This window comes from Heptranchias perlo, chromosome 20 (genome assembly GCF_035084215.1).
Source record: "Heptranchias perlo isolate sHepPer1 chromosome 20, sHepPer1.hap1, whole genome shotgun sequence".
Taxonomy (NCBI): domain Eukaryota; kingdom Metazoa; phylum Chordata; class Chondrichthyes; order Hexanchiformes; family Hexanchidae; genus Heptranchias; species Heptranchias perlo.
In genome coordinates this window covers 27,800,172-27,944,350 of record NC_090344.1, presented here as the reverse complement: position 1 = coordinate 27,944,350, position 144,179 = coordinate 27,800,172, and the positions used below count along the sequence as shown (strand labels likewise).

The following is a 144,179-nucleotide window of genomic DNA, read 5'->3' as shown; positions in this document are numbered from 1 at the left end:
ACACCCTTTTTTGAACAAGGATGTAACATTTGCAATTCTCCAGTCCTCTGGCACCTCCCCCGTATTTATAGATGTTTGGAAGATTGTAGCCAGCAGCTCTGCTATTTCCACCCTTACTTCCCTCAGCAGCCGACGATGCATCCCATCCGGCCGGTTGACATATCTACTTTAAGTACAGCTGGCCTTCCAAGTACCTCTTCTTTATCAATGTTTAGCCCATCCAGTATCTCAACCATATTTTCCTTTACTGAGACTCTGGCAGCATCTTCTTCCTTGGTAAAGACGTATGAAAAGTATTCATTTAGTATCTCGGCCATCTCCTCTGCCTCCATGAATCGTTCTCTTTTATGGACCTAAATCAGAGTAGGGCTCCGACTGCCCGTTTAATGTTTACATGCCTGTAGAAGACTTTTGGATTCCCTTTTATATTGGCCGCCAGTCTATTCTCATACTCTCTCTTTGCCCCTCTTATTTCCTTTTTCACTTCCCCTCTGAACTTTCCATATTCAGCCTGGTGAATGAATGAATGAAAAACATGTTGGATTTCCGTCAGTCGGAAACAGAAAGTTATTGGTTGATGAATGGCGATTTGAACAACTTTTCGTCTTTATACTTAGTTGAATGATTTTTGCGAAATTAATACAGCAAACTATTTTGTAAAAGTTAATTTCCTGAAGGAGAACCGGCCCGTCTCCCAGCACTGAGAACATTTGTAGACGGCAACTATCTTCCGAGCATTTCCTATAACTCTTTGCACAGCAGAGTTTCCGTAGTGTAGTGGTTATCACGTTCGCCTCACACGCGAAAGGTCCCCGGTTCGAAACCGGGCGGAAACATTTTCAAAACGTTATCCACAAAAAACCAATAAATATGAAAAAACGCAAGAATTCACTCTGTGGTGAAATATGAATAAAATACAAAACCGGTATATTTTCCTTTCTCTGTTCAGTTCGACACAGATACCGAAAATGTCTCTCCTTCACTCCAGTTTCCTGCCCTGACTGTGCAGAATTTCCCTCTCAAAGCTCCTCATTGCGACTGGTTTTAGTTGATTTGTGAGAGACCATTAAAGGACCCTGAAGAGCGGCCTCGGTTAATAACTACAGTTCGAAACAGCATGGCAGCCGCGGCAACAAACACATCAGTTTTTCGAAGTTCGATGTTCCCCAGCTCCCGGATTGAGTGCACGACAGCAACGACATTCAGGCCATCTGTCCGGCCCCGCTCCCTCCAATCACAGGTTGCTGTCGGAAAGCTGCAAATGCCGCCTCAGACAGCGCAATACTGCCCATCCCTGGGGGACAATATACCACCGAAGCTTTCACCACACATCGCAGGCATCATCTGTCCCGCAGTGTTCTTGCTTCGCTGCAAACACAGAACTTGCCAGCTGTTTCAATGTTTATTGTCTGAACAAGGATTTGAACTCTGCACACTCAAATCACTGGCCGCTTATGGAAGTCTGATAGTCCACCGACTGAGCTACCCAGACTCAATATTAGAAAAAGATCCATTATACAGATTTATGGTAGGACTCTGAATTATCCCTCGTTGACGTCGAACTGAGGTGAAGAGCCCTTTTATAAAATTTTCAGTAACGTGTTGAGGAGAATCCTTGTTTCTGTTGAACATGATGTCAGAAACAGACAGCGAATTCGTGAGTTTACAATTCTTCCTGTTTGTGCCAAATGTCTTGTCATTCGTTTGCACCAATTAAAATAACACTTTACCCAGTGGCTCAAAAGCTAATCTTGTCCCACACTGGAGTTAGAAAAGGCCTCTCGATCTATCAGCGTATTATCATCTGTAAGCTGAATAATTTCACCCGTTACACAGTGACACCAGGCAGAATATTTCCCTTCCAAATTTTCCCCACACGAAACTTCCAACCGATGAATATCGGCTTCACGAAAAGAAGAATTGTGTGTTTGGTTCTTCAGATTTAAAGATTTCGTACCGGCCCCTTTGCGGCATCAGCTGACGCTAATCGCCCCCTCTCCCCCTGTAAACAAGTAAACTCGCACCTACTGTTGTAAGACGGTAGGCCAGAGGAACCCAAGTCCCCACATGGGAACACTAAGAAGCAGATGCGTGACGGAACATACCAGTTGTACCTTGAACTCCGGTCAAAATGTTCGGAGTAAAATGTTCGTCAGTTCTCGGTGAGGCTGAAACTCACAACTTGGGCATTTCTGAAGCTGATAAAAGTGCCGCACGCTGACCGCTTGCGCTACAAGAGCTTCGAGATCTTTCTCCGATTTCTCCAAGAAGCCTCCAATCAAGATGCACTTCGATAAATATCCGCAGTGACCTTTAAAAGCCATGGAATCTGAAACAAAACCCCAGAAGATAAGAACTTTTAATTATATTATTATTAACTTAGGGACAATTTTTGATGGTACTTTAAGGAGGATTTGGGGAAAGTGTGAGATGAAACTGAGAAACTCTCCCTGGGATGTGGTTGATTGAAGAGATGGGCGTTATTTCATTTGAAAACCGAGGCTCGGAACTTTCTGATGGAGCAGTGTGACAGAAGATTGTGGTTCGTGACAGTTGCCGGTGAGATCGAGAGGAGAGGGAGAAAAGTCAAAGTCACAGCTGTGACATCTCTAGTGCTCTGCTTAGCTGTAATATTTAAAAAGTAATGTACAGTACAGAGCAAACCGATTTGGTATCGGTTATCAAAAATACTAAAAGACACGTGGTCAAACGCGGATTTGTGAAGAGGGAACGGATTTAACCGCCGGACCGAAATCATTCCACATGAATCTGAAGCGTCTTGCGGAAAACGGCAGCGCGAACTGTGACGTTCGTGTCATGACTTGAAAGACCTTCGAATTACCGACAGTATCTTTGAACGAGTTGTGTCAGCAAAACCGTGATTGAAGCCGCTTTGCATTTGTCAAACGTGTTGGTGACGATATTGGGATTGATAAAGGTCGATATCAAATATTTGAAATATCACCATACGTCATGACCCGAAAATCGACTGTAAAATCGAGTTTTTCCTGTAAGTCGTGAATTGAAGGGAAAGGCGCACCAATCAGATCAGAGATAATGTATAAAACTTGATATCAACCACCAGGTTTCCCCTTTTTTCGGCGTTTAAAACAATCTGTTTCACAGTTTGTCAAACCCGAAACAGCCTCTGGGATTTGTTGATTGGAATTTCAATGCAAATTGGGACCGTCTCTCAGTATCGGAACAACTATACCCGCTGAGGTATCGGGGTTGTTACTGGTTTATTGATATCAGTGAGTCACCGATTTTAAACTAGCTGAGGGTCTAAACCTGAGGTAAGAGCCTGGGATGGACAAGAGATTCTTCAATGTATCAAGTTAAATTACACTGATACTTCCAACACTGTACATCACATCCCTTAAACATTGTTACCTGTTACTATATAAAACTGGTGAGGGTGGAAACGGGAAATAACGGAAAAAACCTTCATTGTATCCAACTTATTAATATTATTATTATAATACAAACAATGTACAGCCTATCCCATAAAAAAACTCAATGCTAAACCAGTCGTCAGTCCCAGAGCCGCTGTGCCCGTGATGTGATTTACATCCGATTCTGACTGACTTAGAATCAGACGCGCTCCCGTCAACAGTAAACGGTTGTGGCCGGATTCATAAGAGAAAAATGAGGATCGACCTCCGCAGAAGCTGTCTTCATAATTTAACCATTTTAGCCCCGGTATCATTCTGGTGAATCTGCGCTGCACCCCCTCCAAGGCCAACATTTCCTTCCTGAGATGTGGTGCCCAGAACTGAATGCAATACTTTAAATTGTTTCTCAGCAGGGATTTATATCTGTCACATACTTCCCCCCTTTGAATATCGGCTTCCCTGAAATAAAGGCCAACATCCCATGAGACATTTAAATTAAAATTTCTCCCATTCCACTGGCTTTGAGCGATTTCTGTACTTGGACCCCTGAATGTCTCTGCTCCTCCACAGTTCCTAGCTTCTCACCATTTAGATAATGCTCTGATCTATCTTGCTTCGGTCCAAAGTAAATGAGCTCACACTGGCCCATTTTGAAAGTTTGAACAGACTGGGGCTCTTCTGTATAGAAAAGAGAAGACTCGGGGGTGACCTGATCTAGGACTTTAAGATTATGCAAGGGTTTGATAGGTTAGACGTAGATAAGGTGTTTGCACTTGCGGAGGTGGGGACTCCAAATCATTGGAGCCATGAACATCAGGTATTCACTATTTAATTCAATATGGCATTCAAGAGGAACACATTCACCCAGAGAGTCGTTAGAATGTGCAATTCGCTCCCACAAGGAGTAGTTTAGGCGAATAGCATGGATTCGTTTACGGCGAAGCTAAATAAACACATGGAGGAGAAAGGAATATAAGGGTTTGCTCATACGGTTAGATGAAGAGGGGATGGCGGAGGCGTGTCTTCAGCATAAACACCGACATAATCTATTTGGGCCGAATTGCCTTTTTCCGTGATGTACATTCTTTGTAATTCTATGTAACTCCATCTGCCACAATTTTGCCAACTCACTTAATCTTTCAATTTCCCTTTGCAACTTTATGCTTCCATTTTCAGGACTCACTGTGACACCTGACTTGGTGTCAGCGACAAACGTGGATATACGGCAGTCTATTCCGTCGTCTACGTCATTTATACACAGGGTCTCTGTCTCCCACCTTCTAACCAACTCCCTACCCGTTTCAATAGGTTGCTTTAAATTCTACGCACTCCCATTTATGTTAACAGTCTCTTCTGTAGTTCCTTATCGAATCCCTCTGGAATTCAATATTATATAACACCCATAGACACTCCATTATCTACCACATTACATATATCTTCAAAAAGTTCAACTAGCTTTGTTGGACTTGACTTACCCTTTACAAATCCATGCTGGTTCTGTCTGATTACTTCATATTTGTCCAAGTGCTCAGCATTCTTTCCCTAATAATGGATACTGGTAACTTCCCCACAACAGACGTCAGACTAATGGGTCTATAATTTCCAACTTCATCTCTGCTACCCATCCTAAATAATGGAGTGACATTGACAATGTTTCAATCAAAGGAACAATTCCTGAATCAAGAGAGTTTGAACGATCATGACTAAAACATGTGCCATTTCCTCGCCTATTCCTCTTAATCCCCTCGGGTGGTAACGATCAGGTCCTGGAGATTTGTCTATCTTTATTCTAATTATTTTCTCCATTGCCATGATTTTACTTATACTGAATCCCCATGATTTATTTACAGTTGTCCTCGTGTCTCTGGTATGTTAGCTTCATTTTGTTCTGTGAAGTAAATATTTCGCAATTCTGCCATTTCCTGATATTCAATGACAATATCACCTCCATCTGTCTTTAAGGGGCTCACATTACTCTTAGTCACCCTTCTTTCTCTTAAAGTACTGGTAAAAACCTTGATTGTTGTCCTCATTTTCCCTCAAAGGTTTTTCTCTTTTCCCTGATTGTTCCTCTTCCGGTTTTTAGTTTCAGCACCGCAATAAATAATACTTCGCTCTAAAGTTCGGCTCAATAGTTCTTTACTGTCAGAGAGAGAATTGTCTGATCCCCGAATTTAGTTGATATAACAAACACAAGCACACATAATCATCGGTGTATCAACGCACTGATGGATACACAAAGATAAACACAGCGAGAAATGTAGGAAGTATCGGGATGCACAGGTGAACGGACAAGCGAAACAGACAAAATAAAACGGTCTGAACCCCGAACAGACAATAACGTGTCGCTGATAGATGTTAGTGAGAGGAGGTGTGGGCAGTCTGCAATAAATTGGCGCTGTGGCTTAGTTGGTTAAAGCATCTGTCTTGTAAACAGGCGATCCTCGGTTCAACTCCCAGCAGTGCCTTATACAACATATTATTTTTACCTAATTTGTGAATTAAGCGACAAAATAACACTGTGGTGTTTGGACTTGTTCAGGTTTCAGGCGGAAACAGATATCAAGATGACTGCTCAAAAACGCCCTTTCATTATTCAGACAGAACTCTCATAGAATGTGACTGTAACATGTTCATTCAAGGACACGTTCTTCTTTCCAGTCTCGTTGGGGTCGGGGGATAATTCACGATTTGAAGTTTAAACCCGGAAGTAGTCCTAATTTGGACCGAGATTTGTGATCTTGACCTGCCGTACAAACGTTTGCAAACTGGAAAATGAAAGCCCGAAATCACTCCACCTGAATCCCCGGGCCCGAATGAAATATATCCCAGGATGTTAATAGAAGCAAGGAAGGAAATAGCGGAGGCTCTGACCATCGTTTTCCAATCCTCCCTGGTAACAGGTGTGATGCCGGAGGATTGGAGGACCGCTAAAGATGTACCGTTGTTTAAAAGGGAGAAAGGGGTAGATCGAGTAATTTGTGGCCAGTCAGCCTAACCTCGGTCAGACTGAAGGTATTCCATTAAATCTACACTGTACTTCCTCCACAGCCAATACTGGGAGGAGGGGACTGTTGGCTGACAAGCCTCAGCTACACCAGGAGAGGGAGACTGACCCACGCTCTCTCTTATTTCTGGGATGTGCTACTTTTGAAAAAAAAGGTGAGTATCTCTGTACCTTTAAACTCGCTGTCTCACTGCACGTGCAGTTAAAGTGTATCGTAGGACGGTGTGTGAGTGTCTCTGTACCTATAACCCTCTGGCTTCTACACAGGTATTGACAGTGGATTGTAGGACGGTGTGAGTGTCTTTATACCTTTAAATTCTCTGTTTCACTGCACAGCATTGACAGTGTATTGTAGGATGGTGTGAATGGGATGAGGGTCTGTGGGGCGTAGTGTAGCCGATTGGGAGCAGCGCCCGTTTGCGGGCTGAGTATTGCACACTTGATTTTCGCGCTCCCTTATTTCTTTCTCTCTTTCTTTCTTTCATCGCCTTATATCCTATCCTTTCTTTCACTCTCTTTTCATTTCTATTATTTCATTCTTTTTCTTTCTGCCTCCAGCACCTTTGTCTGTGTCCTGTCTTTGTTCTCTCATGCTTCTCTGCTGAAAGATCCATAATTCAGAACCGCCGCTTCTTCCAGATTTTTTTCCTTCCACAATCATGGTCTATTTCATTGACACTTTTCTGCGGCCTTGCCTACTCTAACACTCACTTTCACAGTCTTACACCTTTAAGTTTGCACTGCATCGACCGCTGTTTCTCGGGGGCACATGTCCCGTTCGCATCAATGTCCATTTGTGCCTTGAAACCAGTCGATACATTTCCATCTGCTCCAGAGACAAGCTCAAAGAAAGCAGGGCTGGCATTCGGAAGGACAGCGCATACTTTTCCGTGAAATATCCATGGGGTATCTTGTGATACGCGGGATGTTAACTGAAGAACTGGGTTTTGTTTTCATGGTCGTTGGCGCTTTTCCCCGAGCAGCTGATGTGCGGGAGAGACGGGCGGCGCTCCACAGCTGCGAATGACGGCTGAAAGGTGCACTTTTGGCAATCTGGGCGGTGCAGGAAGGTCGGAAATGTTCCGCTTGATCTTAATAGGTCTGTGGAAATGTCCGATTGAAAAGGAATGAGGAGAAATGAAAAGAGCGGCAATGGTGAAAAGGTGTCGATTACAGGAGGTTGGCCGTGAGCGAAAGGTCCTTTGAATGTCCGGCGCGGAGGGGATTTTGTTCGGAAACGGCAGACTTTAAAGCGCGTGAGGAAAGTGAAGTGCGAGCTGCGTCCTTGGGTCAAATTGGGTGTTTTCAGGAAAACAGCCATTGTGAAAGCACAAAAATGAAAACAGAAAATGCTGAAAACGCTGAGCAGGTCAGGCTGCACCTGTGGAGAAAGAACCAGAGGGAACGTTTCAGCTCTATGACCTGAATCATCAGAACTGAAGGATTTGCCATGTGCGTGAGTAACTTCGCTGTCTAAGATGCTGGCTTCCATCTCTGAATTATGTGAGCTTGAATCTTACTGCTGCCATAATTTGTAGAGTTTTTCATTTTGGCCGCCTCACCAAAAACACTTCTTTAATAAGAAGTGCTTTTCCGCATTGCTGATTTACACCTGTTTGCACAATTCAGCTAAGTCTGGATTGCCACCCAACTGTTTCTTGGACGGAGGTGTTGGGACTGTAAGATGTGATCTCGGCGAAGTATCAATCAATGTGCACAATGGCGCCCTGGTGAACCGAGTACCTCTTATAGTCAGTATAATATAAAAGATATGCACCATAATTATGAATTTCTTCTTTGCATCACACAAGGATTTATTATCAGGGAATGTACATGAGCAGGTCGATTTACGTCACGCTCCGGTCGCTTCGCATCGCCTCCCACAAATAGAATAGAATCATAGAAAGGTCACAGCACGAAAAGAGGCCATTCGGCACATCGAGTCCGTGCCGGCTCTCTGCAAGTGCAATCCAGACAGACCCACTCCCCCACCCTTTCCCTGTAGACCTGTATTCTCTTTCGTTTCAAATACTTATCCAGTTCTTTATTGAACACCATGATTGAATCTGCCTCCATCACCCCCTCGGGCGGTACATTCCAGATCCTAAACACTCGCTGTGTCGAAAAGTTTTTCCTCATGTCACCTTTGGTTCTTTTGCCAAACACCTTAAATCTATGTTCTCTGGTCCTTGAACCTTCCGCCAATTGGAACAGTTTCTCTCCATCTCCTCTGTCCAGATCCTTCATGATTTTGAATACCTCTATCAAGTCTCCTCGTAACCGTCTCTGTTCCAAGCAGAACAACCCCAGCTTCTCCAATCTATTCATGAAACTTATACCCCTCATCCCTGGAATCATTACAGTAAATCTCTTCTGTGGGGATTCGTTAGTAACATCGCCGAATCCCCCACCATCAACATGCTAGTGGTCATCATTAACCAGAAATTTAACTGGACCAGCGACATAAATATTGTGGCGACAAGAGCAGGTCAGAGGCTGGATATTCTGCGCCAAGTGACTCACCTTCTAACTCCCTAAAGCCGTTCAACCATTTACAAGGCGCAAGTTGAGTGAGTTGGAATACTCATGTGATGGTCTTGGACCTGAAACGTTAACTCTGTTTCTATGTCGAAAGATTCTGCCTGACCTGCTGAGGATATACACATTTCCAGTTTTTATTTCAGATTGGCAACATAGCCAGAATTTTAATTTTGAATAAAGGGGGTTTCGGATATTTTTGCATGCGACGAGGTGGCCGAGAGGTTAAGGCGATGGACTGCTAATCCATTGTGCTCTGCACGCGTGGGTTCGAATCCCATCCTCGTCGTTATTGCGTTTAAGTTTTGTTTCTCCCATTCACTCCACCCAGAAGGTCTGGTGAAAGTCCCATCCTTCTCGAAACGGCAGACGGAGGATTTTGCATTGTTTGCTGAAATCAGCAACAGTTCCTTCCAGGAAGGTGTTGAGATTGTGAGATTGTGAGATCGCGAAATATCAGAGTGTACATTGGTGTCATTGTAAAATGAGTAAATCTTATGGTCAACGTAAGAGAAACTTACGTCCCATAATTATGATTTATGTCCGGATCATTTCGTGTCTGTGTCTGTTTCAAAGGGATGTGCTGTCAGTCCCGGATCATTCTGTGTGCGTTTTACGCGATTTTTTTGATACCTTTTTCCTTCTGAACTGAAATGACGATCCTCTCTCGAGAAAAAGGTTCACCGCCTGCTTCGGGCAACTGGTCGGAAAAATAACAAAAACTGATGAGACCAAGTTCATTCTGCTGGGCTTCCATTCCAAGCTCCGCACTCTATCCCCCATTCAGACCCACCCCCGCCTGGACAGTATAATCTGCGATATTCATAAGGGAATGGAGAAGCAGAATGTCACGGTTATAATTTTCTTCGTTGCTCAACACTGAATAGCTTCAATTGTAATGATTCAGAAGGTGATCATAGGATCATAGAATCTTACATCACAGAAGGAGGCCATTCGGCCGTCGTGCCAGTGCCAGCTTTTTCGAAGACTTTTCCAAATTAGGCCCACACCCCAGATTTTTCCCAATAATCATGCAAATTAGTCCTCTTCAATTATGTCCAATTGCCTTTTGAATGATCCCATGGAATCGGCTTCCACCACCCTTTCAGGAAGTGCGTTCCTGATCTTAACAACCCTCTGTGTGAAAAAAAATTCTCCTCAATTCCCCTCTAGTTCTTTTCCCAATTATTTTAAATCTATGATCTCTGGTTACCAACCCACATGCCAGAGGAAACAGTTTCTCCCTACTTGCTCTTTCAAAACCCCTCATTATTTTGAATACCTCTATTAGGTCTCCCGTTAACCATCTCTGCTGTAAGGAGAACAATCCCAGCTTCTCCAATCTCTCCAAATAACTGAAGTCCCTCATCCCTGGTATCATCCAGGTCAACCTGCTCTGAATCCTCTTCAATCCCTTTTCATCCTAAAGTGTAGTGCCCAGATCTGTACAATATACTCCAGATGAGACCAAAACACTGATTTGTAAGGATTAGTAAGATTTCCATTTTTTGTATTCAATGCCCCTATTTACAAAGCGAAGTATCCCATATGCTTTCTTAACCGCCTTATCAACTTGCCCTGTTTTCTGAATATGAACCACCAGGTTCCTCTGCTCTTAGAACCCCCCATAATTTGTTCCATTTCGATTATACTGCCTCTCCATGTTCTTCTTCCAAAAGTGCATCACTTCACACTGATCGGCGTTAAATCTGTCACGTGACCGCCCATTTCACCAGTCTGTCCATGTCCTCCTGAAGTCTGCTATTATCATGCTCACTATTTACTACGTTGCCAAGTTCTGTATCATCCGCAAACTTCGAAATTGTATTCCCTATTCCCACATCCAAGATATTTATATATAACAAGAAAAGCAATAGTCCTCATACCGACCCCTGGGGGATTCCACTGCATATTTCTCCCCAGTCAGAAAAACATCCGTTCACCATTCCTCTCTGCCTCCTATCCCCCAGCCTATTACTTGCCCACGTTACCACCGGCCCTTTAATCCCACGTGCTTCTAGTTTTCGAATAAGTCTGAATTTCTAAAATGTGTCCTGAAAATAACTGTAACCCCGTAATTTTATTGTTAAACAATGAGAATACAGATATTAGGACCGGATGATAGATCGGGTTCATTCCCATTACCCGGAGGTGACGGGACCCGAGAGGGGGGGAAATCCCATCTCGGTTTAATTTTTCGAAAACGGAGACGGAAAATAGCAAAACTCATCCCGTCGAAATCCAACAATTGGACGAAGAACCGACAGCCTTTTCCCATCCCGGGTTTGCAGACCTGTCTGTTGAAGGAAGCCTGATAAGTCCATTAGGGATCAACAGCGAAAGTGAAGAAACGCAGACAGAGATAGATAGATACATGCAAAGAAAAATAGTATAAATCTCCAATTCTGTGATTGAGCAGAATTTAGGTGGCAGCTTAAAGGAAATTCGTCGCATGCCGTGAAATCTTAGACGTGTACATAGGGCTGGATTCTTACATTATTTCTGAAAAAAGTAAACACTGCCTGGTAACTACAGCTCTTATTTATTTGACACTTTTACAGTGGCGGTGTGAAGTGATTTCGAATCTCAGTGAATTTCAAGACCATGCTTGACCCACTCGTTTGGTCACCCACAGGTAGCACGCGGTTGTAGACTGCGCAGGCTCATCACAGGAACTCTGCCAGACTGCATGTTCCAGACTTGTATCCAACGCTACACGTGCAGCCTGCAGCCGTGTGTGGATTGGTGGCTCAGTGTAGAACCCTCGCCTGCCGACGGGAAACCAGGGGTTTGGTTCCAGGCCAATGCAGCTTCCTTTACCTTTTGTATCTGTACCCATGAGATCGCCTGAATTGGGATAAATTCATGTGCCGGCTTCAATCTGTACAACTTCTTGAAAGATTATCTTCATTTCGTCCACGTGTCTTTCGTGGACAAACCCTCTGCATTCTGTCCTCTGGTGTTCAAACATGCTCGGCTGGAGATAAGTCAAACCTGCCTTCTGCACTTGCTTCAAAGATGTGAGAAGCCAATTGGTGGTTTTTGACGAAAAATGGGGACGCAAGGGAGCTCATCCGGGATTTGAACCAGTGAAACTCCCTGAGCGAGAATCAGATCCAAAGTCCAACTGGTAACAGAGCCGTGCAGCCACTGTAAAATTTCGCTGCCACGCAGCCGATCCGCCATCCTTTCAGAACACCATGGCCATCCAATCTCGCTTTCTTGTACGATATACGATATAGAGCAATATCAGGTTCTAAACTAATTGTTACATATCAACAATATTACTCTCTCTTTATCAAATTTGTTTTGAATGTACGACTTGTATTATCAAGTAACACTTTACAGAATGAATTACTCTGAAACGACATTGTCGTCTGTCTCGGCATCGTCATAGTTTACAATCTACCAGAAGCACACTTTACTCAAATTGCTGCTTTCATTCACCACGAGAACGAAGAGCCACGGATGTGGACACATTAGCTACGAATTTATCAGCTGGGTTGTGCTTTTCCTTTTCCTACTTCCTCAGTCTTTTTATTCTTTACCCTTCTCTGCTATTGTTGCCGGTTAGATCAGCCATCGCCGTTCAAGGAAGCCTGAGAAGTCCATTGTGAACAATACAGAGAGACAAGAGACAGAGACAGGGAGAGATGGAGAGATGCATGCAAAGAAAATAAAGAGTATAAATGTCAAGTTTTGCAAACTACCAGAATTTAACTTACAGATTGGGAGAGATTCCTTCTTGGGTCTTGAAATCTTGCAAGAGAAGATTGGACACAAGTTAAAAGCACCGGCCTCGCTGGAGAATCTCTCATTCTGGGAGAGAGATAAATGCGGTCAATTAACTCCAATTAATCTATTTCAGCACTGAAGTGATCTTGAAACAGCCGCTCTGCGAGCAGAATTCAAACCTGGGCAGGAAAACCTCAATTGAATTTTGAGTCCAACGCTTTGAACACTCGGCCACCGCAGCTGTAAACGGCATGTTCATTCAGATCGGATTCCAAATGGACACATGCTGCTGCTCCAAACGCGCGCATTGATGGTGCTTGGGGTCGAATTCTTACTTGTTACGCTGGAGACCTTGGTTCGATTCCCGATACAATGCAGGATCATTCTGTAACAATGAGGAGCTGAGGAGCAAAAGTATACTATTTCGCCCCTCGAGCCTTATGCGCAATTCAGTGAGATCCTGGTTGATATGTAACTTAACTGCATATTATCGCCTTAGCCCCATGTCCCTTTATGCCTTTGGTTAACAAAAATCTATCAATTTCAGTTTTAAAATTAACAATTGAGCTCGCATTAACTGCCGTTTGTGGAAGAGAGTTCCAAACTTCTACCTCCCTTTGCTTGCAGAGGTGTTTCCCAACTTCACTCCTGAAAGTCCTGACCCTAATATTTAGGCTGCTTCCCCGAGTCCGAGACAGGCTAACGGGCGGAAATCTTTTTTTTTTCTATTTACCCCATCAGTTCCCCTTAATATTTTGAAATGTTCGATCAAATCAGCACTTAATCGACTGAATTCGAGGCAAACCCGAGTTTATGTAATCTCTCCGCGTAATTTAAACTGTGGAGTCCAGGCAACATTCTAGTAAATAGACGCTGCACTCCCATCATAGCCAATATATCCTTCCTAAGGTGCGTTGCCCAGAACTGAAGGCAATACACCAGGTCTGGTCTAACCAGAGCTTTGTATAACTGTATCATAATGCCTATCCCCTTGAATATAGTCCTCTGGATATAAAGACCAACATTCCATTAACCTTTTTGATTATTTTTTGTACCTGTCCATGACATTTTAATGATGTGTGTTCATGGACCCCAAAGTCTTTCTGGACCTCCACTGTTTCGAGCTTTTCACCATTTAGAAAGTACGCTGATTTATCCTTTTAGGTCCAAAGTGGATGACCTCACACTTGACGAAATTCATATCGATTTGCCACAATTTTGCACATTCATTTATTATATTAATGCCTCTCTGTAATTTTATGCTTTCATCTGCACTGCTTACAATGCTGCCCATCTTGGTGCCATCGGCAAACTTGGATATGTGGCTTTCTATCCCGTCATCTCATATCCGCCTGAATTGGGAAAAATCCAAATTCAGTTTCAATCTCCTCATCATCTTGAGACATTTTATTTGCTTCATGTGTATTGCGTCGACGAAACTTCGGCATTCAGTCCACTGGAGCTCAAACATCCTCCGGATATAATTCAGTTCTCCCAACAGCAAAATTGAAAAGATGTGAGAAGACAATTGGTGACTTTTCACTAAAAGGCGAAACACATATGCGGGCTCGTCCGGGACTTGAACCCGGGACCTCTCGCATATCACTCAACGAAACTCCCTAAGCGAGAATCATACCCCTAGACCAACGAGCCGCTGTTGCTTTAGTTGTGCAGCCAGTGTAAAAGTTGGTTGCGTCTCACAGCCGATCGCCCATCCTTTCAGACCACTTCTGTCCATCCAATCTCGTTTTCTGTTCGGGTGGACAGCAATATCAAGTTGTGCACCAACTATTTCCATTCACCAATATTAGTCTCCCTTTACCAAATTGCTTTCAAGTGCACGACTTGAGTTATCAAGTAAGACGTTTCAGAATTAGTTGCTCTTAAAATACATTGCTTGTGAGGATACTCAGAGTCGTATCGATTTCTGGCACGCTCTGTTCCCTTTGCATTGCAACCGACACATAGAATTGAATCATAGAAAGCTTACAGCGCGGAAAGAGGCCATTCGCGCCATCGAGTCCGTGCGAGATCTCTGCAAGAGCAATCCAGCTAGAACCACTCCCCTGCCTTTCCCCGAAGCCCTGCATTTTGTTTCCTTTCAAGTACTTATCCAGCTCCCCTTTGAAGGCCATGATTGAATCTGCCTCCATCACACCCTCGGGCAGTGCATTCGAAATTCGAACCTGACGCTGTGTAAAAAAGTTTTTCCTCATGTCACCTTTGGTTATTTTGCCAATCACTTTAAATCTATGTCCTCTGGTTCTTGACCCTTCCGCCAATGGGAACAGTTTCTCTCTATCTTCCATGCCGAGATCCTTCATGATTTTGAAGACCTCTATCAAATCTCGACAAAACCGTCTCTGTTCCAAGGAGAACAACCTCAGATTCTCCGGTCTATCCACGTAAGTAAAGTCCCTTATCCCTGGAATTATGATAATATTTTTTTTCTGCTCCCCCTCGAAGGCCTTCACATCTTTCCTGAAGTGCGGTGTCCAGAACCCCACACAAAATTTCAGTTGTGTTCGAACCAGTGTGTTATAAAGTTTCATCCTGACTTCTATACTTTTATACATTTGTACTCTATACATCTATTTCTAAAGCACAAGATGCCGTATGCTTTTTAACCGCTTTCTCAACCTGCCCTGCCACATTCAACGATTTTTACACATAAACCCCTCTTTGTTCCTCTACCGCTTTTACATTTGTGCCCTGGAGTTTATTTTGCCTCTCCTCGTTTTTCTGACCGAAATGTATCACTTCGCATTTTTTTGCGTTAAATTTCAACTGCCCCGTCTCCGCCCATGCCACCAGCCTGTCGATATCCTTTGAAGTCTATCACTATCCTTATCACTGTTTACTACCCTTCCAAGTTTTGTTTCATCTGCAAATTTTGAAATTGTGCTCTGTGCACTCAAGTCCAAGTCATTAATATATATCAAGAAAAGCAGTGGTCCCAGCACTGATCCCTGGGGAACACCACTGTACACCTCTCGCCAGTTCGAAAAACAACAGTTCACCAGTAATCTGTTTCCTGCTGTTCGTCAATTCTGCATTTATGTTGTTTCTGCCCCGTTTATTCCATGGGCCGCAATCTTGATGAGAAGCCCACCATGCGGCACTTTAGCAAACACCTTTTGAAAGTCCTTATACACCACATCAACTCAATTGCCCTCATCTAACCTCTCTGTTACCTCATCAAAAAACTCTAACAGGTCAGTTAACCACGATTTGCCTTTAACAAATCCGGGCTGCCTTTCCCTAATCAATCCACCCTCGTCCAAGTGGCTGTTAATTCTGTCCCTGGTTATCGTTTCGAAACGTTTCCCCACCACTGAGGTTAAACTGACTGGCCTATAATTGCTGGGTTTATCCGTACACCCTTTTTTGGACAAGGGTGTAACCTTTGCAATTTTCCAGTCCTCTGGCACCACCCACATATCTAAGGATGTTGGTAGATTATGGCCAGGACCTCAGCAATTTCCACCCTTACTTCCCTCAGCAACCGAGCATGCATCCCATTCGGACCGGGTGGCTTATCTACTTTAAGTACAGCCAGCCGTTCAAGTGCCTCTTCCTTATCAATTTTTAGACCATCCAGTATCTCAACGATAACTTCCTTTGCTGAGACTCTGGCAGCATCTTCTTGGTACAGATAGATGCAAAGTACTCATTTGGTACCTAGGCCATCCCCTCTGCCTCCATGAGTAGATCTCCTTTATCGTGCCGAATCGGCCTCACCCCTCCTCTGACTACCCGTTTACTGTTTACATGCCTGTCGAAGTCTTTTGGATTCCCTTTTATGTTGGCCGTCAGTCTATAGTCATATTTCTCTTTGCCTCTCATTTCCTTTTTCACTTCCCCTCTGAACTCCCTAAATTCGGCCTGGTGAATTAACGCATAAAAAAGTTCGCATTTCTTTCAGCCGGAAACAGAAAGTTACTGGTTGATCAATGGCGATTTGAACAAATATTCGTCTTTTTTACAGAGTTGAATGAGTTTTGCGAAATTAATACAGTGAACTAATACAGTAAAGTTGAATTCCTGATCGGGAACCGCCTCAGACAGCGCATTACTGCCCATCCCTGGGAAACAAGATATTATCGAAACTTTGACAACACATCGCAGGTCCCCCTACAAAGTCACAGCTTGCCAGCTGTTCCGAAATTTGGAGCCTGGACAGGGAGTTAAACGCTGGACCTTCAGCTCACTGCCCACTTTAAAAGTCTGATACTCTACCCACTGAGCTACCCAGGCTCGATACTACATAAGCTCCCATCGTACATATTCATGGGAGATCTCTGAATTATCATTGCAGCCGTCGAACGAGGGTGAGGTCCGTTTGATAAAATTCTCAGCAACGTGTTGAGGAGAATCCTTGTTCCTGTTGAACAAGAGGTAAGAAACATGAACAGTGAACTCGTGAGTTTACAATTCTTCTTGTTTGTGCCAAATGTCGTGTCATTCGTCAGCAGCAATTAAAATAATACTTTACCCAGCGGCTCAAAAGCTGAACTTGTCCCACGCGGGAGTTGGAAAAGGCCTCTCGACCTTTCAGCGTACTAATATCTGTGAGCTGAATAATTTCACCCGTGACACAGTGACACCAGGCAGCATATTTGTCTTCCAAATTTTCCCAACACGAAACTTCCAACCGATGAAAATCGGCTTAAAGAAAAGAATTGTTTGTTTGGTTCTTCAGATTTAAAGATCTTGTACCGGCCCCTTTGCCATATGAGCTGCCGCAAAAAGCCCCCTCTCCCCCTATGAACAAGTAAACTGACACTTGCTATTGAAAGACGGTAGGCCAGAGGAACTCAAATTCCCACATGGGAAAACTAAGAAGTCGATTGTTGACCTCCATACGTTTGTCCCACAAGAGCGTATTGTAAAAACGACTGATTGTTAACAAGTTGCGTTATGGAAGATACCATTTCTACCTTGAACTCCGATCAAAATGTTCGGAGTAAAAGATTTGATTGTTTTCGAAGACGCTCGAACTCACAACCTGGTCATTTCTGGAGCCCATACTGCTATAAATAAGTAACGCACGCTTAACAATTGTGCAACACGAGAGCAGCGAACAACCGACAGCATCAGCGCTCCTGCCAAACAGCTTCATTTTCGGTCTCTCAATTATTATGATGTGGAGATGCCGGTGATGGACTGGGGTTGACAATTGTAAACAATTTTACAACACCAAGTTATAGTCCAACAAATTTATTTAAAATTCCAAATTTAAAATAAATTTGTTGGACTATAACTTGGTGTTGTAAAATTGTTCTCAATTATCACTTCGAGATCTTTCTCAAACACAAGTCTCCAATCAAGATGCGCTTCGTTAAATAACAATTCCTAAATCAAGAGAGTTTTGATCGATCATGACTAAAGCATGTACAATTTCCTCACCTGTTCCATTTCATCCCCTGGGGTGGAAACCATCAGGTCCTGGAGATTTGTCTATCTTTCGCCTCCTCATTTTCTCCATTGCCATCATTTTACTTGTACTGAATCCCCTTGATTTATTAACAGTTTTCCTCGTGTCTCTGGTATGTTAGCGTCATCCATTTCTGTGACGACCAATGCAAAGTAAAAATTTAGCAACTCTGCCATTTCCTGATTTTCAATTACAATATCACCTCCATCTGTCTTTAAGCGCCCCCCATTACTCTCAGCCTCCCTTCTTTATCTTAATATACTCGTAAAAACCTTGAGAGTTGTCCTCATTTTAAATCATAAGTTTTTCTCCTTTTCCCTTTTTTGCTCCTCTTACGATTTTTTTAGTTTCAGCACCACAATAAACAACACTCCGCTGTAAAGTTCGGCTCAATAGTTCTCCAATGTCAGAGCGAGAATTGTCTGAAGCCCTGATTTATTTCATGTCACAAATACAATCACACATAATCATCCATGTATCAACGCACTGAAGGATACACAAAGATAAACTCAGCAAGAAATGCAGTCAGTGTCGGGATGCACAGGTGAACGGACAAGCGAAATGGACAAACACAAAACGGCCTGAACCCCCAACATTGAAGTGTCGCTGATAGATATTAGTGAGGAGGTGGGGGCCCCATGTCATCAATTGGCGCTGTGGCTTAGTTGGTTAAAGCATCTGTCCAGTAAACAGGAGATCCTGGGTTCAACTCCCAGCAGTGCCTTGTGCAGCTCGTTATTTTACCGAATTTATGGAATAAAGCGACAAAATAACAATGTGGTGTTCGGATTTGTTCAGGTTTCAGGAGGAAACGGATAACAGAATGACTGTTCAAAAACGCCCTTTCATTGTTCAGACAGACCTCTCAGAGAATGTGTCTGCAACACGTTAATTTGAGGACACGTTCTTGTTTCCAGGCTCGTTGGGATCGGGGTATAATTCACGATTTGAGGTTCAAAGCCGGAAGACATCCTAATTTGGACCAAGACTTGTGATCTTGACCTGCGAGACAAACGTTTGCAAAGAGGAAAAAGAAGTCCTCAAATCGCTCGACCTGAATCTCCACGCCCAGATGAAATATATCCCAGGATGTTAACAGAAGCAAGGAAGGAAATAGCGGAGGCTCTGACCATCATTTTCCAATCCACCCTGGCAAAAGGTGTCGTGCAGGAGGATTTGAGGATTGCTAACGTTGTACCATTGTTGAAAAAGGGAGACAGTGATAGATCGAGTAAATACAGGCCAGTCGGCCTGAACTCGAGCTGAAGTATGAATCGTCATTTAGAAAGGCACGGATTAATCAAGGACAGTCAGCGTGGATTTGTTAAGGGAAGGTCGTTTGAATTGAATTATTTGAGGAGGTATCAAGGAGGATCGATGAGGGTATCGCGATTGATGGAGTCAACATGGATTTTAACGAGGCTTTTGACAAAGTCCTACAGGGCAGATTTGTCAAAAATGTAAATGCCCATTGGATCCAAAGGACATTGGCAAGTTGAATCCAAAATTGGCTGAGTAGCAGGAAGCAAGCGGTTGTGGTCGACGGGTGCTTTTGTGACTGGAAGGCTGTTTCGAGTGGGCTTCCATGCGGCTTCGCACTAGGTCCCTGCTTTTCATGGTACAGATCATTGATTTGGATTTAAATGTAGGGGGCATGATGAAGAAATTTGCAGATGATACAAAAATTGTTCCTGTGGTTGAGAGTGAGGAGGAAAGCTGTCGACTGCAGGAAGATATCCATAGAGCAGACAGGTGGATAGAAAAGTGGCAAATGCAATTCAATCTGAAGAAGTGTGAGGTAATGCATTTAGTCGGGGGGGGGGGGCAAAAAGGCAAGGGAGTATATAATAAATATTGCAATTAATTTGCCATTTACACGCCCATTCTGCAAATTTACGAATGTCTTCCTTTATTATTCGCATTTTTCTTTGTTTAAACTACAGCAATTAGGTGTCGTCCCTAAATTTTGAAATTGTACTTCCGATTCCCGTGTCCAAATCATGAATGTAAATTTTGAACAAAAGTGGTCCCAGCACCGATAGATTGTGAACAACAGTGGTCCTATCACTGATATATTGTGAACAACAGTTGTGCCAGCATTGATAAATTGTGAACAACCGTGGTCCCAGCACCGATAAATTGTGAACAGCAGTGGTCCCAGCACCGATAAATTGTGAACAATTGTCGTCCCAGGAATTTTGATCTTGAACTGCAGTTGAAACTTTTGCACAAAAGAAAATAACGTCCCCAAATCGTCCCACGTGAATCTCAAATGCTTTGGGAAGAAGTTCAATAGAAACAATCAGGACTTTAAAGGCACCTCAACGACCTGAACTTTCGTTGAATGAACTGTGTTAGCCATTGCATTCGACCGTGAAATCGCTCTTGACTTTCATCTCATTGAAGCAGAGTGTGGCCGCTTTGCATCTGTGAGCATGTCGGTGGCGTGTTTACATTTGATATTGATCGCTTCCAATTTGTAAAATTTCATCAATCGTCAGGAAAAAGAAACCGAGAATCGAGTTGTCCCTCTAAGTGATGAGCTGAAGGGATTGGTGATCCAAGCAGATCTGGAAAATGCGTGGTGCAATCGGTCATGGATGTTAGGGAACTTGGGGAAATAAATAGTGATGTCTTGAGGAGTGTACATATTACAGAGAGGGAGGTGCTGGAAGTCTTAACGCGCATCAAGGTAGATAAATCTCCGGGACCTGATGAAATGTATCCCAGGACGTTATGGGAGGTTCGGGAGGAAATTGCGGGTCCCCCAGCAGAGATATTTGAATCATCCACCGCTACAGGTGAGGTGCCTGAAGATTGGAGGGTAGCAAATGTTGTGCCTTTGTTTAAGAAGGGCGGCAGGGAAAAGCCTGGGAACTACAGACCAGTGAGCCTGACATCTGTAGTGGGTAAGTTGTTAGAGGGTATTCTGAGGGACAGAATCTACAGGCATTTGGAGAGGCAGGGACTAATTAGGAACAGTCAGCATGGTTTTGTGAGAGGAAAATCATGTCTCACGAATTTGATTGAGTTTTTTGAAGGGGTAACCAAGAAGATAGATGAGGGCTGTGCAGTAGACGTGGTCTACATGGACTTCAGCAAAGCATTTGACAAGGTACCGCATGGTAGGTTGTTACATAAGGTTAAATCTCATGGGATCCAAGGTGAGGTAGCCAATTGGATACAAAATTGGCTTGACGACAGAAGACAGAGGGTGGTTGTCGAGGGTTGTTTTTCAAACTGGATGCCTGTGTCCAGCGGTGTGCCTCAGGGATCGGTGCTGGGTCCGCTGTTATTTGTTATTTATATTAATGATTTGGATGAGAATTTAGGAGGCATGGTTAGTAAGTTTGCAGATGACACCAAGATTGGTGGCATTGTGGACAGTGAAGAAGGTTATCTAGGATTGCAACGGGATCTTGATAAATTGGGCCAGTGGGCCGATGAATGGCAGATGGAGTTTAATTTAGATAAATGTGAGGTGATGCATTTTGGTAGATCGAATCGGGCCAGGACCTACTCCGTTAATGGTAGGGCGTTGGGGAGAGTTATAGAACAAAGAGATCTAGGAGTACAGATTCATAGCTCCTTGAAAGTGGAGTCACAGGTGGATAGGGTGGTGAAGAAGGCATTCAGCATGCTTGGTTTCATTGGTCAGAACATTGAATGCAGGAGTTGGGATGTCTTGTTGAAGTTGTACAGGGCATTGGTGAGGCCACACTTGGAGTACTGTGTACAGTTCTGGTCACCCTATTATAGAAAGGATATTATTAAACTAGAAAGAGTGCAGAAAAGATTTACTAGGATGCTACCGGGACTTGATGGTTTGACTTACAGGGAGAGGTTAGACAGACTGGGACTTTATTCCCTGGAGAGTAGGAGGTTAAGGGGTGATCTTATAGAAGTCTATAAAATAATGAGGGGCATAGATAAGGTCGATAGTCAAAATCTTTTCCCAAAGGTAGGGGAGTCTATAACGAGGGGGCACAGATTTAAGGTGAGAGGGGAGAGATACAAAAGGATCCAGAGGGGCAATTTTTTCACTCAAAGGGTGGTGAGTGTCTGGAACGAGCTGCCAGAGGCAGTAGTAGAGGCGGGTACAATTTTGTCTTTTAAAAAGCATTTGGACAGTTACATGGGGAAGATGGGTATCGAGGGATATGGGCCAAGTGCAGACAATTGGGACTAGCTTAGTGGTATAAACTGGGCGACATGGACATGTTGGGCCGAAGGGCCTGTTTCCATGTTGTAACTTCTATGATTCTATGATTCTATTCTATGAGTTCCAAATCCACCCTCCAGCCACTCGGCAATTATATTGAATGAACTTTACTCTGGCCCAGTGTCGCCGCACTGAAATCGAGTATTTCTCCTGGATGTTTTACTTCATAGTTGCTGGTTTAAGAGTGAAGACTGGCTGGTTGGATTTTCACTCCTACAAGCTTTAATGATTCATTTTTCACTGACTGTAGACAGTTGTTATATTGGTCGCTGCAATCCCACTGAATTATTGGTTTAGCAGGTGATCTCTTCACCTGTTCTCGGCGGTGTTATCCGTTAGCGTGAAAGTTTGATGGTTCGAGCCCTTATTTTATTTTTCCTCAGGATTCATCGCCTCAAAGTTCCAGGGTTTCAACGCATGTTTTGGAATCAAGAAAATGTACCGGAATCATTGCCAGCTGAGCAGGGCTGATATTCCACCATTTACCCTGCGGTCGGGAATCAGGCACATGAATCATATAAAGGAATGGAACATTGGCTTCACGGTAATCACAATTCTCCTTGACAGACAAGCCCCCGAAAGGCCCGAAGGGAGGCCGCATTTGCAGCAGGAGAGCTGGTTCGCTGTGACATGGAGATTTCTGTAGTGAGCGAGACCAGACTGTTCCTATGTTCAGAGAATAAATTTCACACCCTTTATTTTGGAAAAGCAAAACGGTGGGGATTTTTGTCATAGCCCGATGCCTTTCGTGTTGTATCAGAAGTTCCTCGTTGCGTTACTTTCATCTTGATCGGGGAACCAGTTCGGGCGCTCCTGTGATAAACAGCGACAATTGCCAGTTCATGTTAAATTTAACAACGACTCCAGTGCGTTTTTAATCGCACTCTTAAGATGCAGTCTATAAAATGAAAAAAAAATCATCACATTCAAAGCATAAAAATCTTATTAAAGTTTTGACTGTCTCTCGGTAACCACGTCAACATCGCCTTCAGTCTGAAATAGAAAGTTATCGATTGATTCATAGTGATTAAAACAGGGATTCAACTACGAACAGGATTTAATTAGCTTCATGTAATTAATTTAATAAGTTCATAACTCTTTTTAAAGTTAATTCCCTGACTGGGAATCTAACCTCGCGGCGGTGAGAGTACCGAATTCTCACCACCAGGCCATTGGGGAGCTCCCAAGATTGCGCACGAGAGAAAGTGGAAATTATGACATTATTTTTTCTTTCGCTCTTTCATGATTCATTCAGCTCTGTGTTTATTCTCAGACCTCTTCTCTCTCCCTTCTTTTCAGCTTCTGACCGCGGATATTCCTGTGGCTAAATATCAATAATATAGAATATCTCACAGCCCCGGTATATTTGCTGTTTCTCTGTGCAGTTCTGTGCAAAATCAAACTGCACGCAAATACCGACAGTGCCTCTCTCTCATTCCCCACAGAAGCAGTAGGAGATGCCACTTTAAACTGCCAGTTGCTTCAAACGGTTCATGATGAACCTGCGTGGCCTTGCAGTTTTCCCAGGAGCTGCATTCAGTGCGTGAATTTTGGAAATGGAAACATGTCCATCAGCAGCTTGTCGTGGTATTTTACCTCACTTTCCATTTCATGTACATGCCTACTTGCACTTGGTGATGTCATTGCCTCTGTCGCGATATTATTTCGAACAGAAAATGCCATTTTGTGCGAGCAGTTTGTCTGGCAGGAAAATGACCTGAATTACAAAGGGCCAAGTAGGAAAGGCTGCGTTGCTCTGCTTGTTCGCAGCAAAGAATTTTCAGCGTTTCCTTGGGGTTTAGTGTTTAGGATTCGGCGCTTTCATCATCACGGCAAAGGCTCTATTGTCGGTCTCAACATCCGCATATAATACACTCTACCATAAGTGTACTGTACTCAAATTGCTGATTTTTTCATTGTGAGGGAAAGAAACATAAATGTGTGGATTTTAATTACGAACTCATCAGCTGGGTTGCACCTTTTCTTTTCCTACCGTCTCAGTCTTTCCATCTTTACCCTTCTCTGCTGGTGTTGCAGGTTCCATCATTCTTCGCTGTTCACGATGCCTGAGAAGTCCATCAGGAGAAAACAGGCAAAGTCAAGAGACAGAGACAGGGAGAGATTAAAACACAGAAATAAATTGTATAAATGTCAAGTTCTGCGAACGAGCAGAACTTAGAATGGAGCTTGGGAGAGATTCCTTCACGTGTCTTGCAATTTTGCAAGAGATCATTGGGCTCCGAGTTAATAGCGTCGTTGGCGATGGAGCACCTCTCTGAGGGAGCGAACAAGGTCCGTTCGTTCAAGTTCATATTAAATTGAACACTGAACAAACTTTAAAAAGTAGCGCTGCGAACAGGATTCGAACCTGTGCAGGGAAACCCCATTAGATTTCAAGTCCAACGCCTTAACCACTCGGCCATCGCAGCTAGAAACCTCAATGATGCACAGCTATAAATCAGAATGCGTAGGGTTATCACACGAGATCTGTGACACTTTGTTCTCTCAGACAGGTTTCCAACTGGAAACTTGCAGCTTGTTAATGTGCTGACTTTGCTGTCTCGGTGATAGAATTCTCATTTATCACGTGAGAAACCGGGGTTCGATTTCCGGTTCGTTTCGGATTATTTTCATTCTCCATTCATACGATCGCGTGAATTGTGCGACATTCGCCCTCAGCTTCAATCTGCTCACCATTTGATACATTTTCCATTCTCCACGTGTGTTGCGTCGAAGCTGGGTTGGAAAATCACATTGCAAGTCCTACTTCTTAATCATTGGGTCATCGCAGCTGCAAGCGACAAATCCGACACGGCTGCAGAAGAGAATGAAGAAGGTTATGACAGGAGAACTCTGAGACTGTATGTTCTTTTAGACAGGTTTCGAACTGAGCGCAGACCGCCGGCTGCTGTGCGGACTTTGTTATTTCAGTGATCAAATTCTTGATTTCTGCGCGGGAAGCCCGGGTTCGATCACCGCTCAATGGAGGAGCATTTTTCATTCTCCATTCATGAGGTCACGTGAATTCGGATACGTTCACATGAAGCTTCAATTTGAACACCATCTTGTGACATTTTCCTTTCTCCATGTGTGTTGTTGTCGACAGAACCTCTGCATTCTGTCCTCCATGCACTGGAATTAAGACAATCCTGCCGACAACACAGGTGACAAGACGTGAGAAGCCAATTCGTGATTTTGAACTAAAAATGGTAACACCGCAGGGCTCGTCCGGGATCTCTCACATAACAATCAGCAAATCCCCAAAGCGAGATATCATACCCGAAGACCAACGAGCCACTGATAACAGAGGGGTGCAACCAATGCAGAATTCTGTGCCACCCACAGCCGATCGGCCACCATTCTGTCCATCCGATCACTTTTTCTATTCCGATGTGCGGCAATGTGAAGACGTACATTAAATATTTCATATCAACAATATTAGCCTCTCTTTACCACATTTGTTTCGAATGTGCGAGTTGTAATATCAAGTGAGACTTTGCAGAATTAATTGCTCTAAAGCTACATTGTTGTCTGTCTCGGCATCCGCAGATTATCCACTCTCCCACAAGTATAACAGTGACTACACTTCAAAAATACTTCATTGTCTGTAAAGCGCTTTGGGAGGTCTTGAGGTCGTGAAAAGCGCTTTATAAATACAAGACTTTGTTTTTATACTTGGCTAAAAGGACTGATGTTTTCACTATGAGGACGAAGAGACATCAATATGTGGACATTGGCTACGAATTCATCATCTGGGTTGGTCCTTTACTTTTCCGACCGTCTCAGTCTTTCGATCTTTACCGTTCTCTGCTGGTGTCGCAGGTTCGATGAGCTTTGGCCGTTCAACGAAGCCTGAGAAGTCCATCAGGGGAAAACAGAGAGGGACAGAGACAGGGAGAGATAGAGAGATCTAAGTATAGAAAAAAAGCTTGATTATCAAGTTAGCAGAATTTGAAATGAAGCTTGAGAGAGATGGAATCATACATTCATAGAATCGTTACTGCACAGAAGGAGGCCATTCGGCCCATTGAGCCTGCCCCGGCTCTCTTTAAGAGCAATCCAGTTCGTCACATTCCCCCGTTCTTTCCCTGGAGACCCGCTCATATTTTTCCTTCAAATACTTATCCAATTCCTTTTAGAGAGTCACGATTAAATCTGCTTCCACCACCATTTCAGGCGATGCATTCCAGATTATAACTACTCGCTGATTTAAAACATTTTTCCTTATATCGCCTTTGGTTCTTTTGTCAACCACCGTAAATCTGTGCCCTCTCGTTCTCGACCATTCCGCCAACGGGAGCAGTTTCTCTTTATTTACTTAATCTAAACCCGTCATGATTTTGAACACTTCTATCAAATCTCCTCTCAACCTTCCTGCCCTAAGGAGAATAAGCCCAGCTTCTCCAGTCTATACACGTAACTGAAGTCCTTCATCCCTGAAACCATTCCAGTAAATCTTTTCTGCGCCACCCCACAGGCCTTCACATCCTTCCGAAAGTGCGGTGCCCAGAATTGGACACAATTCTCCAGTTGTGGATTATTGTGAAGTTTCCTTCAAGCACCTTGAAGTTTTGCAAGAGACCACTGGGCTCCCAATTAAAAGGCTCTGCCGCGGTGGAGGATCTGTCTGAGAGAAGGAAATGCGGTCCGTTATCTCCAGTTCATATTTATTTGAGCATTGAACAAAACTGTAAACAATAGCGCCGCGAGCAGCATTCCAATGTTTCACCGAAAGACCCTGTCGAGTTTTAGATGTAACGGCTTAACCATTCGGCCATCACAAGCAGCGAGTGCTGGTAATGCAGGGCTGTAAATCAGAATGTGCAAGGTACTCAGAGGAGATTTGTGAAATTATATGTTGTTTCAAACAGGTTTCCAACTGGAAACGGAGAGCCCGATTCCATGCAAACGTTGCTGTTTCACTGGTAGAATTTACACTTACCACGCGAGGGAACAGGGTTCGTTTTCCCGACCAATTAAGGCGCATTTTTATTCTGCACCTCTGAGATCGCCTGAATTGGGATAAATTCACCTTCAGTTTCAATCTGCACACCGCCGTGAGACATTTTACACTCTCCGTGTGTGTTGCGTCGATAAACCGGCTGCATTCCGACCCCTTGTCCTCAAATATGCTCGAGGATTGAATCAATCCTGCTTTCTGCAACGCTGAAAAGATGTGAGAAAGAAATGAGTGAATCCTCACTGGAAATAGTGAAACAGGAGGGTTCTGGGATTTGAACTGGGGACCTCTCACATATCAAACAGTGAAACGGCCAAAATGAAAACCATAATCCGAGAACAAGGAGCCGTCAGTAACACAACCGGACAACCAGTCGAAAATTTCCCTGCTCCCCACAACCGATCGCCCATTCATTCAGACCGCTTCTGTCCATCGAATCATAGAATGGTTACAGCACAGAAGGAGGCTATTCGGCTCATCGAGCCCGTGGCGGCTTTTTATAAGAGCAATCCAATTAGTCCCATTCCCCGGCCCTTTCCCGGTGCTCTGTATTTTTCCCCTTCAAATTCCTTTTTAAAGTCACGATTGAATCTGCTTCCACCATCCTTTCAAGCAGCGCATTCCAGATCAGAACTACTCGCTGCGTCATTAAGTTTTTCCTCATATCGCCTTTGGTTCTTTTGCAATCACCTCAAATCTGTGTCCTCTGGTTCCCGACCATTCCGCCAATTAAAACAGCTTCTCTTTGTTTACTTTATCTAAACTCTTCATGACTTTGAACACTTCAATCAAATCTCCTCTGAACCTTCTCTACTCTAAGGCGAACAACCCCAGCACGAGGCAAATGCGGTCAAATGGCTTCAATTAATTTATTCGATCATTAAACAGACCTTTAAAGACAGGCCTTGTTTTGTGGAACTGTGAGCTCGTGGTTTAAATCGCTGGTTTCAATGTTTGGTGCGTTTCTCGATTCTAATTTTACCACTGACAGAATTTCTGCAAATATCCATTTTGACCTGTTCACAGAAATCCCGATTGCAGTGCAATGGAGCAGAGGATGTGAAAGAAGCTGAAAGTGAAAGTGCAGATATTAGTTTCATCACGGGGACAGGACACGTTTCCACAGGTAAGGAAATCTCACCTTCAGATTCTTTCCAGCAGAGTGTGACAGGTGATCAGAGTGACCGGGCTCTCGCGGCGCAATCAGTCCTTATTTGAGTTACAGGCTCAGGAAATGCCGGGGTTTTTAATTCGAATCTCAGTAAGATCAAACAAACCTTTTGTTTGTGAACATTTCGACCGGAGTTGAAGGTACAATTGATGTGTTCCAAAATTCATTTAATTATCTGAATTGCCATGTGGTTCCTCTGGACTATGCGGTTGCAAGAGCAGATGCGATGTTTAGTATTAGTTGTTTACAGGAGGGAGGCTGCGGTTTTAGAGACACAAACTATGACTTTGATCCATCTTCAAATCGTGGGATTTAACTGGAGCTTTAAACCAGCGCCAGAGGCCGCTCAGCCAGGATACTTTCCATCCTGCACTTCAGGAGCTAGTTTTACAGGAATAGAATGACTGCAAGCAAGAATTCTACCCCTGAAGCACCAATGTTCGCACGGCAGCAGCATGCATGTGTCCAGTTGGAAACCGATCTGAAGGAACATGCAGTCTGACAGAGCCGGAAGTCCAGCAGATTGACTTTCGGTCTGAGCAGATGTTGAGTCTCCTTCTTGAGAGAGTTTCGCCAATCCAGCTCAGAATGGTTTAAGAATCATGAATTCGGGTGTGACTGGAGCCACTTGTGTAAGATGAAGTGTCGGGGGCAGTTTCACATCCTTGACGGACATTAATGATCCTGTTGCGGTTTTGCTGCAAAATTTCACTTCCCAGCTCCCGAACTAAAATCCAACGCCGTTGCAACTCGAATCCACAACCTTTGAATGGCTTATCAAACAAAACAAGTAGAAGTCCAACACACTCGCCATTGCACCACAGGGTCAGTTGCTAAAAAAACCCGAATAAAAAGAAAGACGCGTTTCTCCGGTCCAGGGGCAAAGTGAGAATGGATGTTATTCAAAAAACTGTCCCCTCGAATCTGTCTTTATATATTTTTTTGTAAGCTTCGATTTTAAAAGTTATAAAAAGCCAAAATAAATAAAGTAAATTATAAGAATCGAATCCGTGATTAAGGCGTTATAACACACTTGAAGCAACTGAGTTAACCGGCCGTACTGACGGTCCATTATACATTTTAATTAATTTCTGTACCTGTACGCTAGTTGGTAGCGCTTTCTGCACTTGGACTCCTAAATCTCTCTGCTCCTCCACAGTTCCTAGTTTCTCACCATTTAGAAAACATTCTGATTTATCTTTCTTAGATTTAAATTGGATGACCTCGCTCTCCCCCACATTGAACTATATTTGCCGCAGTTTTACCCACTCACTGAATCTATCAATTCCCACTTTTCAACTTCCTGCTTCAATCTTCATGACTTATTGCGTCACCAGAAGGCTGCGTGTTCAAATCACCGGGTAACCGTTACTTTTCGAGCTGATCAGATTCTGGATCGTTCCGGGATGAATATTGTATCTGCTTTTTCTCAATAAACAGAACATTGCTCTGAAGTCTGCTTCCCTGGTTCTCAAATTTCAGGAAGGCGTCTCATTCCGCCCTCGACTTTGATTTTGACCTGCGGTTGAAACTTTTGCAAAGATGGAAAATAAGTCCCCAAATCACTCCACGTGAATCTTGAACGCTTTGGGAAGACGTTCAGTGCAAACAATCAGGAATTTAAAGGCACCTCAATGACCTGCACTTTCTTGGAATGTGTTTTGTTCGCCATTGCATTCGACCGTGAAATCGCTCCCGGCTTTCATCTCACTGAAGTGAAGAGTGTGACCGCGTTACATCTGTCAGAGTGGAAGTGACGAGTTTGGGGTCGGTATGGGTCGTTTACAACTTTTGAAATCTCACCAAGCAGCAGGGAAAAAGAAACTTGGAATCAAATTGTCCCTGTCAGTGATGAATTGAAGTGAATATCGCTCCAAGCAGATCTGGACAACTCGCAGCGCAGCCGCACAGGAGTTCCAAATCCACCTTCTCGCCACTCGGCAATCGCATGAACTGAACTTTACTCTGACCCAGTATCACCGCGCTGCAATCGAGTATGTCTCGGCCACACTTTTTCTGAACATCACGGTTACTGGTTTAAGAGTGAAAACTGCCGTCCGCTTCACTGTAAGTGCAAGAGACATCTTTGCAAACACCGAGTCGTGTCACAGACCTGCTCGTCGGACCTGCTCATTTCATCTCATCTCATTTTCAGCAAACCTGAATATTACTGGAATAGAGAATGGCGAATCACAGCTCGAGAAATCAATCCTCTCGACCACGAGGGTCGGAGTCTTCCAACACACAGGTGTTTAATGACAAGGTGAGTTTAATGTTCAGGAATAATAGAGCACAGATTTTCCCTCGTGCAAACTTCACACACTTTATTTTGGAAAAGTAAACTGATAGTAGAGAGAATATATTTTGATCGCTGCAACCTGAATTTTTAGTTCGTTGAATCAAGAGTTCAACAGCAAACGTGTGCTGTCTCTGTGGCGCAATCGGTTAGCGCGTTCGGCTGTTAACCGAAAGGTTGGTGGTTCGATCCCACCCAGGGACGGTCGGGAAACTTTGATCTTCATGGTCTCGCATTTCCTGATTCTGATGTTTGTTTTGGCTGCAAAACAAATGCCCGGTTTCGATGGCCAGCTGAGTACGGCCGATCTTCCATCATTTCACCTGTGATTGGCTTCGCGGAAATCTGAATTCTTCTTGACAGACAAGGTCCGAAGGTTGCAGGAGAGCCGCTTCACTCTGACATGGATATTTCTGCAGTGAGTGACGCCAGACTGTTTCCACAATGAATGTCACTCCCTTTTATTTTGGAAACGCAAAATTGTATTCACATTCCGATGGGTTTCAGTTGATTTGTGAGAGATCATGAAAGGATCCTGCAGCGCTGCCTTGGATAATAACAACAGTTCTAAGCCGCATTTCAGTCGCGGCAACAAATCCTTACATCCGAGTATCTGCACCCTTAAATCCGAGTATTTGCACCCTTCCACCGGAATATCTGCACCATTACACCGGAGTATCTGCACCATTAAATCCGAGTATTTGCGCCCTCACACCGGAGTATTTGCGCCCTCACACCGGAGTTTCTGCGCCCTCACACCGGAGTTTCTGCGCCCTCACACCGGAGTTTCTGCGCCCTCACACCGGAGTTTCTGCGCCCTCACACCGGAGTTTCTGCGCCCTCACACCGGAGTTTCTGCGCCCTCACACCGGAGTTTCTGCGCCCTCACACCGGAGTTTCTGCGCCCTCACACCCATAACTCATCAACTGTCCCCAATCATCATTATCAGCGTAAGGAGACCGAAACAAAACACAACAGTGAAGAAATTGGCTTTATGATTCTTCACTAATGTACGGACACATTTTTGTTTACGGTACTTTAAGGGAGATTTGGGGAAAGTGGCCGCTGATACTCAGAAACCACTACTTGTTGCTTTTTTTTTCAGCGGGCTCGTTGGTCTAGGGGTATGATTCTCGCTTCGGGTTTTTTGTTTAAAATATGTGAGAGATCCCGGGTTCAAATCCCGGACGAGCCCTCATTTCCCCCCCAGACTTTTGATCTTGAGCTGCTGTTCAAACTGGCAGGGTGTTTGGAGGTGTCTCAATGATCTCACGTCCTCTGAATGCATTCTGCTTGCAATTGCAATTGACCTTGAAACCGCTCTCGGATTTCATCTCACTCAAGCAGAATGTGGCCGCTTTTTATCTGTCAGCGTGGAGGTGACGAGGTTGTGGTTGATAACCGCGGGCACACCTGTCCGGACATTGGTATTCAGAATGTACAAAATGCTGTCTCAAATACTCTGTTGTCATCCAGGGAGCTCTAGATTTCCATGCCCAACCTTTCCCCGAGTGAGAATGTATCCAGTCTGTACCCGAACTATCTCCTCACTCAAAACCTCCCATTGCTCATTTACTGTTTTTCCTGCCAATTGTTGATTCCAATCCACCTGGACCCGATCCCTTTTCAACTCGCTGCAATTCGCTCTTCCCAGTTGAGTATTTTCATACCTGATTTTTCCTTGCATTTTCCATAACTACACTAAACCTGCTGCAAATGCTCCCCCAGAGAATCATGATCCACTTGCCCCACTTCTTTCCCCTAAATAAATCCAACACTGCTTCCTTCCTCGTTGGGCTGAAAACATACGGATTAAGAAATTTCTCTTGTACACATTTCAGGAATTGCTCGCCCTCTTTGACTTTTACACTGCTATTTCGCAGTCTATATTCTGATAAATGAAGTTCCCTTTTATCACTACTCTAAAATTATTGCATCTTTCTCCAATTTACCTGCCAATTTGCTCCTCTATCTCCTTCCCACTATTTGGTCCCCCTATAGAATGCATCCAGCAGCGTAATAGCTCCTCAATTGTTCCTTAATTCTAAACAAATAGATTTTGCCTTTGAACCCTAAAGCATGTCAACCCTTTCTACCGCTGTCACAGTATTTTTGATCAATAGTGCCTGCTCCCCTCCAGCCCCGCCCCCCCTCCTTTTTTCCCCTGCCTTTCCTGAATACGTTGTCGCCTGGAATATCTAAGTGGCCACTCCTCCGCTTGTTTGAGCCAGGTCTCCATTATTGACACTAAAACATAATCCCATGTTACCACTTGTGTCTGCAGCTCACCAACCTTATTTACCAAGGATGTTAAACACAACATCAGGGCATAAAGGTCGGACAAGTTCCAATGCCCAATTAAATGTTCTATACACTAATGAACGTAGCATAAGAAATAAAACAAGTGAATTAGAAGCGTAAATTAAGCTTATAGTGCATGACGTAGTGCTCATCACAGAGACCTGACGACAAACTGAGCATGACTGAGATAAATATTTCAAGTTATCAGCCGTTTGGAAAGGATAGGGACATTGGAAAAGGCGGTGGAGTAGCGATATTGATGAGGGATACTATTACTGCATTGGAAAGAAGAGATATCAGTAAAGGTGAGCACGCAGTAGAAAGGCTTTGCGTAGAAATGAGTAACAGAATAGAATACAAGACTTTGGTGGGAGTTGTTTATAGACTTCCGGATAGCGGTGAAAAAGTAACAGGATACACAAAAGCGGACAGGTTGTTAGGGGTCTGGAACTCATTGTCTGAGAGGGTGGTCGAGGCAGAAAACCTCAACTCATTTAAAAAGTACTTGGATGTGCATTTGAAGTGCCGTAATCTGCAGGGCTATGGACCAAGTGTTGGAAAGTAGGATTAAGTTGGATAGCTCTTTTTCGGCCGGCACAGACACGATAGGCCGAATGGCTTCCTTCTGTTCTGTAATTTTCTATGATTCCATGATTCCGTGTGTGGGAAGGGATTCACTCAGTCATCACACGTGCTGAGACACCAGGGAGTTCAAAAGTGACTGCAGGAGTTGGATTCTGCTGTTAATCCCATCCAGAACTGAACCATTTTCATTCTGACATTTCGGGTTTGTTTCTTCTGATGTTAATAACCCCTATAACTGGGCTGGAGTTTAATTTTCTGGATATCTGTTGAATAAATCAGCTTTGTTTTAAACATCTTGTTGTAGATTTTGGTCTTTCCCACCTGATTGTTTAGCATCACCTGACTGGAGCTCAGAAAGGACAATCTGGGGGGAGGATCGTCCGGTGGGAACAGAACTTCAGCCTGGACACAGTCCTTCAGGGCCACACTGAGAGGGGCAAACGGAACTTTGGTCTTTCTTGGCTCTGTTCACTGATAGCAAAGTGGCCGTGCGGCATCCAGTCTAAAAATGACTGTGGTAATTATTCTCTGAAGATTTAACCTCTTTGTCTGACAGTCCTGAGTCGACCATTTAAGGCAGGCGTTAACTCATTTAAAATAAACCCGCTTAAAATAAATGGGTTATGAATTGTGATTTCCGTGAAGCCAAAGTTCCATTCCTTTATATGATTGAAGTGCCTGCTCTCCGACCGCAGGGTAAATGGTGGAATATCAGCCCTGCTCAGCCGGCAATCATCACGGTACATTTTCTTGCAGACAAAACACACATTGAAACCCTGGAACTTTGAGGTGATGAATCCTTAGGGAAAATAAAATTAGGGCTCAAACCATCAAACCTTCGCGTCAAACGATAGCACCACGAGACAGGTGAAGAATTTACCGACTGAACCAATAATTCACTCAGCCAATCTTTGAGGTTGCAGTGACCAATATAACATTTGTCCACTGTCAGTCCAAAATGAATGATTGAAGCTTGCAGGAGTGAAAATCCAACGAGCCGGTCTTCACTCTTAAATCAGCAACTATGAAGTTAAGAGAAACGTGCCGGATAAATACTCGATTTCAGCGCGGTGACACTGGGCCAGGGTAAAGCTCAGTTAATATGATCGCCCAGTGGCGAGAGGGTGGATTTGGAACTCCTGAGCGACTGCACTGCGCATTTTCCAGATCTGTTTGGAGCACCAATCCCTTCAATTCATCACTTACAGGGACAATTCGATTCTCGGTTTCTTTTCCCCGATGCTTGGTGAAATTTTAAAATTTGAAAGCGACCAATATCAAAGCGAACCTCGTCACCGACATGCTCACAGATACAAAGCGGACACACTCTGCTTCAGTGAGATGAAAGCCCAGAGCGGTTTCAAGGTCGAATGCAATTGTAAGCAAAGCTCGTTCAATGAAAGTGCAGGTCATTGAGGTGCCTTAAAAGTCCTGATTGTTTGAACTGAACTTCTTCCGAAGGTGCTTGAGATTCAGGTAGAGTGATTTGGGGACTTCTTTCCCCTCTTTGCAAAAGTTTGAACCGCAGGTCAAGATCAAAAGTCTCGGGTTAAATTCAGGCTTCTCCGGGCTATGACTCTCGAATTGAGAATTATCCCCCGACCTCAACCAGCCCAGAGACAAGAACGTGTCCTTCCATTGACGTGTGCGGTCACATTCCATGAGAGGTCGATCGGAAAAATGAAGGGGCATTTTTGAAGCGACATTCTGATCAGCTCTCTGAACAAGGACAAACACCGCACTGCATGTTTTCGCTTGTCAGATTCACTGAACATTATAAACGACATAAAGGCGTCGCTGGGAATTGAACCCAGGATCTCCTGTTTACTCGACAGACGCTTAATTTTCTGGATAGCTGTTGAATAAATCAGCTTTGTTTTAAACATCTTGTTGTAGATTTTGGTCTTTCCCACCTGAGTGTTTAGCATCACCTGACTGGAGCTCAGAAAGGATAATCTGGGGTCAGGATCGACCGGTGGGAACAGAACTTCAGCCTGGACACGGAGTGGCCACGGAGCCAATTTCTGGTATTGGTTTTCACCTCCTATCATTAATATCTATCAACCACACGTCACGTTCTGTTGGGGGTTCAGACTGTTCCATCTTTGTCTGTTTCGCTTGCCCGTTTCCCTGTGAATCCCGAAACTGACTGCGTTTCAGGCTGTGTTTATCTTTGTGTGTCCATCAGTGCGTTGATACACGGATGGATATGTTTGCTTGTGTTTGTTTGTTACATTAAATAAATTAGAGGATCAGACAATTCTCACTCTGACACTGAAGAACTAATTAAGCAAATTTCACAGCGAAGTGTTGTTTATCGTGGTGCTGAAATTTAAAAAAATCTTAAGTGGTGCAAAAAGGGAAAACGAGAAAAACTTGTGAAGGAAAATACGGACAACTCTCACGGTATTTACAGTATACAAAGAGAAAGAATGGTGACTTAGAGTAATGTGGGCCCCTGAAAGACGGATGGGGGCGATATTGTAATTGAAAATCAGGAAATGGCAGACTTGCTAAACACTCAAAGAAAAGGATGAGGGTAATATCCCAGAAACACGAGGAAAACTGAAAATAAATCAAGGGGATTCTGTGTAAGTAAAATAATGGTAATGGAGAAAGTAATTGGACTAAAGATAAACAAATCTCCAGGACCTGATGGTTACCATCCCAGGGGATTAAAAGGAATCGGTGAGGAAATTGTACATGCTTTCGTCATGATCGTTCAAAACTCTCTTGAATCAGGAATTGTTCCATGGATTGAAAAATTGGCAATGTCACTCCATTATTTAGGAAGGGGAGGAGAGATAAAGTAGAAAATTACAGACCTATTATTCTGGCGTCTGTTGTGGGGAAGTTACCAGTCTCTGTTATTAGGGAAAGAATGACTGAGCACTTGGATACACATGAATTGATCAGAGAGAGCCAGCATGGATTTGTAAAGACGAAGTCAAGTCCAACGAAACTAGTTGAACTTTTTGAAGATATAATAACGTGGTAGATAATGGAGTGTCTCTGGGTGTTATATGTATATTGACTTCCAGAGGCATTCGATAAGGTGCCACATAAGAGACTGTTAACACAAATGGGAGCACATGGAAATTAAAGCAACCCATTGACATGGGTAGGGAGTTGGTTGGGAGGTAGGAGACAGAGAGTAGGGATAATGGGTCTGTGCTCAAATTGACAGGATGTGATTAGTGGTGTCCCCCAGGGATCTGTACCGGGGCATCAGCTTTTTACTATATGCATAAATGACGTAGATGAATGAATGAGAGCCGCATATCCAAGTTTGTCGACGACACCAAGTTAGGAGGCACAGTGAGTAGTGCAGGTCGGAGCATAAACTTATACGAGAAATTGATAGGTTGAGTGAGTTGGTAAAACTGTGGCAGATGGAGCTTACATAGAATTACATAGAATGTACATCTCAGAAACGGACAATTCGGCCCAATTAGACTATGCTGGTGTTTATGCTGCAGACGAGCCTCCTCCAACCCCTCTTCATCTAACCTTATGAGCAAACCCTTTTATTCCTTTATTCCTTTCTCCTCCATGTGTTTATCTAGCTTCCCCGTAAACGCATCCATGCTATTCGTCTTAACTACTTCTTGATGTAGCGAGTTGCACATTCTAACGAGTCTCTGGGTATATATGGTTCTCTTGAATGCCATATTGGATTATTTAGTGACTATCTTTTATTTATGGCCCCAAGTTTTTGAATCATCACCACCAAAAGTTCAAACATCTGTTCTGCATCCGACCTATCAAACCCTTGCATAATCTTGCAGTCCCATATCAGGTCACCCCTCAGCCTTCTTTTTCCGATGGAAAAGAGCCCCAGTCTGTTCAATCTTTCAATATGGGGAAGTATGAACTTTGGACTGAAGCAAGATAGGTTAGAATATTTTCCAACTGGTTCGAAGCTAGGAACTGTGTAGGAGGAAAGATGTTTAAGGGTCCAAGTGCAGAAATCACTAAAAGTCAGTGGACATTTACAAAAAATAACCCAAAAGGCGAATGGAATGTTGGCCTTTATCTTAAGGGAGTTGGAATTCAAAGGGGTGTAAGTTATGTTCCAGTTATATAAACTCTGCTGAGACCACATTTCGAGTACTGCATTCAGTTCTGAGCACCACACCTCAGGGAGGATATATTGGCCTTGGAGGGGGTGCAACGCAGATTCACCAGAACGATACCGGGGCTAAAATAGTTAAGTTATGCGGGACAGGTTGCCCAGAGAAGGTTTGTATTTCCTTGTGTGTGGAAGATTAAGTGATGATGTAATCGAGTTGTTGAAGGTGATTAAATGAGCCAATGGTGTGTGTGCGAGCTGTGAAACAGCTTGAAATACCAATCCTCTCCACCACTGGGGACTGCGTCTTCCAACATACAGGGATTTTCACTCGTGCAAGTTTCATCCACATTTTCTGCTCTTCATTTCTCCGACCTGCTTGTTGCGCCTTTCCCTTCAATTCAGGACTTACAGGAAAAACTCGATTCTGCGGTCAATCTTCGGGTCACGTGGTGAGATTTCAAATAATTGAGATCGACCCTTATCACCCCCAATATCGTCACCTACACGTTTGACGAATGCAAAGCGGCTTCAATCACGGTTTGGCTGCACAACTCGTTCAAAGACACTGTCGGTAATTGGAGGGTCTTTCAAGTCATGACACGAACATAACAGTTCGCGCTGCCGTTTTCCCCAAGACGCTTCAGATTCATGGGGAATGATTTCGGTCTGGCGTTTAAATCCGTTCCCTCTTCACAAATCCGCCTTTGAACCCGGGACTTTTAGTAATAACCACACCGAACTGGTTTGTCCTGTATTTTACATTACTTTCTAAATATTACCGATAAGCAGAGCACTTGAGCTGTCACAGCTGTGACTTTGACATTTCTCCCTCTCCTCCAGATCTCCCCGTCAACTGCCACTAACCACAATCTTCTGTCACATTTCTCCATCAGAAAGTTCCGAGTCTCGGTTTTTAAATGAAATAACTCCCATCTCTTCAATCAACGACAGCCCAGAGAGAGTTTCTTAGTTTCAGCTCCCAATTTCCCCAAATCCACAAAGTAGCATCAAAATAATTGTCCTTAAGTTAATAATAATAATATAATTAAAAGTTCTTATCGTCTGGGGTTTTGTTTCAGATGCCACGGCTTTGAAAGGTCACTGCGGATGTTTAACGAATCGCCTCTTGGTTGGAGGTTTCTGTGTGGGAAAGATCAGGAAGTGATAATTGAGAGACCGAGGATGAAGCTGTTTGATGGGAGCAGTGGTGACACAGACCGTGCGCGGCTCCAGTGGCGCAATCCGTCAACGCGCGTCATTTCTACAATAATTATACGCTCGAGAAATGGTGGGGTTGTGAACTCCAGCGCCGTCTAAAGTAGTTGAACCTTCTCAACATTTTGACTGGAGTTCAAGGTAAAACCGGTTCCATAACACATCGACTTCTTCATGTCCCCATGTGGGCACTGAGGCTCCTCTGGCCTCCCGTCTTGCAACAGCAGGTGAGAGTTTATTTGTTTCTTGGAGGGAGAGAGGGCGATTGGTGATAGTTGAAATGGTAAAGCGGCTGGCACGAGATCTTTAAATCCAAAGAACCAAAAACACAATTCTTCTTTCCGTGAAGCAGGTATTCATCGGTTTGAAGTGTCATGTAGGGAATATTCGGGAGGCAAATCTGCTGCCTGGTGTCACGGTGTGACGGTTGAAATTATTCAGCTTTCAATTGTTGATCGGCTGAAAGGTCGAGAGACCTTTTCCAGCTCCCGTGTGGAACAAGTTTAGCTTTTGAGCCATTTTGTGAAGTGTTTTTTTTAATTGGTGCTAACGAATGACAAGACATTTTGTACAAACAAGAAGAATTGCAAAATCACGAGTTCACTGTCTATGTTTCTTACATCATGTTCAACAGAAACAAGGATTCTCCTAAAAACGTTGCTGAAAATTCTCTCGAAGGGATATTCCCCCGAATTCGGCTTCGCCAGGGATAATTCAGAGTCCCACCATGAATCTCTATGATGGAAGCTAGTTCAGCAGGGCGCCTGCATAGCTCAGTCGGTAGAGCATCACACTTTTAAAACAGGTAGTGATCTGAGAGTCCAGGGTTCAAGTCCCTGTTCAGGCTAAAAATTTTAAAACAGCTGGCAAGTTCTGCTTTTCCAGCGGACCAACATCAGCGAAAGGAGCAAGAGTTGGCCATCCAGTCCCTCGAGCCTGCTCCGCCATTTGATAACGTCATCGCTGATCTTCGACCTCAACTCTCCTTCCCCGGCCTATCCCCATCTCCCTTGAGTTCCTTCGTGTCCAAAAATCTATCTGTCACTGTTTTGAATCTATCCAATGGCTCAGCATCCACAGCCCTCTGGGGCAGAGAGTTCCAATGGTTCACAACCCTCTCAGTGAAGAAATTGTTCCTCATCTCTGTCCGAAATGGCTGGCCCCTTATCTTGAGATTATAACCATTAGTTCTAGACTCTCCAGCTAGGGGAAACAACTTCCAAGGATTTAACCTGTCAAGCCCTCTAAGAATTTAACATGTTTCAATTGGATCATCTCATTATTGCAAACTGCAGAGAATATCGGCCCATTCTACTCAATCTCTCCTCACAGGACGACCTTGTCATCCCAGGAATCAATCTAGTGAACCTTTGTTACACCCACGCTCAGGCTAGTGTATCGTTCCGCAGGTAAGGAGATCAAAACTGTACACAGTACTCCAGATGCGGTCCCACCAAACCCTATATAATTACAGCAAGGCTTCCTTATCTTTGTAATCCAACCACCTCACAATAAAGGGCAACATACCATTTGCTTTCCTAATTGCTTGCTGCATCTGCATGTTAACTTTCTGTGATCCATGTCCAAGCACACAAAAATCCCTCTGAATCAACATTTCCTAATCTCTCACCTTTTAAAATGTATTCTGCTTTTCTATTCTTCCTACCAAAGTCAATAACCTCACATTTCCCCACTTTATACTTCATTTGCCAACTTCTCGCCCACTCACTTAACCTGTCTGTATCACTTTGCATCCTCTTTGCGTCCTCCTCACAGCTTACTTTCCCACTTAGTTTTGTATCGTCAGCAAACTTGGATACATTACACTCGGTCCCCTCATCTAAGTCATTCATATAGATTGTAAATAGCTGAGGCCCAAGCACTGATATTCACGGCACCCCACTAGTTACAACCTGCCAATCCGAAAATGACCTCTTTATTCCGACTTTCTGTTTTCTGTACGTCAACAAATCCCCAAACCCTTTCATAAACCCATGCTGACTCTGTCCAATCCCGTTAATGCCTTCCAAGTTTTCTGTTATCACATCCTTTATAATGGACTCCAGCATTTTCCCCACTACTGATGTTCGGCTAACTGGTCGGTAGTTCCCTGTTTTTTTCTCTCCCTCCTTTTTTAAATAGTGGGGTTACATTTACCACCCTCCAATCTGGAGGAACTGTTCCAGAGTCTATCGAATTTTGGAAGATGACCACCAAAGCATCCATTATTTCCAAGGCCACTTCCTTTAGTACTCTGGGATGTAGATTATCAGGCCCTGGGGATTTGTCAGCTTTCAGCCCCATTAATTTCCCAAGCACTATTTTTTTTTACTAATACTGATTTCCTTCATTTTCTCCCTCTCACTAGACCTTTGGTACCCTAACATTTCCAGGAGGTTATTTGTGTCCTCCTTTCTGAAGACAGAACTAAAGTACCTGCTATCTACACCCTCAAAACCTCTAATAGAGTTGCCATACACAATTTCCCTTTCATAAAACCGTGTTGCATGTGCCTAACCATATTATGATTTTCTAAGTGCCCTCTTACCAAGTCCCTAGTAATAAATTCTCGCAATTTCCCTACTACTATTTTCAGGCCAAATGGCCTGTATTTCCCTGTTTTCTCTCTCCCTCCTTTCTTGACGAGCGGGGTTACATTTGGTATCTTCCAACCATGGGGACCTTTCTAGAATCATGGGAACTCTGGAAGATAAAACCAACTTTCTCTGCAGCCAACTCTTTTAAAACCCTAGGATGTCGGCCATCAGGGCCAATGAATTTGTCAGCTTTTAGTCCCATTAATTTATCCGGTACTTTTTCATTACTAATATTAATTGCTTTAGGTTCCGCACTCTCATTAGAACCTTGGTTCCCCAATAGTTCCGGTATGATTTTTGTTTCATCTACTATGACGACAGATACCAAATACTTGTTTACATCTCTGCCATTCCTTATTCTCCAATATAAATTCTCCTGTCTCTGCCTCCAAGGGACCCGTGTTTACTTTCGCTAATCTCTTCCTTTATACATACTTGTAGAAGCTCTAACAATCCATTTTTATAATTCTTGCTGGTTTACCCTCATTCTATTTTCTCCCATTTTAGCAATTTCTTGGTCATCCTTTGCTGATTTCCCAAACCCTCCTAATCCTCAGGCTTACTACTCATTTTGGCACCATTGTAAGCCTCTTTTAACCTAATGCTATTATTAATTTCTCCAGTTAACCAAGGTTGCACCACTTTTCCGGTGGAGTTTTTAATCCTCAAACGAATGTAATTTTGTTGAGGAATAATGAATTATTTCTTTAAATGTTCGCCATTGCTTATCTACCATCATATTTTTAATCGAATGTCCCAAACTCCTAAGCCAACTCACCTCTCATAACAACGTTATTGGTTTTGTTTAAATTTTAAGACCCTAGTATCGGACTTAACGACATCACTCTCAAACTCAATCTGAAATTCTATCATATTATGATCATTCTTCGCCAGAGGATCATTTACTATAAGATTACGAATTAATCCTGTCTCATTACACAATACCAGTTCTAAAATAGCCTGTTCCCTTGTTGGTTCCTCAACATATTGATCTAGAAAACTGGCTCGAATGCATTCCATCAACATAAGTCAGCTTATCTTGAGTTGCTAACATGATGTCAACACGATGGGATGACGTTTGACTAGAAGACACGGCCAGATCTGCCAGGTGAATTAGATGTTTGCTGCAAACACGGAGAATTAATGAAACCAAGACTTCCCTGCAGAGCAAGGAGTTGGAAAGAAAGATGCTGGGTATTGAGAGGCGAAGGATTTTGTCTGTTGCAGGATGAATGGACAAAAGGATCTCAACTCCCTGCTTCTTTTCCACATTGATAAATCGAGACAAAAATATCATCTCCGTGCTTCTTTCAGATAATGAATGTCTGAATGCTGAAGGGATCACTGATCCAAGCCAATTATCTCCACTCGCACTCTGCTTCCAATCTTGCACACGTTGCTCAGCTTTGAAATTGTTCATTTTTTCACACTGGGATTCAACTTGAAGAAAGCGATGCTGTGATCAGCTGGTGTTGTTCAGGAAATGGAGTAAAAGAAGATACATCAAAGGCTAATGATAACAGTGACTGTTCGAACACTGTGAGATACAGTTAAAGGTCGCCAACATTTAAAGTGTCAGGCAGCAGATCTTTTCCAAATCATGACAGAAATGGCAAGAAAACTTCATGCACACTTTGATCAGCGGCACGACTTTCGAACAGGAGGCATTTTACAGAAGGCAAGAAAGTGCATTGTGTATCGCTCTTATGGGTTGTAAAATTGAAGAATGATGGGCTGCTGGCTGTTCAGGCAGGAGCGGTGAAATTGCTCATGTTGATCAGGAGCGAGCTTTGTGCTCAGTCGGGGGAATTTGGTTGGTGCTATTTTGAACAACACCAGGAAAGTCAAGTTCCCTGATCGGGAATCAAACATGGTGCCGCGGCGGCGAGAGCGCCGAATCCTCAGCACTGGACCACCAGCGAATCCGCTGCAATTTTCATTCAAGCAAGCAGACCAACGCTGCCTTTCCGACTTGTACCTTTGAAGCTCACGTCACTTTCTTCCCAGACAAGTTGCTCGCACAAAATGGAATTTGCTGTTAGAACATGAAAGAGTTGTTCAGACAACAACAGCACCAAGTGCGGGTAGGCAGGTACATGAAATGGACAGTGAGGGGAAATATTACCACAAGCTGCTGGTGGAACTGTTTCCATTTCCAAAACGCACGCACCGAATCAGTGCAGCTCCTTGGAAAGGTGCAAGGCAACGCAGGGCTGTCATGTCTCACTTGAAGCAATTGACACACCCAAGATTCTGCCATCACGAGCCATCTCCTTCTGTTTCTGTCATTACTTTATCTCCACCTTCCTCTGCTCCTCCAGATGCCGGTGAATTAGATGTTCAAAGCAAATACTGCGACTTAACGAGAAAAAAACCTTAACTGGAAAGCAGGAAAGGGGGAGAATGATGCTGGGTGTTGAGAGACGATGGATTTTGCAGACACCAGGATAAATAGACACAACGGCCTCATCTCCCTGCATCTTCGGATACTGAATATCTTAATGCAAAGAGATGTTCTCACTGCCCCAGGCCCATTATCTCCAGTCGCATCTCCCACCAATCTTGCCTATGTTGCTTCGCTGTGAAATTGTGCAATTTTTCACACTGGGATTCCATTTGATGAAAACATTGCTGTGATCAGCTAGTGTTGTTAAGGAGATGGAGCACAAGGAGATACATAAAAACCTAATGATATCACTGCCTCTTCGGACACTGTGAGCTACTTTTAAAGCTGTGCAATATTTAAAGTGTCAGGCAGCAGGTCTTTTCCAAATCTTGACACAAATGGCAAGAAAACTTCACGCAGACTTTGATCAGCGTCATGACTTTAAAAAAGCCGGCATTTTGTACAGGCATTCCACAATCTGGACCTTGACCCTTCCCCTGGGATTCTCACTCTGAACCGGTGGGATTTGTTTTGAGAAAGGATGTCCCAACTCTCCACCTTAAAAGGGACACGGACAGGACCAGATGGGCTGAATGGCACTGGTTTAAGACATCACTGCAGTGCCTAGAAACCCTGCTCAGTAAGGTCTGTGAGTGTTGGATGGGACAGTGTAGAGGGTGTGGAGAGAGCTTTACTCTGTATCTAACCCGCGCTGTCCCTGCCTTGGGAGAGTTTGATGCGACAGTGTAGAGGGAGCATTACTCTGTGTCTAACCTGTGCTGTCGTTATCCTGGGTGTGTTTGATAGGGCAGTGCTGAGGGAGCTTTACTCTGTATCTTACCCGTGCTGTACCTGCCCCAGGAGTGTTTGATGGGACAAAGTAGAGGGAGCTTTATTTTGTATCTAACCCGTGCTGTACTTGCCCTATGAGGGTTTTGTGGTACATTATATGTAACCCCTGCTGTACTTGCCCTCGGAGTGTTTAATGGCAAAGTAGGCAAAGTAGAGAGGATCTCAACTTTGTATCTAACTAGTGCTGTACCTGTCCTGGGAGGGTTTGATGGTACGGTGTAGAGGGAGCTTTACTCTGTATGTAACCCGTGCTGTACCTGTCCTGGGAGTGTTTGATGGTACAGTGTAGAGGATCTTTAGTCTGTATCTAACCCATGCTGTACCTGAGTGGAGAGTGTTGACACTGGGTGCTCACCTCGATGAGAACAACATTTAACCAGAAGATGATAAGATAAACCCATCTGCTCCTCGCCTGTACACAGACATTAGGAGACATTGAGTGTCCCTAACACATTTAGACAATGCCCATAATCAAATTTTGAACACTACCCTGAGATCTCCCCTTACCGTTCTTTGATCTATGAAAAGAGTCCCAGTTTCTCCAGTCTCTCCTCATAACTAAAGTCTCTCGTCACTGATATTTCACATTTCAGTGAATCTCTTCTGCGCTCTCTCCATGGCCTTGACATTTTCCCTCGTGTAAGATCCCCAAAACTTGACACAATATTCTAACCGCAGCCTAACCAATAACTTGTACAGGTTTACATGGCCTCTGTCCTTTTGTGCTCTATACCCCTATTTGTAAAACCGAGGATCACATGAATTTTTTCAACCACTTGATCAACTTGACCTCCCACTTTTAAAGGTTTGTGCATCTGAACACTTTGCAGGCTTTAGAAATATTAACATAACATGGCTAAAATACATTGACATTAAATGTCTGATATAATGTGTATTATGGGAAAGAGAAGTTTAATCTGAGTTAGAAACTCAAACAGGCGCTTGACTGCAGGCAGGTCGCCATGGCAACACTAATCAGACATTCCATTCCACACAATCGGCTAGTTGGAATCTCTAATCTGATAAGGGGAAGGAACAGGACTTTTTCTGTTATTAACCATAATGTAAACCTAAACCAGAGTGAGCAACATAGTAGATCAGATTGTAATGTGTGATGCTTATTTAATGAATATAAAATTTTATCTCCTGATGTCAAGCAGCATACAGGGTAAGGTAAGGCAGAAAAGGAAAGCTCATGTCAGACACCGAGAGCTCAATAATACAGAAAGCCGAGAGGAGTATAAAAAGTGCAGGGGTGAAATTAAAAAGGAAATTAGGAAACCAAAGAGAGGGAATCAAAAAATATTGGCAAATTAAATCAAGGAAAATCCAAAGATGTTTAATAAATACATTAAAAATAAGAGGATAATGAAGGGAAGAGTAGGGACTTTTAGAGACCAAGAAAGGAACCTATGTGTGGAGGCGGATGATGTAGGTATGGTTCTTAATGAATACTTTGCTTCCGTCTTCACAAAAGAGAGGGATGGTGCAGACGTTGTAGTTAAGGAGAAGGAGTGTGAAATATTGGATGCGATAAACTTAGTGAGAGAAGCAGCATTGTGGGGTTCAGCATCTTTGAAAGTAGATAAATCATCAGAGAGGGATGAAATGTATCGCAGAGTGTTAAAAGAAGCAAGGGAGGAAATAACGGAGGCTCTAACCATCATTTTCCAATTCTGAGTGGATACAGGCGTGGTGCTGGAGGATTGGATGACTGCTAATGTTGTACTATTGTTTAAAAAGAGACCGAGGGACAGATCGAGTAATTACAGGCCAGTCAGTCTAACTTCGGTGGTGGGCAAGTTTGGGAATCAATTCTGAGGGACATGATAAACCATCACTTAGAAAGGCACGGAGTAATCAAGGACAGTCCGCGTGGATTTGTTGTGGGAAGGTCGTGTCTGACTAACTTGATTGAATTTTTTGAGGAGGTAACAAGGAGAGTCGATGAGGGTAATGCATTTGATGTAGTCTACATGGATTTTAGCAAGAGTTTTGACAAGATTGCACATGGCAGACTGGTCAAAAAGGTACAATCCCATGGGATCCAAGGGAGAGTTGCAAGTTGGATCCAAAATTGGCTCAGTGGCAGGAAAAAAAAGGGTAATGATCGACGGGTGTTTTTTTGACTGGAAGGCTGTTTCCAGTGGGGTTCCGCAGAGCTCAGTACTCAGTCCCTTGCTTTTTGTGATGTATATTAATGATTTGGACTTAAATGTCGGGGGCTTGATCAAGAAGTTTGCAGATGATACAAAATTGGCCGCATGGTTGATAGTGAGGAGGAAGCTGTAGAGTGCAGGAAGATTTCAATGGACTGGTCAGGTGGGCATAAAAGTGGTAAATGGAATTCAATCCGGAGAAGTGTGAGGTAATGAATTTGGGGCCAGCAAATAAGGCAAGGGAATACACAATAAATGGGAGGATACTGAACGGTGTAGAAGAAGTGAGGGACCTTGGAATGCATGTCCACAGATCCCTGAAGGTAGCAGGATAGGTAGATAAGGTGGTTAACAAGGCATATGGAATTCTTTCCTTTACTAGGCACGACATAGACCAGGGAGGTTTTGCTGGAACTGTATATAACACTGGTTAGGCCACAACTTGAGAACTGTGTACAGTTCTGGTCACCACAATACAGGAAGGGTGTAATTTCACTTGATTGGGTACAGGGGAGATTTACGAGGATGTTGCCAGGACTGGATAATTTTATCCACGAGGAAAGATTGGATAGGCTGGGATTGTTCTCTTTGAAACAGAGGAGGCTGAGGAGTAATTTCATTGAGGTGTACAAAATTATGTGTGGCCGTGATAGGCTGGGTAGCAAGGACCGATTTCCCTTAGCAGAGAAGTCAATAAACAAAGGGCAGGGCATAGATTTAAAGTGATTGGTAGTAGGATTATTGAGGAGCTGAGGAAAACATTTTTCACCCAGAGGCTGGTAGGTGTCTGGAACTCACTGCCTGAAAGGGTGGTCGAGGCAGAAACCCTCAACTCATTTAAAAGGTACCCGGATATGCACCTGAAGTGCTGTGACCGACAAGGTTATGGACCAAGTGCTGGAAAGTGGGATTAGGCTGGATGGGACGAATGGCCTCCTTCTGTGCCGTAAATTTTCTATGATTCTATGATTCTAATTAACAGTAAGCAGGGTAGTTCAGGGATCAGGAGAACACTACTGAAGAAAAGTAACTGCTGGGAACCAAGCAATGTGTCCTTGTAAACCACAGATTAGGGAAGTTGCAGCTCCTGTGACAGAGATGGATCACAACAGGGTATAAAAATGAGGGGATACTGATGTAAGGGGCAGTTGGGACTGGAGACACCCGAGATCAAGCTCAGGGCGTACGTTGTTCCATCCAGAGGACTGATCTCGTCTACACGGGGGATTTGCATGTTTACTCTGGAACGGTAGAGGCAAGAGAATTTGCTCATATATTTCTTAATGAGGTATTAAAGTTGCTGACTCACAGACTTGTTAATAAATAAGACAATGCATTAGTTAGAAACTTACACACCTAAGTCTCTTTGCTGCTCGACTTTAAAACTTTGACCATTTAGTTTACATTTCATCTCATTTTTCTTCCTCTCAAAATGTATCCCGTCACATTTCTCTGCATTAAATTTCACCTGCCCCATTTACTAACCCGTGGACGTCACAATTGCCCAAGGTGCCAATTTTGGCGTCATCTAGAAATCTTCACCTTGTGTCCCACATACCCAAGCTCAGATCATTCTCTATATTGAGAAGAGCCATGGTAACACTGACCCTGGGGCACACCACTGTTAATATCCCTCCAGTCTGAAGAACATCCATTAACCACGACTCTCTGTTTTCTGCCCTTTACACAACTTCCTATCCACACTGCCTCATTCCCGATAATACGGGCAGTATTAATTTTATCAACAAGCCTCCTGTCCGACATCTTACCAAACACCCTTTCACAATCAATGTACACAATATCCACGACATTCCCTTTATCAGTAGACTTGAGTTCTCTCAAATGATCCATGTTGGCTGTTCTTAATTAATGTGTTTTTCTAATAAATGTTGAAATGCTTGCTCCACCTCATCTGCTTTGATCTGTTTCAAAACGCAACAGAAAGATCAAGTCGTCTTCTGGAGTTTAAGATAAATTAGATTTTAAAAATTATGTTTCAGACAATGACGGGCATCTGGGCTCAGACCCGCCCATTCTGTGCCGCAACTCTCGCCCCTCACACACTCCGATTGATTGGAGGACCAACTCACCCGCTCACCCCTCCAGTCAATTTCCGCTCCTCCCATTGATACGGAACTCTCCTTCATCACCATGGCGGGATTAGTGTTGACACTGACATCCTGAGGTGCAGTTCGAAAATAAACCTTAATTGAACCCGTCAGTTGCAACATTTAATAAAACGAAATTAATAAAAGTTACCGTAAAAAATATTTTCTGGAGTTTACCAAAGTGGTGGAGCGTCTGCGCTGTGTGTTTGTGCCAGTTTAAATGGCACGAAGAGCTGGGGTTTCAGTTAATTTTATTTTCCTTGGTCCAAACGCGCTTTCGCTTCTTCCAATGTATTTGCTTCTCAGCAAGATGTTAATACCAGCAATGGCGGCTGCAACACCCAGCATGCAGCACGGTACAGATTGTGCCCTATCTGAATCAGTGGAGCACAGCGCGCAGGCGCAGTCTGACTCATTATCGGGCAGCGTGTCCTGAGCATGCGCGGTCAGTCGAGGCTGCGGGAGGAGCGCGTTCGGTGCAGGTGAGAGGATCGGAGCAAGAGGATCAATAAACCCCGGGGCCCGGGTCCGGGCTCAGGCCCAGGCTCAGGCTTCACAAACCCCGAGTGCGGCCCCAGACCCGAATATAAAACAGTGAACATTATCCCCCCTCACTACCCGCCGGTTTCCGGTTTCTCCCGTTTCGCTCCGGACCAACTCTCAACAAAAGGCCGCGGGCCCGCGCATGCGCGGTGTAAACTGGGACTTCTCAGGGAGCGTCTGTAAATGAAGGAGAAATGGTAATCGGTCAGGGAGCGTCTGTAAATGAAGGAGAAATCGTGATCGGTCAGGGAGTGTCTATAAATGAAGGAGAAATGGTATTCGGTCAGGGAGCATCTGTAAATGAAGGAGAAATCGTGATCGATAAGGGAACATATGCAAATGAAGGAGAAATGGTGATCAGTCAGGGGGAGTCTGTAAATGAAGGAGAAATGGTGATCAGTCAGGGAGTGTCTGTAAATGAAGGAGAAATGGTGATCTCTTTTTCTTCAGTCATCCAGGGAGCTCTAGCTTTGGATGCTATTCCTTTCCTCCTCGTGGGAATCAGTCTACTCTCGACCAAACCCACTCCTCCTCGAAGGCCTCCCATTGTTCAATTACTGTTCTGCCTGCCAATTTTTGATACCAATTCACCTGGACAAGATCCTATTTTAACTCATGAAATTAGCCCTCCTCCAGTTAAGAATTTTCACATTTGACTGTCCCTTGTCCTTTTCCATAACTGTTCTAAACCTAATGAGATTATGATCACTGCTGCCCCAGTGAAATATGCTCCACCTGCCCCACTTCATTCTCCACACCGAGCCCACTGCTGTCATCACATTCACTCTCTCACATTCACTCTCTCACACTCACTCTCTCACATTCACTCTCTCACACTCACTCTCTCACACTCACTCTCTCACACTCACTCTCTCACATTCACCCTTTCACTCATGGTTTAGGGCCACTCAAAGATGATGCGATGTGTTTGGATTTCAGCACAGGGAGGAGGAAGAGTGTGTGGGACAGGGATTTACATCTTTGAGGAATAAGAGAGGAAAGAATGTTCCATAGAACGACGAGTTATCTGATCTGAATTTCTATCCTGTATTTACAGTGATAACTTTTATAAACTCCTTTTACAGGGTATTAGAAGGGGAGGATTTGCAGACAGGAAACTCAAACCAAAGATCACGTCAAGATCTGACAGAGTCATTTGATTCATTAGGACTTGAAGATCATCGGCCTTTGAATGTGGAAGGAGAAATGTTTGTCTGTTCTGTCTCTGGGAGAAGATTTCAAACATCAGTGTGAGTGGAAAATCACCGAGACACACACACCCGAGTGAGAGTGTTACAGTGCACTGACTGTGGAAAGAGCTTTAACCAGTTACATAGCCTGAAAAAACATCACACCATTCACAGCGGGGAGAAACCGTACACGTGTTCTGTGTGTGGACGAGGCTTCAACTGATCGTCCAACCTGGAGAGACACAAGGACACCCGGACCACGGAGAAACCGTGGAAATGTGGGGACTGTGGGAAGGGATTCAATTACCCGTCACTGCTGGAAACTCATCGACGCAGTCACACTGGGGAGAGGCCGTTCACCTGCTCCGTGTGTGGGAAGGGATTCACTCAGTCATACAGACTCCTGATGCACCAGCGATTTCACTCTGATAAGCGACCTTTTAAGTGTTCGAATTGTGAAAAGAGGTTTAAAAGCAAAAGTAACCTGCTGACACACCAACGCATTCACACCGGGGAGAGGCCGTTCACCTGCACCGTGTGTGGGAAGGGATTCACTCGGTCATCTCAGCTTCTGTCACACCAGCGAGTTCACACTGAGGAGAGGCCGTTCTCCTGCTCCGTGTGTGGGAAGGGATTCACTGGTTCATCCACCCTGCTGACACACCAGCGAGTTCACACTAGGGAGAGCCCGTTCACCTGCTCCGTGTGTAAGAAGAGATTCACTCAGTCATCCCACCTTCTGTCACACCAGCGAGTTCACTCTGATGAGAGACCTTTTAAATGTTCTGACTGTGAGAAGAGGTTTAAAAGCAAAAGGAATCTGCTGACACACCAACGCGCTCACACTGGGGAGAGGCCGTTCACCTGCTCCGTGTGTGGGAAGGGATTCACTCGGTCATCCATCCTGCTGACACACCAGCGAGTTCACACTGGGGAGAGGCCATTCAACTGCTCGGTGTGTAAGAAGAGATTCACTCAGTCATCCCACCTTCTGCAACACCAGCAAGTTCACTCTGATGAGAGACCTTTTAAATGTTCTGACTGTGGGAAGAGATTTAAAATCAGAATTGAACTATTGAGACACCAACGCACTCACACTGGGGAGAGGCCGTTCACCTGTTCCTTGTGTGAGAAGAGATTTACTCGGTCATCCAACCTTCTGTCACACCAGTGAGTTCACACTGATGAGAGACCTTTTAAATGTTCTGACTGTGAGAAGAGATTCAACAGCAAAATTGATCTGCTGTCACACCAACGCAGTCACACTGGGGAGTGGCCGTTCACCTGCACTGCATGTGGGAAGGGATTCACTCGGTCATCCACTCTGCTGACACACCAGCGAGCTCACACTGGGGAGAGGCCATTCACCTGCTCTGTGTGTAAGAAGAGATTCACTCAATCATCACACCTTCTGTCACACCAGCAAGTTCACACTGATGAGAGACCTTTTAAGTGTCCTGACTGTGGGAAGAGATTTAAAATCAGAAACGAAATGGTGAGACACCAACGCAGTCACACTGGGGAGAGACCGTTCACCTGCTCTGTGTGTGGGAAGAGATTCACTCGGTCATCCATCCTTCTGTCACACCAGCGAGTTCACTCCAATGAGAGACCTTTTAAATGTTCTGACTGTGAGAAGAGATTTAAAATCAAAATTGATCTGCTGACACACCAGCGCACTCACACTGGGGAGAGGCCGTTCACCTGTTCCTTCTGTGGGAAGAGATTTACTCGGTCATCCACCCTGCTGAGACACCAGCGAGTTCACACTGGTGAGAGACCTTTAAATGTTCTGACTTTGGGAAGAGATTTAAAATCAGAAACGAACTGCTGAGACATCGACGCACTCACACTGGGGAGAGACTGTTCACCTGCTCCGTGTGTGGGAAGGGATTCACTAATTCATCCCACCTTCTGAAACATTAACTTGTTCACACTATTGAGTGACCTGTTAATTCACTGACTGTGAGAAGAGCTTTAAAAGCAGAAATGAACTGCTGACACATCAACTCACGCCCATTGGGGAGAGGCTGTTCACCTGCTCCGTGTGTGGGAAGGGATTCACTCAGTCATCACACGTGCTGAGACACCAGCGAGTTCACATATGACTGCAGGGGTTGGATTCTGCTGTTAATCCCATCCAGGACTGACCCATGTTCATTCTGACAGTTGGGGTTTGTTTCTGCTGATGTTAATAACCCCTATAACTGGGCTGGAGTTTAATAATCTGGATATCTGTAAAATAAATCAGATTTGTTTTAAACACCTTGTTGTAGATTTTGGTCTTTCCCACCTGAGTGTTTAGCATCACCTGACTGGAGCTCAGAAAGGACAATCTGGGGGGAGGATCGTCCGGGGGGAACAGAACTTCAGCCTGGACACAGTCCTTCAGGGCCACACTGAGAGGGGCAAACGGCACTTTGGTCTTTCTCGTCTCCCTTCTCTGACAGCAAAGTCTCCGTGAGGCATCCAGTCTAAAAATGACAGTGGTAATTATTCTATGGAGATTTCACCTGTTTGAGTGACAGTCCTGAGTCTACCATTTAAGGCAGGCGTTAACTCATTTAAAATAAACCCGTTAAAAATAAATGAGTTAAAGTCTGCGTTAAAACAGCAGACGGAGGAGTTCACAGGAGCCTGTTAACTGCTGGTACAATTATACAACAGTCATTCGATCTCCTGATAAAGAAGGACCTGCAGTGTGTTTCCAGAATTCATGGTTTTATTGATGTGTGCGTGTTAGACACCAGGATCACTAAAAATACACGACCCGGACCATCCACAGGGTGGGGGCGATCCCGACAGTTACTCTGGGATCACTCCTACTGCGGAACTCCACCACTGACCCTGCTGAAGGTTGCAGGCTCAGGGAGTGGGGCCTCCAGGAGTGGACTGTAAGAAAGCTGGGTTTCAGTATCCTGACAAATATATGCCGAGGAACCAGAGGAATCCTTACTAAGGAACCGTCTGGGATTTTACCTCTCAGTGTGGGTCTAGCGGTGAATGATTCCCGACTCCCTGAACTGTCTTACATTTAACCCAGATCGGATCAGGATGAATTCAGTTTACAGGAGAATTGGGACAAATATCACCCACAATCGAGGGAGACAAAAGCAGCCATTGGAGAAGCTCAGAGATCTTTGGAAAAGAAGATGGTGCACAATTGTGGGAATAATAGCAAATGTCTTTCCAGCTACGTCAGGAGTCAGAAGACCATTAAAGATGGTTTAGGGCCACTCAAAGACAGTTCAGGACAGATTCCCGGGCTATAGCAGAGCTGTTAAATGACTATTTCTCATCAGCCTCCACTCCTGTGGATGATGCTCAGATTCCAGCTGTGGGATGTGCTGTCAACAATAACATCATAAATATTAAAATAGAATGGGATGTCACTTTGGATAAATTATGAACTCTCAAAATGCATTGTGCTCCAGGTCCAGATGATATCCACCCCTGGGTGTTTAAAGAGATGGGACGGGTGCTCTGTGAGCCCCTTGCCTGTATCTTCAACAGCTCAATAGAGTCAGGGATTGTCCCCTGAGATTGGAAGGTAGCTCACGTAGTTCCCATTTTCATTAAAGGGGACAAATCAGAGCCGGGGTATGACAGGCCCATCAGTGTGACCTCGATCAGAGGGAAGATGCTTGATGGGATCCTAAGAGATGCTGTTTATCATCACGGGGAAAGAGAAGGGACCGTTCGAGATACTCAACATGGCTTCTGGGAAAGAAGGTCGTGTCTCACAAACTTGCTTGAGTTTTTTGAAGAAGTGGATGAGGGTAATCCTGTTCACATTGTCCATCTCAGGGGTGTCAAACTCATTTCCTATGGTGAACCTGACCTGATATCCTGGCACTTGGCCTGGACCACATTCAGCACAAGTTATTAAACTGGAAATAGATGAAAATGAACTCTATTGTTACTTCCATACATTAAGATGTTGTTTACTGCTACTGCTGCTCCCAATACCTGGCGCCTCTTAGCTTGAACTATTGCACCAACATTTGGAGTAAATGACTGGGCTGAGGCCTGTTTTGGATAAAAACATGAGGACCACTTGTCATTACAGAACTGTGTGACCCAAACACTAACCGTGGAAGTGAATTCCACAGACTGCCTACTCCCTATCTAAAGAAGTTTCTCTTGACTACTGCTCTAAAACAGAGAGTGGGGTTAATTGTAGCGACTCACACTGTATAAGGTGGAAAGTGATGTTCCACAAGGATTGGTTCTGGGACCACTGTTCACAATTCACATAAACGATTTGGACTCGGGAATCGGAAGTACAATTTCAAAATTTACAGATGACACCAGATTGGCGGATGGGGTGGAGTTTAGATAATATTGATGAAGATTGCGACCAAATACATAATACATTAATAAACTTGCAAAATGGGTGTTTAATGCAGATGACAGTGGAGTGGAGCATTTTGGTGGCAAGAATTTGGAAATTGTGCCCTGTTTTCCCAAGTCCAAGTCATTAATGTATATCAAGAAAAGCAGTGGTCCCAGCACCGACCCCTGGGGAACAACACTGTACACCTCCCTCCATTCCGAAAATCAGTCATTCACCACTACTCTCTGCTTCATGTTATTCAGCCAATTCTGTATCCATGCTGCAACTGCCCCCTTTTATTCCATGGGCTTCAATCTTGATGACAAGCCCATTATGCGGCACTTTATCTAACGCCTTTTGGAAGTCCATACACACCACATCAACCGAATTGTCCTCATCGACCCTCTCTGTTACCTTATCAAAAAACTGTATCAAGTTAGTTAAACACGATTTGCCTTTAACAAATCCGTGCTGGCTTTCCCTAATCCTTGTCCAAGTGACTGCTAATTGTGCCCGGGTTATCGTTGCTAGAACTTTCCCCACTACCGAGGTTAAATTGACTGGTCTGTCGATGCTGGGTTTTATCTTTCACCCTTTCTTGAACAATGGTGTAACATTTGCAATTCCCCAGTCCTCTGGCATCACCCCCATATCTAAGGATGTTTGGAAGATTATGGCCAGTACCTCTGCAATTTCCACCGTTACTTCCCTCAGCAACCTGGAATGCATCCCATCCGGACCAGGTGACGTTTCTACTTTAAGTCCAGCCAGCCTTTCAAGTACCTCCTCTTTATGAATTTCTAGCCAATCCAGTATCTTAACTACATCTTCCTTTACTGACACTCTGGCAGCATTTTCTTCCTTGGCAAAGACAGATGCAAAGTATTTATTTAGTACCTCAGCCATGCCCACTGTCTCCCACTGCCACTTCCTCACTATAACTGGGGTTAGTGGTGCAATGGATAACGCATCTGACTATGGCTCAGCAGACGATATGTTCGATTCCTACCTGGCTTGGGAGTTTTTTTTAATGCAAACTGCATTATTTTATGGCTTTCAATACCTTGCAAGCTGTTCCACTTGGTGGTGCTGCCTGGCTCCATACCTGGTAAGTGCCTTCTCAGTGCAGCAAGCAGTGGTTCAGTGCCATAATCTGAAGGTCCTGAATTCAATCTTCAGAGAAAGCATCAAGGATTACGATGCTTTTTTTTCCATCTCTCACCTCATCTTTCCATCTTTGCTGCAGAGCAAAATCAAGAAATTTTGCTTACTGCAGCACATCAAAAGATTTGCTGCCCCTTGACCTCTCTGTACACAAACACACAGTGAAGTTTAGGAAGTTCATGGGCTATGGACTCAAGGACAACACTCTTGTTTCTGTATAATTGCACCAAGACAAACGGTGAGTGGAGAATATAATCAACGATCCCGCTACTTCTCACATGCCAAGTGAGCGCTCTACCAGTTGAGCTAATTCCTCGTTTGCTGTTTGTAAATCACCCTTCACAGTTCCCGCCTCGCACTCGCCTCCAAGCTGCTCCACGACCAGAAGAGAAATCTTGCCTTGGGTTGCCGCTCCCTGAATATATTAAATACTTTGCTCCAATCGGCGGTATCGAGCATCAGCAAGTGAGGAACAGCAGAACGGGAAGCCACAGTAATCATGAATGATGCTGAGAAGAGCCCGAGCCTGCGGAAGGAAGACGAGGTCACTGGAAAGCAACAGCCGCCCGAGATTGAGGGAGCAGCGTGAGCCCTGACTGACTGACTGATCGAAGACCTTTTTGCCTGAAATTGAGGGCGATTTGAAGTGTTGCTGCTCAAAGGCACTCCCTGCTGGTGAGCAGAGGGAAATGCTCGAGTGAAACAGCCATGCTCGGGCAGAAACAGAAAGCTTTCAGGTTTGAGAAAGGAACAGTGGTGTCCTGTGACTCAGTGACAACATGTTAATCTGTAAGCTGCCTGTCAAGTTCAGAGAGCGACCTTGAGGTAATTGCTGCTTATTCCAAAATCACACTCACTCCTTCGAGCCGGAATTGAACCAGCGACCTAAGGATGACTTTACTTTGGTTTAATTCACTACAGTCCTCCGCTCTCCCAGCTGAGCTATCGAAGGGAAGAGTTATAAATCACTGTCTTTGGTGATTGTTCACCGTGCGCCTGTTGACATGTTCAGACTCGTGGAGTCCGGTGCTGATCGAAGACTTCTTTTGCCTGAAAGTGAGAGCTGAGTGTTTTGAAGTCTTGCTGCTCAAAAGCACTCCCTGCTGGTGAGCAGAGGCAGAGCAGCCTTGTTTGGGCAGACACAGAAAGTTTTACGGTTTGTGAAAGGAAAAGAGGCGTCCTGTGCCTTCATGGCAACATGTTAATCTGTAAGTTGTGTGTAAAGTTAAGAGAGTGACCTTGAACTAATTGCTGCTTATTGTAAAAGAACACGTACTCCATCAAGCCGGAATTGAACAAATGACATCAGGATGAATTTATCTTATTTTCCGCGACAGTCTTGTCGCTCGACCAGCTGAGGTATGGAAGGGAAGTGGCAAAAATGTTTCACTTTGGTGATTGTTCACCGTGCACCTTTGACACACCCGGACTCGTGGATTCCAGTGCTCATGACTGAGACTGACTCGGTACCTGCTCATACCGCAGCGCTGTGGGAGTGTGAGCTGCTCCGTGTTCTCCACAGCCTGGGCCAGTGACACAATGAATAATGTGACTGATTATTGATCTGGAGATTGTGGGTTCAAGTTTACGGAGGGTGTAAAGTGGAAGGCTGGGCCTGGAGAGCATTGGAATAGTCGAGTCCAGAAGCAAACAAAGGCTGGGATGAGGGTTTCAGCAGCAGAACTTCATTCTGGCAGTTGGGATTTGTTTCTGCAGATGTTAATAACCGCTATAACTGGGCTGAAATTCAATATTCTGGTTATATGTCAAATAAATCAACATTGTTTCAAACAGAATGGTTCAGTTACTTGCTGAATTCAAGATAAGAGACTAATTGATGTCCTAATTACCAATTATTATGCTTTTTCTCCTTTCTCACTGTAAATTACTTCAGTTCCCATACCTTCAATTACTCTCATGGCCAAGTCCCAGTTCCCCGGTCCTTCCCGAGTGCCTCTCCCAGCCTTGGGATCCAGGGAAGGTATCAGTAATGTACCCGGGATCACCAAACACAAAACCCAGTCTGTGAATCACTTTCAGCTACTGGACTTATCGTGTGTCCCACAGCATCTCTCTCACCTTCAATGTGTGAATAGAGCATCAGGCCTGGAAATCTCGTCTTCAATTTAAATACACTCAGAAAATGTATTTAACAAAATACAAACAAGTAAACACATCACGGACCAATAATCCAGCACTAAATTCAAAGGAGTAAGTCTGTTATCAAACTCCTTGAGTGGACAGAATAAAGAAAAATCCCAACTCTAAGATTCCCTCGAATCCTTTGCAAATACCTTACAAATCTTGACAATAATCAACAAGTCTAATTTAATGTTGACCTTTATCTTGAGTGGGGTTGGAATACAGAAGTGATGCTTCAGTTGGAAAGAACCTTGGTCAGACCCCATCTGGAGAACTGGGCACTGAACCTAAGGAGAGATAAATCGGCCTTGGGAAAGATACAGTGCAGATTCACCAGAATGATGCCGGGGTTAAAAGGATTAAATTATGAGGATAGGTGGCATGAACTTGGTTTTTATTCCCATGAGTTTGGAACATTGAGATGTGATCTCACTGAGGTGTTTAAAATAATAAAGGTATACAATAAGGTAGATACAGAGAAATTATTTCTTCTGGAGGGGGAATCCAGAACAAGTCAGTAATATATATGAAGAAAAGCAGTGGTCCCAGAATCGACCCCTGGGGAACACCACTGTATACCTCCCTCCATTCCGAAAATCAGTCATTCACCACTACTCTCTGCTTCATGTTATTCAGCCAATTCTGTATCAATGCTGCTGCTGCCCCTTTTATTCCATGGGCTTCAATCTTGATGACAAGCGTATTATGCGGCACTGTATCAAACGCCTTTTGAAAGTCCATACACACCACATCAACCGAATGGTCCTCATCGACCCTCTCTGTTACCTTGTCAAAAAACTGTATCAAGTTAGTTAAACACGATTTGCCTTTAACAAATCCGTGCTGGCTTTCCCTCATCCTTGTCCAAGTGACTGCTAATTCTATCCCGGATTATCGTTGCTAGAACTTTCCCCACTACCGAGGTTAAACTGACTGGTCTGTAGATGCTGGGTTTTATCATTCACCCTTTCTTGAACAAGAATGTAACATTTGCAATTCTCCAGTCCTCTGGCATCACCCCCATACCAAGGGATGTTTGGAAGATTATGGCCAGTACCTCTGCAATTTCCACCGTTACTTCCCCTAGCAAAGTAGGATGCATCCCATCCGGACCAGGTGACGTTTCTACTTTAAGTACAGACAGCCTTTCAAGTACCTCCTCTTTATGAATTTTTCGCCAATCCAGTATCTCAACGACATCTTCCTTTACTGACATTCTGGCAGCATTTTCTTCCTTGGTAAAGACAGATGCAAAGTATTTATTTGGTGCCTCCGCCAAGCCCACTGCCTCCTACTGCTACTTGCTCACTCTATCCTGGGCCAGTGGTGCAATGGATAACGCATTTGACTAAAAATCACAAGATTATAAGTTCGACTCCAATCAGGCTTGGATTTTTTTTTGCAAACTGTGCATTATTTTATGGCCTTCAATACCTTGTAAGCTGTCCTACTTGCTGGTGCTGCCTGGCTGCATACCTGGTAAGTGCCTTCTTAGTGCAGCAAGCAGTGCATCAGTGTCATAATTTGAAAGTCCTGAATTCAATCTTCAGAGAAGACATCAAGGATTACGAAGCTTTTTTTTTCCATCTCTCACCTCATCTTTCCATCTTTGCTGCAGAGCAAAATCAAGAACTTTTGCTTACTGCAGCCCATCAAAAGATTTGCTGCCCCTTGACCTCTCTGTACCCAAACACACAGCGAAGTTTAGGAAATACATGGGCTATGGACTCACTGACAACACTCTTGTTTCTGTATAATTGCACCAAGACAAACGGTGAGTGGAGAATATAATCAATGATCCCACTACTTCTCACATGCTAAGTGACAGCTTTACCAGTTGAGCTAATTCCTCGTTTGCTGTTTGTAAATCGTCCTTCACAGTTCCCGCCTCGCACTCGCCTCCAAGCTGCTCCACGACCAGCAGAGAAATCTTGATTTGGGTTGCCGCTCCTTGAATATATTAAATACTTTGCTCCAATCGGCGGTGTCGAGCATCAGCAAGTGAGGAACAGCAGAACGGGAAGCCGCAGTAATCATGAATGATGCTGAGAAGAGCCCGAGCCTGCGGAAGGAAGACGAGGTCACCGGAAAGCAACAGCCGCCCGAGCTTGAGGGAGCAGCGTGAGCCCTGACTGACTGACTGATCGAAGACCTTTTTGCCTGAAATTGAGGGCGATTTGAAGTGTTGCTGCTCAAAGGCACTCCCTGCTGGTGAGCAGAGGGAAATGCTCGAGTGAAACAGCCGTGCTCGGGCAGAAACAGAAAGCTTTCAGGTTTGAGAAAGGAAAAGTGGTGTCCTGTGACTCAGTGGCAACATGTTAATCTGGGAGGTGCCTGTCAAGTTCAGAGAGCGACCTTGAGGTAATTGCTGCTTATTCCAAAAGCACACTCACTCCTTCGAGCCGGAATTGAACCAGCGACCTAAGGATTACTTCAATTGTTTAATTCACTGCAGTCCTCCGCTCTACCAGCTGAGCTATCCAAGGGAAGTGATACAAAAAATTGTCTTTGGTGATTGTTCACCGTGCGCCTGTTGACATGTTCAGACTCGTGGAGTCCGGTGCTGATCGAAGACTTCTTTTGCCTGAAAGTGAGAGCTGAGTGTTTTGAAGTATTGCTGCTCAAAAGCACTCCCTGCTGGTGAGCAGAGGCAAAACAGCCTTGTTTGGGCAGACACAGAAAGTTTTAAAGTTTGAGAAAGGAAAAGAGGCGTCCTGTGCCTTCATGGCAATATGTTAATCTGCACGTTGCGTGTAAAGTTAAGAGAGTGACCTTGAACTAATTGCTGCTTATTGCAAAATCACGCGTACTCCTTCGAGCAGGAATTGAACAAATGATGTAAGGGTGCCTTTGTCTTATTTTCCGCGACAGTCTTGTCACTCTGCCAGCTGAGATATCAATGGGAAGCAGCAAAAATGTTTCACTTTGGCGATTGTTCACCGTGCACCTTTGACACAACCGGACTCGTGGATTCCAGTGCTCATGACTGAGGCTGACTCGGTACCTGCTCATACCGCAGCGCTGTGGAAGTGTGAGCTGCTCCGTGTTCTCCACAGCCTGGGCCAGTGACACAATGAATAATGTGACTGATTATTGATCTGGATATTGTGGGTTCAAGTTTACGGAGGGTGTAAAGTGGAAGGCCGGGCCTGGAGAGCATTGGAATAGTCGAGTCTAGAGATAAACAAAGGCATGGATGAGGGTTTCAGCAGCAGAACATCAATCTGGCAGTTGAGATTTGTTTCTGCTGATGTTAATAACCGCTATAACTGGGCTGAAATTCAATATTCTGGATCTATGTCAAATAAATCAACTTTATTTCAAACAGAATGGGTCAATTACTTGATGAATTCAAGGTAAGAGACTAATTGATGTCCTAATTACCGATTATTATGCCTTTTCTCCTTTCTCACTGTAGATTAATTCAGTTCTCATACCTTCAATTACTCTCATGGCCAAGTCCCAGTTCCCCGGTCCTTCCCGAGTGCCTCTCCCAGCCTTGGGATCCAGGGAAGGTATCGGTAATGTACCCGGGATCACTAAACACAAAACCCAGTCTGTGAATCACTTTCAGCTACTGGACTTATCGTGTGTCCCACAGCATCTCTCTCACCTTCGATGCGTGAATAGAGCATCAGGCCTGGAAATCTCGTCTTCAATTTAAATCCACTCTGCAAATGTATTTAACAAAATACAAACAAGTAAACACATCACGGCCCAATAATCCAACACTAAATTCAAAGGAGTAAGTCTGTTATCAAACTCCTTGAGTGGACAGAATAAAGAAAAATCCCAACTCTAAGATCCCCTCGAATCCTTTGCAAATACCTTTCAAATCTTGACAATAATCAACAAGTCTAATTTAATGTTGACCTTTATCTTGAGTGGGGTTGGAATACAGAAGTGATGCTTCAGTTGTAAAGAACCTTGGTCAGACCCCATCTGGAGAACAGGGCACCGAACCTAAGGAGGGATAAATCGGCCTTGGGAAAGATACAGTGCAGATTCACCAGAATGACGCCGGGATTAAAAGGATTAAATTATGAGGACGGGTTGCATAAACTTGGTTTTTATTCCAATGAGTTTAAAACATTGAGATGTGATCTCATCGAGATGATTAAAATAATAAAGGGATTCAATAAGGTAGATACAGAGAAATGTTTTAATCTGGAGGAGGAATCCAGAACAAGAGGGCATAAGAAATAGGAGCATGAGTGGGCCATACGGCCCCTCGAGCCTGCTCTGCCATTCAGTAAGTACATGGCTGATCTTCTACCTTAACTCCACTTTCCTGCCTGATTCCTTGAGTCCTTCTGTGTCCAAAAATCTCTCGATCTCATTCTTGTATATATTCAACGTCTGAGCGTCCACAGCCCTCTGGGGTGGAGAATTCCAAAAATTCACCACCTTCTGAGTGAAGAAATTTTTCCTTATCTCTGTCCTAAATGGCAGATCCCTTATCCTGAGACTATGCCTCCTAGTTCGAGACTCTCCAGCCAGGGGAAACAGCCTCTCAGCATCTACCCTGTCAAGCCCTCTAAGAATTTTAGACGTGTCAATTAGATCACCTCTCATTCTTCTAAATTCCAGAGATTATAGGGCCATTCTGTTCAATCTCTCCTCACACAACAACCATCTCATCCCAGGAATCAATCCAGTGAACCTTTGTGGCACCCCCTCGAAGGCAAGTATATCCTTCCTCCGGTCAGGAGACCAAAACTGTGCGCTGTACTCCAGGTGTGGTCTCACCAAAGCCCCATATAATTGCAGCAAGACTTCCTTACTCTTATACTCCAACCCACTTGCAATAAAGGCCAACATTCCATTTGCTTTCCTAATTGTTTGCTGTACCTGCATATTAACTTCATGTGATCCGTGTACAAGGACACCCAAAACCCTCTGAACAACAGCATTTCTTAGTCTCTCACCTTTTAAAAAAATATTCTGCTTTTCTATTCTTCCCATCAAAGTGAATAATTTCACATTTCCCCACATGATACTCCATCTGCCAACTTCTTGATGATCTTAACATTAGAGCGAGGTCATTTATGAGCAAAATAAGATAGTAATTTTTCACACAAATGGTGGTGGAAATCATAAACTCACTTCCCCGAAAGGCTGTGGATGCTGGGGCTCGATTGAAATGTTCAATATTGAGATTGATGGGTTTGTGTTGTGTGAGGGTTGAAAGGGATCTGGAGCTTTAATCTGATCAACAAGCCTCCTGTCCGGCATCTTCTCAAACACTTTTTAACAATCCATCTTCACAACCTCCATTGCATTTTATCCCCACACTGTGTTATTCCCTCCAATAATCCCTGCTGTCTGTCCTGAATTAATCCATTTCATTCCCAATGTTGAAATCTTTGCTCCACCCACTCGGTTCCATCGGTTTTTCGCCACAACACAAAGGGCCAGTTTTCCCCAAGAGTTTCACACCAATCAGCTTTCAAAATGAGGCAGAGTTTCAGCCAATGAGGGAGATCCGGGCTCAGCCCCGCCCACTCGGTGCCGCAAGTCCCGCCCCTCACACACTCCCATTGGTTGGAGGACCAACCGCCCGCTCGGTCCTCCAGTCCCTCTCCGCTCTTCCTATTGGTCCGGAGCTCCCGTCAATCACCCGGGCAGTGTGAGCTGAGCATGCGCGGCGGGCGGGGAGTGAGGCCGAGATCGTGTCCGCAACAGGTGAGAGATGGGCGGGGGGAGCGGGTTAATAAACCCCGGGGGAGGGGGCGGGGGCTTCACAAACCCCGAGTGCGGCCCCGGGCCCGAATATCAAACAGTGAACATTCTCCTCTCTCTCTCTACACTCCGGGGGCTCCGGTTTAGATCAGACCCGAAACTCAACACACGGCCCGCGGCCTCCGAGCATGCGCAGAGTCAGCGTCAAACCTCGTGACTCATCGAATCAGGGAGCGTCTGTAAATGAAGGAGAAATGGTGATCGGTCGGGGAGCGTCTGTTAATGAAGGAAAAATGGTGATGGGTCAGGGAGCGTCTGTAAATGAAGGAGAAATGGAGATCGGTCAGGGAGCGTCTGTAAATGAAGGGGAAATGGTGATGGGTCAGGGAGAGTCTGTAAATGAAGCAGAAGTGGTGCTCGGTCAGGGAGAGTCTGTAAATGAAGGAGAAATGGAGATCAGTTAGGGCACGTCGGTAAATGAAGGAGAAATGGTGATCGGTCAGGGAGCGTCTGTAAATGAAGGAGAAATGTTGATCGGTCAGGGAGCGTCTGGAAATGAAGGAGAAATGGTGAACGGTCAGGGAGCGTCTGGAAATGAAGGAGAAATGGTGAACGGTCAGGGAGCGTCTGGAAATGAAGGAACAATGGAGATCAGTTAGGGAGCGTCTGTAAATGAAGGAGAAGTGGTGCTCGGTCAGGGAGCGTCTGTAAATGAAGGAGAAATGGAGATCAGTTCGGGCACGTCGGTAAATGAAGGAGAAATGGTGATCAGTCAGGCATCGTCTGTAAATGATGGAGAAATGTGGATCGGTCAGGGAGCATCTGTAAATGAAAGAGAAATGGTGAAGGTCAGGGAGTCTGCAAATGAAGGGGAACTGGTGATCGGTCAGGAAGCATCTGCAAATGAAGGAGAAATGGTGATTGGTCAGGAATTGTTTGTAAATGAAGGAGAAATGTTGAATGTCAGGGAGAGTCTGTAAATGAGGAAGAAAACATGACGGTTCATAAGAACATAAGAAATAGGAGCAGGAGTAGGCTGTACGCCCCCTTGAGCCTGCTCTGCCATTCAACAAGATCAAGGCTGATCTTCGACCTCAACTTCACTTTACTGCCCGATCCCCATATCCCTTGATTCCCTTCGAGTCCAAAAATCTATCGATCTGAGCCTTGCAAATACTCAACGACTGACCATTCACAGCCCTTTGAGGTAGAGAATTCCAAAGATTTACAACCCTCTGAGTGAAGAAATTCCTCCTCTTCTCAGTCCTAAATGGCCGACCCCTTATCCTGAGACTATGCCCCTAGTTCTGCACTCTCCAGCCAGGGGAAACATCCTCTCAGTATCTACCCTCTCAAGCCCTCTCCGAATCTTATAAGTTTCAATGAAATCACGTCTCATTCTTCCAAACTCCAGAGAGAATGAATTAGCCCATTTTACTCAATCTCTCCTCATTGGACAACCCTCTAATCCCAGGAATCAATCTAGTGAACCTTTGCTGCACCGGCTCCAAGGCAAGTATATCCTTCCTTAGATAAGGAGAGCACAACTGTACACATTACTCCAGATGTGGTCTCACCAAAGCCCTGTACAATTGCAACAAGACTTCCTTATTCTTCTACTCCAACCCCCTTGCAATAAATTCCAACATTCCAGTTGCCTTCCGAATTGCTTGCTGTACCTGCATGTTATCTTTCGGTGTTTCTTGTACGAGGACATCCAATCTCTCTGAACACCAACATTTAATCATTTCTCACCATTTAAAAAAAATTCTGTTTTTCTATTCTTCCTACCAAAGTGAATAACCTCACATTTCCCCACATTATACTCTATCTGCCACCTTCTTGCCCACTCACTTAACCTGTCTATATCCCTTTGCAGACTCTTTGTCCTCCTCACAGCTTACTTTCCCATCTAGTTTTATATCATCAGCAAACTTGGATACTTTACACTCAGTCCCATCATCGAAGTCAATGATATATATTGTAAATAGCTGAGGCCCAAGCACTGATCCTTGCAGCACCCCACTAGTTACACGTCTCGGTCATTAATATATATCAAAAAGAGGCATGGTCCTAATACCAATCCCTGCGGAACTTCACTGTATACTTCCTTCCAGTCTGTAAAACAATGGTTCACCACTGCTCTCTGCATTCTGTCTCTCCGCCAATTTTGTATCCATGCTGCCATGGGCTTCAATTTTACCAACAGGTCCATTCGGTGGTACTTTACCAAACGCCTTTTAAATGTCCGTTTACACAACATCGAGTGCACGACCCTCATCAACCCTCTCCGTTATTTCATTGAAGAACTCAATCAAATTAGTCAGACATGATTTTACTTTTAACAAATCTATATTGACTGTCATTTATTAACTCACGTTCTTCCAAGTGAGAATTAATTTTGTCCCGGATTCTGGTCTCGAGAAGTTTCCCACCACCGACGTTAGGCTGACTGGCCTGTAATTGCCGGGTTTATCCCTCTCCCATATTCTTGAACAGGGGTGTAACACTTGCAATCCTCCAGTCCTCAGACACCACTCCCATACCAAGGAGGATTGGAAGATTGTGGTCAGAGCCTCCGCTATCTACACCCTGACTTCCCTCAGTAATCTAGGAGGCATCACATCTGGACCGAAAGACTTTTTTACTTTGAGCACTGCCAATCTTTTAAGTACCTCCTCTTTATCTATTTTTATCGTCTTCAATATCACTACGACCTCCTCCTTTACTGTACAATGGCAGAATCCTCTTCTCTGGTGAAGACGGATGTAAAGTATTCATTTAGTGCCTCAGCTATGCCCTCTGCCTCCACAAAAAGATCTCCTTTTTTGTCCCTAATCGACCCCACCCTTCCTTTGACTCCCATTTTACTGTTTGTATGTTTATAAAAGACTTTTGGATTCCCTTTTATGTTAACCACCAATCTATTCTCATACTCTCTCTTTGCACCTCTTATTCCCTTTTTTAGATCTCCTCTGTACTTTCTTGGTTCACGACTATATTATGAACCTTACATTCGTCATAAGCCTCATTTTTCTGTTTCATTTTAATCTCTATCTCTTTCGTCATCCAGGGAGCTCGAGCTTTGGATGCCCTTCCTTTCTCCCCCGTGGGGATCTGTCTGCTCTGTACCTGAACCAACTCCTCCTTCAAGGCCTCCCATTGTTCAATTACTGTTTTGTTGCCAATTTTTGATTCCAATCCACCTGGGCAAGATCCCTTTTTAACTCACTGGAATTAGCCCTCCTCCAGTTAAGTATTTTCACATTTGATTGTTCCTTGTCCTTTCCAGAACTATTCTAAACCTAATGAGATTATGATCACTGCTGCCCCACTGAAACATACTCCACCTGCCCCACTTCATTCTCCACACCCAGCCCACTGCTGTACTCCCAGTCACTCTCTCCCAGTCACTCTCTCCCAGTCACTCTCTCCCAGTCACTCTATCCCAGTCACTCTCACACTCTCCCACATTCGCTCTCCCACATTCGCTCTCACATTCACCCTCTCACATTCACCCTCTCACATTCACCCTCTCATGCACTGTCACATTCGCTCTCTCACATTCGCTGTCTCGCATTCGCCCTCTCGCATTCGCCCTCTCGCATTCGCTCTCTCGCATTCGCCCTCTCGCATTCGCCCTCTCGCATTCGCCCTCTCGCATTCGCCCTCTCACATTCCCACTCTCACATTCGCCCTCTCACATTCGCCCTCTCACATTCACCCTCTCACATTCGCTCTCTCACATTCCCACTCTCTCATTCACCCTCTCACATGCGCTCTCTCACTTTCACTCTCACATTCACCCTCTCACATTCGCCCTTTCACATTCACCCTCTCACATTCGCCCTCTCACATTCGCCCTCTCACATTCACTCTCTCACATTCACTCTCTCACATTCACTCTCTCACATTCACTCTCTCACATTCACTCTCTCACGCCCTCTCACATTCGCCCTCTCACATTCGCCCTCTCACATTCGCCCTCTCACATTCACCCTCTCACATTCGCCCTCTCACATTCGCCATCTCACGCACTCTCACATTCGCCCTCTCACGTTCGCCCTCTCACGTTCGCCCTCTCACGTTCGCCCTCTCACGTTCACTCTCTCACATTCACTCTCTCACGCCCTCTCACATTCGCCCTCTCACATTCGCTCTCTCACATTCGCTCTCTCACATTCACTCTCTCACATTCACTCTCTCACATTCACTCTCTCACGCCCTCTCACATTCGCCCTCTCACATTCGCCCTCTCACATTCGCCCTCTCACATTCGCCCTCTCACATTCACTCTCTCACATTCACTCTCTCACATTCACTCTCTCACGCACTGTCACATTCGCCCTCTCACATTCACTCTCTCACATTCGCCCTCTCACATTCGCCCTCTCACATTCGCCCTCTCACATTCGCCCTCTCACATTCGCCCTCTCACATTCGCCCTCTCACATTCGCCCTCTCACATTCACTCTCTCACATTCGCCCTCTCACATTCGCTCTCTCACATTCACCCTCTCACGCACTCTCACATTCACTCTCTCACATTCACCCTCTCACATTCGCTCTCTCACATTCGCCCTCTCACATTCGCACTCTCACATTCGCTCTCTCACATTCACCCTCTCACATTCACCCTCTCACATTCACCCTCTCACATTCACCCTCTCACGCACTCTCACATTCACTCTCTCACATTCACCCTCTCACATTCGCTCTCTCACATTCGCCCTCTCACATTCGCACTCTCTCATTCACCCTCTCACATTCGCCCTCTCACATTCGCCCTCTCACATTCGCCCTCTCACGTTCACTCTCTCACATTCACTCTCTCACGCCCTCTCACATTCGCCCTCTCACATTCGCTCTCTCACATTCACTCTCTCACATTCACTCTCTCACATTCACTCTCTCACGTCCCCTCTCACATTCGCCCTCTCACATTCGCCCTCTCACACTACGCCTCTCATCACATTTCTCTTCACATTCACTCTCGCACATTCACCTCTACGCACAGTCCACTCACACCTATCCCCTCTCACATTCTGCCCTCTCACATTCGCACTCTCACATTCGCCCTCTCACATTCACCCACTCACATACGCACTCTCACATACTCCAATCACTCACACATTCCACCTCTCACATTCCCCTCACATCGCTCTCACATTCCCTCTCACAATTCACCACACTCACACACTCACCACTCTCACACATTCTCCACACCCATTCACCATCAATCACAATCACACCCTCACATCACCCTCTCACCCACTCCACAACCACTCACACACCATCTCACATCACCCCTTCACATCACCCCACTTCACATCCATCACCCATCACACTATCACTCAACTCACCTCAACTCACACCCCAAACACACCATCAACCCCACACCAACCCAATCCCCACACCCAGCTCACATCACCCACACCACATCCCCAACCACACTCATCACAACCTCACACTCCATTCACCCTCTCTACATTCACTCTCACAACCCCAACCCCTCACACCACACTCCCTCCATCACCCACTCCACAACCCCCTCCCCAAATTCACACCTACCACACCCTCCAACATTCACCCTCTCACAATCCTCAACCACAACCCATCTCACCACATTCGACCTCAACACTCACCACAACTCACACCTCTCAACTCACCATCATACACTCAACATTCCCCTCTCACATTCACCCTCACATCCTCACACACTCCCAATCCCTCTCACATTCACACTCACATTCACCATCTCACATCCACTCTCACAATCTCCCCAGCCTCATATCCACTCTCACATTCGCCCCCCACATCTCACACTCAATCTCCTCATCACATTCGCCCTCTCACATCGCTCCCCTCACATTCGCCCCCTCACATTCGCCCCCTCACATTCTCCCTCTCACATTCACCCTCTCGCGTTCGCCCTCTCACATTCGCCCTCTCACATTCGCCCTCTCACATTCGCCCTCTCACATTCACTCTCTCACATTCGCTCTCTCACATTCGCTCTCTCACATTCACTCTCTCACATTCCCTGTCTCACATTCGCTCTCTCACATTCGCCCTCTCACATTCACTCTCTCACATTCACTCTCTCACATTCCCTCTCTCACATTCGCCCTCTCACATTCGCCCTCTCACATTCACTCTCTCACATTCACCCTCTCACATTCACTCTCTCACATTCGCTCTCTCACATTCGCCCTCTCACATTCGCCCTCTCACATTCGCCCTCTCACATTCGCCCTCTCACATTCGCCCTCTCACATTCGCCCTCTCACATTCGCCCTCTCACATTCACTCTCTCACATTCGCCCTCTCACATTCGCTCTCTCACATTCACCCTCTCACGCACTCTCACATTCACTCTCTCACATTCACCCTCTCACATTCGCTCTCTCACATTCGCTCTCTCACATTCGCCCTCTCACATTCGCCCTCTCACATTCACCCTCTCACATTCGCTCTCTCACATTCGCTCTCTCACATTCACCCTCTCACATTCGCTCTCTCACATTCACCCTCTCACATTCACCCTCTCACATTCGCTCTCTCACATTCGCTCTCTCACATTCGCTCTCTCACATTCACCCTCTCACATTCACCCTCTCACATTCGCTCTCTCACATTCACCCTCTCACATTCACCCTCTCACATTCGCTCTCTCACATTCGCTCTCTCACATTCGCCCTCTCACATTCGCCCTCTCACATTCGCCCTCTCACATTCGCCCTCTCACGCACTCTCACATTCACCCTCTCACATTCGCTCTCTCACATTCGCTCTCTCACATTCGCTCTCTCACATTCGCTCTCTCACATTCGCCCTCTCACATTCACCCTCTCACTTTCACTCTCTCACGCACTCTCACATTCACTCGCTCATGCACTATCTCATTCACCCTCTCACATTCACTCTCTCACATTCACTCTCTCACATTCACCCTCTCACATTCAGCCTCTCACATTCGCCCTCTCACATTCGCTCTCTCACATTCACTCGCTCATGCACTGTCTCATTCACCCTCTCACATTCACTCTCTCACTTTCGCTCTCTCACATTCGCTCTCTCACACTCGCTCTCTCAGGCACTCTCACATTCCCTCTCTCACATTCGCTCTCTCACATTCGCTCTCTCACATTCGCTCTCTCACATTCGCTCTCTCACACTCGCTCTCTCAGGCACTCTCACATTCCCTCTCTCACATTCGCCCTCTCACATTCGCCCTCTCACATTCGCCCTCTCACATTCGCCCTCTCACATTCGCCCTCTCACATTCGCCCTCTCACATTCACCCTCTCACATTCACCCTCTCACGTTCGCCCTCTCACATTCACCCTTTCACATTCACCCTCTCACATTCACCCTCTCACATTCGCTCTCTCACATTCCCTCTCTCATATTCACCCTCTCACATTCCCTCTCTCACATTCACCCTCTCACATTCGCCCTCTCACATTCGCCCTCTCACATTCGCTCTCTCACATTCGCTCTCTCACATGCGCACTCTCACATTCGCTCTCACATTCGCTATCTCACATTCACCTGCTCACATTCACCCTCTCACATTCACCCTCTCACATTCACCCTCTCACATTCACCCTCTCACATTCACCCTCTCACATTCACCCTCTCACATTCACCCTCTCACATTCGCTCTCTCACATTCGCCCTCTCGCATTCACCCTCTCGCATTCACCCTCTCACGCACTCTCACATTCGCACTCTCACATTCCCTCTCTCACATTCCCTCTCTCACATTCCCTCTCTCACATTCCCTCTCTCACATTCGCACTCTCACATTCGCCCTCTCACATTCACTCTCTCACATTCACTCTCTCACATTCACCCTCTCACATTCGCCCTCTCACATTCGCCCTCTCACATTCGCCCTCTCACATTCCCTCTCTCACATTCCCTCTCTCACATTCCCTCTCTCACATTCCCTCTCTCACATTCCCTCTCTCACATTCGCCCTCTCACATTCGCCCTCTCACATTCACTCTCACAGTCACGCTCTCGCGCACTGTCACATTCGCTCTCTCACATTCACCCTCTCACATTCGCACTCGGACTCTCTCATTCGCTGTCTCACATTCGCGGTCTCACATTCACCCTCTCACATTCACTCTCTCACATTCACCCTCTCACATTCACTCTCTCACATTCGCCCTCTCTCATTCACCCTCTCACATTCGCCCTCTCACATTCGCCCTCTCACATTCGCCCTCTCACATTCACCCTCTCACGCACTCTCACATTCGCTCTCTCACATTCGCTCTCTCACATTCACCCTCTCACATTCACCCTCTCACATTCGCCCTCTCACATTCGCCCTCACATTCACCCTCTCACATTCACCCTCTCACATTCACTCCCTCACATTCGCCCTCTCACATTCACCCTCTCACATTCACCCTCTCTCACATTCGCCCTCTCGCGTTCACCCTCTCACATTCACCCTCTCTCACATTCGCCCTCTCGCGTTCACCCTCTCACATTCACCCTCTCACAATCCCTCTCTCACATTCGCCCTCTCACATTCGCCCTCTCACATTCGCCCTCTCACATTCGCCCTCTCACATTCGCCCTCTCACATTCGCCCTCTCACATTCGCCCTCTCACATTCACTCTCACATTCGCCCTCTCACATTCGCCCTCTCACATTCGCCCTCTCACATTCACTCTCACATTCACCCTCTCACATTCGCCCTCTCACATTCGCCCTCTCACATTCACCCTCTCACATTCGCCCTCTCACATTCGCCCTCTCACATTCGCCCTCTCACATTCGCTCTCTCACATTCACTCTCACATTCGCCCTCTCACATTCGCTCTCTCACATTCGCTCTCTCACATTCACCCTCTCGCGTTCGCCCTCTCACATTCGCCCTCTCACATTCACCCTCTCACATTCGCTCTCTCACATTCGTTCTCTCACATTCGCTCTCTCACATTCGCTCTCTCACATTCGCCCTCGCACATTCACCCTCTCACATTCGCCCGCTCACATTCGCCCTCTCACATTCGCCCTCTCACATTCGCCCTCTCACATTCGCCCTCTCACATTCGCCCTCTCACATTCGCCCTCTCACATTCGCCCTCTCACATTCACCCTCTCACATTCACCCTCTCACATTCACTCTCACATTCACCCTCTCACATTCACCCTCTCACATTCGCTCTCTCACATTCGCCCTCTCACATTCGCTCTCTCACATTCGCCCTCTCACATTCACCCTCTCACATTCGCCCGCTCACATTCGCCCTCTCACATTCGCTCTCTCACATTCGCTCTCTCACATTCGCCCTCTCACATTCGCCCTCTCACATTCGCTCTCTCACATTCACCCTCTCACATTCGCTCTCTCACATTCGCTCTCTCACATTCTCTCTCTCACATTCACTCTCTCACGTTCGCCCTCTCACATTCACTCTCTCACATTCACCCTCTCACATTCGCTCTCTCACATTCGCTCTCTCACATTCACCCTCTCACATTCACTCCCTCACATTCGCCCTCTCACATTCGCCCTCTCACATTCACCCTCTCACATTCACCCTCTCTCACATTCGCCCTCTCACATTCGCCCTCTCACATTCGCCCTCTCACATTCCCCCTCTCACCTTCGCCCTCTCGCGTTCACCCTCTCACATTCACCCTCTCACATTCGCCCTCTCACATTCGCCCTCTCACATTCGCCCTCTCACATTCGCCCTCTCACATTCGCCCTCTCGCGTTCACCCTCTCACATTCACCCTCTCACTATCCCTCTCTCACATTCGCCCTCTCACATTCACCCTCTCACATTCGTCCTCTCACATTCCCCCTCTCACCTTCGCCCTCTCGCGTTCACCCTCTCACATTCACCCTCTCACATTCGCCCTCTCACATTCACCCTCTCACATTCGCCCTCTCACATTCGCCCTCTCACATTCGCCCTCTCACATTCGCCCTCTCGCGTTCACCCTCTCACATTCACCCTCTCACATTCACCCTCTCACTATCCCTCTCTCACATTCGCCCTCTCACATTCACCCTCTCACATTCGCCCTCTCACATTCGCCCTCTCACATTCGCCCTCTCACATTCGCCCTCACACATTCGCCCTCTCACATTCACTCTCACATTCACCCTCTCACATTCGCCCTCTCACATTCACTCTCTCACATTCGCCCTCTCACATTCGCCCTCTCACATTCGCCCTCTCACATTCGCCCTCTCACATTCGCCCTCTCACATTCGCCCTCTCACATTCACTCTCACATTCGCCCGCTAACATTCGCCCTCTCACATTCGCCCTCTCACATTCGCCCTCTCACATTCGCCCTCTCACATTCGCCCTCTCACATTCGCCCTCTCACATTCGCCCTCTCACATTCGCCCTCTCACATTCGCCCTCTCACATTCGCCCTCTCACATTCGCCCTCTCACATTCGCCCTCTCACATTCACCCTCTCGCGTTCGCCCGCTCACATTCGCCCTCTCACATTCACTCTCTCACATTCACTCTCTCACATTCACCCTCTCACATTCACCCTCTCACATTCGCCCTCTCACATTCACCCTCTCACATTCACCCTCTCACATTCAACCTCTCACATTCGCTCTCTCACATTCACCCTCTCACATTCACCCTCTCACATTCACCCTCTCACATTCACCCTCTGACATTCACCCTCTCACATTCGCCCTCTCACATTCGCCCTCTCACATTCACTCTCACATTCACCCTCTCACATTCACCCTCTCACATTCACCCTCTCACATTCGCTCTCTCACATTCGCTCTCTCACATTCACCCTCTCGCGTTCGCCCTGTCGCGTTCACCCTCTCACATTCGCCCTCTCACATTCGCCCTCTCACATTCACCCTCTCACATTCACCCTCTCACATTCGCTCTCTCACATTCGCCCTCTCACATTCGCCCTCTCACATTCGCCCTCTCACATTCGCCCTCTCACATTCGCCCTCTCACATTCGCCCTCTCACATTCACCCTCTCACATTCGCTTTCTCACATTCACCCTCTCGCGTTCGCCCTCTCGCGTTCACCCTCTCACATTCGCCCTCTCACATTCACCCTCTCACATTCGCCCTCTCACATTCACCCTCGCGTTCACCCTCTCACATTCGCCCTCTCACATTCACCCTCTCACATTCGCCCTCTCACATTCACCCTCTCACATTCACCCTCTCACATTCGCCCTCTCACATTCGCCCTCTCACATTCGCCCTCTCACATTCGCCCTCTCACATTCGCCCGCTCACATTCGCCCTCTTACATTCGCCCTCTCACATTCGCCCTCTCACATTCGCCCGCTCACATTCGCTCTCTCACATTCGCCCTCTCACATTCGCCCTCTCACATTCGCCCTCTCACATTCGCCCTCTCACATTCCCTCTCTCACATTCCCTCTCTCACATTCACTCTCTCACATTCACTCTCTCACATTCACCCTCTCACATTCACCCTCTCACATTCGCTCTCTCACATTCACCCTCTCACATTCGCTCTCTCACATTCACTCTCTCACATTCACCCTCTCACATTCGCCCTCTCACATTCGCCCTCTCACATTCACCCTCTCACATTCACCCTCTCACATTCACCCTCTCACATTCACCCTCTCACATTCGCTCTCTCACATTCACCCTCTCACATTCGCTCTCTCACATTCACCCTCTCGCGTTCGCCCTCTCACATTCACCCTCTCACATTCACCCTCTCGCGTTCGCCCTCTCACATTCCCCCTCTCACATTCGCTCTCTCACATTCGCTCTCTCACATTCGCCCTCTCACATTCGCCCTCTCACATTCACCCGCTCACATTCGCCCTCTCACATTCGCCCTCTCACATTCACTCTCTCACATTCACTCTCTCACATTCACTCTCTCACATTCGCCCTCTCACATTCACCCTCTCACATTCACCCTCTCACATTCGCCCTCTCACATTCGCCCTCTCACATTCACCCTCTCACATTCACCCTCTCACATTCACCCTCTCACATTCACCCTCTCACATTCACCCTCTCACATTCACTCTCACATTCACCCTCTCACATTCACCCTCTCACATTCGCTCTCTCACATTCGCTCTCTCGCGTTCGCCCTCTCGCGTTCGCCCTCTCACATTCGCCCTCTCACATTCGCCCTCTCACATTCACCCTCTCACATTCGCCCTCTCACATTCGCTCTCTCACATTCGCTCTCTCACATTCGCCCTCTCACATTCACCCTCTCACATTCGCCCGCTCACATTCGCCCTCTCACATTCGCCCGCTCACATTCGCCCTCTCACATTCGCCCTCTCACATTCGCCCGCTCACATTCGCCCTCTCACATTCGCCCTCTCACATTCGCCCTCTCACATTCGCTCTCTCACATTCGCCCTCTCACATTCGCTCTCTCACATTCACTCTCTCACATTCGCTCTCTCACATTCGCTCTCTCACATTCGCTCTCTCTCATTCGCTCTCTCTCATTCGCTCTCTCACATTCGCCCTCTCACATTCACCCTCTCACATTCGCCCTCTCACATTCGCCCTCTCACATTCGCCCTCTCACATTCGCTCTCTCACATTCACCCTCTCACATTCGCTCTCTCACATTCTCTCTCTCACATTCACCCTCTCACATTCACCCTCTCACATTCGCCCGCTCACATTCGCCCTCTCACATTCACTCTCTCACATTCACCCTCTCACATTCACCCTCTCACATTCACCCTCTCACATTCACCCTCTCACATTCGCTCTCTCACATTCACCCTCTCACATTCGCTCTCTCACATTCACCCTCTCGCGTTCGCCCGCTCACATTCGCCCTCTCACATTCACTCTCTCACATTCACCCTCTCACATTCACCCTCTCACATTCACCCTCTCAAATTCACCCTCTCACATTCGCCCTCTCACATTCACTCTCACATTCACCCTCTCACATTCACCCTCTCACATTCACCCTCTCACATTCAACCTCTCACATTCGCTCTCTCACATTCACCCTCTCACATTCACCCTCTCACATTCACCCTCTCACATTCACCCTCTCACATTCACCCTCTGACATTCACCCTCTCACATTCGCCTTTTACATTCACCCTCTCACATTCACCCTCTCACATTCACCCTCTCACATTCGCTCTCTCACATTCACCCTCTCGCGTTCGCCCTGTCGCGTTCACCCTCTCACATTCGCCCTCTCACATTCGCCCTCTCACATTCACCCTCTCACATTCGCCCTCTCACATTCGCTCTCTCACATTCGCCCTCTCACATTCGCCCTCTCACATTCGCCCTCTCACATTCATCCTCTCACATTCGCCCTCTCACATTCGCCCTCTCACATTCACCCTCTCACATTCACCCTCTCACATTCGCCCTCTCACATTCGCCCTCTCACATTCGCCCTCTCACATTCACTCTCACATTCACCCTCTCACATTCGCTCTCTCACATTCGCTTTCTCACATTCACCCTCTCGCGTTCGCCCTCTCGCGTTCGCCCTCTCACATTCGCCCTCTCACATTCGCCCTCTCACATTCACCCTCTCACATTCACCCTCTCACATTCACCCTCTCACATTCGCTCTCTCACATTCGCCCTCTCACATTCGCCCTCTCACATTCGCCCTCTCACATTCGCCCTCTCACATTCGCCCGCTCACATTCGCCCTCTCACATTCGCCCTCTCACATTCGCCCTCTCACATTCGCCCGCTCACATTCGCTCTCTCACATTCGCTCTCTCACATTCGCCCTCTCACATTCGCCCTCTCACATTCGCCCTCTCACATTCGCCCTCTCACATTCACTCTCTCACATTCACTCTCTCACATTCACCCTCTCACATTCGCTCTCTCACATTCACCCTCTCACATTCGCTCTCTCACATTCACTCTCTCACATTCACCCTCTCACATTCACGCTCACATTCACCCTCTCACATTCACCCTCTCACATTCACCCTCTCACATTCGCTCTCTCACATTCACCCTCTCACATTCGCTCTCTCACATTCACCCTCTCGCGTTCGCCCTCTCACATTCACCCTCTCGCGTTCGCCCTCTCACATTCGCCCTCTCACATTCGCTCTCTCACATTCGCTCTCTCACATTCGCCCTCTCACATTCGCCCTCTCACATTCGCCCTCTCACATTCACTCTCTCACATTCACCCTCTCACATTCACCCTCTCACATTCGCCCGCTCACATTCGCCCTCTCACATTCACTCTCTCACATTCACCCTCTCACATTCACCCTCTCACATTCACCCTCTCACATTCACCCTCTCACATTCACCCTCTCACATTCACCCTCTCACATTCGCCCTCTCACATTCACCCTCTCACATTCACCCTCTCACATTCGCTCTCTCACATTCGCTTTCTCACATTCACCCTCTCGCGTTCGCCCTCTCGCGTTCACCCTCTCACATTCGCCCTCTCACATTCACCCTCTCACATTCGCTCTCTCACATTCGCCCTCTCACATTCGCCCTCTCACATTCACCCTCTCACATTCGCCCTCTCACATTCGCCCTCTCACATTCGCCCTCTCACATTCGCCCTCTCACATTCGCCCTCTCACATTCGCCCGCTCACATTCGCCCTCTCACATTCGCCCTCTCACATTCGCCCTCTCACATTCGCCCGCTCACATTCGCTCTCTCACATTCGCCCTCTCACATTCGCCCTCTCACATTCGCCCTCTCACATTCGCCCTCTCACATTCCCTCTCTCACATTCCCTCTCTCACATTCACTCTCTCACATTCACTCTCTCACATTCACCCTCTCACATTCGCTCTCTCACATTCACCCTCTCACATTCGCTCTCTCACATTCACTCTCTCACATTCACCCTCTCACATTCGCCCTCTCACATTCGCCCTCTCACATTCACACTCACATTCACCCTCTCACATTCACCCTCTCACATTCACCCTCTCACATTCGCTCTCTCACATTCACCCTCTCACATTCGCTCTCTCACATTCACCCTCTCGCGTTCGCCCTCTCACATTCACCCTCTCACATTCACCCTCTCGCGTTCGCCCTCTCACATTCCCCCTCTCACATTCGCTCTCTCACATTCGCTCTCTCACATTCGCCCTCTCACATTCGCCCTCTCACATTCACCCGCTCACATTCGCCCTCTCACATTCGCCCTCTCACATTCACTCTCTCACATTCACTCTCTCACATTCGCCCTCTCACATTCGCCCTCTCACATTCGCCCTCTCACATTCGCCCTCTCACATTCGCCCTCTCACATTCACCCTCTCACATTCACCCTCTCACATTCACCCTCTCACATTCACCCTCTCACATTCACTCTCTCACATTCACCCTCTCACATTCGCTCTCTCACATTCGCTCTCTCGCGTTCGCCCTCTCGCGTTCCCCCTCTCACATTCGCCCTCTCACATTCGCCCTCTCACATTCGCCCTCTCACATTCACCCTCTCACATTCGCTCTCTCACATTCGCTCTCTCACATTCGCCCTCTCACATTCGCCCTCTCACATTCGCCCGCTCACATTCGCCCTCTCACATTCGCCCGCTCACATTCGCCCTCTCACATTCGCCCTCTCACATTCGCCCTCTCACATTCCCCTCTCACATTCGCCCGCTCACATTCGCCCTCTCACATTCGCCCTCTCACATTCGCCCTCTTACATTCGCTCTCTCACATTCGCCCTCTCACATTCGCTCTCTCACATTCGCTCTCTCACATTCGCTCTCTCACATTCGCTCTCTCACATTCGCCCTCTCACATTCGCCCTCTCACATTCGCCCTCTCACATTCGCTCTCTCACATTCACCCTCTCACATTCGCTCTCTCACATTCTCTCTCTCACATTCACCCTCTCACATTCACCCTCTCACATTCGCCCGCTCACATTCGCCCTCTCACATTCACCCTCTCACATTCACCCTCTCACATTCACCCTCTCACATTCACCCTCTCACATTCGCCCTCTCACATTCGCTCTCTCACATTCACCCTCTCACATTCGCTCTCTCACATTCACCCTCTCGCGTTCGCCCGCTCACATTCGCCCTCTCACATTCACTCTCTCACATTCACCCTCTCACATTCACCCTCTCACATTCACCCTCTCACATTCAACCTCTCACATTCACCCTCTCACATTCACCCTCTCACATTCACCCTCTCACATTCACCCTCTCACATTCGCCTTTTACATTCGCCCTCTCACATTCGCCCTCTCACATTCACCCTCTCACATTCACCCTCTCACATTCGCCCTCTCACATTCGCCCTCTCACATTCGCCCTCTCACATTCACTCTCACATTCACCCTCTCACATTCGCTCTCTCACATTCGCTTTCTCACATTCACCCTCTCGCGTTCGCCCTCTCGCGTTCACCCTCTCACATTCGCCCTCTCACATTCGCCCTCTCACATTCACCCTCTCACATTCACCCTCTCACATTCGCTCTCTCACATTCGCCCTCTCACATTCGCCCTCTCACATTCGCCCTCTCACATTCGCCCTCTCACATTCGCCCGCTCACATTCGCCCTCTCACATTCGCCCTCTCACATTCGCCCGCTCACATTCGCTCTCTCACATTCGCTCTCTCACATTCGCTCTCTCACATTCGCCCTCTCACATTCACCCTCTCACATTCGCTCTCTCACATTCACCCTCTCACATTCGCTCTCTCACATTCACTCTCTCACATTCACCCTCTCACATTCACGCTCACATTCACCCTCTCACATTCACCCTCTCACATTCACCCTCTCACATTCGCTCTCTCACATTCACCCTCTCACATTCGCTCTCTCACATTCACCCTCTCGCGTTCGCCCTCTCACATTCACCCTCTCGCGTTCGCCCTCTCACATTCGCCCTCTCACATTCGCTCTCTCACATTCGCTCTCTCACATTCGCCCTCTCACATTCACCCGCTCACATTCGCCCTCTCACATTCACTCTCTCACATTCACCCTCTCACATTCACCCTCTCACATTCGCCCGCTCACATTCGCCCTCTCACATTCACCCTCTCACATTCACCCTCTCACATTCACCCTCTCACATTCACCCTCTCACATTCACCCTCTCACATTCGCCCTCTCACATTCGCTCTCTCACATTCACCCTCTCACATTCGCCCTCTCACATTCACCCTCTCACATTCACCCTCTCACATTCGCTCTCTCACATTCACCCTCTCGCGTTCGCCCTCTCACATTCACCCTCTCACATTCACCCTCTCACATTCACCCTCTCACATTCGCTCTCTCACATTCGCTCTCTCACATTCACCCTCTCGCGTTCGCCCTCTCACATTCACCCTCTCGCATTCACCCTCTCACATTCGCCCTCTCACATTCGCCCTCTCACATTCGCTCTCTCACATTCACTCTCTCACATTCACTCTCTCACATTCACCCTCTCACATTCACCCTCTCACATTCACCCTCTCACATTCGCCCTCTCACATTCACTCTCACATTCACCCTCTCACATTCACCCTCTCACATTCACCCTCTCACATTCACCCTCTCACATTCGCCCTCTCACATTCACCCTCTCACATTCGCTCTCTCACATTCACTCTCTCACATTCGCCCTCTCACATTCACTCTCTCACATTCACTCTCTCACATTCGCCCTCTCACATTCGCCCTCTCACATTCACTCTCTTACATTCACCCTCTCACATTCGCCCTCTCGCGTTCGCTCTCTTACATTCACCCTCTCACATTCGCCCTCTCGCGTTCGCCCTCTCACTTTCGCCCTCTCACTTTCGCCCTCTCACATTCGCTCTCTCACATTCGCTCTCTCACATTCCCTCTCTCACATTCCCTCTCTCACGTTCGCCCTCTCACATTCGCTCTCTCACGTTCGCCCTCTCACATTCGCTCTCTCACATTCGCTCTCTCACATTCGCCCTCTCACATTCGCTCTCTCACATTCGCCCTCTCACATTCGCTCTCTCACATTCCCTCTCTCACATTCGCTCTCTCACATTCGCTCTCTCACATTCCCTCTCTCACATTCGCTCTCTCACATTCCCTCTCTCACATTCGCTCTCTCACATTCGCTCTCTCACATTCGCTCTCTCGCATTCGCCCTCTCGCATTCCCTCTCTCACATTCGCTCTCTCACATTCCCTCTCTCACGTTCGCCCTCTCACATTCGCTCTCTCACATTCGCCCTCTCACATTCGCTCTCTCACATTCACCCTCTCACAGTCACCCTCTCACATTCGCTCTCTCACATTCGCCCTCTCACATTCGCTCTCTCACATTCACCCTCTCACATTCGCCCTCTCGCGTTCACCCTCTCACATTCGCCCTCTCACATTCGCCCTCTCACGTTCACCCTCTCGCGTTCGCCCTCTCACGTTCGCCCTCTCACGTTCGCCCTCTCACGTTCGCTCTCTCACATTCGCCCTCTCACATTCGCCCTCTCGCGTTCACCCTCTCACATTCGCCCTCTCACATTCGCCCTCTCACATTCACCCTCTCACATTCACTCTCTCGCGTTCACCCTCTCACATTCGCCCTCTCACATTCACCCTCTCGCATTCACTCTCTCGCGTTCACCCTCTCACATTCGCCCTCTCACATTCGCCCTCTCGCGTTCACCCTCTCACATTCGCTCTCTCACATTCGCCCTCTCGCGTTCACCCTCTCGCGTTCACCCTCTCGCGTTCGCCCTCTCGCGTTCGCCCTCTCGCGTTCGCCCTCTCACATTCGCCCTCTCACATTCGCCCTCTCACATTCGCCCTCTCACGTTCGCTCTCTCACATTCACCCTCTCGCGTTCGCCCGCTCACATTCGCCCTCTCACATTCACTCTCTCACATTCACCCTCTCACATTCACCCTCTCACATTCACCCTCTCACATTCGCCCTCTCACATTCACTCTCACATTCACCCTCTCACATTCACCCTCTCACATTCAACCTCTCACATTCGCTCTCTCACATTCGCTCTCTCACATTCACCCTCTCACATTCACCCTCTCACATTCACCCTCTCACATTCACCCTCTGACATTCACTCTCTCACATTCACCCTCTCACATTCACCCTCTCACATTCCACCTCTCACATTCGCTCTCTCACATTCGCTCTCTCACATTCACCCTCTCACATTCACCCTCTCACATTCACCCTCTCACATTCACCCTCTGACATTCACTCTCTCACATTCACCCTCTCACATTCGCCCTCTCACATTCGCCCTCTCACATTCACTCACACATTCACCCTCTCACATTCACCCTCTCACATTCGCCCTCTCACATTCACCCTCTCGCGTTCGCCCTGTCGCATTCGCCCTCTCACATTCGCCCTCTCACATTCGCCCTCTCACATTCACCCTCTCACAATCGCCCTCTCACATTCGCTCTCTCACATTCGCTCTCTCACATTCGCCCTCTCACATTCGCCCTCTCACATTCGCCCTCTCACATTCGCCCTCTCACATTCGCCCTCTCACATTCGCCCTCTCACATTCACCCTCTCACATTCACCCTCTCACATTCACCCTCTCACATTCACCCTCTCACATTCACCCTCTCACATTCGCCCTCTCACATTCACTCTCACATTCACCCTCTCACATTCGCTCTCTCACATTCGCTTTCTCACATTCGCCCTCTCGCGTTCACCCTCTCACATTCGCCCTCTCACATTCACCCTCTCACATTCCCCTCTCACATTCGCCCTCTCACATTCGCCCTCTCACATTCGCCCTCTCACATTCGCCCTCTCACATTCGCCCTCTCACATTCGCCCGCTCACATTCGCCCGCTCACATTCGCCCTCTCACATTCGCCCTCTCACATTCGCCCTCTCACATTCGCCCGCTCACATTCGCTCTCTCACATTCGCTCTCTCACATTCGCCCTCTCACATTCGCCCTCTCACATTCGCCCTCTCACATTCGCCCTCTCACATTCACTCTCTCACATTCACTCTCTCACATTCACTCTCTCACATTCACCCTCTCACATTCACCCTCTCACATTCGCTCTCTCACATTCACCCTCTCACATTCGCTCTCTCACATTCACTCTCTCACATTCACCCTCTCACATTCGCCCTCTCACATTCGCCCTCTCACATTCACCCTCTCACATTCGCCCTCTCACATTCCCCCTCTCACATTCACCCTCTCACATTCGCCCTCTCACATTCACCCTCTCACATTCACCCTCTCACATTCACCCTCTCACATTCACCCTCTCACATTCACCCTCTCACATTCGCTCTCTCACATTCACCCTCTCACATTCGCTCTCTCACATTCACCCTCTCGCGTTCGCCCTCTCACATTCACCCTCTCGCGTTCGCCCTCTCACATTCGCCCTCTCACATTCGCTCTCTCACATTCGCTCTCTCACATTCGCCCTCTCACATTCGCCCTCTCACATTCGCCCTCTCACATTCGCTCTCTCACATTCACCCGCTCACATTCGCCCTCTCACATTCCCTCTCTCACATTCGCCCTCTCACATTCGCCCTCTCACATTCGCCCTCTCACATTCGCCCTCTCACATTCGCCCTCTCACATTCGCTCTCTCACATTCACCCTCTCACATTCGCTCTCTCACATTCACCCTCTCGCGTTCGCCCTCTCACGTTCGCCCTCTCACGTTCGCCCTCTCACGTTCGCCCTCTCACGTTCGCCCTCTCACGTTCGCCCTCTCACGTTCGCCCTCTCACATTCCCCCTCTCACATTCACTCTCTCACATTCGCCCTCTCACATTCGCCCTCTCACGTTCCCTCTCTCACATTCGCCCTCTCACATTCGCCCTCTCACATTCGCCCTCTCACATTCGCCCTCTCACATTCGCTCTCTCACATTCACCCTCTCACATTCACCCTCTCACATTCGCCCTCTCACATTCACTCTCTCACATTCACGCTCTCACGCACTCTCACATTCACTCTCTCACATTCACTCTCTCACATTCACTCTCTCACATTCACTCTCTCACATTCACTCTCTCACATTCACTCTCTCACATTCACTCACTCACATTCACCCTCTCACATTCGCTCTCTCACATTCACCCTCTCACATTCACCCTCTCACATTCACCCTCTCACATTCACCCTCTCACATTCACCCTCTCACATTCACTCTCTCACATTCACGCTCTCACGCACTCTCACATTCACTCTCTCACATTCACTCTCTCACATTCACTCTCTCACATTCACCCTCTCACATTCCCTCTCTCACATTCGCTTTCTCACATTCGCTCTCTCACATTCGCCCTCTCACATTCGCCCTCTCACATTCGCCCTCTCACATTCGCCCTCTCACATTCCCTCTCTCACATTCGCCCTCTCACGTTCGCCCTCTCACGTTCGCCCTCTCACATTCGCCCTCTCACATTCACTCTCTCACATTCGCCCTCTCACATTCGCCCTCTCACATTCCCTCTCTCACATTCGCCCTCTCACATTCGCCCTCTCACATTCGCCCTCTCACATTCGCCCTCTCACATTCGCCCTCTCACATTCGCCCTCTCACATTCGCCCTCTCACATTCGCCCTCTCACATTCGCCCTCTCACATTCACCCTCTCACATTCACCCTCTCACATTCACTCTCTCACATTCACCCTCTCACATTCACCCTCTCACATTCACCCTCTCACATTCGCTCTCTCACATTCCCTCTCTCACATTCCCTCTCTCACATTCCCTCTCTCACATTCACCCTCTCACATTCACCCTCTCACATTCACCCTCTCACATTCACCCTCTCACATTCGCCCTCTCACATTCCCTCTCTCACATTCGCCCTCTCACATTCGCCCTCTCACATTCGCCCTCTCACATTCGCCCTCTCACATTCGCCCTCTCACATTCGCCCTCTCACATTCGCCCTCTCACATTCACCCTCTCACATTCACTCTCTCACATTCACCCTCTCACATTCCCTCTCTCACATTCACCCTCTCACATTCACCCTCTCACATTCGCTCTCTCACATTCCCTCTCTCACATTCACCCTCTCACATTCACCCTCTCACATTCACCCTCTCACATTCACCCTCTCACATTCACCCTCTCACATTCACCCTCTCACATTCGCTCTCTCACATTCACCCTCTCACATTCACCCTCTCACATTCACCCTCTCACATTCACCCTCTCACATTCGCCATCTCACATTCGCCCTCTCACGTTCGCCCTCTCACGTTCGCCCTCTCACGTTCGCCCTCTCACATTCCCTCTCTCACATTCCCTCTCTCACATTCACCCTCTCACATTCGCTCTCTCATATTCACTCTCTCACATTCACTCTCTCACATTCACCCTCTCACATTCGCTCTCTCACATTCACCCTCTCACATTCCCTCTCTCACATTCACCCTCTCACGTTCGCTCTCTCACATTCGCTCTCTCACATTCACCCTCTCACATTCGCTCTCTCCCATTCACCCTCTCATATTCACCCTCTCATATTCACCCTCTCACATTCCCTCTCTCACATTCACCCTCTCACATTCGCTCTCTCACTTTCACTCTCACATTCGCTCTCTCACTTTCACTCTCACATTCGCCCTCTCACATTCGCTCTCTCACATTCACCCTCTCACATTCCCACTCTCACATTCCCTCTCTCACATTCACCCTCTCACATTCGCTCTCTCACATTCCCTCTCTCATATTCCCTCTCTCACATTCCCTCTCTCACATTCCCTCTCTCACATTCCCTCTCTCACATTCCCTCTCTCACATTCGCTCTCTCACTTTCACTCTCACATTCCCTCTCTCACATTCACCCTCTCATATTCACCCTCTCACATTCACTCTCTCACATTCACCCTCTCACATTCACCCTCTCACATTCACTCTCACGTTCGCCCTCTCACGTTCGCCCTCTCACATTCACCCTCTCACGCCCTCTCACATTCGCCCTCTCACATTCACCCTCTCACATTCACTCTCTCACATTCACTCTCTCACATTCACGCTCCCACATTCACTCTCTCACATTCGTCCTCCCACATTCACTCTCTCACATGCGCTCTCTCACATTCGCCCTCTCGCATTCGCCCTCTCGCATTCGCCCTCTGACGTTCGCCCTCTCACATTCGCCCTCTCACATTCGCCCTCTCACATTCACCCTCTCACATTCACCCTCTCACATTCACCCTCTCACATTCACCCTCTCACATTCACTCTCTCACATTCACGCTCCCACATTCACTCTCTCACATTCGCCCTCCCACATTCACTCTCTCACATTCACTCTCTCAGATTCGCCCTCTCACATTCGCTCTCTCACATTCGCTCTCTCACATTCGCCCTCTCACATTCGCTCTCACATTCACTCTATCACATTCGCTCTCTCACATTCGCCCTCTCACATTCACCCTCTCACATTCACTCTCTCACATTCACGCTCCCACATTGACTCTCTCACATTCACTCTCTCACAATCGCCCTCTCACGTTCACCCTCTCACATTCGCACTCTCACATTCGCCATCTCACATTCACTCTCTCACATTCGCCCTCTCACATTCGCCCTCTCACATTCGCCCTCTCACGTTCACCCTCTCACATTCGCACTCTCACATTCGCCATCTCACATTCACTCTCTCACATTCACCCTCTCACATTCACCCTCTCACATTCACCCTCTCACATTCACTCTCTCACATTCGCCCTCTCACATTGGCTCTCTCACATTCGCCCTCTCACATTCCCTCTCTCACGTTCGCCCTCTCACGTTCGCCCTCTCACATTCCCTCTCTCACATTCGCCCTCTCACGTTCGCCCTCTCACATTCCCTCTCTCACATTCGCCCTCTCACGTTCGCCCTCTCACATTCCCTCTCTCACAATTGCCCTCTCACATTCGCCCTCTCACATTCGCCCTCTCACATTCGCCCTCTCACATTCCCTCTCTCACATTCGCCCTCTCACGTTCGCCCTCTCACGTTCCCTCTCTCACATTCGCCCTCTCACATTCGCCCTCTCACATTCCCTCTCTCACATTCGCCCTCTCACGTTCACCCTCTCACAATTGCCCTCTCACATTCGCCCTCTCACATTCGCCCTCTCACATTCGCCCTCTCACATTCACTCTCTCACATTCGCCCTCTCACATTCACTCTCTCACATTCACCCTCTCACATTCGCCCTCTCACATTCCCTCTCTCACATTCGCTCTCTCACATTCGCCCTCTCACATTCGCCCTCTCACATTCGCCCTCTCACATTCACTCTCTCACATTCACTCTCTCACATTCGCCCTCTCACATTCACCCTCTCACATTCGCTCTCTCACATTCGCTCTCTCACATTCGCCCTCTCACATTCGCCCTCTCACATTCGCCCTCTCACATTCCCTCTCTCACATTCCCTCTCACATTCCCTCTCTCACATTCACCCTCTCACATTCACCCTCTCACATTCACCCTCTCACATTCACCCTCTCACATTCACCCTCTCACATTCGCCCTCTCACATTCCCTCTCTCACATTCGCCCTCTCACATTCGCCCTCTCACATTCGCCCTCTCACATTCGCCCTCTCACATTCGCCCTCTCACATTCGCCCTCTCACATTCACTCTCTCACATTCACCCTCTCACATTCCCTCTCTCACATTCACTCTCTCACATTCACCCTCTCACATTCACCCTCTCACATTCGCTCTCTCACATTCCCTCTCTCACATTCACCCTCTCACATTCACCCTCTCACATTCACCCTCTCACATTCACCCTCTCACATTCACCCTCTCACATTCGCTCTCTCACATTCACCCTCTCACATTCACCCTCTCACATTCACCCTCTCACATTCGCCATCTCACGTTCGCCCTCTCACGTTCGCCCTCTCACGTTCGCCCTCTCACATTCACTCTCTCACATTCCCTCTCTCACATTCACCCTCTCACATTCGCTCTCTCATATTCACTCTCTCACATTCACTCTCTCACATTCACCCTCTCACATTCGCTCTCTCACATTCACCCTCTCACATTCCCTCTCTCACATTCACCCTCTCACGTTCGCTCTCTCACATTCGCTCTCTCACATTCACCCTCTCACATTCGCTCTCTCACATTCACCCTCTCATATTCACCCTCTCATATTCACCCTCTCACATTCCCTCTCTCACATTCACCCTCTCACATTCGCTCTCTCACTTTCACTCTCACATTCGCTCTCTCACTTTCACTCTCACATTCGCCCTCTCACATTCGCTCTCTCACATTCGCTCTCTCACATTCACCCTCTCACATTCCCACTCTCACATTCCCTCTCTCACATTCACCCTCTCACATTCGCTCTCTCATATTCCCTCTCTCACATTCCCTCTCTCACATTCCCTCTCTCACATTCCCTCTCTCACATTCGCTCTCTCACTTTCACTCTCACATTCCCTCTCTCACATTCACTCTCTCATATTCACCCTCTCACATTCACTCTCTCACATTCACCCTCTCACATTCACTCTCACGTTCGCCCTCTCACGTTCGCCCTCTCACGTTCGCCCTCTCACATTCACCCTCTCACGCCCTCTCACATTCGCCCTCTCACATTCACCCTCTCACATTCACTCTCTCACATTCACTCTCTCACATTCACGCTCCCACATTCACTCTCTCACATTCGCCCTCCCACATTCGCCCTCCCACATGCGCTCTCTCACATTCGCCCTCTCGCATTCGCCCTCTCGCATTCGCCCTCTCACATTCGCCCTCTCACATTCGCCCTCTCACATTCACCCTCTCACATTCACCCTCTCACATTCACCCTCTCACATTCACCCTCTCACATTCACTCTCTCACATTCACGCTCCCACATTCACTCTCTCACATTCGCCCTCCCACATTCACTCTCTCACATTCACTCTCTCAGATTCGCCCTCTCACATTCGCCCTCTCACATTTGCTCTCTCACATTCGCTCTCTCACATTCGCCCTCTCACATTCGCTCTCACATTCACTCTCTCACATTCCCTCTCTCACATTCGCCCTCTCACGTTCGCCCTCTCACATTCCCTCTCTCACAATTGCCCTCTCACATTCGCCCTCTCACATTCGCCCTCTCACATTCCCTCTCTCACATTCGCCCTCTCACGTTCGCCCTCTCACGTTCCCTCTCTCACATTCGCCCTCTCACATTCGCCCTCTCACATTCCCTCTCTCACGTTCGCCCTCTCACGTTCGCCCTCTCACATTCCCTCTCTCACATTCGCCCTCTCACGTTCGCCCTCTCACATTCCCTCTCTCACATTCGCCCTCTCACGTTCGCCCTCTCACATTCCCTCTCTCACAATTGCCCTCTCACATTCGCCCTCTCACATTCGCCCTCTCACATTCCCTCTCTCACGTTCGCCCTCTCACGTTCGCCCTCTCACATTCCCTCTCTCACATTCGCCCTCTCACGTTCGCCCTCTCACATTCCCTCTCTCACATTCGCCCTCTCACGTTCGCCCTCTCACATTCCCTCTCTCACAATTGCCCTCTCACATTCGCCCTCTCACATTCGCCCTCTCACATTCGCCCTCTCACATTCCCTCTCTCACATTCGCCCTCTCACGTTCGCCCTCTCACGTTCGCCCTCTCACGTTCCCTCTCTCACATTCGCCCTCTCACATTCGCCCTCTCACATTCCCTCTCTCACATTCGCCCTCTCACGTTCACCCTCTCACATTCGCCCTCTCACATTCGCCCTCTCACATTCGCCCTCTCACATTCGCCCTCTCACATTCGCCCTCTCACATTCACTCTCTCACATTCGCCCTCTCACATTCACTCTCTCACATTCACCCTCTCACATTCGCCCTCTCACATTCACTCTCTCACATTCGCTCTCTCACATTCGCCCTCTCACATTCGCCCTCTCACATTCGCCCTCTCACATTCACTCTCTCACATTCACTCTCTCACATTCACTCTCTCACATTCGCTCTCTCACATTCGCTCTCTCACATTCGCCCTCTCACATTCGCCCTCTCACATTCGCCCTCTCACATTCCCCCTCTCACATTCCCTCTCTCGCATTCGCCCTCTCGCATTCGCTCTCTCACATTCGCCCTCTCACATTCGCCCTCTCACATTCGCCCTCTCACATTCGCCCTCTCACATTCGCCCTCTCACATTCGCCCTCTCACATTCGCCCTCTCACATTCGCTCTCTCACATTCGCCCTCTCACATTCGCCCTCTCACATTCGCCCTCTCACATTCGCCCTCTCACATTCCCTCTCTCACATTCGCCCTCTCACATTCACTCTCTCACATTCGCCCTCTCACATTCACCCTCTCACATTCACTCTCTCACATTCGCCCTCTCACATTCACCCTCTCACATTCACCCTCTCACATTCCCTCTCATACATTCCCTCTCATACATTCCCTCTCATACATTCCCTCTCTCACATTCGCCCTCTCACATTCGCCCTCTCACATTCGCCCTCTCACATTCACTCCCTCACATTCGTCCCTCTCACATTCGCCCTCTCACATTCGCCCTCTCACATTCACCCTCTCACATTCACCCTCTCACGCACTCTCACATTCGCTCTCTCACATTCACCCTCTCACATTCACCCTCTCACATTCACCCTCTCACATTCACTCTCTCACATTCACTCTCTCACATTCGCTCTCTCACATTCACTCTCTCACATTCGCCCTCTCACATTCGCCCTCTCACATTCGCCCTCTCACATTCGCCCTCTCACATTCGCCCTCTCACATTCGCCCTCTCACATTCGCCCTCTCACATTCGCCCTCTCACATTCGCTCTCTCACTTTCCCCTCTCACATTCACCCTCTCACATTCACCCTCTCACATTCACCCTCTCACATTCGCTCTCTCACATTCGCCCTCTCACATTCACCCTCTCACATTCACCCTCTCACATTCACCCTCTCACATTCACCCTCTCACATTCACTCTCTCACGCACTGTCACTTTCACTCTCTCACGCACTCTCATATTCACTCGCTCATGCACTGTCTCATTCACCCTCTCGCATTCACTCTCTCACATTCGCTCTCTCACATTCACTCGCTCATGCACTGTCTCATTCACCCTCTTACATTCACTCTCTCACATTCACTCTCTCACATTCACCCTCTCACATTCACCCTCTCACATTCAGCCTCTCACATTCAGCCTCTCACATTCGCTCTCTCACATTCGCTCCCTCACATTCACTCGCTCATGCACTGTCTCATTCACCCTCTTACATTCACTCTCTCACATTCACCCTCTCACATTCAGCCTCTCACATTCGCTCTCTCACATTCGCTCTCTCACATTCGCTCTCTCACATTCCCTCTCTCACATTCGCCCTCTCACATTCGCCCTCTCACATTCGCCCTCTCACATTCGCCCTCTCACATTCGCTCTCTCACTTTCACTCTCACATTCGCTCTCTCACTTTCACTCTCACATTCACCCTCTCACATTCACTCTCACATTCACCCTCTCACATTCCCACTCTCACATTCCCTCTCTCACATTCACCCTCTCACATTCGCTCTCTCATATTCCCTCTCTCACATTCCCTCTCTCACATTCCCTCTCTCACATTCGCTCTCTCACTTTCACTCTCACATTCCCTCTCTCACATTCACCCTCTCATATTCACCCTCTCACATTCACTCTCTCACATTCACCCTCTCACATTCACTCTCACATTCACCCTCTCACATTCACTCTCACGTTCGCCCTCTCACGTTCGCCCTCTCACGTTCGCCCTCTCACATTCACCCTCTCACGCCCTCTCACATTCGCCCTCTCACATTCACCCTCTCACATTCACTCTCTCACATTCACTCTCTCACATTCACGCTCCCACATTCACTCTCTCACATTCGCCCTCCCACATTCACTCTCTCACATGCGCTCTCTCACATTCGCCCTCTCGCATTCGCCCTCTCGCATTCGCCCTCTGACGTTCGCCCTCTCACATTCGCCCTCTCACATTCGCCCTCTCACATTCACCCTCTCACATTCACCCTCTCACATTCACTCTCTCACATTCACGCTCCCACATTCACTCTCTCACATTCGCCCTCCCACATTCACTCTCTCACATTCACTCTCTCAGATTCGCCCTCTCACATTCGCTCTCTCACATTCGCTCTCTCACATTCGCCCTCTCACATTCGCTCTCACATTCACTCTCTCACATTCGCTCTCTCACATTCGCCCTCTCACATTCACCCTCTCACATTCACTCTCTCACATTCACGCTCCCACATTGACTCTCTCACATTCACTCTCTCACAATCGCCCTCTCACGTTCGCCCTCTCACATTCGCACTCTCACATTCGCCATCTCACATTCACTCTCTCACATTCGCCCTCTCACATTCGCCCTCTCACATTCGCCCTCTCACGTTCACCCTCTCACATTCGCACTCTCACATTCGCCATCTCACATTCACTCTCTCACATTCACCCTCTCACATTCACCCTCTCACATTCACTCTCTCACATTCGCCCTCTCACATTGGCTCTCTCACATTCGCCCTCTCACATTCCCTCTCTCACGTTCGCCCTCTCACGTTCGCCCTCTCACATTCCCTCTCTCACATTCGCCCTCTCACGTTCGCCCTCTCACATTCCCTCTCTCACATTCGCCCTCTCACGTTCGCCCTCTCACATTCCCTCTCTCACATTCGCCCTCTCACGTTCGCCCTCTCACATTCCCTCTCTCACAATTGCCCTCTCACATTCGCCCTCTCACATTCGCCCTCTCACATTCGCCCTCTCACATTCCCTCTCTCACATTCGCCCTCTCACGTTCGCCCTCTCACGTTCGCCCTCTCACGTTCCCTCTCTCACATTCGCCCTCTCACATTCGCCCTCTCACATTCCCTCTCTCACATTCGCCCTCTCACGTTCACCCTCTCACGTTCACCCTCTCACATTCGCCCTCTCACATTCGCCCTCTCACATTCGCCCTCTCACATTCACTCTCTCACATTCGCCCTCTCACATTCACTCTCTCACATTCACCCTCTCACATTCGCCCTCTCACATTCCCTCTCTCACATTCGCTCTCTCACATTCGCCCTCTCACATTCGCCCTCTCACATTCGCCCTCTCACATTCACTCTCTCACATTCGCCCTCTCACATTCGCCCTCTCACATTCACCCTCTCACATTCGCTCTCTCACATTCGCCCTCTCACATTCGCCCTCTCACATTCGCCCTCTCACATTCCCTCTCTCACATTCCCTCTCTCACATTCCCTCTCTCACATTCACCCTCTCACATTCACCCTCTCACATTCACCCTCTCACATTCACCCTCTCACATTCACCCTCTCACATTCACCCTCTCACATTCGCCCTCTCACATTCCCTCTCTCACATTCGCCCTCTCACATTCGCCCTCTCACATTCGCCCTCTCACATTCGCCCTCTCACATTCGCCCTCTCACATTCGCCCTCTCACATTCGCCCTCTCACATTCACTCTCTCACATTCACCCTCTCACATTCCCTCTCTCACATTCACTCTCTCACATTCACCCTCTCACATTCGCCCTCTCACATTCGCTCTCTCACATTCCCTCTCTCACATTCCCTCTCTCACATTCACCCTCTCACATTCACCCTCTCACATTCACCCTCTCACATTCACCCTCTCACATTCACCCTCTCACATTCGCTCTCTCACATTCACCCTCTCACATTCACCCTCTCACATTCACCCTCTCACATTCGCCATCTCACGTTCGCCCTCTCACGTTCGCCCTCTCACATTCACTCTCTCACATTCCCTCTCTCACATTCACCCTCTCACATTCGCTCTCTCATATTCACTCTCTCACATTCACTCTCTCACATTCACCCTCTCACATTCGCTCTCTCACATTCACCCTCTCACATTCCCTCTCTCACATTCACCCTCTCACGTTCGCTCTCTCACATTCGCTCTCTCACATTCACCCTCTCACATTCGCTCTCTCACATTCACCCTCTCATATTCACCCTCTCATATTCACCCTCTCACATTCCCTCTCTCACATTCACCCTCTCACATTCGCTCTCTCACTTTCACTCTCACATTCGCTCTCTCACTTTCACTCTCACATTCGCCCTCTCACATTCGCTCTCTCACATTCACCCTCTCACATTCCCACTCTCACATTCCCACTCTCACATTCCCTCTCTCACATTCACCCTCTCACATTCGCTCTCTCACATTCCCTCTCTCATATTCCCTCTCTCACATTCCCTCTCTCACATTCCCTCTCTCACATTCGCTCTCTCACTTTCACTCTCACATTCCCTCTCTCACATTCACTCTCTCATATTCACCCTCTCACATTCACTCTCTCACATTCACCCTCTCACATTCACTCTCACGTTCGCCCTCTCACGTTCGCCCTCTCACGTTCGCCCTCTCACGTTCGCCCTCTCACATTCACCCTCTCACGCCCTCTCACATTCGCCCTCTCACATTCACCCTCTCACATTCACTCTCTCACATTCACTCTCTCACATTCACGCTCCCACATTCACTCTCTCACATTCGCCCTCCCACATTCACTCTCTCACATGCGCTCTCTCACATTCGCCCTCTCGCATTCGCCCTCTCGCATTCGCCCTCCCACATTCACCCTCTCACATTCACTCTCTCACATTCACGCTCCCACATTCACTCTCTCACATTCGCCCTCCCACATTCACTCTCTCACATTCACTCTCTCAGATTCGCCCTCTCACATTCGCCCTCTCACATTCGCTCTCTCACATTCGCTCTCTCACATTCGCTCTCTCACATTCGCCCTCTCACATTCGCTCTCACATTCACTCTCTCACATTCGCTCTCTCACATTCGCCCTCTCACATTCACCCTCTCACATTCACTCTCTCACATTCACGCTCCCACATTGACTCTCTCACATTCACTCTCTCACAATCGCCCTCTCACGTTCACCCTCTCACATTCGCACTCTCACATTCGCCATCTCACATTCACTCTCTCACATTCGCCCTCTCACATTCGCCCTCTCACATTCGCCCTCTCACGTTCACCCTCTCACATTCGCACTCTCACATTCGCCATCTCACATTCACTCTCTCACATTCACCCTCTCACATTCACCCTCTCACATTCACCCTCTCACATTCACTCTCTCACATTCGCCCTCTCACATTGGCTCTCTCACATTCGCCCTCTCACATTCCCTCTCTCACGTTCGCCCTCTCACGTTCGCCCTCTCACATTCCCTCTCTCACATTCGCCCTCTCACGTTCGCCCTCTCACATTCCCTCTCTCACATTCGCCCTCTCACGTTCGCCCTCTCACATTCCCTCTCTCACAATTGCCCTCTCACATTCGCCCTCTCACATTCGCCCTCTCACATTCCCTCTCTCACATTCGCCCTCTCACGTTCGCCCTCTCACGTTCCCTCTCTCACATTCGCCCTCTCACATTCGCCCTCTCACGTTCCCTCTCTCACGTTCGCCCTCTCACGTTCGCCCTCTCACATTCCCTCTCTCACATTCGCCCTCTCACGTTCGCCCTCTCACATTCCCTCTCTCACATTCGCCCTCTCACGTTCGCCCTCTCACATTCCCTCTCTCACAATTGCCCTCTCACATTCGCCCTCTCACATTCGCCCTCTCACATTCCCTCTCTCACGTTCGCCCTCTCACGTTCGCCCTCTCACATTCCCTCTCTCACATTCGCCCTCTCACGTTCGCCCTCTCACATTCCCTCTCTCACATTCGCCCTCTCACGTTCGCCCTCTCACATTCCCTCTCTCACAATTGCCCTCTCACATTCGCCCTCTCACATTCGCCCTCTCACATTCGCCCTCTCACATTCCCTCTCTCACATTCGCCCTCTCACGTTCGCCCTCTCACGTTCGCCCTCTCACGTTCCCTCTCTCACATTCGCCCTCTCACATTCGCCCTCTCACATTCCCTCTCTCACATTCGCCCTCTCACGTTCACCCTCTCACGTTCACCCTCTCACAATTGCCCTCTCACATTCGCCCTCTCACATTCGCCCTCTCACATTCGCCCTCTCACATTCACTCTCTCACATTCGCCCTCTCACATTCACTCTCTCACATTCACCCTCTCACATTCGCCCTCTCACATTCACTCTCTCACATTCGCTCTCTCACATTCGCCCTCTCACATTCGCCCTCTCACATTCGCCCTCTCACATTCAATCTCTCACATTCGCTCTCTCACATTCGCTCTCTCACATTCGCTCTCTCACATTCGCTCTCTCACATTCGCCCTCTCACATTCGCCCTCTCACATTCGCCCTCTCACATTCGCCCTCTCGCATTCCCTCTCTCGCATTCGCCCTCTCGCATTCGCTCTCTCACATTCGCCCTCTCACATTCGCCCTCTCACATTCGCCCTCTCACATTCGCCCTCTCACATTCGCTCTCTCACATTCGCCCTCTCACATTCGCTCTCTCACATTCGCCCTCTCACATTCGCCCTCTCACATTCGCCCTCTCACATTCCCTCTCTCACATTCGCCCTCTCACATTCACTCTCTCACATTCGCCCTCTCACATTCACCCTCTCACATTCACTCTCTCACATTCGCCCTCTCACATTCACCCTCTCACATTCACCCTCTCACATTCCCTCTCATACATTCCCTCTCATACATTCCCTCTCATACATTCCCTCTCTCACATTCGCCCTCTCACATTCGCCCTCTCACATTCGCCCTCTCACATTCACTCCCTCACATTCGTCCCTCTCACATTCGCCCTCTCACATTCGCCCTCTCACATTCGCCCTCTCACATTCACCCTCTCACATTCACCCTCTCACGCACTCTCACATTCGCTCTCTCACATTCACCCTCTCACATTCACCCTCTCACATTCACTCTCTCACATTCACTCTCTCACATTCGCCCTCTCACATTCGCCCTCTCACATTCGCCCTCTCACATTCGCCCTCTCACATTCGCCCTCTCACATTCGCCCTCTCACATTCGCCCTCTCACATTCGCTCTCTCACTTTCCCCTCTCACATTCACCCTCTCACATTCACCCTCTCACATTCACCCTCTCACATTCGCTCTCTCACATTCGCTCTCTCACATTCACCCTCTCACATTCACCCTCTCACATTCACCCTCTCACATTCACCCTCTCACATTCACTCTCTCACGCACTGTCACTTTCACTCTCTCACGCACTCTCATATTCACTCGCTCATGCACTGTCTCATTCACCCTCTCGCATTCACTCTCTCACATTCGCTCTCTCACATTCACTCGCTCATGCACTGTCTCATTCACCCTCTTACATTCACTCTCTCACATTCACTCTCTCACATTCACCCTCTCACATTCAGCCTCTCACATTCAGCCTCTCACATTCGCTCTCTCACATTCGCTCCCTCACATTCACTCGCTCATGCACTGTCTCATTCACCCTCTTACATTCACTCTCTCACATTCACCCTCTCACATTCAGCCTCTCACATTCGCTCTCTCACATTCGCTCTCTCACATTCGCTCTCTCACATTCCCTCTCTCACATTCGCCCTCTCACATTCGCCCTCTCACATTCGCCCTCTCACATTCGCCCTCTCACATTCGCCCTCTCACATTCGCCCTCTCACATTCGCTCTCTCACTTTCACTCTCACATTCGCTCTCTCACTTTCACTCTCTCACTTTCACTCTCACATTCACCCTCTCACATTCACTCTCACATTCGCTCTCTCACATTCGCTCTCTCACATTCGCTCTCTCACATTCACCCTCTCACATTCACCCTCTCCCATTCACTCTCTCACATTCACTCTCTCACATTCACTCTCACATTCGCTCTCTCACATTCGCACTCTCACGTTCTCTCTCTCACGTTCTCTCTCTCACGTTCTCTCTCTCATGTTCACTCTCTCTCGTTCACCCTCTCACAATCGCTCTCTCACATTCGCTCTCTCACTCGCTCTCTCACATTCCCTCTCTCACATTCACTCTCTCACATTCACTCTCTCACGCACTCTCACATTCACCCTCTCACATTCACCCTCTCACATTCTCTCTCTCACATTAACCCTCTCACATTCACCCTCTCACATTCTCTCTCTCACATTAACCCTCTCACATTCACCCTCTCACATTCTCTCTCTCACATTCACCCTCTCACATTCACCCTCTCACATTCACCCTCTCACATTCTCTCTCTCACATTCACCCTCTCACATTAACCCTCTCACATTCACCCTCTCACATTCACCCTCTCACATTCACTCTCTCACGTTCAGCCTCTCACATTCACTCTCTCACATTCGCTCTCTCACATTCGCCCTCTCACATTCGCCCTCTCACATTCCCTCTCTCACATTCCCTCTCTCACATTCGCCCTCTCACATTCGCCCTCTCACATTCGCCCTCTCACATTCGCCCTCTCACACTCGCTCTCTCACATTCGCCCTCTCACATTCGCTCTCTCACATTCACCCTCTCACATTCGCCCTCTCACATTCGCTCTCTCACATTCACCCTCTCACATTCGCTCTCTCACATTCACCCTCTCACATTCGCTCTCTCACATTCGCTCTCTCACATTCGCTCTCTCACATTCGCTCTCTCACACTCGCTCTCTCACGCACTCTCACACACTCTCACATTCCCTCTCTCACATTCGCTCTCTCACATTCGCTCTCTCACATTCCCTCTCTCACATTCCCTCTCTCACATTCCCTCTCTCACATTCCCTCTCTCACATTCGCCCTCTCACATTCCCTCTCTCACATTCGCTCTCTCACATTCGCTCTCTCACATTCGCTCTCTCACGTTCGCCCTCTCACGTTCGCCCTCTCACGTTCGCCCTCTCACGTTCGCCCTCTCACGTTCGCTCTCTCACATTCACTCTCTCACATTCGCCCTCTCACATTCGCCCTCTCACATTCACCCTCTCACATTCACCCTCTCACATTCGCCCTCTCACATTCACTCTCTCACGCACTGTCACTTTCACTCTCTCACGCACTCTCGTATTCACTCGCTCATGCACTGTCTCATTCACCCTCTCGCATTCACTCTCTCACATTCGCTCTCTCACATTCACTCGCTCATGCACTGTCTCATTCACCCTCTCACATTCACTCTCTCACATTCACTCTCTCACATTCACCCTCTCACATTCAGCCTCTCACATTCGCTCTCTCACATTCGCTCCCTCACATTCACTCGCTCATGCACTGTCTCATTCACCCTCTCACATTCACTCTCTCACATTCACTCTCTCACATTCACCCTCTCACATTCAGCCTCTCACATTCAGCCTCTCACATTCGCTCTCTCACATTCACTCTCTCACATTCGCTCTCTCACATTCGCTCTCTCACATTCTCCCTCTCACATTTTCTCTCTCACATTCGCCCTCTCACATTCGCCCTCTCACATTCGCCCTCTCACATTCGTTCTCTCACTTTCACTCTCACATTCGCTCTCTCACTTTCACTCTCACATTCACCCTCTCACATTCGCTCTCTCACATTCGCTCTCTCACATTCACCCTCTCATATTCACCCTCTCACATTCACCCTCTCACATTCACTCTCTCACATTCGCTCTCACATTCGCTCTCTCACATTCGCACTGTCACGTTCTCTCTCTCACGTTCTCTCTCTCACGTTCTCTCTCTCACGTTCTCTCTCTCACGTTCTCTCTCTCACGTTCTCTCTCTCACGTTCTCTCTCTCACGTTCTCTCTCTCACGTTCACTCTCTCTCGTTCACCCTCTCACAATCGCTCTCTCACATTCGCTCTCTCACTCGCTCTCTCACGCACTCTCACATTCCCTCTCTCACATTCACTCTCTCAGGCACTCTCACATTCACCCTCTCACATTCTCTCTCTCACATTCACCCTCTCACATTAACCCTCTCACATTCACCCTCTCACATTCTCTCTCTCACATTCACCCTCTCACATTAACCCTCTCACATTCACCCTCTCACATTCTCTCTCTCACATTCACCCTCTCACATTCACCCTCTCACATTAACCCTCTCACATTCACCCTCTCACATTCCCTCTCTCACATTCGCTCTCTCACATTCGCCCTCTCACATTCGCCCTCTCACATTCGCCCTCTCACATTCGCCCTCTCACATTCCCTCTCTCACATTCGCCCTCTCACATTCACCCTCTCACATTCTCTCTCTCACATTAACCCTCTCACATTCACCCTCTCACATTCTCTCTCACATTCACCCTCTCACATTCACCCTCTCACATTAACCCTCTCACATTCACCCTCTCACATTCCCTCTCTCACATTCACTCTCTCACATTCACTCTCTCACATTCGCCCTCTCACATTCACTCTCTCACATTCGCCCTCTCACATTCGCCCTCTCACATTCGCCCTCTCACATTCGCCCTCTCACATTCGCCCTCTCACATTCCCTCTCTCACATTCCCTCTCTCACATTCGCCCTCTCACATTCGCTCTCTCACACTCGCTCTCTCACGCACTCTCACATTCCCTCTCTCACATTCGCCCTCTCACATTCGCTCTCTCACATTCACCCTCTCACATTCGCCCTCTCACATTCGCTCTCTCACATTCACTCTCTCACATTCGCTCTCTCACATTCGCTCTCTCACGCACTCTCACACACTCTCACATTCCCTCTCTCACATTCCCTCTCTCACATTCGCTCTCTCACATTCGCCCTCTCACATTCCCTCTCTCACATTCGCCCTCTCACATTCGCCCTCTCACATTCGCTCTCTCAGATTCGCCCTCTCACATTCGCTCTCTCACATTCGCCCTCTCACATTCGCCCTCTCACATTCGCCCTCTCACATTCGCCCTCTCACGTTCGCCCTCTCACATTTGCTCGCTCACATTCGCCCTCTCACATTCGCCCTCTCACGTTCGCCCTCTCACATTCGCCCTCTCACATTCGCTCTCTCACATTCGCCCTCTCACATTCGCCCTCTCACATTCGCCCTCTCACATTCGCTCTCTCACGTTCGCTCTCTCACGTTCGCCCTCTCACATTCGCTCTCTCACATTCGCCCTCTCACATTCGCCCTCTCACATTCGCCCTCTCACATTCGCCCCCTCACATTACCTCTCTCACATTCGCCCTCTCACATTCACTCTCTCACATTCACTCTCTCACATTCACTCTCTCACATTCGCCCTCTCGCATTCGCCCTCTCACATTCGCCCTCTCACATTCGCCCTCTCACATTCACCCTCTCACATTCACTCTCTCACATTCGCCCTCTCACATTCGCTCTCTCACATTCACCCTCTCACATTCACCCTCTCACATTCGCCCTCTCACATTCGCCCTCTCACATTCGCCCTCTCACATTCGCTCTCTCACATTCACCCTCTCACATTAACCCTCTCACATTCACCCTCTCACATTCCCTCTCTCACATTCACTCTCTCACGTTCAGCCTCTCACATTCACTCTCTCACATTCGCTCTCTCACATTCGCCCTCTCACATTCCCTCTCTCACATTCCCTCTCTCACATTCCCTCTCTCACATTCCCTCTCCCACATTCGCCCTCTCACATTCTCTCTCTTACACTCGCTCTCTCACATTCGCCCTCTCACATTCGCTCTCTCACATTCACCCTCTCACATTCGCCCTCTCACATTCGCTCTCTCACATTCACCCTCTCACATTCGCTCTCTCACATTCACCCTCTCACATTCACCCTCTCACATTCACCCTCTCACATTCGCTCTCTCACATTCGCTCTCTCACACTCGCTCTCTCACGCACTCTCACACACTCTCACATTCCCTCTCTCACATTCGCTCTCTCACATTCGCTCTCTCACATTCGCCCTCTCACATTCCCTCTCTCACATTCCCTCTCTCACATTCCCTCTCTCACATTCGCTCTCTCACATTCGCTCTCTCACATTCGCCCTCTCACATTCCCTCTCTCACATTCGCTCTCTCACATTCGCTCTCTCACATTCGCTCTCTCACATTCGCTCTCTCACATTCGCTCTCTCACATTCGCTCTCTCACATTCGCCCTCTCACGTTCGCCCTCTCACGTTCGCCCTCTCACGTTCGCTCTCTCACATTCACTCTCTCACATTCGCCCTCTCACATTCGCCCTCTCACATTCACCCTCTCACATTCACCCTCTCACATTCACCCTCTCACATTCACTCTCTCACGCACTGTCACTTTCACTCTCTCACGCACTCTCATATTCACTCGCTCATGCACTGTCTCATTCACCCTCTCGCATTCACTCTCTCACATTCGCTCTCTCACATTCACTCGCTCATGCACTGTCTCATTCACCCTCTCACATTCACTCTCTCACATTCACTCTCTCACATTCACCCTCTCACATTCAGCCTCTCACATTCGCTCTCTCACATTCGCTCCCTCACATTCACTCGCTCATGCACTGTCTCATTCACCCTCTCACATTCACTCTCTCACATTCACTCTCTCACATTCACCCTCTCACATTCAGCCTCTCACATTCAGCCTCTCACATTCAGCCTCTCACATTCAGCCTCTCACATTCAGCCTCTCACATTCAGCCTCTCACATTCGCTCTCTCACATTCGCTCTCTCACATTCACTCTCTCACATTCGCTCTCTCACATTCGCTCTCTCACATTCGCTCTCTCACATTCCCTCTCTCACATTCCCTCTCTCACGTTCGCCCTCTCACGTTCGCCCTCTCACATTCCCTCTCTCACATTCGCCCTCTCACGTTCGCCCTCTCACATTCCCTCTCTCACATTCGCCCTCTCACGTTCGCCCTCTCACATTCCCTCTCTCACAATTGCCCTCTCACATTCGCCCTCTCACATTCGCCCTCTCACATTCCCTCTCTCACGTTCGCCCTCTCACGTTCGCCCTCTCACATTCCCTCTCTCACATTCGCCCTCTCACGTTCGCCCTCTCACATTCCCTCTCTCACATTCGCCCTCTCACGTTCGCCCTCTCACATTCCCTCTCTCACAATTGCCCTCTCACATTCGCCCTCTCACATTCGCCCTCTCACATTCGCCCTCTCACATTCCCTCTCTCACATTCGCCCTCTCACGTTCGCCCTCTCACGTTCGCCCTCTCACGTTCCCTCTCTCACATTCGCCCTCTCACATTCGCCCTCTCACATTCCCTCTCTCACATTCGCCCTCTCACGTTCACCCTCTCACAATTGCCCTCTCACATTCGCCCTCTCACATTCGCCCTCTCACATTCGCCCTCTCACATTCACTCTCTCACATTCGCCCTCTCACATTCACTCTCTCACATTCACCCTCTCACATTCGCCCTCTCACATTCACTCTCTCACATTCGCTCTCTCACATTCGCCCTCTCACATTCGCCCTCTCACATTCGCCCTCTCACATTCACTCTCTCACATTCGCTCTCTCACATTCGCTCTCTCACATTCGCTCTCTCACATTCGCTCTCTCACATTCGCCCTCTCACATTCGCCCTCTCACATTCGCCCTCTCACATTCGCCCTCTCGCATTCCCTCTCTCGCATTCGCCCTCTCGCATTCGCTCTCTCACATTCGCCCTCTCACATTCGCCCTCTCACATTCGCCCTCTCACATTCGCCCTCTCACATTCGCTCTCTCACATTCGCCCTCTCACATTCGCTCTCTCACATTCGCCCTCTCACATTCGCCCTCTCACATTCGCCCTCTCACATTCCCTCTCTCACATTCGCCCTCTCACATTCACTCTCTCACATTCGCCCTCTCACATTCACTCTCTCACATTCGCCCTCTCACATTCACCCTCTCACATTCACCCTCTCACATTCCCTCTCATACATTCCCTCTCATACATTCCCTCTCATACATTCCCTCTCTCACATTCGCCCTCTCACATTCGCCCTCTCACATTCGCCCTCTCACATTCACTCCCTCACATTCGTCCCTCTCACATTCGCCCTCTCACATTCGCCCTCTCACATTCGCCCTCTCACATTCACCCTCTCACATTCACCCTCTCACGCACTCTCACATTCGCTCTCTCACATTCACCCTCTCACATTCACCCTCTCACATTCACTCTCTCACATTCACTCTCTCACATTCGCTCTCTCACATTCGCTCTCTCACATTCACTCTCTCACATTCGCCCTCTCACATTCGCCCTCTCACATTCGCCCTCTCACATTCGCCCTCTCACATTCGCCCTCTCACATTCGCCCTCTCACATTCGCCCTCTCACATTCGCTCTCTCACTTTCCCCTCTCACATTCACCCTCTCACATTCACCCTCTCACATTCACCCTCTCACATTCGCTCTCTCACATTCGCTCTCTCACATTCACCCTCTCACATTCACCCTCTCACATTCACCCTCTCACATTCACCCTCTCACATTCACTCTCTCACGCACTGTCACTTTCACTCTCTCACGCACTCTCATATTCACTCGCTCATGCACTGTCTCATTCACCCTCTCGCATTCACTCTCTCACATTCGCTCTCTCACATTCACTCGCTCATGCACTGTCTCATTCACCCTCTTACATTCACTCTCTCACATTCACTCTCTCACATTCACCCTCTCACATTCAGCCTCTCACATTCAGCCTCTCACATTCGCTCTCTCACATTCGCTCCCTCACATTCACTCGCTCATGCACTGTCTCATTCACCCTCTTACATTCACTCTCTCACATTCACCCTCTCACATTCAGCCTCTCACATTCGCTCTCTCACATTCGCTCTCTCACATTCGCTCTCTCACATTCCCTCTCTCACATTCGCCCTCTCACATTCGCCCTCTCACATTCGCCCTCTCACATTCGCCCTCTCACATTCGCCCTCTCACATTCGCCCTCTCACATTCGCCCTCTCACATTCGCTCTCTCACTTTCACTCTCACATTCGCTCTCTCACTTTCACTCTCACATTCACCCTCTCACATTCACTCTCACATTCGCTCTCTCACATTCGCTCTCTCACATTCGCCCTCTCACATTCACCCTCTCACATTCACCCTCTCACATTCACCCTCTCCCATTCACTCTCTCACATTCACTCTCTCACATTCACTCTCAGATTCGCTCTCTCACATTCGCACTCTCACGTTCTCTCTCTCACGTTCTCTCTCTCACGTTCTCTCTCTCATGTTCACTCTCTCTCGTTCACCCTCTCACAATCGCTCTCTCACATTCGCTCTCTCACTCGCTCTCTCACATTCCCTCTCTCACATTCACTCTCTCACATTCACTCTCTCACGCACTCTCACATTCACCCTCTCACATTCACCCTCTCACATTCTCTCTCTCACATTAACCCTCTCACATTCACCCTCTCACATTCTCTCTCTCACATTAACCCTCTCACATTCACCCTCTCACATTCTCTCTCTCACATTCACCCTCTCACATTCACCCTCTCACATTCACCCTCTCACATTCTCTCTCTCACATTCACCCTCTCACATTAACCCTCTCACATTCACCCTCTCACATTCACCCTCTCACATTCACTCTCTCACGTTCAGCCTCTCACATTCACTCTCTCACATTCGCTCTCTCACATTCGCCCTCTCACATTCGCCCTCTCACATTCCCTCTCTCACATTCCCTCTCTCACATTCGCCCTCTCACATTCGCCCTCTCACATTCGCCCTCTCACACTCGCTCTCTCACATTCGCCCTCTCACATTCGCTCTCTCACATTCACCCTCTCACATTCGCCCTCTCACATTCGCTCTCTCACATTCGCTCTCTCACATTCGCCCTCTCACATTCGCTCTCTCACATTCGCTCTCTCACATTCGCTCTCTCACATTCGCTCTCTCACACTCGCTCTCTCACGCACTCTCACACACTCTCACATTCCCTCTCTCACATTCGCTCTCTCACATTCGCTCTCTCACATTCGCCCTCTCACATTCCCTCTCTCACATTCCCTCTCTCACATTCCCTCTCTCACATTCCCTCTCTCACATTCGCCCTCTCACATTCCCTCTCTCACATTCGCTCTCTCACATTCGCTCTCTCACATTCGCTCTCTCACGTTCGCCCTCTCACGTTCGCCCTCTCACGTTCGCCCTCTCACGTTCGCCCTCTCACGTTCGCTCTCTCACATTCACTCTCTCACATTCGCCCTCTCACATTCGCCCTCTCACATTCACCCTCTCACATTCACCCTCTCACATTCGCCCTCTCACATTCACTCTCGCACGCACTGTCACTTTCACTCTCTCACGCACTCTCGTATTCACTCGCTCATGCACTGTCTCATTCACCCTCTCGCATTCACTCTCTCACATTCGCTCTCTCACATTCACTCGCTCATGCACTGTCTCATTCACCCTCTCACATTCACTCTCTCACATTCACTCTCTCACATTCACCCTCTCACATTCAGCCTCTCACATTCGCTCTCTCACATTCGCTCCCTCACATTCACTCGCTCATGCACTGTCTCATTCACCCTCTCACATTCACTCTCTCACATTCACTCTCTCACATTCACCCTCTCACATTCAGCCTCTCACATTCAGCCTCTCACATTCGCTCTCTCACATTCACTCTCTCACATTCGCTCTCTCACATTCGCTCTCTCACATTCTCCCTCTCACATTTTCTCTCTCACATTCGCCCTCTCACATTCGCCCTCTCACATTCGCCCTCTCACATTCGTTCTCTCACTTTCACTCTCACATTCGCTCTCTCACTTTCACTCTCACATTCACCCTCTCACATTCGCTCTCTCACATTCGCTCTCTCACATTCACCCTCTCATATTCACCCTCTCACATTCACCCTCTCACATTCACTCTCTCACATTCGCTCTCTCACATTCGCACTGTCACGTTCTCTCTCTCACGTTCTCTCTCTCACGTTCTCTCTCTCACGTTCTCTCTCTCACGTTCTCTCTCTCACGTTCTCTCTCTCACGTTCACTCTCTCTCGTTCACCCTCTCACAATCGCTCTCTCACATTCGCTCTCTCACTCGCTCTCTCACGCACTCTCACATTCCCTCTCTCACATTCACTCTCTCAGGCACTCTCACATTCACCCTCTCACATTCTCTCTCTCACATTCACCCTCTCACATTAACCCTCTCACATTCACCCTCTCACATTCTCTCTCTCACATTCACCCTCTCACATTAACCCTCTCACATTCACCCTCTCACATTCTCTCTCTCACATTCACCCTCTCACATTCACCCTCTCACATTAACCCTCTCACATTCACCCTCTCACATTCCCTCTCTCACATTCGCTCTCTCACATTCGCCCTCTCACATTCGCCCTCTCACATTCGCCCTCTCACATTCGCCCTCTCACATTCCCTCTCTCACATTCGCCCTCTCACATTCACCCTCTCACATTCTCTCTCTCACATTAACCCTCTCACATTCACCCTCTCACATTCTCTCTCACATTCACCCTCTCACATTCACCCTCTCACATTAACCCTCTCACATTCACCCTCTCACATTCCCTCTCTCACATTCACTCTCTCACATTCACTCTCTCACATTCGCCCTCTCACATTCACTCTCTCACATTCGCCCTCTCACATTCGCCCTCTCACATTCGCCCTCTCACATTCGCCCTCTCACATTCCCTCTCTCACATTCCCTCTCTCACATTCGCCCTCTCACATTCGCTCTCTCACACTCGCTCTCTCACGCACTCTCACATTCCCTCTCTCACATTCGCCCTCTCACATTCGCTCTCTCACATTCACCCTCTCACATTCGCCCTCTCACATTCGCTCTCTCACATTCACTCTCTCACATTCGCTCTCTCACATTCGCTCTCTCACGCACTCTCACACACTCTCACATTCCCTCTCTCACATTCCCTCTCTCACATTCGCTCTCTCACATTCGCCCTCTCACATTCCCTCTCTCACATTCGCCCTCTCACATTCGCCCTCTCACATTCGCTCTCTCAGATTCGCCCTCTCACATTCGCTCTCTCACATTCGCCCTCTCACATTCGCCCTCTCACATTCGCCCTCTCACGTTCGCCCTCTCACGTTCGCCCTCTCACATTTGCTCGCTCACATTCGCCCTCTCACATTCGCCCTCTCACGTTCGCCCTCTCACATTCGCCCTCTCACATTCGCTCTCTCACATTCGCCCTCTCACATTCGCCCTCTCACATTCGCCCTCTCACATTCGCTCTCTCACGTTCGCTCTCTCACGTTCGCTCTCTCACGTTCGCCCTCTCACATTCGCTCTCTCACATTCGCCCTCTCACATTCGCCCTCTCACATTCGCCCTCTCACATTCGCCCCCTCACATTACCTCTCTCACATTCGCCCTCTCACATTCACTCTCTCACATTCACTCTCTCACATTCACTCTCTCACATTCGCCCTCTCGCATTCGCCCTCTCACATTCGCCCTCTCACATTCGCCCTCTCACATTCACCCTCTCACATTCACTCTCTCACATTCGCCCTCTCACATTCGCTCTCTCACATTCACCCTCTCACATTCACCCTCTCACATTCACCCTCTCACATTCGCCCTCTCACATTCGCCCTCTCACATTCGCCCTCTCACATTCGCTCTCTCACATTCACCCTCTCACATTAACCCTCTCACATTCACCCTCTCACATTCACCCTCTCACATTCCCTCTCTCACATTCACTCTCTCACGTTCAGCCTCTCACATTCACTCTCTCACATTCGCTCTCTCACATTCGCCCTCTCACATTCCCTCTCTCACATTCCCTCTCTCACATTCCCTCTCTCACATTCCCTCTCCCACATTCGCCCTCTCACATTCTCTCTCTTACACTCGCTCTCTCACATTCGCCCTCTCACATTCGCTCTCTCACATTCACCCTCTCACATTCGCCCTCTCACATTCGCTCTCTCACATTCACCCTCTCACATTCGCTCTCTCACATTCACCCTCTCACATTCACCCTCTCACATTCACCCTCTCACATTCGCTCTCTCACATTCGCTCTCTCACACTCGCTCTCTCACGCACTCTCACACACTCTCACATTCCCTCTCTCACATTCGCTCTCTCACATTCGCTCTCTCACATTCGCCCTCTCACATTCCCTCTCTCACATTCCCTCTCTCACATTCCCTCTCTCACATTCGCTCTCTCACATTCGCTCTCTCACATTCGCCCTCTCACATTCCCTCTCTCACATTCGCTCTCTCACATTCGCTCTCTCACATTCGCTCTCTCACATTCGCTCTCTCACATTCACTCTCTCACATTCGCCCTCTCACGTTCGCCCTCTCACGTTCGCCCTCTCACGTTCGCTCTCTCACATTCACGCTCTCACATTCGCCCTCTCACATTCGCCCTCTCACATTCACCCTCTCACATTCACCCTCTCACATTCACCCTCTCACATTCACTCTCTCACGCACTGTCACTTTCACTCTCTCACGCACTCTCATATTCACTCGCTCATGCACTGTCTCATTCACCCTCTCGCATTCACTCTCTCACATTCGCTCTCTCACATTCACTCGCTCATGCACTGTCTCATTCACCCTCTCACATTCACTCTCTCACATTCACTCTCTCACATTCACCCTCTCACATTCAGCCTCTCACATTCAGCCTCTCACATTCGCTCTCTCACATTCGCTCCCTCACATTCACTCGCTCATGCACTGTCTCATTCACCCTCTCACATTCACTCTCTCACATTCACTCTCTCACATTCACCCTCTCACATTCAGCCTCTCACATTCAGCCTCTCACATTCAGCCTCTCACATTCAGCCTCTCACATTCAGCCTCTCACATTCGCTCTCTCACATTCGCTCTCTCACATTCACTCTCTCACATTCGCTCTCTCACATTCCCTCTCTCACATTCCCTCTCTCACATTCCCTCTCTCACATTCCCTCTCTCACATTCTCCCTCTCACATTCTCCCTCTCACATTTTCTCTCTCACATTCGCCCTCTCACATTCGCCCTCTCACATTCGCCCTCTCACATTCGCCCTCTCACATTCGCCCTCTCACATTCGCCCTCTCACTTTCGCTCTCACATTCGCTCTCTCACTTTCACTCTCACATTCACCCTCTCACATTCACTCTCACATTCGCTCTCTCACATTCACCCTCTCACATTCACCCTCTCACATTCACCCTCTCACATTCACCCTCTCACATTCACCCTCTCACATTCACCCTCTCACATTCGCCCTCTCACATTCGCCCTCTCACATTCGCCCTCTCACATTCGCTCTCTCACATTCACCCTCTCACGTTCTCTCTCTCACGTTCTCTCTCTCACGTTCTCTCTCTCACGTTCTCTCTCTCACGTTCTCTCTCTCACGTTCTCTCTCTCACATTCGCCCTCTCACATTCGCCCTCTCACATTCCCTCTCTCACATTCCCTCTCTCACATTCCCTCTCTCACATTCCCTCTCTCACATTCGCCCTCTCACATTCGCTCTCTCACACTCGCTCTCTCACGCACTCTCACATTCCCTCTCTCACATTCGCTCTCTCACATTCGCCCTCTCACATTCGCTCTCTCACATTCGCCCTCTCACATTCGCCCTCTCACATTCGCCCTCTCACATTCGCTCTCTCACATTCGCTCTCTCACATTCGCTCTCTCACATTCGCTCTCTCACGCACTCTCACACACTCTCACATTCCCTCTCTCACATTCCCTCTCTCACATTCCCTCTCTCACATTCCCTCTCTCACATTCGCTCTCTCACATTCGCCCTCTCACATTCGCCCTCTCACATTCCCTCTCTCACATTCGCCCTCTCACATTCGCCCTCTCACATTCGCCCTCTCACATTCGCTCTCTCACATTCGCCCTCTCACATTCGCTCTCTCACATTCGCCCTCTCACATTCGCCCTCTCACATTCGCCCTCTCACATTCGCCCTCTCACATTCGCCCTCTCACATTCGCCCTCTCACATTCGCCCTCTCACATTCCCTCTCTCACGTTCGCCCTCTCACGTTCGCCCTCTCACATTCGCTCTCTCACATTCGCCCTCTCACATTCGCCCTCTCACGTTCGCCCTCTCACATTCGCCCTCTCACATTCGCCCTCTCACATTCGCTCTCTCACATTCGCCCTCTCACATTCGCTCTCTCACGTTCGCTCTCTCACGTTCGCTCTCTCACGTTCGCCCTCTCACGTTCGCTCTCTCACATTCGCTCTCTCACATTCGCTCTCTCACATTCGCCCTCTCACATTCGCCCTCTCACATTCGCCCTCTCACATTCGCCCTCTCACATTCGCCCCCTCACATTACCTCTCTCACATTCGCCCTCTCACATTCGCTCTCTCACATTCGCCCTCTCACGTTCGCCCTCTCACGTTCGCCCTCTCACGTTCGCCCTCTCACATTCGCTCTCTCACATTCGCCCTCTCACATTCGCCCTCTCACATTCGCTCTCTCACATTCGCCCTCTCACATTCGCCCTCTCACGTTCGCTCTCTCACGTTCGCCCTCTCACGTTCGCTCTCTCACATTCGCCCTCTCACATTCACTCTCTCACATTCGCTCTCTCACATTCGCCCTCTCACATTCGCCCTCTCACATTCGCCCTCTCACATTCGCCCTCTCACATTCGCCCCCTCACATTACCTCTCTCACATTCGCCCTCTCACATTCACTCTCTCACATTCACCTTCTCACATTCGCTCTCTCACATTCGCCCTCTCACATTCGCCCTCTCACATTCGCCCTCTCACATTCGCCCTCTCACATTCGCCCTCTCACATTCGCCCTCTCACATTCGCCCTCTCACATTCGCCCTCTCACGCACTCTCACATTCACTCTCTCACATTCACCCTCTCACATTCGCTCTCTCACATTCGCTCTCTCACATTCGCTCTCTCACATTCACCCTCTCACATTCACCCTCTCACATTCGCTCTCTCACATTCGCCCTCTCACATTCGCCCTCTCACATTCGCCCTCTCACATTCGCTCTCTCACATTCGCCCTCTCACATTCGCTCTCTCACATTCGCCCTCTCACATTCGCTCTCTCACATTCACTCGCTCATGCACTGTCTCATTCACCCTCTCACATTCACTCTCTCACATTCACCCTCTCACATTCAGCCTCTCACATTCACTCTCTCACATTCAGCCTCTCACATTCGCTCTCTCACATTCGCTCTCTCACATTCGCCCTCTCACATTCGCTCTCTCACATTCGCTCTCTCACACTCGCTCTCTCACGCACTCTCACATTCCCTCTCTCACATTCCCTCCCTCACATTCACCCTCTCACATTCACCCTCTCACATTCACCCTCTCACATTCACCCTCTCACATTCACCCTCTCACATTCACCCTCTCACATTCACCCTCTCACATTCACCCTCTCACATTCTCTCTCTCACATTCACCCTCTCACATTCACCCTCTCACATTCACCCTCTCACATTCACTCTCTCACGCACTGTCACTTTCACTCTCTCACTTTCACTCTCTCACATTCGCCCTCTCACATTCGCCCTCTCACATTCGCCCTCTCACATTCGCCCTCTCACATTCGCCCTCTCACATTCGCCCTCTCACATTCTCTCTCTCACATTCTCTCTCTCACATTCACCCTCTCACATTCACCCTCTCACATTCACCCTCTCACATTCACTCTCTCACGCACTGTCACTTTCACTCTCTCACATTCGCCCTCTCACATTCGCCCTCTCACATTCGCCCTCTCACATTCGCCCTCTCACATTCGCTGTCTCACATGCGCACTCTCACATTCGCTCTCTCACTTTCACTCTCACATTCCCCCTCTCACATTCCCCCTCTCACATTCCCCCTCTCACATTCCCCCTCTCACATTCCCCCTCTCACATTCCCCCTCTCACATTCCCCCTCTCACATTCCCCCTCTCACATTCCCCCTCTCACATTCACCCTCTCACATTCACCCTCTCACATTCACCCTCTCACATTCGCTCTCTCACATTCGCTCTCTCACATTCACCCTCTCACATTCACCCTCTCACATTCACTCTCTCACATTCATTCTCTAACATTCACCCTCTCACATTCACCCTCTCACATTCCCTCTCTCACATTCACCCTCTCACATTCACTCTCTCATATTCACTCTCTCACATTCGCTCTCACATTCGCTCTCTCACATTCGCACTGTCACGTTCTCTCTCTCACGTTCTCTCTCTCATGTTCACTCTCTCTCGTTCACCCTCTCACAATCGCTCTCTCACATTCGCTCTCTCACTCGCTCTCTCACGCACTCTCACATTCGCTCTCTCATGCACTCTCACATTCACTCTCTCACATTCACCCTCTCACATTCACCCTCTCACATTCCCTCTCTCACATTCCCTCTCTCACATTCCCTCTCTCACATTCCCTCTCTCACATTCCCTCTCTCACATTCCCTCTCTCACATTCGCCCTCTCACATTCGCTCTCTCACATTCGCTCTCTCACATTAACCCTCTCACATTCACCCTCTCACATTCGCCCTCTCACATTCGCCCTCTCACATTCGCCCTCTCACATTCACCCTCTCACATTCACCCTCTCACATTCCCTCTCTCACATTCGCCCTCTCACATTCGCCCTCTCACATTCGCCCTCTCACATTCGCTCTCTCACACTCGCTCTCTCACGCACTCTCACATTCCCTCTCTCACATTCGCTCTCTCACATTCGCTCTCTCACATTCGCTCTCTCACATTCGCCCTCTCACATTCGCCCTCTCACATTCGCTCTCTCACATTCGCCCTCTCACATTCGCTCTCTCACACTCGCTCTCTCACACTCGCTCTCTCACGCACTCTCACATTCCCTCTCTCACATTCCCTCTCTCACATTCCCTCTCTCACATTCCCTCTCTCACATTCGCCCTCTCACATTCGCCCTCTCACATTCGCCCTCTCACATTCGCTCTCTCACATTCGCCCTCTCACATTCGCCCTCTCACATTCGCCCTCTCACATTCGCCCTCTCACATTCGCTCTCTCACTTTCACTCTCACATTCGCTCTCTCACTTTCACTCTCACATTCACCCTCTCAGATTCGCTCTCTCACATTCCCCCTCTCACATTCCCCCTCTCACATTCCCCCTCTCACATTCCCCCTCTCACATTCCCCCTCTCACATTCCCCCTCTCACATTCCCCCTCTCACATTCCCCCTCTCACATTCCCCCTCTCACATTCCCCCTCTCACATTCACCCTCTCACATTCACCCTCTCACATTCACCCTCTCACATTCACCCTCTCACATTCACCCTCTCACATTCACCCTCTCACATTCACCCTCTCACATTCACCCTCTCACATTCACCCTCTCACATTCACCCTCTCACATTCGCCCTCTCACATTCGCCCTCTCACATTCGCCCTCTCACATTCGCCCTCTCACATTCGCCCTCTCACATTCGCCCTCTCACATTCGCCCTCTCACATTCACCCTCTCACATTCACCCTCTCACATTCACCCTCTCACATTCGCTCTCTCACATTCACCCTCTCACATTCGCCCTCTCACATTCGCCCTCTCACATTCGCCCTCTCACATTCGCCCTCTCACATTCGCCCTCTCACATTCGCCCTCTCACATTCGCCCTCTCACATTCGCCCTCTCACATTCGCCCTCTCACATTCCCTCTCTCACACTCGCTCTCTCACATTCGCTCTCTCACATTCGCTCTCTCACATTCGCTCTCTCACATTCGCCCTCTCACATTCACCCTCTCACATTCACCCTCTCACATTCACCCTCTCACATTCGCTCTCTCACATTCACCCTCTCACATTCGCCCTCTCACATTCGCCCTCTCACATTCGCCCTCTCACATTCGCCCTCTCACATTCGCCCTCTCACATTCGCCCTCTCACATTCCCTCTCTCACACTCCCTCTCTCACACTCGCTCTCTCACATTCGCTCTCTCACATTCGCTCTCTCACATTCGCTCTCTCACATTCGCCCTCTCACATTCGCCCTCTCACATTCGCCCTCTCACATTCGCCCTCTCACATTCGCCCTCTCACATTCGCCCTCTCACATTCGCCCTCTCACATTCGCCCTCTCACATTCGCCCTCTCACATTCGCCCTCTCACATTCGCCCTCTCACATTCGCCCTCTCACATTCGCCCTCTCACATTCGCCCTCTCACATTCGCCCTCTCACATTCGCCCTCTCACATTCGCCCTCTCACATTCGCCCTCTCACATTCGCCCTCTCACATTCGCTCTCTCACGCACTCTCACATTCGCTCTCTCACATTCGCTCTCTCACATTCGCTCTCTCACATTCGCTCTCTCACATTCGCTCTCTCACATTCGCTCTCTCACATTCGCTCTCTCACACTCGCTCTCTCACACTCGCTCTCTCACACTCGCTCTCTCACACTCGCTCTCTCACACTCGCTCTCTCACACTCGCTCTCTCACACTCGCTCTCTCACACTCGCTCTCTCACACTCGCTCTCTCACACTCGCTCTCTCACGCACTCTCACATTCCCTCTCTCACATTCGCTCTCTCACATTCGCCCTCTCACATTCGCCCTCTCACATTCGCTCTCTCACATTCGCTCTCTCACATTCGCCCTCTCACATTCGCCCTCTCACATTCGCCCTCTCACATTCGCCCTCTCACATTCGCTCTCTCACTTTCACTCTCACATTCGCTCTCTCACTTTCACTCTCACATTCGCTCTCTCACATTCCCCCTCTCACATTCCCCCTCTCACATTCCCCCTCTCACATTCACCCTCTCACATTCACCCTCTCACATTCACCCTCTCACATTCACCCTCTCACATTCACTCTCTCACATTCACTCTCACATTCGCCCTCTCACATTCGCTCTCTCACATTCGCTCTCTCACATTCGCTCTCTCACATTCGCTCTCTCACATTCGCTCTCTCACATTCCCTCTCTCACATTCACCCTCCCACATTCACCCTCTCACATTCCCTCTCTCACATTCCCCCTCTCACATTCCCCCTCTCACATTCCCCCTCTCACATTCCCCCTCTCACATTCCCCCTCTCACATTCACCCTCTCACATTCACTCTCACATTCACTCTCACATTCGCTCTCTCACATTCACTCTCTCACATTCACCCTCTCACATTCACCCTCTCACATTCCCTCTCTCACATTCCCTCTCTCACATTCACCCTCTCACATTCACTCTCTCATATTCACTCTCTCACATTCGCACTGTCACGTTCTCTCTCTCACGTTCTCTCTCTCACGTTCTCTCTCACATTCACTCTCTCACATTCGCCCTCTCACATTCACTCTCTCACGCACTCTCACATTCACCCTCTCACATTCACCCTCTCACATTCACCCTCTCACATTCACCCTCTCACATTCACCCTCTCACATTCACCCTCTCACATTCACCCTCTCACATTCACCCTCTCACATTCTCTCTCTCACATTCTCTCTCTCACATTCTCTCTCTCACATTCACCCTCTCACATTCACCCTCTCACATTCACCCTCTCACATTCACCCTCTCACATTCACCCTCTCACATTCACCCTCTCACATTCACCCTCTCACATTCACCCTCTCACATTCCCTCTCTCACATTCACTCTCTCACGCACTCTCACATTCACCCTCTCACATTCGCCCTCTCACATTCGCCCTCTCACATTCGCCCTCTCACATTCGCCCTCTCACATTCGCCCTCTCACATTCGCCCTCTCACATTCGCCCTCTCACATTCGCCCTCTCACATTCGCCCTCTCACATTCGCCCTCTCACATTCCCTCTCTCACATTCCCTCTCTCACATTCCCTCTCTCGCATTCCCCCTCTCGCATTCGCCCTCTCGCATTCGCCCTCTCGCATTCGCCCTCTCGCATTCGCCCTCTCGCATTCGCCCTCTCGCATTCGCCCTCTCGCATTCGCCCTCTCGCATTCGCCCTCTCGCATTCGCCCTCTCGCATTCGCCCTCTCGCATTCGCCCTCTCGCATTCGCTCTCTCGCATTCACTCTCTCGCATTCGCTCTCTCGCATTCACCCTCTCGCATTCGCTCTCTCGCATTCGCTCTCTCACATTCGCTCTCTCACATTCGCCCTCTCACATTCACCCTCTCACATTCACCCTCTCACATTCCCTCTCTCACATTCCCTCTCTCACATTCGCCCTCTCACATTCGCTCTCTCACATTCGCTCTCTCACATTCGCTCTCTCACACTCGCTCTCTCACACTCGCTCTCTCACACTCGCTCTCTCACGCACTCTCACATTCCCTCTCTCACATTCGCTCTCTCACATTCGCCCTCTCACATTCGCACTCTCACATTCGCTCTCTCACATTCGCCCTCTCACATTCGCCCTCTCACATTCGCCCTCTCACATTCGCTCGCTCACATTCGCTCTTTCACATTCGCCCTCTCACATTCGCCCTCTCACATTCGCCCTCTCACATTCGCCCTCTCACATTCCCTCTCTCACATTCGCTCTCTCACACTCGCTCTCTCACGCTCTCTCACATTCCCTCTCTCACATTCCCTCTCTCACATTCCCTCTCTCACATTCCCTCTCTCACATTCGCCCTCTCACATTCGCCCTCTCACATTCGCCCTCTCACATTCGCTCTCTCACATTCCCTCTCTCACATTCCCTCTCTCACATTCCCTCTCTCACATTCCCTCTCTCACATTCCCTCTCTCACATTCGCCCTCTCACATTCGCCCTCTCACATTCGCCCTCTCACATTCGCCCTCTCACATTCGCCCTCTCACATTCGCCCTCTCACATTCGCCCTCTCACATTCGCCCTCTCACATTCGCCCTCTCACATTCGCCCTCTCACATTCGCCCTCTCACATTCGCCCTCTCACATTCGCCCTCTCACATTCGCCCTCTCACATTCGCCCTCTCACATTCGCCCTCTCACATTCGCCCTCTCACATTCGCCCTCTCACATTCGCCCTCTCACATGCGCACTCTCACATTCGCTCTCTCACTTTCGCTCTCTCACATTCGCTCTCTCACTTTCACTCTCACATTCGCTCTCTCACATTCGCTCTCTCACATTCCCCCTCTCACATTCGCCCTCTCACATTCGCTCTCTCACATTCGCTCTCTCACATTCCCTCTCTCACATTCCCTCTCTCACATTCCCTCTCTCACATTCCCTCTCTCACATTCCCTCTCTCACATTCCCTCTCTCACATTCCCTCTCTCACATTCCCTCTCTCACATTCCCTCTCTCACATTCCCTCTCTCACATTCCCTCTCTCACATTCACCCTCTCACATTCACTCTCTCACATTCACCCTCTCACATTCACCCTCTCACATTCACCCTCTCACATTCACCCTCTCACATTCACCCTCTCACATTCACCCTCTCACATTCACCCTCTCACATTCACCCTCTCACATTCACCCTCTCACATTCACCCTCTCACATTCACCCTCTCACATTCACCCTCTCACATTCACCCTCTCACATTCACCCTCTCACATTCACCCTCTCACATTCACCCTCTCACATTCACCCTCTCACATTCACCCTCTCACATTCACCCTCTCACATTCACCCTCTCTTTCTTTCACTCATGGTTTAGGACCACTGAAAGATGATGCGATGGGTTTAGATTTCAGCACAGGGAGGAGGGAGAGTGCGCGGGATGGGGGATTTGCAGCTTTGAGGGAACAAGAGAGGAAAGAATGTTCCGTAGACACTAACACAGCCTGTTCTTTATTTCGATCCTGTATTTACAGTGATGACTTTTAAACCTCTTCATGTCAAGATCTGACAGAGTCATTCGAATCATCAGCACCTGAATATCATCGGCCTTTGAATGTGGAAGGAGAAATGTTCGTCTGTTCTGTCTCTGGGAGAAGATTTCAAACACCCGAGTGAGAGTGTTCCAGTGCACTGACTGTGGAAAGAGCTTTAACCAGTGACACAGCCTGAAAAAACATCACACCATTCACAGCGGGGAGAAACCGTACACGTGTTCTGTGTGTGGACGAGGCTTCAACTGATCGTCCAACCTGGAGCGACACAAGGACACCCGGACCACGGAGAAACCGTGGAAATGTGGGGACTGTGGGAAGGGATTCAATTCCCCGTCACAGCTGGAAATTCATCGACGCAATCACACCGGGGAGAGGCCGTTCACCTGCTCCGTGTGTAGGAAGAGATTCACTCAGTCATCCACGCTGCTGACACACCAGCGAGTTCACACTGGGGAGAGACCGTTCACCTGCTCCGTGTGTGGGAAGAGATTCACTCAGTCATCCACGCTGCTGACACACCAGCGAGTTCACACTGGGGAGAGACCGTTCACCTGCTCCGTGTGCAAGATGAAATTCACTCATTCATCCCACCTTCTGAGACACCAACGAGTTCACTCTGTTGAGAGACCTATTAAATGCTCTGACTGTGGGAAGAGATTTAAAAGCAGAAACAATATGCTGACACACCAACGAGTTCACACTGGGGAGAGGCCGTTCTCCTGCTCTGTGTGTGTGAAGAGATTCACTCAGTTATCCAATCTTCTGACACACCAGCGAGTTCACACTGGGGAGAGGCCGTTCACCTGCTCCGTGTGTAAGAAGAGATTCACTCAGTCATCCAACCTTATGTCACACCAGCGAGTTCACACAGGGGAGAGACCTTTTAAATGCTCTGACTGTGAGAAGAGATTTAAAAGCAGAAAGGAACTGCAGACACACCAGCGAGTTCACACTGGGGAGAAGCCGTTCTCCTGCTCTGTGTGTGGGAAGAGATTCACTCAGTTATCCAGCCTTCTGAAACACCAGCGAGTTCACACTGGGGAGAAGCCGTTCTCCTGCTCTGTGTGTAAGAAGAGATTCACTCAGTCATCCATCCTGCTAATACACCAGCGGGTTCACTCTGATAAGAGACCTTTCAAATGTTCTGACTGTGGGAAGAGTTTTAAAAGCAAAAGTAATCTGCTGACACACCAACGTACTCACACTGGGGAGAGGCCGTTCTCCTGCTCTGTGTGTGTGAAGAGATTCACTCAGTTATCCAATCTTCTGACACACCACCGATTTCACACTGGGGAGAGGCCTTTTAAATGTTCTGACTGTGGGAAGAGATTTAAAATCAGAAACGAACTGCTGAGACATCAACGCACTCACACTGGGGAGAGACCGTTCACCCGCTTTAAGCGTAAGAAGAGATTCACTCGGTCATCCACCCTGCTGACACACCAGCGAGTTCACTCTGAAGAGAGACCATTTAAATGTTCTGACTGTAAGAAAAGCTTCAAAAGCAGAAACGAACTGTGGAGTCACCAACGCACCCACACTGGGGAGAGGCCGTTCACCCGCTCGAAGCGTAAGAAGAGATTTACTCGGTCATCCCACCTTCTGTCACACCAGCGAGTTCACACTGGGGAGAGGCCGTTCACCTGCTCCGTGTGTAGGAAGGGATTCACTCGGTCATCCCACCTACTGAGACACCAGCGAGTTCACACTGATGAGAGACCTTTTAAATGTTCTGACTGTGAGAAGAGGTTTAAAAGCAAAGTTAATCTGCTGACACACCAACGCATTCACACTGGGGAGAGGCCGTTCACCTGCTCCGTGTTTGGGAAGAGATTCACTCGGTCATCCACCCTGCTGAGACACCAGCGAGTTAACTCTGATGAGAGACCTTTTAAATGTTCTGACTGTGAGAAAAGCTTTAAAAGCAGAAACGAACTGCTGAGACATCGACGCACTCACACTGGGGAGAGACCATTCTGCTGCTCCGTGTGTAAGAAGAGATTCACTCGGTCATCCCATCTTCTGTCACACCAACGAGTTCACTCTGAAGAGAGACCTTTTAAATGTTCTGACTGTGAGAAGAGGTTTAAAAGCAGAAACGAACTGCTGAGACACCAACGCACTCACACTGGGGAGAGGCCGTTCATCTGCTCTGTGTGTGGGAAGAGATTCACTCGGTCATCCCACCTTCTGTCACACCAGCGAGTTCACTCTGATGAGAGACCTTTTAAATGTTCTGACTGTGAGAAGAGGTTTAAAAGCAGAAACGAACTGCTGAGACACCAACGCACTCACACTGGGGAGAGGCCGTTCATCTGCTCCGTGTGTAAGAAGAGATTCACTCGGTCATCCCACCTTCTGACACACCAACGTACTCACCCTGGGGAAACACCTTTAAATGTTCTGACTGTGAGAAGTGTTTTAAAAGCACAAATGATCTGCTGAAACACCAACACACTCACACTGGGGAGAGACTGTTCACCTGCTCTGTGTGTGGGAAGAGATTCACTCATTCATCCCACCTTCTGAGACATCAACTTGTTCACACTATTGAGTGACCTGTTAATTCACTGACTGTGAGAAGAGCTTTGAAAGCAGAAATGATCTGCTGACACATCAACTCACGCCCATTGGGGAGAGACTGTTCACCTGCTCCGTGTGTGGGAAGGGATTCACTCAGTCATCACACGTGCTGAGACACCAGCGAGTTCACATATGACTGCAGGGGTTGGATTCTGCTGTTAATCACATCCAGGACTGAACCATGTTCATTCTGACAGTTGGGGTTTGTTTCTGCTGATGTTAATAACCGCTATAACTGGGCTGGAGTTTAATATTCTGGATATCTGCAAAATAAATCAGCTTTATTTTAAACCCTTGTTGTAGATTTTGGTCTTTCCCACCTGAGTGTTTAGCATCACCTGACTGGAGCTCAGAAAGGACCATCTGGGGGGAGGATCGTCCGGGGGGAGCAGAACTTCAGCCTGGACACAGTCCTTCAGGGCACACTGAGAGGGGCAAACGGCACTTTGGTCTTTCTCATCTCTCTTCACTGACAGCAAAGTCACTGTGCGGCGTCTAGTCTAAAAATGACTGTGGTAATTATTCTATGGAGATTTCAACTGTTTGTGTGACAGTCCTGAGTCTACAATTTAAGGCAGGCGTTAACTCATTTAAAATAAACCCGTTAAAAATAAATGTTAAAGTCTGCATTAAAATAGCAGAGGGAGGAGTTTACAGGAGCCTGTTAACTGCTGGTACAATTATACAACAGTCATTCGATCTCCAGATAAAGAAGGACCTGCAGTGTGTTTCCAGAATTCATGGTTTTATTGCTGTGTGCGTGTTCGACACCAGGATCACTAAAAATACACAACCCGGACCATCCATAGGGTGGGGGCGATCCCGACAGTTACTCTGGGATCACTCCCACTGCAGAACTCCACCACTGACCCTGCTCAAGGTTGCAGACTCAGGGAGTGGGGCCTCCAGGAGTGGACTGTAAGAAAGCTGGGTTTCAGTGTCCTGACAAATATATGCTGAGGAACAAGAGGAATCCTTACTAAGGAACCGTCTGGGATTTTACCTCTCAGTGTGGGTCTCGGGGTGAATGATTCCTGACTCCCTGAACTGTCTTACATTTAACCCAGAACGGATCAGGATGAGTTCAGTTTACAGGAGAATTGGGACAAATACCACCCACAATCGAGGGAGACACAAGCAGCCATTGGAGAAACTCAGAGATTTTTGGAAAAGAAGATGGTGCACAATTGTGGGAATAATAGCGGGATGTCATCTTGGATAAAATATGAAATCTCAAAATACTTTGTGCTCCAGATCCAGATGATATCCACCCACGGGTGTTTAAAGAGATGGGACAGGTGCTCTGTGAGCCCCATGCCTGTATCTTCAACTGCTCAATAGAGTCAGGGATTGTCCCCTGAGATTGTAAGGTAGCTCACGTAGTTCCCATTTTCAAGAAAGGGGATAAGTCAGAGCCGGGGAATGACAGGCCCATCAGTGTGACCTCAATCAGAGGGAAGATGCTTGAATGGATCCTAAGAGATGCTGTTTATGATCACGGGGAAAGAGAAGGGACCATTCGAGATGCTCCACACGGCTTCTGGAAAAGAAGTTTGTGTCTTTCAAACTTGCTTGAGTTTTTTGAAGAAGTTGCTGGGTTAGTGTATGAGGGTAATCTGGTTCACATTGTCTATCTCAGGGGTGTCAAACTCATTTTCTATGGTGAGCCTGACCCGATATCCTGGCACTTGGCCTGGGCCACATTCAGCAAAAGTTATTCAACTAGAAATAGATGATGATGAACTATATTGGTACTTAATTACATTTAGATTTTATTTACAGCTGCTGCTGCTCCCGATACCTGGTGCCTCTTAGCTTGAATCATTCCATCAACATTTGGAGTAAATGACTGGGCTGAGGCCTGCTTTGGATAAAAACACGAGGAGAACTTGTCATGACAGAACTTTGGAAGTGAATTCCACAGTCTCACAACTCCCTCTGTAAAGAAGTTTCTCTTGATCACTGCTCTACTCAGACTGGTAAAAGGTGGAAGTTGGTGTTGCACAATGATCACAATTTATATAAACGATTTGGACTCGGGAATCGGATGTACAATTTAAAATTTACAGATGACACCTGATTGGAGGGGTGGGTATAATTAATACTGATGAAGACTAAGACAAAATACAAGACAATAATAAACTTGCAGAATGGGGATGTAATTGGCAAAGGAATTTTGAAAAGATGAGTGTGAAGTCGAGCATTTTGGTAGCAAGATCAAGGAGGCCACATAATGCATGGATAATAAGTCTAAAAGGGGGTTAGAAGAGCAAAGAGTTCTCGGGGCACAGAAACACAAATCACTAAAAGTAGTGACACATGTTGAAAAGGCCACAAAAAAGCAAACCAAGCACTGGGGTTCATTTCTGGAGCATAGTTGAAAAGCAGAGAAGTTATCTTCAACTTGGAGAGAACCTTGATTAGACTGCACGTGGTGTACTGTGAAAAGTTTTGTTCTCCATATTAAAAAAAGGATATAGAGGCACTGGAGAAGGTGCAAAAAAAGGATTCAAATGGATGTCACCATCTTTGTTTTCCCTGTACTTGGTGTCCCAATGGAAGTCGTCCCTGGACTTGGTGTCTCAGTGTAAGTGGTCCCTTAATTTGGTGTCCCAGTGCAAGTGGTCCCTTAATTTGGTGCCCCAGTGCAAGTGGTCCCCGGATTTGGTGTCCCAGTGTAATTGGTCCCCGGATTTGGTGTCCCAGTGTAATTGGTCCCCGGATTTGGTGTCCCAGTGAAGTGGTCCCTTGATTTGGTGTCACAGTGTAAGTGGTCCCTTGTGTTTTGAGGCATCGCTCGTGGTATTTTTCTCCTCTTTCCACCTTTACAAAAATTGTTACCAGCTTATTAAAGCCATTAACTGGCTCTCTGGTAGGGCATAGAAAAAATGTGACCTCCTAAGTTTCCCTGAGAATGACAGGTCTGAATTCAAGTTTGAGAACATTGAGCAATTGAACCAGATTGGGCGGTGCGGGCCTGAGGTGCGAATTAGTAACGGAAAGGTGGCGGCAAGATAACTTCGCACCACGGGGGAGGGCCCGAGCACTCGGGTTTCTGCACAATTTATTTAATTATTTTGTTTGTTGCTTCTATGGCGCCAACCTCGATGGGATGACAATAATTAATTTTCTGTTCAGCAATTCCGGCTTGCAATGGCGGGGTATTTCCCCAGAATCCCCCGCGGTTCAGAATGTGCCCTATCAATGACGACAGGAGGCCAGTGCGCAGGGGCAGGACTGGACTGCGATATGAGCATGCGCAGTGCGAGTGGTGGAAACAGTCGAGTCGGAGGCCGGGGAGGAATTGGATCTGTGAGTGGGCGTGGAAATTTCACAAACACCTGGAGGCGGCTTGAGGCCAGAAATAAGAGTAAAATGCCCCGTGTTGGCACTTCGGTTCGAGGCCCGTCCGGCGGCCGCCCCGATTACCAGTGTGATTGGCCGCCATCGTGCGAGAGGAAGTCATGGTGGAATTATTGCGCGTGCGCGGCCATCTTGGTACAGGAGCAGACAGTGGGCGGGGCTTCAGGGTCCCAGTGACCGGGAACAAAGAGTGGGCGGGGCTTCACGGTCCCAGTGACCGGGAACAAAGAGTGGGCGGGGCTTCAGGGTCCCAGTGACCGGGAACAAAGAGTGGGCGGGGCTTCAGGGTCCCAGTGACCGGGAACAAAGAGTGGGCGGGGCTTCAGGGTCCCAGTGACCGGGAACAAAGAGTGGGCGGGGCTTCAGGGTCCCAATGACCGGGAGCAAAGAGTGGGCGGGGCTTCAGGGTCCCAATGACCGGGAACAAAGAGTGGGCGGGGCTTCAGGGTCCCAGTGACCGGGAACAAAGAGTGGGCGGGGCTTCAGGGTCCCAATGACCGGGAGCAAAGAGTGGGCGGGGCTTCAGGGTCCCAATGACCGGGAACAAAGAGTGGGCGGGGCTTCAGGGTCCCAGTGACCGGGAACAAAGAGTGGGCGGGGCTTCAGGGTCCCAGTGACTGGTAACAAAGAGTGGGCGGGGCTTCAGGGTCCCAGTGACCGGGAGCAAAGAGTGGGTGGGGCTTCAGGGTCCCAGTGACCGGGAACAAAGAGTGGGCGGGGCTTCAGGGTCCCAGTGACCGGGAACAAAGAGTGGGCGGGGCTTCAGGGTCACAATGACTGGGAGCAAAGAGTGGGCGGGGCTTCAGAGTCCCAATGACCGGTAACAAAGAGTGGGCGGGGCTTCAGGGTCCCAGTGACCGGGAACAAAGAGTGGGCGGGGCTTCAGGGTCCCAATGACCGGGAACAAAGAGTGGGCGGGGCTTCAGGGTCCCAGTGACCGGGAACAAAGAGTGGGCGGGGCTTCAGGGTCCCAGTGACTGGTAACAAAGAGTGGGCGGGGCTTCAGGGTCCCAGTGACCGGGAGCAAAGAGTGGGTGGGGCTTCAGGGTCCCAGTGACAGGGAACAAAGAGTGGGCGGGGCTTCAGGGTCCCAGTGACCGGGAGCAAAGAGTGGGCGGGGCTTCAGGGTCCCAGTGACCGGGAACAAAGAGTGGGCGGGGCTTCAGGGTCCCAGTGACCGGGAACAAAGAGTGGGCGGGGCTTCAGGGTGCCAGTGACAGGGAGCAAAGAGTGGGCGGGGCTTCAGGGTGCCAGTGACCGGGAACAAAGAGTGGGCAGGGCATCAAGGTGCCAGTGACAGGTGGCAGAGTGGGCGGGGCTTCAGGGACTCAGTGACCAGGAACAAAGCGTGGGCGGGGCTTCAGGGTCCCAGTGACCAGGAACAAAGCGTGGGCGGGGCTTCAGGGTCCCAGTGACCGGGAACAAAGAGTGGGCGGGGCTTCAGTGTCCCAGTGACCGGGAACAAAGAGTGGGCGGGGCTTCAGGGTGCCAGTGACCGGGAACAAAGAGTGGGCGGGGCATCAAGGTGCCAGTGACACGTGACAGAGTGGGCGGGGCTTGAGGGACTCAGTGACCGGGAACAAAGAGTGGGCAGGGCTTCAGGGTCCCAGTGACCGGGAACAAAGAGTGGGCGGGGCTTCAGGGTCCCAGTGACCGGGAACAAAGAGTGGGCGGGGCTTCAGGGTCCCAGTGACCGGGAGCAAAGAGTGGGCGGGGCTTCAGGGTCCCAATGACCGGGAGCAAAGAGTGGGCGTGGCTTCAGGGTCCCAGTGACCGGGAACAAAGAGTGGGCGGGGCTTCAGGGTCCCAGTGACTGGGAACAAAGAGTGGGCGGGGCTTCAGGGTCCCAGTGACCGGGAACAAAGAGTGGGCGGGGCTTCAGGGTCCCAGTGACAGGTGACAAAGAGTGGGCGGGGCTTCAGGGTGCCAGTGACCGGGAGCAAAGAGTGGGCGGGGCTTCAGGGTGCCAGTGACCGGGAACAAAGAGTGGGCGGGGCATCAAGGTGCCAGTGACAGGTGACAGAGTGGGCGGGGCTTCAGGGACTCAGTGACCAGGAACAAAGCGTGGGCGGGGCTTCAGGGTCCCAGTGACCAGGAACAAAGCGTGGGCGGGGCTTCAGGGTCCCAGTGACCAGGAACAAAGCGTGGGCGGTGCTTCAGGGTCCCAGTGAACGGGAACAAAGAGTGGGCGGGGCTTCAGTGTCCCAGTGACCGGGAACAAAGAGTGGGCGGGGCTTCAGAGTCCCAGTGACCGGGAACAAAGAGTGGGCGGGGCTTCAGGGTCCCAGTGACAGGGAACAAAGAGTGGGCGGGGCTTCAGGGTGCCAGTGACCGGGAATAAATAGTGGGCGGGGCTTCAGGGTCCCAGTGACAGGGAACAAAGAGTGGGCGGGGCTTCAGGGTGCCAGTGACCGGGAACAAAGAGTGGGCGGGGCTTCAGGGTCCCAGTGACCGGGAACAAAGAGTGGGCGGGGCTTCAGGGTCCCAGTGACCGGCAACAAAGAGTGGGCGGGGCTTCAGGGTCCCAGTGAGCGGGAGCAAAGAGTGGGCGGGGCTTCAGGGTCCCAGTGACCGGGAACAAAGAGTGGGCGGGGCTTCAGGGTCCCAGTGAGCGGGAGCAAAGAGTGGGCGGGGCTTCAGGGTCCCAGTGACCGGGAACAAAGAGTGGGCGGGGCTTCAGGGTCCCAGTGAGCGGGAGCAAAGAGTGGGCGGGGCTTCAGGGTCCCAGTGACCGGGAACAAAGAGTGGGCGGGGCTTCAGGGTCCCAGTGACCGGGAGCAAAGAGTAGGCGGGGCTTCAGGGTGCCAGTGACCGGGAACAAAGAGTGGGCGGGGCATCAAGGTGCCAGTGACAGGTGACAGGGTGGGCGGGGCTTCAGGGACTCAGTGACCAGGAACAAAGCGTGGGCGGGGCTTCAGGGTCCCAGTGACCAGGAACAAAGCGTGGGCGGGGCTTCAGGGTCCCAGTGACCAGGAACAAAGCGTGGGCGGTGCTTCAGGGTCCCAGTGAACGGGAACAAAGAGTGGGCGGGGCTTCAGTGTCCCAGTGACCGGGAACAAAGAGTGGGCGGGGCTTCAGAGTCCCAGTGACCGGGAACAAAGAGTGGGCGGGGCTTCAGGGTCCCAGTGACCGGGAACAAAGAGTGGGCGGGGCTTCAGGGTGCCAGTGACCGGGAGCAAAGAGTGGGCGGGGCTTCAGGGTCCCAGTGACCGGGAACAAAGAGTGGGCGGGGCATCAGGGTCCCCGTGACAGGGAACAAAGAGTGGGCGGGGCTTCAGGGTCCCAGTGACCGGGAGAAAAGAGTGGGCGGGGCTTCAGGGTCCCAGTGACCGGGAACAAAGCGTGGGCGGGGCTTCAGGGTCCCAGTGATCGGGAACAAAGAGTGGGCGGGGCTTCAGGGTCCCAGTGACCGGGAACAAAGAGTGGGCGGGGCTTCACGGTCCCAGTGACAGGAACAAAGAGTGGGCGGGGCTTCAGGGTCCCAGTGACCGGGAGAAAAGAGTGGGCGGGGCTTCAGGGTCCCAGTGACCGGGAACAAAGAGTGGGCGGGGCTTCAGGGTCCCAGTGACCGGGAGAAAAGAGTGGGCGGGGCTTCAGGGTCCCAATGACCGGGAACAAAGAGTGGGCGGGGCTTCAGGGTCCCAGTGACCGGGAACAAAGAGTGGGCGGGGCTTCAGGGTCCCAGTGCCTCATTTATTTTATTCTCACTCTGCCCACAGCGGGTTTAGAACTGAACCTAACCAGAGGAGAGGGAGGGAGAAAACTGGGAGTGGAGGGAAGAAATATTGGAGATGGTGGGATGGGTTTGGATTTCAGCACAGGGAGGAGGGAGAGTGTGTGGGACGGGGATTTACAGCTTTGGGGAACAAGAGAGGAAAGGATTTTCCATAAAAACTAGAATTGTCTGTTCTGAATTTCGATCCTGTATTTACAGTGATGACTTTTCGAGTTATACGGCACGGATCGAGGCCCTTCGGCCCATCGTGTCCGCGCCGGCCATCAAGCCCTGTCTACTCTCATCCCATATTCCAGCATTTGGTCCGTAGCCTTGTATGCTATGGCATTTCAAGTGCTCATCCAAATGCTTCTTGAATGTTGTGAGGGTTCCTGCCTCCACAACCCTTTCAGGCAGTGAGTTCCAGACTCCAACCACCCTCTGGGTTAAAAAGTTCTTTCTCAAATCCCCTCTAAACCTCCCGCCTTTTACCTTGAATCTATGTCCCCTTGTCATAGAACCCTCAACGAAGGGAAAAAGCGCCTTCGTATCCATCCTATCTGTGCCCCTCATAATTTTGTACACCTCAATCATGTCCCCCCTCAGCCTCCTCTGCTCCAAGGAAAACAAACCCAATCTTCCCAGTCTCTCTTCAGAGCTGAAGCGCTCCAGCCCTGGTAACATCCTGGTGAATCTCCTCTGCACCCTCTCCAAAGCGATCACATCCTTCCTGTAGTGGTGCGACCAGAACTGCACACAGTACTCCAGCTGTGGCCTAACCAGTGTTTTATACAGCTCCATCATAACCTCCTTGCTCTTATATTCTATGCCTCGGCTAATAAAGGCAAGTATCCCATATGCCTTCTTTACCACCTTATCTACCTGTTCCGCCGCCTTCAGCGATCTGTGAACTTGCACACCAAGATCCCTCTGACCCTCTGTCTTGCCTAGGGTCCTCCCATTCATTGTGTATTCCCTTGCCGTGTTAGTCCCTCCAAAGTGCATCACCTCGCACTTTTCCGGGTTAAATTCCATTTGCCACTGTTCCGCCCATCTGACCAACCCATCTATATCGTCCTGCAGACTGAGGGTATCCTCCTCGCTATTTATCAACCTACCAATTTTTGTATCATCAGCGAACTTACTGATCATACCTTTCACATTCATATCCAAGTCATTAATGTAGACCACAAACAGCAAGGGACCCAGCACCGATCCCTGTGGTACCCCACTGGCCACAGGCTTCCAGTCACAAAAACAACCTTCGACCATCACCCTCTGCCTTCTGCCACTAAGCCAGTTTTGTATCCAAAGTGCCAAGGCACCCTGGATTCCATGGGCTCGTACCTTCTTGACCAGTCTCCTGTGGGGGACTTTATCGAAGGCCTTACTGAAATCCATGTATACCACATCCACTGCGTTACCCTCATCCACACGCCTAGTCACCCCCTCAAAAAATTCAATCAAATTAGTCAGACATGATCTTCCCTTGACAAAGCCATGTTGACTATCCCTGATTAATCCTTGCTTCTCCAAGTGGAGACTAATTTTGACCTTCAGAATTTTTTCCAATAATTTTCCTACCACTGATGTTAGGCTCACTGGCCTGTAGTTCCCCAGTTTTTCCCTACTCCCCTTCTTGAATAATGGTACTACATTAGCGGTTCTCCAGTCCTCTGGCACATCCCCTGTGGCCAGAGAGGTTCTGAATATATGTGTTAGAGCCCCCGCAATCTCCTCCTTTGCCTCACCCAGTAGCCTGGGATACATTTCGTCCGGGCCTGGGGATTTATCCATTTTTAGGCCTGCTAAAACTGCCAATACCTCCTCCCGCTCGATGTTAATATGTTCGAGTATATCACAGTCCCCCTGCCGTATTTCTATGTCTACATCGTCCTTCTCCATAGTGAAAACAGATGCAAAAAATTCATTTAGAACCCCTCCTACATCTGCCGGCTCCACACACAGATTGCCATTTTTGTCCCGAATGGGCCCTATTTTTTCCCTAGTCATCCCCTTACCCTTAATATACTTGTGAAACATCTTAGGATTTTCCTTTATTTTGCTCGCCAGTGTTATTTCATGGCCCCTCCTTGATCGCCTAATTTCTTTTTTAAGTATCCCCCTGCACTTTTTGTACTCCTCTAGGGCTTCCTCCGTCTTTAGCCTTTTGTATCTGCCAAAAGCCCTCCTTTTTTTCCTAATCCATTCTCGTATATCCCCTGACATCCAAGGTTCCCTGGAGTTCTTGGAACCACCCTTGACCTTTACGGGAACATGTTGCCATTGTATGGTCTCAATCTCCCTTCTGAAAGACTCCCATTGCTCCGATGCGGATTTTCCTACTAGCAGCTGATCCCAGTCCATTTTGGCCAGATCCTGCCTTATCCTATTAAAATCGGCCTTCCCCCAATTTAGAACCTTTATTTCCGGCCCCTCCCTGTCCTTTTCCATGACCACCTTAAATCTCACCGAATTATGGTCACTGTCACCAAAGTGCTCACCTACTAGCACTTCTTCCACTTGGCCGGCCACATTCCCTAGAATTCGGTCCAGTACCGCCCCCTCTCTTGTAGGACTTTCTACATGCTGGCTCAAAAAGCTCTTCTGGATGCACGTTAAGAATTTTGTACCCTCTCAGCCTTTTACACTCTGATTATCCCAGTTAATATTGGGGAAGTTGAAATCCCCCACTATTATTACCCTATTATTTGCACAATTTTCTGAGATTTGCCTACATATCTGTTCCTCTATCTCCCCCTGACTGTTTGGGGGTCTATAGTACACTCCCATCAAAGTGCTTGCCCCCTTTTTGTTTTTAAGCTCCACCCATATGGCCTCATTTGAGGAACCTGCTAATATATCATCCCTCCTTCTGGCAGTAATTGATTCTTTAATTAATATTGCGACCCCCCCTCCTCTTATACCTCCCCCTCTGTCTCACCTGAAGATTCTGTACCCCGGAATATTGAGCTGCCAGTCTTGCCCCTCCCTCAACCCTGTCTCTGTGACAGCAACAATATCATACTCCCATGTGTTTATCAACACCTTCAGTTCATCCACCTTATTTGCAAGACTCCTTGCATTAAAATAGATGCCATCCAGCCTTGCTCTTACATATTTGCCCTGTCTTCCAAGCTGACTTGTTTTTTTCTCTATATTTGGCTGCACATCACCCCCTATTGTAGCTCCACTCTGTATCCCATCCCTCTGCCAAGTTAGTTTAACCCCCCCCCCCCCCCCCACAACAGTGCTATCAAACCTCCCCGCAAGGATATTTGTTCCGCTCCGGTTCAGATGCAACCCGTCCGACTTGTACAAGTCCCACCTTCCCCAGAAGCAGGCCCAGTGATCCAGGATACTGAAACCCTCCCTCCTGCACCAACTCTTTAGCCACGCATTCATCTGTTCTATCCTCCTATTTCTATACTCACTCGCCCGTGGCACTGGGAGTAATCCAAAGATTACAACCTTTGAGGTCCTGCTCTTTAATCTGCTACCTAGCTCCCTAAATTCTTGATGCAGGACCTCATCTCCCTTCCTACCTATGTCGTTGGTCCCAATGTGGACCACGACCTCTGCCTGCTCCCCCTCCCCCTTGAGAATGCCCTGAAGCCGCTGAGTGACATCCATGACCCTGGCACCAGGGAGGCAACAAACCATCCTGGAGTCACGTTTACGGCCACAGAAACGCCTGTCTGTTCCCCTTACGATAGAATCCCCTACCACTATAGCTCTTCCATTCTTTTTCCTCCCAGCCTGTGCAGCAGAGCTACCCCTGGTGCCAGGAAGTTGGCTGCTGCTGCCTTCCCCTGATAAGTCATCCCCCTCAACAATATCCAAAGCGGTATATTTGTTTGAGAGGGGGACGGCCACAGGGGACCCCTGCACTGCCTGCCTGCTCTTCTTACTCTGCCTGGTGGTCACCCAATTACTTCCTGCCTGTACAACCTTTACCTGCGGTGTGACCATCTCACTAAACGTGCTATCCACGACGTTCTCAGCATCGCGAATGCTCCATAATGAATCCATCCGCAGCTCCAGTGCCGCAATGCGGTTTGTCAGTAGCTGCAGCTGGATGCATTTCCCGCACACATGGTCGTCAGGGACACCGGAAGGGTCCCTGATTTCCCACATAGAGCAGGAAGAGCATAACACGGGGCTGGGCTGTCCTGACATGACTTACCCTTTCACTAATTAATTCAAATTAAATGAATCCCACCAATTTCACTTCAATTAAAAAGGTATACTCAAGGGCCCTTGCTGAACAGCAGTCCCCCACTACACAACAGAGACCAGAGAATCCACAAACTCTAACCTAAGACAAGTTCAGCAGGAAAATACTCACCAGCCAATCACTTACCTCTTCCTTGGTGAAGTCCCACTTGGATTACTTTTTGCTTCTTATTTATCTCAGGTCCAGGAGTTAAGTCCCTGTGATGTCGCACAGTAGTTGTCTCTTGGTGCAGGTCTGCTGCTGCTTTTATTCCACAATCTCAGTCTTCTACTCTCAGGTCCACTACCGCTCTGCAGGAAAAGTTTGGAAAAGCAAGGCAAAGCAGCACCTCCTTCCCCCACTTCACCGAACTCCCACACGTACCGAACTCTCAGCACACTGTGTAATATCCGCACACCGTGCAGTCCGCACTGACAGGCCCCTGTATTTCTACAGTTGAGACTCAGATGAGTCAGGCCTGCCCCACCTTCAGGGACCAATTGAATCTAGCTAACCAATTAACTTGCTACAGCAGCTCTCTGCTGAAGCCTGACAGAAACTTAGAAATTTAAACTTTTAAATTGACCTTAAACAGTTGAAGCAATATGCACTAGATTTAAAGAGATTAACCCTTCAACTCCCACACTAACCGAACACTCAGCACACTGTGTAATATCCGCACACCGTGTTTAAGTTTTGTTTCTCTCCTTCAATCCACACAGAAGGTCTGGTCAAAGTCCCATCCTTCTCGAAACGGCAGACAGAGGGTTTTGCATTATTTGCTGAAATCAGCAACAGTTCCTTCCAGGAAGGTGTTGAGATTGTAAGGTCGCGAAGTATCAGATTGTACAGTGGTGTCATTGTAAAAAGAGTAAATCTTATGTTCAACCTAAGAGAAACGTATGTACCATCATGATGATTTATGTCCGGATCATTCAGTGTCTGTGTCTGTTAAAAAGGGATGTGCTGTAAGTCCCGGATCATTCCGTGTCTGTGTCTGTTAAAAAGGGATGTGCTGTAAGTCCCGGATCATTCCGTGTCTGTATCTGTTAAAAAGGGACGTCCTGAAAGTTCCGGATTATTCCGTGTCTGTGTCTGTTTAAAAGGGATGTGCAAAAAGCCCCGGATCATTCTGTGTGCGTTTTACCCGATTTTCTTGATACCTTTTTCCTTCTGAACTGAAATGACGATCCTCTCTCGAGAAGAAGGTTCACCGCCTGCTTCGGGCAACTGGTTGGAAAAGTAACAAAAACTGATGAGGCCAAGTTCATTCTGCTGGACTTCCATTCCAATCTCCGCACTCTATCCCCCATTCAGACCCACCCCCGCCTGGACATTATAAGCTGCGATATTCATAAGGGAATGGAGAAGCCGAATATCACGGTTATAATTTTCTTGGTTGCTCAACGCTGAATAGCATCAATTGCAATGATTCATCAGGTAATCATAGAATCATGGAATCTTACAGCACAGAAGGAGGCCATTTGGCCGTCGTGCCAGTGTCGGCGTTTTCGAAGACCTGTCCAAATTAGACCCACACCCCAGATTTTTCCCAATAATCCTGCAAATTAGTCCTCTTCAATTATGTCCAATTGCCTTTTGAGTGATCCCATGGAATCTGCTTCCACCACCCTTTCAGGAAGTGCGTTCCAGATCTTATCAACCTTCTGTGTGAAAAAAAATCTCCTCAATTCCCCTCTCGTTCTTTTCCCAATTATTTTAAATCTGTGATCTCTGGTTACCGACCCACTTGCCAGACGGAAACAGTTTCTCCCTACTTGCTCTTTCAAAACCCCTCACTATTTTGAATATCTCTATTAGGTCTCCCGTTAACCATCTCTGCTGTAAGGAGAACAATCCCAGCTTCTCCAATCTCTCCAAATAACTGAAGTCCCTCATCACTGGTGTCATCCAGGTCAACCTGCTCTGAATCCTCTTCAATGCCTTTTTATCCTAAAGTGTAGTGCCCAGACCTGTACAATATACTTCAGCTGAGGCCTAACCACTGATTTGTAAGGATTAGCATGATTTCCTTTTTTATATTCAATGCCCCTATTTACAAAGCCAAGTATCCCTTACGCTTTCTTAACCGCCTTATCAACTTGCCCTGTTTTATGAATATGAACTCCCAGGTCCCTCTGCTCTTGGAACCCCCATAAATTGTTCCATTCAGATTATACTGCCTCTCCATGTTCTTCATCCAAAAGTGCATCACTTCACACTGATAGGCGTTAAATCTGTCACGTGACTGACCGTTTCACCAGTCTGTCTGTGTCCTCCTGAAGTCTGCTATTATCTTCGTCACTATTTACTCCGTTGCCAAGTTTTGTATCATCCGCAAACTTTGAAATTGTACTCCCTATTCCCACATCCAAGTCATTTAAATATAACATGAAAAGCAATAGTCCTGATGCCGACCCCGAGGGGATTCCACTGCATATTTCTCCCCAGTCAGAAAAACATCCGTTCACTACTAACCTCTGCCTCCTATCCCTCAGCCTATTACTTGCCCACGTTACCACCGACCCTTTAATCCCACGTGCTTCTAGTTTTCGAATATGTCTGTTATGTATTAATTTCTAAAATGTGTCCTGAAATTAACTGTAACCCAGTAATTTTATTGTTAAACAATGAGAATACAGATATTAAGACCGAGTGATCGATCGGGTTCATTCCCATTACCCGAAGGTGACGGGACCCGAGGAGGGGAAATCCCATCTGGGTTTATATTTTCCGCAAACGGAGACGGAAAATAGCAAAACTCATTCCGTCGAAATCCAACAATTGGACGAAGATCCGACAAGCCTTTTCCCATCCGGGGTTTCCAGACCTGGCCGTTGAAGGAAGCCTGATAAGTCCATTAGGGAGCAAAACCGAAAGTGAAGAAACGCAGAGATAGAGAGATACATGAAAAGAAAAATAGTATAAATCTCCAATTGTGTGATTCAACAGAATTTCAGCTGCAGCTTAAAGGAAATTCTTCGCATGTCGTGAAATCTTAGAGGTGTATGTAGGGCTGGATTATAACTTTATTTCTGAGAGAAGTAAATACTGCCTGGTAACTACAGCTCTTATTGATTTAACCATTTTACAGTGGCGGTGTGAAGTGATTTCGAATCTCAGTGAATTTCAAGACCATGCTTGACCCACTCGTTTGGTCACCCACAGGTAGCACGCGGTTGGAGACTGCGCAGGCTCATCACAGGAACTCTGCCAGACTGCATGTTCCAGACTTGTATCCAACGCTACACGTGCAGCCTGCAGCCGTGTGTGGATTGGTGGTTGAGTGTAGAACCCTCGCCTGCCGACGGCGAAACCAGGCGTTTGGTTCCAGGCCAATGCAGCTTCCTTTACCTTTTGCATCTGTACCCATGAGATCGCCTGAATTGGGATAAATTCATGTGCCGGCTTCAATCTGTCCAACTTCTTGAAAGATTATCTTCATTTCGTCCACGTGTCTTTCGTGGACAAACCCTCTGCATTCTCTCCTCTCGTGTTCAAACATGCTCTGCTGGAGATAAGTCAAACCTGCCTTTTGCATCGCTGAGAAGCCAATTGGTGATTTTTGAGCAAAAACGGGGACACAATAGGGGTCATCCTGGATTTGAGCCAGTAAAACTCCCTCAGCGAGAATCAGATCCAAAGATCAACTGGCAACAGAGCCGTGCAGCCAGTGTAAAATTTCGCTGCCTCGCAGCCGATCCGCCATCATTTCAGAACACCATGGCCATCCAATCTCGCTTTCTTGTACGATATACCGTGTGGAGCAATTTCAGATTCCACACTAATTATTTCAAATCAACAATATTAGTCTCTCTTTATCAAATTCGTTTTGAATGTACGACTTTTATTATCAAGTAACACTTTACAGAATGAATTGCTCTGAAACGACATTGTCGTCTGTCTCGGCACGGTCATAGTTTACACTCTACGATAAGTATACTTTACTCAAATTGCTGCTTTCATTCACTATGAGAGTGAAGATCCATGAATGTGGATACATTAGCTATGAATTTATCAGCTGGGTTGTACCTTTCCTTTTCCTACTACCTCAGTCTTTTTTTTCTTTACCCTTCTCTGCTATTATTGCAGGTTGGATCAGCCATCGCCGATCAAGGAAGCCTGAGAAGTCCATCGGGGACAACACAGAGAGACAAGAGACAGAGACAGGGAGAGAAAGAGAGATGCATGCAAAGAAAATAAAGAGTATAAATGTCAGGTTTTGCAAACTACCAGAATTTAAGTTACAGATTGGGAGAGATTCCTTCTCTGGTCTTGAAATCTTGCAAGAGAAGATCTGACACGAATTAAAAGCACCCGCCACGCTGGAGAATCTCTCATTCTTGGAGGGAGATAAATGCGGACAATTAACTCCAATTAATCTATTTCAGCACTGAAGAGATCTTTAAACAGTAGCTCTGCGATCAGAATTCAAACCTGGGCAGGAAAACCTCAATTGAATTTTGAATCCAACGCTTCAAACACTCGGCCACCGCAGCTGCAAACGGCATGTTCATTCAGATCGGATTCCAAATGGACACATGTTGCTGTTACAAACGCGCGCATTGATGGTGCTTGGGGTCGAATTCTTACTTATTACGCTGGAGACCTTGGTTCGATTCCCGATACAATGCAGGATCATTCTGTAACAATGAGGAGCTGAGGAGCAAAAGTATACTATTTCGCCCCTCGAGCCTTATGCGCAATTCAGTGAGATCCTGGTTGATATGTAACCTAACTGCATATTATCGCCTTAGCCCCATGTCCCTTAATGCCTTTGGTTGACAAAAATCTATCAATTTCAGTTTTAAAATTAACAATTGAGCTCGCATCAACTGCCGTTTGCGGAAGAGAGTTCCAAACTTCTACCTCCCTTTGCTTGCAGAGGTGTTTCCCAACTTCACTCCTGAAAGTCCTGACCCTAATATTTCGGCTGCTTCCCCGAGTCCGAGACACGCTAACGGGCGGAAATCTTTTTTTTTCTATTTACCCCATCAGTTCCCCTTAATATTTTGAAATGTTCGATCAAATCAGCACTTAATCTACTGAATTCGAAGCAAACCCGAGTTTATGTAATCTCTCCGCGTAATTTAAACTGTGGAGTCCAGGCAACATTCTAGTAAATCGACGCTGCACTCCCTTCATAGCCAATATATCCTTCCTAAGGTGCGTTGCCCAGAACTGAAGGCAATACTCCAGGTGTGGTCGAACCAGAGTTTTGTCACTGTATCATAATGCCTATCCCCTGGAATCTAGTCCTCTGGATATAAAGACCAACATTCCATTAACCTTTTTGATTATTTTTTGTACCTGTCCATGACATTTTAATGACGTGTGTTCATGGACCCCTAAGTCTTTTTGGACCTCCACTGTTTCGAGCTTTTCACCATTTCGAAAGTACTCTGATTTATCCTTTTAGTTCCAAAGTGGATGACCTCACACTTGACGAAATTCATATCGATTTGCTACAATTTTGCACATTCATTTATTATATTAATGCCTCTCTGTAATTTTATGCTTTCATCTGCACTGCTTACAATGCTGCCCATCTTGGTGTCATCGGCAAACTTGGATATGTGGCTTTCTATCCCGTCATCTAATATCCGCCTGAATTGGGAAAAATCCAAATTCAGTTTCAATCTCCTCGTCATCTTGAGACATTTTATTTGCTTCATGTGTATTGCGTCGACGAAACTTCGGCATTCAGTCCACTGGAGCTCAAACATCCTCCGGATATAATTCAGTTCCACCAACAGCAAAACTGAAAAGATGTGAGAAGACAATTGGTGACTTTTCACTAAAAGGCGAAACACATACGGGCTCGTCCGGGATTTGAACCCGGGACCACTCGCATATCACTCAATGAAATTCCCTAAGCAAGAATCATAACCCTAGACCAACGAACCGCTGTTGCTTTAGTTGTGCAGCCAGTGTAAAAGTTGGTTGCGTCTCACAGCCGATCGGCCATCCTTTCAGACCACATCGATCCATTCAATCTCGTTTTCTGTTCGGGTGGACAGCAATATCAAGTTGTGCACTAACTATTTCCATTCACCAATATTAGTCTCCCTTTACCAAATTGCTTTCGAGTGCACGACTTGAGATATCAAGTAAGACGTTTCAGAATTAGTTGCTCTTAAAATACATTGCTTGTGAGGTAACTCAGAGTCGTGTCGATTTATGGCACGCTCTGTTCCCTTTGCATTGCAACCAACACATAGAATTGAATCATAGAAAGCTTACAGCACGGAAAGAGGCCATTCGCGCCATCGAGTCCGTGCGAGATCTCTGCAAGAGCAATACAGCTAGAACCATTACCCCGCCTTTCCCCGAATCCCTGCATTTTTTTTCCTTTCAAGTACTGATCCAGCTCCCCTTTGAAGGCCATGATTGAATCTGCCTCCATCACACCCTCGGGCAGTGCATTGAGATCCGAACCTCTCGCTGTGTAAAAAAGTTTTTCCTCATGTCACCTTTGGTTATTTTGCCAATCACTTTAAATCTATGTCCTCTGGTTCTTGACCCTTCCGCCAATGGGAACAGTTTCTCTCCATCTTCCATGCCCAGATCCTTCATGATTTTGAATACCTCTATCAAATCTCGACAAAACCGTCTCTGTTCCAAGGAGAACAACCTCAGATTCTCCGGTCTATCCACGTAAGTAAAGTCCCTTATCCCTGGAATTATTATAGTATTTTTTTTCTGCACCCCCTCGAAGGCCTTCACATCTTTCCTGAAGTGCGGTGTCCAGAACCCCACACAAAATTTCAGTTGTGTTCGAACCAGTGTGTTATAAAGTTTCATCCTGACTTCTATACTTTTATACTTTTGTACTCTATACAACTATTTATAAAGCCCAGGATCCCGTATGCTTTTTAACCGCTTTCTCAACCTGCCCTGCCACATTCAACGATTTGTACACATAAACCCCTCTTTGTTCCTCTACCGCTTTTACATTTGTGCCCTGGAGTTTATTTTGCCTCTCCTCGTTTTTCCGACCGAAATGTATCACTTCGCACTTTTTTTGCGTTAAATTTCATCTGCCCCGTCTCCGCCCATGCCACCAGCATGTCTATATCATTTGAAGTTCATCACTATCCTTATCATTGTTTACTACCCTTCCAAGTTTTGTTTCATTTGCAAATTTTGAAATTGTGCTCTGTGCACTCAAGTCCAAGTCATTCATATGTATCAAGAAAAGCAGTGGTCCCAGCACTGATCCCTGGGGAACGCCACTGTACACCTCTCGCCAGTTCGAAAAACAACAGTTCACCAGTAATCTGTTTCCTGCTGTTCGTCAATTCTGCATTTATGTTGTTACTGCCCCGTTTATTCCATGGGCCGCAATCTTGATGAGAAGCCGACCATGCGGCACTTTAGCAAACACCTTTTGAAAGTCCTTATACACCACATCAACTAAATTGCCCTTATCTATCCTCTCTGTTACCTCATCAAAAAACTCTAACAGGTCAGTTAACCACGATTTGCCTTTAACAAATCCGGGCTGCCTTTCCCTAATCAATCCACCCTCGTCCAAGTGGCTGTTAATTCTGTCCCGGGTTATCGTTTCTCAAAGTTTCCCCACCACTGAGGTTAAACTGACTGGCCTATAATTGCTGGCTTTATCCGTACACCCTTTTTTGGACAAGGGTGTAACCTTTGCAATTTTCCAGTCCTCTGGCACCACCCACATATCTAAGGATGTTAATAGATAATGGCCAGTACCTCCGCAATTTCCACCCTTACTTCCCTCAACAACCGAGCATGCATCCCATCCGGACGTGGCGGCTTATCTACTTTAAGTACAGCCAGCCGTTCAAGTGCCTCTTCTTTATGAATTTTTAGACCATCCAGTATCTCAACGATAACTTCCTTTGCTGAGACTCTGTCTTCTTGTTAAAGATAGATGCAAAATACTAATTTGTTACCTCGGCCATCCCCTCTGCCTCCATGAGTAGATCTCCTTTATCGTGCCTAATCGGCCTCACCCCTCCCCTTACTACCCGTTTACTGTTTACATGCCTGTCGAAGTCTTTTGGGTTCCCTTTTATGTTGGCCGTCAGTCTATAGTCATATTTCTCTTTGCCTCTCATTTCCTTTTTCACTTCCTCTCTGAACGCCCTAAATTCGGCCTGGTGAATTAACGCATAAAAAAGTTACCATTTCTTTCAGCCGGAAACAGAAAGTTACTGCTTGATCAATGGCGATTTGAACAAGTATTCGTCTTTTTTACAGAGTTGAATGAGTTTTGCGAAATTAATACAGTGAACTAATACAGTAAAGTTGAATTCCTGATCGGGAACCGCCTCAGACAGCGCATTACTGCCCATCCCTGGGAAACAAGATACAATCGAAACTTTGACAACACATCGCAGGTCCCGCTGCAAAGACACAGCTTGCCAGCTGTTCCGAAATTTGGAGCCTGGACAGGGAGTTAAACGATGGACCTTCAGCTCACTACCCACTTTAAAAGTATGATACTCTACCGACTGAGCTACTCAGGCTCGATACTAAGCTCCCAGCGTACATATTCATGGGAGGCCTCTGAATTATCCCTGCAGCCGGGGAGCAAAGGTGAGGTCCGTTTGATAAAATTCTCAGCAACGTGTTGAGGAGAATCCTTGTTCCTGTTGAACATGATATAAGAAACATGGACAGTGAACTCGTGAGTTTACAATTCTTCTTGTTTGTGCCAAATGTCTTCTCATTCGTTTGCACCAATTAAAATAACACTTTACCCAGCGGCTCAAATGCTGAACTTGTCCCACACGGGAGTTGGAAAAGGCCTCTCGATCTTTCAGCGTATTAACATCTGTAAGCTGAATAATTTCACCCGTTGCACAGTGACACCAGGCAGAATATTTCCCTTCCAAATTTTGCCAACACGAAACTTCCAACCGATGAATATCGGCTTAACGAAAAGAAGAATTGTTTGTTTGGTTCTTTAGATGTAAAGATCCCTTACCGGCCCCTTTGCCATATGAGCTGCCGCTAAAAGCCCCCTCTCCCCCTATGAACAAGTAAACTGGCACCTCCTATTGCAAGACGGCAGGCCGGAGGAACCCAAGAGCCCACATGGGAACACTAAGAAGTAGATGCGTTATGGAACATACCAGTTGTACCTTGAACTCCAGTCAAAATGTTCGGAGTAAAAGGTTTGATTGTTTTAGAAGACGCTCGAACTCACAACCTGGTCATTTCTGGAGCCCATACTGCTATAAATAAATAACGCACGCTCAATAATTGTGCAACACGAGAGCAGCGAACAACCGACAGCATCAGCGCTCCTGCCAAACAGCTTCATTTTCGGTCTCTCAATTATCACTTCGAGATCTTTCTCTAACAGAAGCCTCCAATCAAGATGCGCTTCATTAAATAACAATTCTTAAATCAAGAGAGTTTTGATCGATCATGACTAAAGCATGTCCAATTTCCTCACTTGTTCCTTTCAATCCCCTGGGATGGTAAACATCAGGTCGTGGAGATTTGTCTATCTTTAGCCTAATTATTTTCTCCATTGCCATCATGTTACTAAAACGAAACCCCTTGATTTATTAACAGTTTTCCTCGTGTCTCTGGTATGTTAGCCTCATCCATTTCTGAGACGACCGATGCAAAGTAAAAATTTAGCAACTCTGCCATTTCCTGATTTTCAATTACAATATCACCTCCATCTGTCTTCAAGCGGCCCACATTACTCCAAGCCTCCCTTCGTTCTCTTAATATATTTGGAAAAACCTTGAGAGTTGTCCTCATTTTCCCTCACAAGTTTTTCTCCTTTTCCCTTTTTGCTCCTCTCACGCTTTTTTTTAGTTTCAGCACGACAATAAACAACACTTCGCTGTAAAGTTCGGCTCAATAGTTCTCCAATGTCAGAGCGAGAATTGTCTGATCCCCGAATTTATTTAATGTAACAAATACAATCACACATAATCATCCATGTATCAACGCACTGATGGATACACAAAGATAAACACAGCGAGAAATCCAGTCAGTGTCGGAATGCACAGGTGAACGGAAAAGCGAAACAGACAAAGATGAAGCGGCCTGAACCCCCAACAGTGAAGTGCCGCTGATAGATATTAATGAGAGGAGGTGGAGATAAAGTGTCATCAATTGGCGCTGTGGCTTAGTTGGTTAAAGCGTCTGTTTAGTAAACAGAAAATCCTGGGTTCAACTCCCAGCAGTGCCTTGTGCAGCTCGTTATTTTACCGAATTTGTGGAATTGAGCGACAAAATAACACTGTGGTGTTTGTTCAGGAGGAAACGGATAACCGAATGACTGTTCAAAAACGCCCTTTCATTGTGCAGACAGACCTCTCATAGAATGTGTCTGTAACACGTTAATTTAAAGACACGTTCTTGTTTCTGGGCTCGTTGGGGTCGGGGTATATTTCGCGATTTGAGGTTCAAACCCGGAAGTAGTCCAAATTTGGACCAAGACTTGTGATTTTGACCTGCGGTGCAAACGTTTGCAAAGAGGGAAAGGAAGTC

At 47.9% G+C, this 144,179-nt stretch overlaps 1 protein-coding gene, 12 non-coding genes and 1 pseudogene across 13 annotated transcripts; 10 read left to right on the top strand and 4 right to left on the bottom strand.

Annotated features, from left to right (window-relative positions):
• Positions 1-763: 763 nt before the first annotated feature.
• trnav-cac (transfer RNA valine (anticodon CAC)) lies at positions 764-836 on the top strand. Its single transcript has one exon. It is a non-coding gene; the product is annotated as a tRNA-Val (tRNA).
• A 4,953-nt stretch (positions 837-5,789) lies between these two features.
• trnat-ugu (transfer RNA threonine (anticodon UGU)) lies at positions 5,790-5,863 on the top strand. The gene has a single exon. It is a non-coding gene; the product is annotated as a tRNA-Thr (tRNA).
• Positions 5,864-9,147: 3,284 nt separating this feature from the next.
• On the top strand, positions 9,148-9,229 carry trnas-gcu (transfer RNA serine (anticodon GCU)). Its single transcript has one exon. It is a non-coding gene; the product is annotated as a tRNA-Ser (tRNA).
• Positions 9,230-14,239: 5,010 nt separating this feature from the next.
• Positions 14,240-14,328, bottom strand: trnap-agg (transfer RNA proline (anticodon AGG)). Its single transcript is given in 2 exon segments — positions 14,240-14,275; positions 14,293-14,328. It is a non-coding gene; the product is annotated as a tRNA-Pro (tRNA).
• A 4,434-nt stretch (positions 14,329-18,762) lies between these two features.
• Positions 18,763-18,836, top strand: trnat-agu (transfer RNA threonine (anticodon AGU)). The gene has a single exon. It is a non-coding gene; the product is annotated as a tRNA-Thr (tRNA).
• A 5,845-nt stretch (positions 18,837-24,681) lies between these two features.
• trnas-uga (transfer RNA serine (anticodon UGA)) lies at positions 24,682-24,763 on the bottom strand. Its single transcript has one exon. It is a non-coding gene; the product is annotated as a tRNA-Ser (tRNA).
• Positions 24,764-30,891: 6,128 nt separating this feature from the next.
• trnan-guu (transfer RNA asparagine (anticodon GUU)) lies at positions 30,892-30,965 on the top strand. The gene has a single exon. It is a non-coding gene; the product is annotated as a tRNA-Asn (tRNA).
• A 904-nt stretch (positions 30,966-31,869) lies between these two features.
• On the top strand, positions 31,870-31,957 carry trnap-cgg (transfer RNA proline (anticodon CGG)). Its single transcript is given in 2 exon segments — positions 31,870-31,905; positions 31,922-31,957. It is a non-coding gene; the product is annotated as a tRNA-Pro (tRNA).
• Positions 31,958-39,700: 7,743 nt separating this feature from the next.
• Positions 39,701-39,785, top strand: trnak-uuu (transfer RNA lysine (anticodon UUU)). Its single transcript is given in 2 exon segments — positions 39,701-39,737; positions 39,750-39,785. It is a non-coding gene; the product is annotated as a tRNA-Lys (tRNA).
• A 10,886-nt stretch (positions 39,786-50,671) lies between these two features.
• On the top strand, positions 50,672-52,997 carry LOC137336098 (zinc finger protein 271-like; annotated as a pseudogene).
• Positions 52,998-57,130: 4,133 nt separating this feature from the next.
• On the bottom strand, positions 57,131-57,225 carry trnay-gua (transfer RNA tyrosine (anticodon GUA)). Its single transcript has 2 exons — positions 57,189-57,225; positions 57,131-57,166 (listed from the first exon to the last, which is right to left on the bottom strand). It is a non-coding gene; the product is annotated as a tRNA-Tyr (tRNA).
• A 3,583-nt stretch (positions 57,226-60,808) lies between these two features.
• On the bottom strand, positions 60,809-60,901 carry trnac-gca (transfer RNA cysteine (anticodon GCA)). Its single transcript has 2 exons — positions 60,865-60,901; positions 60,809-60,844 (listed from the first exon to the last, which is right to left on the bottom strand). It is a non-coding gene; the product is annotated as a tRNA-Cys (tRNA).
• A 3,145-nt stretch (positions 60,902-64,046) lies between these two features.
• Positions 64,047-122,034, top strand: LOC137336097 (zinc finger protein 271-like; the record flags this gene model as incomplete). Its single annotated transcript, XM_068001586.1, has 2 exons — positions 64,047-64,100; positions 119,788-122,034. A coding segment is annotated over exon 2 (1,659 nt), but the record flags the coding sequence as incomplete, so codon positions are not given.
• A 21,769-nt stretch (positions 122,035-143,803) lies between these two features.
• On the top strand, positions 143,804-143,877 carry trnat-agu (transfer RNA threonine (anticodon AGU)). The gene has a single exon. It is a non-coding gene; the product is annotated as a tRNA-Thr (tRNA).
• The last annotated feature ends 302 nt before the right edge of the window (positions 143,878-144,179 follow it).